General features: G+C 61.1%; 2 protein-coding genes across 8 annotated transcripts; one reads left to right on the top strand and one right to left on the bottom strand.

Annotated features, from left to right (window-relative positions):
• Positions 1-2440: 2440 nt before the first annotated feature.
• On the top strand, positions 2441-95864 carry PRKCZ (protein kinase C zeta). 3 transcript variants are annotated; one of them, XM_064494164.1, is made up of 18 exons: positions 2441-2547; positions 5857-5978; positions 6882-6971; positions 8334-8384; positions 63132-63217; positions 69151-69282; positions 70340-70418; positions 71207-71259; positions 73537-73725; positions 76750-76847; positions 85275-85361; positions 86852-86987; positions 87154-87241; positions 88214-88333; positions 89046-89125; positions 89554-89643; positions 95166-95281; positions 95414-95864. In XM_064494164.1, the coding sequence occupies exons 1-18, from the start codon at positions 2477-2479 to the stop codon at positions 95499-95501; spliced, it is 1776 nt and encodes a 591-aa protein (XP_064350234.1). In that variant the 5' UTR covers positions 2441-2476; the 3' UTR covers positions 95502-95864. The 3 variants fall into 3 exon arrangements, with proteins under 3 accessions (XP_064350234.1, XP_031319705.2, XP_031319707.1); XM_031463845.2 differs by lacking the exon at positions 6882-6971 and having other exon boundaries at positions 2442-2547; XM_031463847.2 differs by lacking the exons at positions 2441-2547; positions 5857-5978; positions 6882-6971; positions 8334-8384 and adding an exon at positions 19959-20003.
• A 137-nt stretch (positions 95865-96001) lies between these two features.
• On the bottom strand, positions 96002-104266 carry FAAP20 (FA core complex associated protein 20). 5 transcript variants are annotated; one of them, XM_064494166.1, is made up of 5 exons: positions 104020-104262; positions 103176-103311; positions 102835-103082; positions 100966-101051; positions 98283-98563 (listed from the first exon to the last, which is right to left on the bottom strand). In XM_064494166.1, the coding sequence occupies exons 1-5, from the start codon at positions 104145-104147 to the stop codon at positions 98427-98429; spliced, it is 735 nt and encodes a 244-aa protein (XP_064350236.1). In that variant the 5' UTR covers positions 104148-104262; the 3' UTR covers positions 98283-98426. The 5 variants fall into 5 exon arrangements, with proteins under 5 accessions (XP_064350235.1, XP_064350236.1, XP_064350237.1 ...); XM_064494167.1 differs by having other exon boundaries at positions 98346-98563; positions 100966-101094; positions 104020-104266; XM_064494165.1 differs by lacking the exons at positions 103176-103311; positions 104020-104262 and adding an exon at positions 103540-103617 and having other exon boundaries at positions 96002-98563.
• Positions 104267-121896: the final 17630 nt, after the last annotated feature.

The following is a 121896-nucleotide window of genomic DNA, read 5'->3' as shown; positions in this document are numbered from 1 at the left end:
TCCCTGGGCAAATGCTGGGCTCCACCCCCTTCACATGCAACTGACCGCCAGGGACCCCTCTGCCTGCGTTGGGGGTGGATGAAAACGGGCATCAGTGATGACGAGAAGACTCCAAAGAAGTGTGGGTCTGGGCACAGGTGCTCCCAGGAGATGGGATGGCACATGAGAAGGCCGAGGCCGATGCAGCTGGGTGGGCTGGGGCAATAGGAGACCACTTGGGAGGGCAGAAGGCCTGGGGTCCCTGAGGATGGAAACCACTGCAGGTTTTGAATGCCCGACAGACGGACATGGGCTGACTTATGTTTTACGGAAATTGGAGGCTGCTGCAAGAATCCCAGCATGGAGGGCGCGGCTCAGACCAGGTGGTAGCAACGGAAGTGGCCAGACGAGGCTGGAATCTGGGGGATGGGGGTGTGAGGAGGCAAAGGTAGCTCTGAGCTGAGAATGGAAAAAGGGCATGTCTGAGGGAGGTTTGGAAGCACGGGAGGGGTGAGGTGGGGGAATCTGAGCCTGGGGTGGTGCTTGGAGGTGGGCTTGAGCCGCTCAAGGGTCTCAGAGGACCAAAGAAGAGGTGGGGTTGGTAGGGGTGGGGTGGGGTGGCAGGAAGCAGCAGTGGGGGAGATGAGGAGAGGAGGGAGGGAGCAGAATCCTAGGGTGAGCACACTGTGAAGGGCCAACTAAGAAACAATCTGAGAATCGGCCATTGTATTTCAAACACAGGAGTTGGTGGTGATGGTGGGGGGAAGGGAGGGGCTCAGAGAAAGTGCAGGAGAGATAAAGTGGAGACAAGGGCTGCAGACAGCTCCAGGCAGGAGTTTTGTTGTGAAGAACTGAGAAATGGACCGATGGGTGGACGGGTGTGGGGTGCAGACTTTTTTTGTTTGTTTGTTTGTTTGTTTGTTTTCAAAGACGGGAACGTTCACAGCAGCTTAATTAGTGAGCAGTGGGCTGTCAACAGGTGTCTCGGCGGCCATCTCTGAGGAGAGCATGGGTTCTGTGACCTGTGTCTACTTGGTTCTCCAGGGACACCCCAGCACCTGGTACCAGGAGGCGCTAGGAAGCATCTCTGGAATGAAAGTGTGTGAATGGGAATTCTTACAATTGTCCAGGTGAGGAGTGGCTTACCTAGGGCCGGAGTCCAGGGTCAGAGGTTGCCAACAGGGTGGGGTAGGGAAGGGGAGGGAGGCAACGGGTTCTGCAGGGGCGGCAGGGATGAGGCAGCCGCAGACCTCTTGAGTCTGGAGTGCCCACCTGGGCCCCGCAAACTGCAGGTTTGGGCTCCCTGGGATGCAACCAGCAAGGGATGGGTTCCTCAGGGAAAACCGGATCCCGCGTTTAAGGGGAATGCAGGCACCTGGGGGGCGGGGGTGTGGGTAGAGTTCGAGGCGACGGTCCAGAACAAATGCACGGTGTTAGTAAGACCCAAAGAAGCTGTGGATTCAGAAGTGAAGGTCAAGAGCGACCTGCACAAACGCGGTTTCCTTGTCCTGGACCGAGGAGTGGACTGGAGCAGAGGGGGAAGGCTAGCGAGTGTAGACAAACCTTCCGCAGCGGGAGGAGGGCGGCTGGGGCCGGGAGAACCAGCTGAACCCGCACCTGCCTGCGGTGACCTTCGCCGGGTTCTCTGCTCCTCGCAGTCTCCGCGTCTGTAAGCTGGCCGGACGCGGGTCACCGCAGTCTGAGCGCCGTTCGGAGTCAAAGGTCTGAGCGGCTGCCGCACTCCTCTAGGGAGACCCCTCCCCGCTGTCCCCTAGCTCAGCGGCTCTCAGACTAGCGCTCGCCCCGAATTCCCCGGGCTTGTTAGCAAAGACTGCTGGAGTTTCGACTCAACCAGTCTGGGTTGGGCCGAGGGCCCGTATTTCCAATAAGTTCCCAGGGCGCGCAGCCCAGGGGCCCCACCTGGGAACCGCGGCCCCGAGAGCCCACTTCACCGAGGGGCCAGCGCGCGGGGCGGGCGTGGGGCGCGCGTTGCCGGGCAGAGCGGGGCCGCACGCGCTCCCATTGGCCGCAGGTGGGGCCGCGCCCCGCCCGACAGGTAGTCCGCCCAGCGCCGCGCTATTGGGCCGAAGCCGCAGGGTCCCCCGGGGATTGGCCCAGGTGGCGGCCCCGCCTCGCCCTCATTGGCCGCAGGTGCCACCGCCCCCGCCCCGGGTCCGCCCGCCCCGCCGATTGGCCGCCGGCTGGGTCTCGGGTCAGCCATGTTCGGACCCCCCCGCCGCCGGCGAGCCCTGACGCCGGACTCCGTGCGCGTCCCCCGAACCCCCTGCGCGCGCCCGTCGGCCGCGCCCCCGCCCTGCCCCGCCCGCCGCCAAGTTCCGCGGAGTTGGCGGGACTCGCGTCCCTCGGACCCTGCGCCGCGCGCTCCCTTCCGCGTTCCACCGTCGGTCCCACCTGCGCCGCGGCCCGGCCGCTGGGGCTCCGCGCCATGGCCCGAGCGTCCGGGGCGCGGCGCTGACGGCGGCCGGCGGAGCGCGCCATGCCCAGCAGGACGGGCCCCAAGATGGACGGGAGCGGCGGCCGCGTCCGCCTGAAGGCGCACTACAACGGGTGAGCGCGAGCGTCGGACGGCGGAGCCCTGCCCGGGCCGGGGGCGTGTGCGTCGAGGCCCGCGGGACGGAGGGCCGAGCCGGCGCCGGGAGCGGCCCCCGATCGCGCCGGCCGTCGGGGACCGTGTCGCCGCTACTTCGGGAGGCCGAGGGCTGTGGGCAGCCGGCCGTGGCGCAGGAGGGGTGGGACCGCGAGGCCACTCTGGGCGGAGGGGCGTCCCGGGAGGTCCTGACGCGCCAGCGCCTAGCGGCGGCGCCGGGCGAGGTGGGCGCTCCAGCGGGCTCGCTTGGACGTCACCGGCGGGAGAACTCGCGGGCAGGGCGGGGTCGCCGGGCCCGGCTCGGAGCGCGGCGGCCGCAAGGGTCTCTCCCTGCCTGGAGGAGATTTTCCTGGGCCCGGACTTGCCCGAAGGACCCTGTGGCGCCGGAGGCGGGCGTCGGGCACGGTCCACAGCCCCGGGCACCACTGTGTTGAGTGTCTCCCTGGAAAGTTCGTCAGAACATTAAGCCACAGACCCGTAAGGACGAAAGTTTCTCTCAAACTGTGAAAACTAACAGTTTTAAAAATCGAGGTTTTCCTGAACTTTTCCCAATTTACCGAGTCAGAGGTCTCCGTTTAACAAAAGTTTATTGACCGGAGAAGGCCAGGTGCGGTGAGTCCCCGGCGGTTGGACGAATGGAGGGCGCCTGGAAGGGCTGGGGCGCGGTTCCTTTGGTGACTGGACCTTTGGGACAGCCTCCGGGCCCTGCGTCCGCGCACTGCGCCCTGGATTCGACCTGCCTCGTTGTGAAGTGGGGCGAGGGGGCCTCACGGGGGTCAGTGACCAGAGCGCCTGGCCTGGCCCAGGAAGCGCTGGGTTCTTGGCCACCGGAGACCAGAACCCCTCTGCCCCTTCTAGCGCAGTGCAGACGGCGCTCATCGGAGAGCTAGGCGCCTTTGCCGCTGCTTCCCACCTGTCTTGGACTCCAGACGCCCGAGATCAGACGGGCTGCTCCCAGGGTCGCCTCTGCTGGGGGAAGGGGAAGGGAGCCGAACACTGGCCCGCAGTTGAACTTGGTGGTCCCCACTGTGGTGCACCCGAGGTGGGGCTTCAGGCTCTTGACCGGGTGACCACACCTTGTCTGGGTGTCTGTCAAGCCTCTCCTCCTGCCCTCTGCTGTCCTCAGCCTGATCACTTGGGAGCGGGGGGGGGGGGGGGGCGGCGGGGGGGCAGAATTGGTGGCAGAGCCCCACCGAAGGATTTCTGAGGGACGCTGGGCCAGCGCACCTCAGGAGGTTGGGGAATCTTGTCTTCTCTCCTGGAAGGATGGGCTGAACTGGCGAGATGCCAGCTAGGTCCTGGTCCTCATACTGGTCCTTCCTGCTTGCCCACTGCAAGGAACGGGGGTCTCAGTATCAGACATGGTCGTCCTCCCTGTCTGGAGCCATGGGATTGAGCAGCAAGCGGCTTTTGGAAAAATCAGAGTTGATTCCTAATGAAAGGAAGTCCACGCCCGGAGAGGCCAGGGGGTGGGTGGGAACCGGACCCCCTGCCTTCCCCCAGGCCCCTCCAGCACTGAGCCCGGGATGGAGGTGGGTGAGGCTGGAGTCTTGGGCAGAGTTCCCCGGAGCCCCTGGGAGTTCTGGCTGGGCGGCTGCTGGTCCTGTCCCTCGCCCCTCCCTCCCCTCCCTGGCTAGGGCCCCTGGAGAGTGCTTTGGTTACCGAGGGATATGTGACCTGTTGAGTCCGGTTTCCCCAGGCTGATGGGGCCACACCCTACACTTTTCCTCTTCCTTCCATTCCCAACCTCTGCTCCTTCCTCTCTCCTCCCCTCCCGCTCCTCTTTCCCTCCTCCCTGTCACACCCCCCCCACTTCTGCCCCAGGCTCCACCATTCCTTCCCAGTCCAGCTTGCGCTCGCTCACTCCTCCCCGTGCTCTTCCCAAAGTGCTCCGTGCTGGTGCCTCTCCCCCGGGACTGTCTGAGTTGGCAGACTTAGTCCTCAGAGCCCAGCACTGACGCTGGCACTGGAGAGCACCCACCAAGAACCGTGCTCACTGATCCAAACCCCGCAGGTCCAAGTGGAATTCTCTGCTGCTGCCTCCGGGAGGGAGGTTATTTTTAAGCAGCAGGGTCAGGAGCTGAGATGTGTTGAAGACACTGTTCTTAAAGGGGGGGGGCTTCAGCGGCTCCCACTGGCGATGGCTTCTCCTGGTTGTCCTTTCCCGTCCCCCCACCTCCGCCACAGTCCCTCCAAAAGCTGGAGATCAGGGCCTCCCCCTCCACCAGCTGGGCCTTTGCAGGGCGTGTAGTCACCGGAGTCTGAAGTGGGGTCCAGCAGCTCCTGTGTCTTCAGGGGGTCCCTCGGTTGGGTGTGGAGACCCTGTTCTGCCAGGCTGAGTCTCAGAAGACCGCTTTTGTGAGATCGCAGAAACTTTTGACACAACACTGTAAACGAGCTATACTTCCATTAAAAAAAGAGAGAGAAAAAAAAATCACAGACACAGCTAGGCAGCGCCGCAGTCTCTCCAGCTCCAGCTTGTCCAGATCCTTATCAAGGGCCTGCTCTGTGCATGGCCCAGGGCTGGATGCTGGGGCCTGGTCCCCTCCCAGGCACCCAGGGAACGACAGTCCTTCAGGCGGTTGCCTGACCGTCCTGAGCTGGCAGCCTCAGGGGGCCCTGTTTGCTCAGAGGGGCTGCCTGACTCAGGTTCGGGAGGACATTGGGCGTGGGGGTGGGACGGCCCCTCCCCGTGCATGCTGAAGTCCTGCCCTGGGTGGGGAAGAGCTGAATTGCTGTGGCTGGTGATAGGCCTGGTGTCCAGGGGCCCAGCCTCGTGTCAGGGCTTCCAGACTGCTAGGGGCCACTGCCTGGCCTCTAGGCCCTGAAGCACTGGCCGGGGGGAGGCTAGCTTCCACTTAGGGGCGGAACTGCGGGGTGGAGGGGTTCGTGGCACAGGGAGAGGTAAAAGGTGAAGGGATGGCAGACAGACTTCCAGGGCTCCTGTCGCAGGTGGACCGGTGGATGCTGGGTCAGGGGCGAGTGTGCCTGGTACCGGTGTGGGTGACCCAGGGTGTTGGGGTGGGTGGGAGTGGGGGCTTGGTTTCTGGAGCCCCCACTGATGGACTGGGTGAGCCCTCTGTGTCTCAGTTTCCCCATCTGCCAGGATGCTACAGGCTGTGGTGCAGGTGGGCTGTGCTGGTCCCCGAGGAGCACGTGCTGAGGGTCTTTGAGCAGATATGGCCAGTTCCAGCAGGAAGGGGTGGGCAGCAGGGGGCCGTGATTTAAGCACACCCGGTGGTGAGACCTGTCCGTCCTCTTTGCCCCAGGGACATCCTGATCACCAGCCTGGACTCGGCCACCACCTTCGACGAGCTCTGTGAGGAGGTGAGGGAGATGTGCCGTCTGCACCAGGGCCACCCGCTCACCCTCAAGTGGGTGGACAGTGAAGGTAGGTTGGCATGTGTCCATCGGACTGTAAACCTCAGTCTGGGGAGGGGAGTGGGTGCGGCCCCTCGGGGGTAGGGGGAGGTGAAAACCCTGGGACTGAACTGGTCAAGTTTAACTAGCCAGCTTCCCCAGAGGGGACGTTGGAAACTGCTTCCTGGGAAGAGGTTGGCAGCAGGCGCGTGGAGGGCCTGGGTTTAGGGGTGGGAGGTGAGTGTCCCCCTGCAAGGCCTGCCCTGGTCTTGGGCCCCAGGGAGAGGCTGCGGGCCCCCTACCCGCCATGGGCAGGCCCTTATCCTCCTTATGTAACCTTCCTTTCTCGTGTCCTCGGCTTTTCTGGTGGCCCTAGTGTCGCCTGGTCCCGCTCCGTTCCTCCTCTCTCACAGTCAGGCATGCTTGTGAGAAAGCAAAGGGTTTGGGTTTGGGGGACGGTCCAGGAGAGACCCCCTCCTCTGGATGACTGTGCCTGGCACTGTCAGCCTGGCCGCGGGGGACAGGGCAGACACTCTAGCTGCGCCCCTTCCGTCAGGGCCCGGCACGTGGGCGCTGGCTGTCTGCGTCTCTCTGCTCCTGTCCTGCAGCACAGGGCAGGGAGCCCTTCCGTCCAGTCTGGGGCTGCCTAGAAGAGTGTTCTCACTCACCCAAGCCGGGAAGCTAGCCCAGCTTCGCTCCGAGTGGCTTTCTTAGCTCTGCGTGGACTCGCTTCCCTGGGGGTTGGGGGACTCTGAGGCGGGGCTTGGACAGATGACTTGCTAGTCTGGCTGCTCTGGGACCCGCCCGCTCTGCTCTGGGCCACCAGTCACCAGCAGCAGGACTTTGCCTTCCCGAACTGGGGCCTGATGCCCGCCATCCTGAGCCCCTTGGCTTGGGCCTGCGGTGGCCTCAGCAATGTCTCCTGCCCGCCCAGGTGACCCCTGCACTGTGTCCTCCCAGATGGAGCTGGAGGAGGCCTTCCGCTTGTCCTGTCAGCACAGGGACGAAGGTCTCATCATTCACGGTCAGTGCTGGCCGGCGGGGCGGTCTGGGGAGCGGGGGGGCACCTCCTTGGCCATGGGCGTCTTTGTCGGGCCGGACGCCACACGGAAGGTCACAGTTTGAGATCTTAGCGTGCCAGAGAACGTGCGGATGTGGAATAGGGTGCAGTTTGGCTTTGCTTTTTTCTCTGTCACGTTTTATCACTCCAGATACAACTGCTCTTCCCGGCAAAAAGGCAGAAACCCTCTTCTCCGGGCGAGTGCGCCTGGCCTTAGCCTGGGTGCCGGGGGCAAGACGGGGACTCTGCTGCGCCTCTTCTGTCAGATCGTGGCTGCAGAAGCTGGGCTCCGGCTGTCGGCTCTCACCACCCTTGTTTCCTGGGGGCCGGTATTGTCGGGGGTGTCAGTAGCCTGGGCTCGTTCATCTGCCCTCACCCTTCCCGGAGCTCCGAGGGTCTGGGACCCACGTGCCTGCAGGCAGAGCAGGGGACAGGGCTGCAGCCCTGCTCCGGGCTGGACAAGGCCCTCCCTCTGGCTTCCCCTAGGCTCACAGCCTCCCTCAGCCGGTGAACCTCAGCACTGGGCACTGTTCTCGATTCAGGGTAGCCGTTGCACTGAGGGCTTCAGACCGCGCCCCCGGTGTCTGCGGGACTGCCCACTTGGCTCCGGCAGCGTGGCCGCCCTGGTGCAGCTCGTCCTCGTGCGCGGGGCGCCGGCAGCTGAGCCCAAGAGCGGGGGCTGGAGCGCAAAACCGGGCGGGCGGGTGGTTAGAATACGCAGCTTTTGTAGCCCTTTCTGTGCCTGTGGCTAAATGTGAAGCCTACCGCAGGCCTCGTTTTTGGGGTGGTGACATCTGTGCGTTGGTTCTCAGCATTACAAAGTTTGGTGCTTTTAAAGTTCCCTTTACCTTTTAGTTAGGAGAAAGGCATTCAGCTAAGATGTATCGCGCGAGCTTCTGTTTAGTGGCTCATCGTGGAGGCTCCAGGTGTATTTAACATGCTGAGTTTTGAGCTCCTTCTTGAGTGAGAAGCAGTGGGATGAGTGTGCTTTCAAAAGTCAGTGTTCAGAGGAGCGTCAGTTCTTGCCCATCTCCATGCTGATTTATCAATACAGACCAGTTCTCCTCCGACGGCTGTCAGCCGGGTCTCTGACTGCTTTTTCCCCTGGATTTTTCAGGGCATCTCCAAGTCTTATCAGAGGGCACTTGGCACCTTGTTACCTGTCGATGTACTGGGTTCCAAGGCTCATTAACGAGCATCTCCCGAGAGTGGGCTCTCACCACGAGTGGGCTTTGTGGGCAGGTGCGTCCGGTCAGCCTGCCCCAGAGCAGGGCTTCTCGCGAGGCCGCAGTGGCACTGACGCACTGTCTCTCTCTCCCTGTGCAGTTTTCCCCAGCATCCCCGAGGAGCCAGGCATGCCCTGTCCGGGAGAAGACAGTGAGTACCACCTCTCTCCCACGGCGCGGGTCGTGGCCACAGTGGAGGTGTTGGTGCGGTGTGCCGGGAGGGGGAGGGTGGGTGATGGGTGGCCCGCGGCTCCAGTGCCCCTCGTGGGGCATCTAAAGGCAGAGTGGGCAGCTGATGTGACCGCATGTGGGGTTTTCACTGGTGCCTCTCTGCACTTGGCTGAGTGTGTGTTCTGGCCAACAAGCCTGCCATCAGAGAGGGCACTGGCTTGGTCTGTTGGTGGCACAAGGGAAAGTCCAGAACATGGCCTGATCTCCCCCTGGTGGGAAGGGCCCTGGCTGTGACAGCTGGACGCTGGCCCCGTGCCCCTGCTCCAGCGACGACCACCCCAAACCTGGTGATCGGCCCCTCCAAGTCCATACTGGCCCCCGAGTAGTCCGCCCCAACCCGTCCCTTGGGGCAGGGCACCCCTGGCTGGGGCGTAGAGAAACTTCACACCAGCCACGCAGACCCTGCTCGGCCTCTGGCCTGGGGTGGGGGGGGGCCTGGGCCACAGTGGGTGCGTGTTGAGTTCGTTCGCAGGACTGGGCTCAGCCCCCTTCCCAGCAGGGCGTCGTCACAGGGTGGGCTCCGGTTCAGGTCCTGGGTGGAACAGCGCCCTGTGTGGGGAGGAGCAGATTCAAGCAGAGGTGGGCCGAGCTTGTGTTGTCCATCGGACCCAGTGAACGTGTTCAGTGGGCAGTGAGCGTGTGAGTCTTGGATCTCGGGGAGGAGGTGGGGCTCGAGGTGGGTGTGGGGCCCTTGGCTCTGCAGAGGTTGTTGGAGGGAGCAGCCAGTGATCAGGACCGGGCTCTGGGGTCCCCCAAGGAGAACGGGGGGCCCTGGAGGGGCGCCAGCTAGGCCGTGGAGATGTCTGACCGTGGCATCCTGGCACGGGGGTCTAAAGAGGCCAGAACCGCCCAGGGGGTGGTGGAGGTGCTGCCATGGCAGGTGGACATGGTGGTGGACGTGAGGGGCCTCTCGGGGAGGGCGGGTGGGTGGAGGAGCCCCAGTGCGTCCTGTCTGGGAGGCAGATGACGGGCCAGTGTCAGACAGTGGTAATAAAGAGGTGGAACGGGGACCTTGAGATTCTGAGGCCTGGAAGCCACGCTGAGAAGCAGGGTGGGGAGCCAGTTCCATGGGTAAGCACCGCTCAGCAGCTAGTCCAGCCTGGGTGGAAGACACCAGGCCGCCTGGTCCCGGATGGCAGGTACTGGTGTGCACCTGTGGTTCTGCCGTGAGTGGTGTCGGTCCGGGAGAACATTTAGTGGGTAGGACTTGCAATGGTGCTGGGAGGCAGGTGGGCCAGCCGGGAGTGGACTTCATGGCAAAGCTGGCTGGCAGGAGCCCAGGCGGCCGGAGAGGAGCCCGTTGGTGGGGGGCTCGGAGCCAGGTGGATTTCGGGGTCCTCCACCCCCACGAGGCTGCCCCCATCCCTCCCTCTGGGTGCCCACATCTCATGGAGAGGGACGAGCACCCTAAAGGAGCAAAGTTACACTTTTGACAGTTTATATGTCTTTTTGGACACACAAATAATAAAATAAAATAGACGTTCCTGCTGGAAAGGTGGGGGTCCCCTCAACTGTGCTCTGTGGGAGAGGCCCCCCAGCTGGATTTATTTGTGACCCAGATGGCTTTGAACCATGGTGACAGACTTGTGCTTACCTGCCCAGAGATGTTACCAACAGCCCACGCTGCCCGTGGCGCTGGGGACACCCAGGCATTTCTGCGTCTCAGCCTCCCATCCGTCCGGTGTCCCAGAAGCTGGAGCTGGCCGTCAGCTGAGCCCGGGGCCCTGGCAGAGCTGGCCCGAGAGTCCTGGGTCTGCCCTTTCTGCCACGACCTCCCTGCCCTCCTTGTGCCTCCCTGCCCTCCTTGGTGTATCCCCGTGTGGACGCCGCTCTGCCCTGGGCTCGCTCTCCCCTCCACCTTGTGTGGGGGTTGGTGATCGGGTTGGCTCGGCTGCTGCAGTGCTGGTGTGGGATCATGGGGGTCACGGTGTCCGAGGGCTCGGGGTGAGGTGGACGTGGGGTGACATGCAGATGAAGGCCGCGTCACTGTGGGGGAATGTGGGGAATGTGGCTCCGTCCTGCAGGTGAGCAGGTCCTTGAGATGCTCTCCAGGGGCGGCTCTGAGGCTCCAGCCGCTCTGTTTTGTTGGAACGCTCCTCTGGCGCTGCGGCGAGGCCGGGCACTGGGGTGAGAGGCTGACAGGCGGCGAGGGCTGGGTGCCCTCCTCTGCTCTGCTCGCTGACGCAGCTGTGCTGCTGATCTTGGACAGTAGGACTGCCCCGCTCTGGTCCCGGCGGCCCGGGTGCTCTGTGGGATTCTGGCACCTGCGTGGGAGCCGTGTTCACGGGTTCCTGGGTTCCTGGCCAGGTGAGTGAGAGGGGTCAGGCTGGTGGGATCTGGGTCAGGACCACGTGGGGAGGGCTGGTGGGACAGACGCACTGTGGCCGGGGACGGGCAAGTGGAGGAGGCAGCCACGCGGTGGCGCGGGCATGTCCCGCGGGAAGCGCCGCGTCGCCCCAGCCGAGCCTGTGTTCATGTCCGCAGAGCACCTTCCGGCACCTTCTGTTCAGGTTGTCAGTCTGCATTTAGTTGGTTCAATGGAGTTTTTAAAAAATTGTTTAAAGTACACATAACGTAAAATCGACTACATCACACTGAACAAGTCAGTGGCGTTTGGTGCATTCACCATGCTGTTCGTCCGCCACCCCCACTGCCGGCAAACTGCACTGGGCAAGGAAAGCCCACGCCCGCCTGCAGTCGCTGCTTCTCCTTCCTCCGCTGGCGCCTGACCCCCGCCAGGCTCCGCGCTGCCTCTGGGTCTGCCTGCGCCAGACATTTCGTGTCAACGGAACGTGTGACGTGTGGTCTTTTGTCACTGGCTTCTGACATTGGCGCGATGTTCTCAGTCCACCCGTGTGGTAATGTGTATCGGAACTTCATTCCTTTTTTCCTCCCAGTTTTTTTTTACTGTGGTGAAGTACACATAAAACTTACCATCTTAACCATTTTTCAGTGTACACTTCATCGATACTAACTGGATTCACATTTTTGTGCGACCGTCACCACCGTCTGGTCACAGAACTCTTCCATCTTCCCAGACTGAACTCAGTCTCCGTTAAACACTCACTCCCTGGCCCCAGTCCCTGTACCCATCTCCTCCTTCCTGTTTCTAGGATTTTGACTCCCCTAAGGACCTCAAGAAAGGGGTCACACCAGATTTGTCCTTTCGCGATTGGCTCACGTAACGTCCTCAGGGTTCATGCAGGTTGTAGCAGGCGTCAGCGTTTCCTTCCTTTTAAAGCCTGAATAACGTTCCCTTGTGAGGACGGACCACGCTCTGCTCCTCCGTCTTCTGCTGATGGGCACTTGGGTTGCTTCCATGTCTTTAGCTCCCGTGAGTCTTGCTGCCGTGAACGTGGGTCAGGAGCTTCTCCTTAGGACGCTGCTCCCTGTCCTTTCGGGCACATGACGTGCACGTGGGATTGCTGGGTTGTTTGCAGTTGTTTCTTCAAGTTTTCGAGGCGCGTCGACACCGCTTTCCATGGCAGCTGTACCGTTCTTCGTCCCCACCAGCGGTGCACGCGGTTTCCGTTTCTCCGTGTCCCCGCCCACGCTGGTTGGTTTCCGTTTTGGCAGTAGCCGTCCCAGCGGGTGTGAGGTGGGGCCCCGTAGTTTGGATTTGCGTTTCTTTGACAGCCAGTGATGCTGAACATCTTTTCACGTGTGTGTCTTCTTTGGAGAAATACCTGTTCCAGTCCTTTGCCCGTTGTGAAGTGGGCTGTTTGTCTGTCGTTGCGGAGCTGCAGGAGTTCTTTGCGTGTTCTGGACATGAACCCCATACCAGATACAGGATTTGCAAGTATCTTCCCTGTTCTGTGAGGTCTTTTTTACTTTGTTTATAGTGTTACTTGATGAACAAAAAGTGCACTTTTCCATGAATTTGTCTATTTTTCTTTTGTTGCCTGGGCCTTTGGTGTCACACCCAAGAAATCGATGCCAAACCCCATGTCTGGAAGCTCTGCCCTATGTGTTCTTCTAAGGGGTTTATAGTTTTAGATCTTGCAGTTAGGTCTTTGGTGCATTTGGAGTTCATTTCTGCGTGTGGTGTTATGTACAGGTCCAGCGAAATTCTTCTGTGTGTGGACACCCAGTTTTCCCAGCACCGTGTGTTGTGAAGACTGACCTTTTCCGCACTGAATGGTCTTGGCGCCCTTGTTGGAAATCATTTAACCACACGTGTGAGGGTTCATTTCTGGGCCGTGTATTCTATTCCGTAGATTTGTCTTTATACCACACTGTTTTGGATACTGAAGCTTTGCAGTAAGTTTTGAAATCAAGGATTGTGAGTTCTCCAGCTTTGTTCTTTGTGAAGATCTTTTTGGCTATTCTGAGTCCCTTGAGATTCCACGTGAATTTTAGGATTTTAAAAAAATTCCTGCCAAAAAAAAAATCATTGGGTTTTGATAGAGATTGCACTGATTCTTTAGATCACTTTGGGTTCTGTTAGCATCTTAGCAGTATTAAGTCTTCTAATCCACGGACGGGTGTCTTTGCACTGACTTGTGTGTAACTCCTCTCAGCACTTCTACAGTTTTCAGTGTACAAGTCCGTCACCCTGTTAGGTGTGTCCTTAAGCACTTTATTCTTGATGCTAACGTAAATGGAACTATTTTCTTAACTTTCCTTTTTGGGTTGTTTCATTGCTAGTGGATAGAAATGCAACTGATTTTTGTGTGTTGACTTCGTATCCTGCTGTTCTGCTGAATTCGTTTATTCTGACAACTTGTTTGCAGAATCGTTGAGAGTTTTCGATGTCATCTGTGAACAGAGGGAACTTTACTTCCTCCTTTTCGGCTTATATGCCTTTCGCTTTTCTTGCCTAGTTGCTCTGGGTAGAACTCCCAGCGCCGTGTCGAGGAGAACGGGCGCCGGTGGGCGTCTCTGTCTTGTCCCAGCCCGTGGAGGAGAGTCTTCCGTCCTCGGCCGTTGAGGTGGCGTTTGCGGTGGCCTTTCATGTCTGGCTTTTATTGTGCTGAGGGGGCTTCCTTCTGTGACACATAGGAGCGTCTTTTGTCATTTATTAGGAGTTCCGTGAGTTTCTGCTAACGAGGTGAATTAGGGTGGGGCCCCTGCTGGTCTCAGGATGAGGCTGGTCGCCCACAAGACCGAGAGATTAGAGGGCTGGAACTTGAAGGCTCGCCCCTGTGGCCTCCGGGGAGGAGTGAGGGGTAGGAGGTTGAGCATTTTTTCCGTTCTGTGAGGGTCTCCAATTGCCGGTGACTTGATCAACCGCGATCTTCTAGGTCCTTAAGCTGTGAAGTCCGGCTGCCGGTCTGAGCCCCCCTTGCTTTCCAAGGCAGTGGGTCTCCCTCCCTCCGCCCCTCTGCATCCCTGGGGCCTGGCATGCTGCGCCCTGACTTCCCTCATGCTTTCTTCTCTGGCCGCCAGCCGTCTAGGAGCGTGTCCCCTACTTTCCACACACTCATGAATCCCCCGGCTTTCCTTCTGCTGTTGGTCTCCCACTTGTCCTGCCGTGGTCGGAGGAGACGCTTCGGACGATGTCTGCCCTGGGGAGCGTCCCACGGGCACCGGGGGGGGGGGGGCGCTGTTGCTGGGGCTGGGGCCGCTCGTGTGCCCGGCGGCTCCCCTTGGTCCACCGCGCGCTTGAGGCCTCGCCGTCCTTGTCTGACGTCTCTCCGGCCGTCCCATCATCGCTTCTCGTGGCTGGAGAGTCTCCCTTCAGGTGTTTCTGTCCCGTTCTGTGTCCCCATTCGCTTGTCGATGCACATTCGGGTCGTCTCTGCCCTTCGGCTCTTGTGAACACCCGTGCGTGCACAGGTTGAAGGGTTTTACGGTGCTGAGTCGGCAGCTTTGTTCTGGCCACAATGTCAAGGACTTTTCGAGGACTTTTCGAGTCTGTGCGTGTCGAAGCATGTTCAGGGTAAAGTGTCAGCAGGGCCCTGTGAGGCACCCCGCTTTCGGAGGGCGTGGCTTCAGTCTGGTTCCGGGTCCTGCATGAGGAGCGCTCAGGGGCCCCACGCTGCTTGTCACGTGCAGGCGGCGGAGGTGGACGTGCCGTCGGGTCAGGCGGGAGGCCAGGCTCCCTGCTGTCGTCACCAAAGGCCTGGTGGGAGCTGAGGGACCGGGGAGGGTCCTTCCCACCAGGTGGAAGTGCATTTCCAGGGCATCCGGGGTGGCGCGCGGGGCACAATGAGGACTCAGAGTCCTGTAGGTTTGGTGGGCCTGGCAGTGACGTCCTCAGCACGGCAGGACCTGCGGGCTGGTGAGCCAGTGGTGGCCGGCTGGTTTGTTGGGCACAGGAGTGTTGCGGCAGCACCGGGGTCTGAGGGAGGTCCACCTGCTGGCTCCAGGCCGGTGCATAGGCAGCCCAGGGCCGAGAGGAGGGCGGGCAGCAGCACAGAGAGGCTCCGTGACCTGGGGCCCCGCTGCCACCCGCGTGCTCCATCCGCGTTGTCCGCCTTGTGTGGATGGGTTCTCCCTGCCCTGCCTGCCGCCAGGCGCCTCGTCCAGCCTCTGCGCACATGGAAGTATTGCTGTTGGATTTCTGTCTGCTCAGATCTCGTAACACCTTCCCTTCTGGCCGCCCCAAGCGGCAGAAACGCTGTCTCTTATGCTTCAGTCTTAGGTCCATCCAAGACATATGCCAGGGTTGGCCTGGTGTCTGGCTGGACTGTCTCCTCTCCGTCTCCTGTGGCCAAAGCTCCAGGTCTGTGCTCCACCCCTCTAGCCAGGGACTCGGGGAGCCTGTGGGACATTCGGCACACAGACCTGGGCCGTGGCCCCCGAGGGCGGGTGGTCACTGTGACGGACAGCAGGGGGCAGGCCTGGGGAGGGACGGCAGGGACTGGGCAACAGGCGGCCACCCCCTCACCCCGCCCCGATGCCTCATGGCATGTTTGGGGGTGGGGTAGGTTCCTGGGGCCACACAACCAAAAACCACGAGCTCAGAACAGCCTGGAGGTGGAGCCTGTGGGAGGCTCTGGGGGAGAACGTGTTCCAGCCCTTCTGGTCACTGCTGGTGGCGGCCGCCCCACTCTAGCCGCTGCCTCCCTCCATCCTCCGCGGCATCTCCCCTCCTGTCTGCCTGTCTTTCCTCCCCCTCTTACGAGGACGTGTCCCTGGATTTCGGGCCATTCAGTGAACCGGACGACCTCCAGGCCCGTACTTCATCACGTCTGTGAACCCCTGCAGGTTCCGGGGGTGAGAATGTGGACCGTCGGTCGGCTGCATTCAGGTGAGACACCCCCCCCGCACTGCGTGGATGGGGTCTGTCCCCGGGAAACGCCCTCTGCCCAGGGTTTCTGCAGGCCTCTGGCGTGAAGCCTTGTGGCGGAGGCCGTGTGGATTTGCGGGGAGCCCAGTGCCCTTGCAGCATTTGGGCCGGGGTCCCTTGCGGAGCTTTGAGAGGTGGGTGGGCCCCTGCGTCGGACAGTGGGTGGTAGATTCACACCAGGCCCGCCAGGGGTGCGGGCCCCCCTCGTGACACAGGGTCCCTGTGAGCCACCTGGGGGCTGTGGTCTGTGTGCGGCTAGTGCGGGTGGTCAGGAACACCACCTGGGCTTGTGGACAGCTGTGGGTTTGGGAGGCACGTCCATAGGGCCTCCGGCAGTGGCAGGCCCAGCAGGGCTGAGCGTGGCCAAGACCTTTGCCCGTTTTCCCACGGACACTGGGGCCCTGCTGCCCAGTTGCTGCTGGCCCACTGCCCTGTCAGCCCCTTCAAAGGCCACTGTCCTTGATGTCTGGCCACCCTCCTACCCATGTGATCGGACCCCCATCGGCCACTCCTGCCGGCCCCTCCTCTGTAGGCGCTTTTCCTGGGGACCTGACTCCAGCCTGGGGGGCTGTGGCCCGGGGGGGTGACGGACAGCTGGAGCGAGTCCCCCGCCGGGGGGCGGCATCACCTTCCTGGAAGGTGCGGCAGCCGTGCGCTGTGTGTCATTTGCCTGCACACGTGAGTGACAGGGGCGTCCCTGGACTGTTTGGTGGGCTGTTTGCTGGGTTGTTTGGTGGGCTGGCTGGTTTAGGACCGGCCCCCTCCAGCTTGCTCCCTGGGGAAGGCAGCCCACATTCCGAGGGGCGGGCAGCACGGCTTCCCCTGCAGAGGACCCTGCTTGTTGCCCGGGTGGCCCTTGTGTGGGGTCTGGGGCCAAGCACGGTGTCCGGGACAGCATCCCCAGGGGTGGGAGATTGTACCTGGGCCAGGACCGTGAGAAGCTGGGACCCTCTTCAGCCTTTCCCCTCTGGTCTGGTGGGGTCTGGAGTTGTAGCCAGGAGGGTGCTTGACCACTGGCTCTGTCTGTAACTCTGTCCCCTGCACAGCCTCTGTGGGCCGCCTGGGCTCCTCGCCTGTCAGGAGCCCCAGAAGCTCAGAGGAGTGGTGACGGTGGAGCGGGCTGGGTCAGGGCTGCTGAGGGACAGCCACGCGCTGCAGGGGCCACGGTGGGTTGTGAGCGGAGGAGCCTCCCTGCCAGGGCTGTGGGAGAGGAGGGGATCACGCAGGGCCTTAGCAGCACCCCCAGACCTGGGCTGCGGCCCCTCCGTCCCACCACCTCTCGCTCATCCGCCCACCTGTTGGGCCCAGAGCGGCTGCCCTGACTGTTCTCTGGCTCTGAAGCTCTGTGTGCTTCGGGACACACGCTGGGCAACTGCCCAGAGGCAGAGCTGGGCAGGGCGGGGCCTTGGCGGGGCTGCACCTCTGGTGGACACCCACCTGGGGAAACTAGGGTGGGCTCCCGGCAGGGGGTGCAGCTTCCTGTGCCTCAGTCTCCCACGCTTGCCCCGGGTGAGCACTGACAGAGTTCAGAAGGGCCCCGGGAACAGGCTGAGGGCCCAGGGAGCCCAGCTCGCCGCCTCCCCTGGCCCTGCTGGCCGATCAAGTGGGAGGTCGGTGCCCCAGCAGGTGCTGAAGGCCACCCAGCGTCCTCAGAGTGGGTGGGGGCCCGTGGTCGACGGGGTGATGGAGCAGGCACCGTGGGCTGATTACTGCGGAGTCCCACCAAGGTCCCTGGCGCCCCTCATTCCCTGGTTCTCGTAAGTGTGTGTTGTTTTTTTACAAATCCAGCCACGTTGTGTTTTGTCTCAGATTATTTGCAACAAAAGCTACTTTTCCACCTAAAATATGCTTGCAGTAAAAAAATTAGCCGTCTTCAAGTTTAGCCTGAGTTTTCTAGGGGCCTGAAGAGCTGGATGTTTTGGGACGGGTTGCAGGAGAGACATGGGCCGTGGGCAACAGCCGTGACGCAAAGCCGCTCGCACACGAAGCTTCTCTCTGACTCGGGCTGACTCTGCGTTCCCCGCGGAAGCCCGCTGTGGGCACGGCGGCCCCGGGGTGTCAGAGGTCCGCAGCCTCTGGGTGGGCACACCTCTCCTGCGAAGACCAGACAGCGAATGCCTGGGCTGTCTGGGCTCTCTGGGCTCGGCCGCAGCTGCTCAGCTGCTGCCATGGTGGGAAACCAGCTGAGACAGAAACGTTTCGTACAGACTCGTCCACGTTCACGTGTCTTGAAGTCCTGGGATTTAGATTTTCGTCAGCCCAGTGGGAAAGCCACCCCTACCTTGTCGTTCGCCAGCCTTATTTCCGGTGGAGGAAATTTGGGGACCTTCCACTCCAGTGGTGCGTCTGGTGCTGTGTTCATGGTTTTCATGTGTTACGAGATGCCCTACCTGGCCGGCTGGTCAGCCAGGGGTCAGAGAAGCTCCAGAGTGACTCCAGTCCATAGCTAGTGAAGGAGCTGGAGCTCGAACCCAGAGCCCTGGCCCGGACTCTGTGGTGGACACGAATGAGTGTGAGCCTGACACTGCTTATAACCTGGCGGGAGGTTTGAGCTGGGACACTTGCCTTTCCCAGCATGTGCGCCAGCTGGGGGTGGTGTGGAGGGTGGGGAGAAGTTCCTGATCCTTCCTGGCCCCCAGCCTGGAGCCAGCCAGGTAGGGTTGGCACGAGCACCAGGGCTCGTGGAAGCTGGACCAGGCCGGTGACCTTGGAATTGGAGGGAAATGGCTCAGTGCTCACCTTCCACCGGTGAGACCTGGATGCTGAGTTTTGAGGGGTCGAGGGTCTGCCCTGGCCAGTGTCGGCAGGACACAGGCCATGTGTCGGGGAGCCTTAGGCTGGGACAGGTGCGATTCCAGGCCAGTCACTCGATACTCACCTCCCTGTGTGTGGTGGCCCCGGGAGCTCTGTTCCCCCATTTCTGCCCCCTCCCCCCAAGCAGCAGCCACACAGAACCACCGCATGACCCAGGGCTCAGCTCGAGGACCTGACCCACAGCTTCTCTCCATCCCACCCCTCCAGCCACAGTGCCCAGGGCTCAGGGCCTCTGAGCATTTGGGCTGGACCTGTTGTTGGCCTCTGTGGACACAGGTCGGAGGTCGCCCGCACTCTGGTGGCCGCTGTGTCCCCGTGTCCTGGCCGGCGAGCCTGATCTGGCGAACCCAGGCCAGCTGGGCTCTGTCCCCACGGACGCTGGGTTTGAAAGGCTCTGGGAGGCCGAGCCATGGCCCTGCGTTCCCTTTCAGGACTGTCTCAGCACAGAGATGCTTGTTGTCCTGTGACGTCAGCTCCTCGATATCCAGGCCGTGTTTTAGTTGGTGCCTCAGCTGCTGGCTCCAGCTTCCCAGGGGAGCCGGGTACCACCCGGGCCTGGAGACATGAGGAGGCAGGGATGGGAGAGGCGGGGGACGGGCCGGCCAGCCTTCCTTTAAATATCTGAGCCCACCCTGCCTATTGTCGGGGTCCGGGGAGCAAGGGGCAGCGTTGGCGCATTGGAGGAAGGAGAATGCCTCCTTCCACGCCTGCCGCTCCGTAGAGCATAAAGAGCCTGAGCTGAGGAGGCAGGAGAAAGCCTGTGAGTAATGCCCGTCGCCCGTGCCTTCTCTGCACAGGCCGTGTGCGGTCAGCGGCCGAGGCCGCGAGTCCGCATCTCGGCTGGCCTGGCGGCCTGGCCCGCAGCCTCCCCTCTGCAGGGATGCTCCGAGCACAGGCGTGCGGGGGCCGCTGGCCCCAGGCAGGGTTGTGGCTGGAGCAGCTCCAGCCGAGTCGGGGGGAGGGGGGCAGTGCTGAGGGGCTCTTGTTTCTGAGGGGGCAGGTTTTGGAAACAAGCCCCAGGGGAGCACACCCGGTGAGCGAGGTGCTGACGCGGGGGTGGGGAGGGGACGTACCCCCTAGATCGGGGCGTGTGTGGCCGAGGCCTGGCTCAGGAAGCAGCCTCATTTCCATCTGACACCCTGGCTGGGGGCCTGCCTGCTGCCTTCTCCGTGGAGGGTCTGAGTGCCGTTGCCAAGCAAGCGTGCGTGTGCGTTGCTGCCAGCGGAGTGTCGGCAGCACCGCGATGGGGAAGCCTGGAGCCCCTGGCTGGCGGCGGCGGCGGCCCGCACCTGTTTCCCCACACTGAGCTCCGTCCGCAGAGCGGCTCAGCTCCCGCAGGCCCCTCGTCCTGGCTCGGTCTTTGCGTGGACAGGTTGCATCGGAGTCTGGGGGCGCAGCCAGCGCTGACAGGCCGGCTCCTCCGCCCTGGCCTCGGAGGTCGGCGATGAGCGTGGCCCCAGCGGCTGGTTCTCCGTTCTGAGATGGTTGGAGGTAGAGTCAGTTGCGCCCGGGGCTGCATGTCACTGGTGGGGATGTGGGGATGTGGGAATGTGGGTGCTTTTCTGACGTCCATTTTGCAAGGTGTTTTTGTAAAAAACAAAAACAACAGCGGACAGCACCCCCCAGGCTGGCGGGGAGCCAGGCGGGTGGGCTGCAGGGTGGCAGGCTCCCCCTCGTGTGCACGGTGCTGGGGTGGCGAGGAGGCCCTTCCAGACAGAGTGCACCCCTCCCCCAGGGGCAGAAGGGCCGCTGAAACACTGGCTGCTCTGTAGCCGGCCCGGGTCGCAGGGCGACCCGTCTGTGTTTAGACCCTGGAACTGGGAGACGAGCGGTCCGTTGGTGGGGTGTGTGGGAGAGGGGCGGTGTTGGCTTGCACGTGTGCTGGCCGGGGAGCAGAAATCAGCTGTGTCATAGTTTCTTCGGAACTGCTTGGCCTCTTTCCTCCTCGCCATCACGCGCCGCCAGTGCAGGGCCGCGGGGACCCTTGGAGGGCAGACACTGCCCTGGGACCGCGGCTTTCCGGCCTCGGGGCCTCGGCTGGGCTCCGGGGAAGCCGTGAGTGGGGCGGGCTGAGGCGTGCCCCCATCCTGTGTGGATGCTGCCGGTGGGGCTGCGGCAGGGTGCACCTGCGTCCGCGTCCGGGCAGGTCTGAGCGGCTTCACCGCCTTCCTGCCTTCACGCGCCAGCCGCCAACCGGCCGCCTTCTCGGCGTTCCCAGCCCCGGCGGTTACGTAAGGAGTGTGTGTGCGTTCACCCAGCCCAGAGCCTGGTAACCTTCCAGCGTTACTTCCACGGCTGCCAGTCGGTCTCACGGAGCAGCCGAGTGCCCTGGTCAGTCCAGACTGGGCACTCCAGGTGGAGGCCACCCTCGGCCACCCCCTGGACACCGACTCCCCCCGTCAGGGTTGTCTGCGGTCCCAGCGGGAACTCCCTGCTTCAGGAGCTTCAGGAGCACCCCAGACCCCCGTCTTGTTCCCCTGATATCAGTGTGGCCGGGGGGCTGGGTCTCTTCTGACTCCCCAGGACAGCGAAGCCCACGGAGTTCTCGCCATCTTGGAGCTCAGTTGGCGGGCGGCTGGGGTCTGGCTCCAAACTCCACTGAGGATCCACAGCCATGGGTAGCAGTTGCTCCCTTGCTGGCACCCTGTGCTGGGGGCTGTCCTGCAGAGAGGAGGAGGGCTCGGAACCGCGCCCTGCAGAGCCAGGGCCGAGGTGACACCCGGTCAGTCCCACTGAGGACAAACCCTCTTTGCAGGTCCCACGCCTCTCGGCTGCATCCTGAGAGCGGAAAGCCTTCCCGTTCCCCGCCTCCCCGCCTCGCGCCCAGGGGCTGGGCCACCTTGGTCAATCCCCGCTGCCCCGGGCCTTTGCTTGTGCTGTTCCCGCTGTTCCCGCCGCTCCCGCAGGGTGAGCGGCACTTAGGGCCACCGCTCCACAGGGGTGGGTGGCGTGTCATGCTCCGTTGGGGTCCCCAGCTCCTAGCCCAGAGCAGGGTGTCCATCCGTAACAGCTTGTTATTTTGTGGGAGGGGCAGGAACCCCATTGTCCACAATGAACTGCCTGAACCAACTGCCCACGGAGCGTTTGAGTTGTCCTGTGATGAAGCTGCGGACATCACCGCTCACACAGGAGGGGCCCCGCAAGGTCCCCGCCGGTGTGTCTGGGCGTGACGGTTTATTTTTAGGGTTACCCTGGCATGTAGAGCAGGCCACCTCATTCACTTTTCGTTCTGCCTTTCGTTCGTGTCTCGAGGCCAACGCCGGGCCCAGCCCGTTCTGCTCCCCGGGGGTCAGACCGTGAGCCGGGGCCCCGCCCCCTCCAGGGGAGGGGCCAGGTCGGGAGAGGCCCGGGTGCCAGCTCGCTGGCGAGCCGTCCTTTGTGGGTGCTTGTTCCTAAGGTGTGGTGATGGCTGGCGGCGTGGGGGCTGTCTCAGCTCATCTCAGTCCCTGATCACTGACTGGGGGAACAAGACTTCGTACACACGACGCTGGTGGCTGGAGGGGACCCTGAATTTGTGCTTAAGTGTTTAATCTGATGGCTTGAGTGTGTCTGGTCTTTTTAAAGTCTGCCTTTTTTTTTTTCTAAGCACAGTTTGTCTTTAAGTTGACTTTTTTTTTAAGTTTTATCTTTCTGTTTATTTATTTTGGGGGGTAATTAGGTTTGTTTGTTTACTTATTTATTTAATGGCGGTGCTGGGGACTGAACCCAGGACCTCCTGCTTGCTAGGCACGCGCTCCACCATTGAGCTGCATCCTCCCCCTAAAGTCTGCTTTCTCAAATGCCTCTTTTAAATGTGGCAAGTAAAAAAAGATTTAATTTACAGCAAAATGGAGCGTCTCCACGTTGGCTGTGGGAAGGGCCCCCGAGAGCGAGCTGTGGCCAGGGCCCGGGGCTGCCCGGTCCACGTGGCCCCATGCCCCCCGCCTGCGCCTCCGTTTCCGTCCCTGTGAAATGGGTTTGTCGGGAAGATGGAGTGAGGCTCGTCCTGGTCCGGAAATGCTGGTGTGTGGACTTTGTCCTGTTCCTCATTTTCACGTCCAGAATTATGGGTTCCTTATGTTTCTATTTTAAGATGTGAACAGTCCACGTGGTTTAAGGAGAGGGAACAGGTGTCTCCAGGCTCCCTCCCACCCTTCAACCGGCTTGCTTTCAACTGCGCGGAACGTGGCTCTTCCCGGGCACTTTTTTCCAGATTCCCAAGCCGTGCTTCCCCGCGGGGCGTTGCTTGTTCCGCTCCCTCTCGGGGCGCGTCTGCTCGGCTCGCCTCCCTCTGCGCCCAGGGGGGCTGTGTAATCACTGAGTGTTTGTGTTTCATGGGTTTCGTAAGTATTCGCGAGCCGCTCGGTCCGTTTCCTGTCCTGTGTGACTTCGGGTTTCCCTTATGGTTAGTACGTGTCTTGATTTTCCTCCATAGTTTTCTTAAGTCCTGTCTCAAATTTGCCCACAATCTTCCCGGAGCAGGGGCCGCCCTCCCTGGACGCCGGTGGCACGGCCCTCCTGGTGCCCTCAGGCCCTGCACAGCGGGTCCGGGAACCTCGCATGCGTCATCCGCGAGCTCCCCCTCCGCGCTGCTCGGCCGGCTTCCTCCATCCCCAGCCCCTCTGTCCCCTTGGCTTAATGTCCAGTGGAGACCCCTCCAGAGATGGTGTGAGACGGGGGCGGGGGGCACATCTTTTGAGACCTAGTGGGACGCGCGGGCTGGTCTGGCTGGGTATGGAGCCCGCGTTAGGACAGCGCGCGGTGCCTGGGGACTGGCTGTCGCCCACGCGCTTCCTGCCTGGTCGCTGCTCAGAGGCCCCTCACTGTTGTGTGTTTTCGCTCCCCTGGAGGTCTCAGGGTCTCAAACTCCTCGGTGACGTGCCCGGACGGGGACCTCCCCGGCCCTCGTGCTGGGAGCTCTCCGCGGGAAGCGGGGCTACGGTGCGGCGGCTCCCGCCCGGCTGCGCCTTTGCCCGTCGCCTCGCTTCTCGTGCCCTTCCCCGCGGCCCCCGCCGACCCCTCGTGGGCCGGCCCTCTGGTTGTCCGTCCCCCACTGCTTCTGTCTCGCCTTCTCTTGCTTTTCTTGTCCGAGCCGCCTCCTGGGGTTGCTGTCTTGTCCTTACTTTCCTGCTTCCAGGAGCTCCTTTGTGACCCTGAAGGTCCGTCCTGGGTCAGAGAGTGTCCCGCTCTTGTGCCAGCGGTGGGAGCTCACGCCGCTTCTTCGAGGTTATTAACTGTGGTGCGAGGCCCTGTCTGTCGCCCAGAGGCGTTGCGGGAGCCACCGAGCGCTTGGCTTTAGGTCCATGCGTATGTCGGTCGCCCGTTGCACCGCGGGTGGGTGCCCGCTATCGTCACCTTCCTTCCGTGCAGAGAGTGGCGCCCGAGGGACGGGGGAGCAGGTCGTTTCCCCCCTCACACAGCAGTACCGGCCCCGCTCAGACCCTGGTAGGCAGGGTGGTGGCCGTGGGCAGGGGAGTGAGGCGCTCACTTTGAGCCCTCATGTCCTTGTTCTCAGGCATCCCTTGGGCCCTCCTTTGGTTCCACCCGGGGTCTTTTTCTTGGTTTGTTTTGCTGGGAGGTGTGCCCTTGGTCATGTGCCCACGTGGACGGCCCGGCGCAGTGTCCCGGGTGCCCTGTGCCCCTGGCCGAGCCCCTGTCCTGCACGCCGCCTCAGGTGAGGCTGGGGTCTCCTCCTTAGAGACCGTGGGCGCCCGTCTCCTGCGCCCAGACCCTCCAGCTCGTGGCCTGGCGGGGCTCGGCCCGGCCCATCTCCTGCGGACCGTGGCCGCCCGCTTCCCAGGGTCCTGCTTGTTGGTGCTGTTGTGGGTTAATCAGTGTTTCTCTTCCTTTGACTGTGGTCTTGGAGGGGACGGAGGTAAATGATTGTGTTTGCCTGGACACCCCCTCCAGTGACTCAGGAGAGCTGGTGCTGGGAAAGGCCTTCCCAGGTGACGCGGGTGAGCCTAGACGGCCGGGCCCGTGTGACCTGGGGTGGAGGCCGAGGGGTGGGTGAGCCCCAGGCGGAGTGGAGGCCGAGGGGGGCGGAGCTGGGGCACCTGCAGGCGCTTCCCAGCCCTGGCCTCTGTGTGATTCAGCAGCCTCTGTGTTCAGAACAGTTCTGCTTCACAGGAAACGGAGAAGGCGGCACGGGACCCAGCAGTTCCCGGACGTTCGTTACGTTAACGGTCCCGCGCTGGCACAGTTCCGTGAGCTCAGTCCCCTTCCCTCAGATTTCCATTCTTTCCCGTTATGTCCTCTTCCCACCCAGGACCCCACGGGACATTCCGTCGTCACGTGTCCTCGGGCTCCTCTGGCTGAAAAGTTCCTCTGACTTCCCTTGTTTTGTGACCTGGGCGTTTTGCAGGAGTGCCGGCCACGTGTCTGTGGAACGTGCCCTGACGTGGTTTGTCTGAGGTTCTTCTTGGGGCTGGACCGGGGCAGGGGTTTGGGGAGGAAGCCCGGAGCTGCAGCCCCTCCCATCACGCCAGGCCGGGCTCCTGCTGTCACCTGCTATCACCTGCTCTCACGGGGTGCAGCCTTGCTCCCCTGGCGTCCTCCCGCAGAGTCCCCCTCCCCTCCCTTCATCCTGTCCTCTTGGGAAGGACGTCACACAGCCCACCACAAGGGGAACTTTCTGCACGAGGGCGGCTGTCCTCTGTCTCTTTCTCTCCGTGTCGGGCTGGACCCACAGGTGCTGGTCCCACCTGCACCAGGGTCAGCGTCCTGTACGGCTGTTGCTGCCCCTGTGGCTCCGGCTCTGCCCGCTGGGGGCTCTTCCAGGGGGCCTGGGGGAGTGGGGGCCAGAGCCCGGCCATCAGGGGCGGTGCTAGGCGGTCGAGGTGGGACCCCGTTTGGGGTGAGGCGGGGGTCTCTGCCCCCACCAGGTGCTCCACCCAGCCAGGCAGGAGGGGGAGCTTGAGGTGGGGCATGGACCCCCACAAGCCCGGCCTGGACACAGGCCCTCCCTCCGTCCCTTCTCCTGGCAGCTCTGGGGACCCGGGTGCTTTTGCACAGAGGAGAGAGGATGGTGGAGGCGGGAGCGCGGAATTCCAGAGCCTCCATCACCTTTATAGCAGTGCAGCACCCGCCTTCGGGCGTCAGGTCTCTGCGGGCGCCTCCCCTACGGCCATCATCCCTGAAGCGGCCGTGTTAACACAGGCTCGGCCCGGCCCTCCCGGTCCTGTCCATCTCTGGCTCAGAGGCCGCGGAGCTGCCCTGGCCAGCCTGACCCAGAGCATCTGGCGGTGGTTCTGGTCCCACCAACAGGCAGACTGGCAGCCCCCGGCTCCCACTCATGTGCCCCTGCTCTGGCGCCATGTCCAGGGAGGGGCCCTGAGCAGCCACGGGATGGAGCCGGCCCGCCGCGTCTTCCCGGGAGCAGGTCTGCCGGCGCTTCATTCCCTGTGGCCAGTGAGGGGGGTGCGTCCTTGCAGAGGCTGTGACTGCGCCCGACCGGGCAGCCTGTGAGTTTGCTTCGTTAACTCAGTGTCTGGGTTGGAAGTGGCCTCAGCACGCGCCCTCGAGGGGCAGGAGGCTCTGGTGGCCACCGTTGCTGCTCTCCCGGGTGTGAGCGCTCCCACCTGGCTGCTCTGAGCTCGTGCGTCACTGGGAAGTGGTCAGTGCCCTGCATTCCGTGCAGCCTCTGCAGGTGCGGAGAGCGGTGAGAGGGCGGACGCTCCCCTGGTGCCGTCGGGAGCTAGCTGCACGTGCAGTTCCCCGCGAGGGCCTCTGGGACTCCGTCCGCAAGTGGAGGTGGGATGTCGGGGCAGACCCCGCAGGCAGGACGGATTTCACGGGTGGGCTATCTGCACCCATGAGCCTCCTGCTGGCCGTCTCCCCCCTCCCTGTGATTCCACAGGTGGGTGGGGGTCCTCTGTTGCTGAGCAAGGAGTACGGGGAGGGAGCCAAGTGTTCAGGGGCTCCTTGGTGTGTCTGGACCAGCTCAGGGTGGGCACTGTGGCACTGTGGGGAACAGTGTGGCAGGACGGCAGGAACAGACTTACAGGGAGTGGTGCGCTCAGAGTCATGGGAGGGTGAAGGCTGGATGGTGTCAGGAGAGGCACCCGGGGTCTGCTGCAACCCTTAGCTTTTATGTCATGAATTGTACTTTCTTGGATGGTGTTTTGTTCCAACAAAAATTTATCAGTAGCTTCTTCAACATCTTGTGTACTTTTTGCTGGGAAGATGAGACCCAGGCTGCAGGCTCCCAGCTTCCCGGTCTGTCAGTCACGCTGCACGCTGGCCGACGCGGGAGCTGGGGCTCCGAGGGAGACTGTGCTGGGTCTCACCTGGGACCCCAGGCTGGCCAGCGACAGCCACATGAACAGCCCAGCTCTTGCCAAACCAGTCTCTTGTTTATTGCATTAAAAAAAAAGTCCTTTCTTATCTGAGGGTGCCTCTCCGAGCCAGTGCTGTCCAGTGGTTTTGCCTCAACCCCGGACACCTCCCAGACCCACGGAACGCAGGGCGTGTCCCTGTCACACACGTGGTTTCCGAGGTCGTGGGCGCTGTGCTGTTGTGGAGCTGTGGCCATTTCTCGTTCTGTCTCTCCCTTTACCGACGTCAGTTGGCATTTTACGCTGTAGAGAGCTGCCCCTCCCTCCAGCCTTAACAAAAGTCATACCAGTGCAGACTGGGGGTTTCTAAACCTTGAGTTTATTAAAATCCATTTCTGTCATTTTTTTTTGGTGGGGGGAGGTAATTAGGTTTATTTATTTATTCTTAGGGGAGCTACTGGGGCGTGAACCCAGGACCTCACGCATGCTAAGCACGTGCTCCGCCTCCGAGCTGTACCCTTTTCTGTCAGTATTTATTTTGAAGCTCAGGTTCTCTGCATTTGGCCTCAGAGCCTGCAGAAGCGGCTCCCACCAGCGCCGGGCTTCTCCCCACTTCCTGGCCCCATCGCCTCTTGGACGCTTGGGCTGCTGGTTCCTGCCTGGAGCGGCCGTTTCTCCAAGGCCCAGCTTCCTCTCGGTGGAGAAGGGCTTTCGGGCTGTGAGTGCCTGTCACTCCCGGGAGTGGGGTCCGAGCTCCCGGCGGGACTCGGAGCTGCCCCGGCCCCCCCGCTTGCATCCGGGCCCCCTCTCCCCATGCGGGGCTTCTGGGGCCACCACGCGGACGCAGACGAGCTCAGAGCGGCTGCATCAGGACGGGGGTCCGCGCCCACGTGCGGGCCAGTTTCCCTGTGGTCTTGGTCCTCGGTCGGTCGCCGCTCCCAGCGCGGGTTCAGTTGGAGGGCGGCCCTGGCTGCGTGTCAGCGTGCGAGCCCGTCAGGTTCACTTCCTGCTGTTCCAGGGAACTTCCCGTCCTTATTTGCTTCTGCTGTTGGTTGTATGACTTACTGACATGATGGAAAAACGAGCGCTGTGTGCAGAGATTCCCGTCCGCGTGCTCTCACCACGTGCACCCAATTTCAGGCATGTTTTGGCTGGTCCTTCATGTGCTGCTTTTTGTGAAAACAGGCGTGTGTGTTGCTGACTCTCTTGTTGCATGAAGAGTCGCCCAGTCAGTGTGTCCTTCCCCGTTCTGCCTCACAACGAGGCTGGAAATAACAGAAGTGGTAAGTGTGACCGACAGCGGGGCGGGTGCAGCTCCGTGGCAGAGCGTGTGCCCAGCGTGCACGAGGTCCTGGGCTCAGTCCCCAGCGCCTCCTTTAAGAATAAATAAATAAGCCTAATTACCTCCCCACAAAACAAACAAAAAACTGCCCCCCAAAAGGTTTTAAAAATTAAAAAAAAAATTGAAGTACTGACAGTATCACAGAATCCGGAAGAGCCACGTCACGAGACTCATCTGTGAGACTGCCCGGCGGACTCTGGTCCCGTCCGTGTTTTCTGGCTGCGGGCACTTTGAGCGCCTTTCCCTCAAGCGGCAGGCGCTGCTGAGAAACCTCCCCGGTAGTTACCTCAGTCTTCCCGGTGGTGTGGTTGGCGAATCTTTACTTCCTGCACATTCAGAACATCCTAACTTTTCCAGGGCTCCCGTTATTATTGGTAACGTCAGTTTTTAGGATTGTTTTCAAGTCCGGGGGGGTCCCAGTGGGTTTCTCTCACTTGGGATCTGTGAGGCGCCGGGGCATCTCAGCCTTTCTTGTGCAGTGACTCCTCCTAGGTGTCCTCTGAGACAATAATCGTGCGCTGGCCATTCTGCTGTCAGGGTCCTTGTTACAGTCACCCGTTGCAAAAACCTTGTGTTACTGTCTTTCATGTTGTGGTTTTTTGGAGATGCTCGCAGCGTATGGCTCGACCCAGGATTTTTGTAAAATCACAAATACAGCCTGGCACACAAAGTAGCAGCTGCCCCTGGCCCTGCTGAAGGCGTGTGCCCTCCACGTGAGGCTTTGAAGCTGCGCTGAGGTTCTGGCCCTCGTCCTACAGAGCGTCTGAGGCCAGCGAGGCTCCCACGTCCACTGCGCTCCCAGCACACCTTCCTCAGTTGGCTGCGGCCAAGCAACACAGCAGAAAAGTTAACATCTAACCCTCCTGTATGATTCTTTCCATTAAGGCTGTATTTTTTAGAGCAGTTTTAGACTCACAGCAAAATCGAGAGGAAGATACAGAGATTTCCCACGTACGCCCCGCCCCAGGCTCCCCGTTGTCCCCCTTCCCAGCAGAGGGCACGTCTGTCACAGCGGGCGACCCTGCGTCATCACCCAGAGCCTGTCGCGTCCCCTGGGGGCCACTCTGGGTGTTGTGCGCTGTGAGTGTCCCCCGTTACAGCATCACACGGCGAGGCTCGCCGCCCCCCAGCCCCCTGTGCGCCTCCCGCCCACCCCTCCCTAGCACTGACCCTGGCAGCCGCCGCTCTGCTCCTGTCTCTGGAATTCTGCCTTTTCCAGAACGCCGCATCGCTGGAGCCATTCAGTCTGCAGTCTTTTCAGACTGGCTTCTTTCAGTGGTCGGGGCGTGCGTTTAAGGGTCTTCCCTGCCCTTTCGTAATTTGGTAGCTCATTTCTCTTTGGTGCTGAGTAATATTCCACTGCCTGGATGGACCACAGCTTGTTCATACGTCACCTACTGAAGGGCGTCTCGGTTGCTCCCAAGTTTTGTCAGTTATGAGTAAAGCTGCTCTAAACACCCACGTGCAGGCTTTTGTGTGGACGACAGTTTTCAGCGCCTTTGGATAAATACCAGGGAGCACGATGGCTGGACTGTGTGGTAAGACTGTGTTTAATTTTGTGAGAAATCACCAGACTGTCTCCCCAGGGCCTGCACCGTCTGCATTCCCACCAGCGATGACCGGGCGGAAGTTCCTGTTGCTTCGCGTCCTCGCCAGTGTCTGGCGGTGTCAGTGCTGGATTTTGGGGATTCTGACAGGTGCTTCTTAACTATTTTTAGTGCACAGTTCAGAAGTGTGAACCACACCCCACGTTATGCAACAGACCTCAGGAACTTTTTCGCCTTCTTATCCACTTTTAAACAAGGAAGAATTCTGTGAAAGATGGGAGATAAACGCTGGGTTTGGAGCACCGCGGCTCACAGGGTGAAGGCTTTGTCGTGGGCCGAGGCGCTCACAGCCGGGAAGGGGCCCTGCCGCACAGAGAGCCGTGATGCCGGCGCCCGTGGGCGGGGCCCTGAGACGCCACGTGGTTCTTGTGGCTCAAGTGTCACCGAGTAGACCTTTGCTCAGAGGGATTTCAATGATCCCCTATCTTTGCAGCAGTTATTTTGGTCTTAGCTCGTCACCCAGAAAATGTTGGCGCCATTGCCAGGGGAGAGCTGAGCAGCGTGTGTCCTGTCGTGAGGAAGATTTATTGTGGGGAGGGTGCGTGAGTAAGCTAGAGGTGGCTTTTCTTCTGGAGCAGCATGGCCGGGGGGACCGTTTCTCTGCCCCTGTGTGTGGGGACGGCGCTGTTGCTGGAAGCAACCTGCTAAGGAGGAGCTTCTGACTTAAAACCGGGCACGGCCCCGCCCCGTTGCGGCCACAGGGGAGCTGGCCCGTGGTGGGAGGTCTGGCCTCGAGGTGGGGCTGCGGGGCCGGGCGTGAGGGGCCGGCGGCCTGGTGACTGGCACGTGCTGGCCGCCTGGACACAGGCGGTGAAGGCGGCCTTTGTTCTGCGGGGGCAGGGCCCCGCTGAATGGCGGCTCTCTCTGCCTGCCCCGGGCGGCGGCGGCGGCTCTGTGTGGGGTGCCACGGCCCCAGGTGCTGGCTCCGTCGCTTCCTTCCGTGTGGCCTTAGGGTGGGCACTTGCGGCTCCGCGTCCACCTGGCCCAGGCTCCGCCCCCACTGGACGGCCCCACCCCTGCAGGCTGAGGGTGCCTGTAATTCCAGCCTCACTCAGCCGTGACCCCCCTTCACCTCCTCTCCTGCCCCCCCAACACTCCCTCCCCAGGTCAAGCCGGCCCCCTCACTGCCCAGCCCCACCTGCCCTGCAAAGGCCACTCCTGCTAGGAGGTCTGCCGGCCTCCCCCCACCTCCCTCCCACGTCCCCACACCTGCCTTGCTTCCCCCTTCCCTCCCCTGGGGGTCTCTGTTCAAAACCTGTCCCCCCCGACGAAGACTCAGCCCCCACTTGTCCTCTTCCCCAGCACACAGGCCCCCCAGAGTGTCCCCCCCCACCACCAGGGTGTGGGCCGCCTGCTTTGATTTCAGGCGTATCCTTCCAGAGCATTTGCTCAACGAGCTCAGTGAATCGGCCTCTCCTTCCACCGGGAGTGCTTCCAAGGGTCCCTCCCCCGGTCCCGGGAGTGGCCAGCGGTGGGCTGCCAGTGTGCTGCCCGGGTGGACCGTCACCTCTGTTATCTGGGTCAGGCCGCAGGAGCCCCGAGCCAGCCCGGGGCCGGGTCACGTGCGCCACTCGGCCGCCGGGAAGCCTTCGTGGCTGCAGCATATTCGCTCGGCGTCTTGGGAGGGACAGTGTGACTGAGAGTGGACCTGGAGTCCGCACCAGACGGAAGGGGCTTTCCACTTTGTGTTCAAAACAGTGTTTCTGGCTGAAAAGCAACGCACGTTGACTATGGAAAATTTGAAACAGGCAGTAAAATAAACGTAAGGGAAGAAATTTAAATTTCCCTTTATGGTGCTCCTTGGAGAGCAGACCGTTTAAAATTTTACTCTAGCCTCACACGCTTATTGGTATTAAGGAATCACTTAGGCACTGGGTTAATTAAAATTCCTCCCCGTTTTAGCTAATGGTCTGAGGCCCTGCGGCCAGTGGCCGGTCCCGGGACTCCCGAGAGCCTCGCTCCTGACGGACCCCACGGGGCGGGGAGGGGCCTCCCCGAGCGGTGCTGCGAAAGCCTCCGTCTGTGGACGCCCCGGGCCGCTCTGTTCCTTGGTGCAGAATCCCAGAAGAGCGATCGCTCCACCGAAGAACGTAGACACGCGTTTGTCATTCAAACCTTGTGAAGTGGTGGAGCTGCCACGTCTGGTGCGCTTGTCTGCTGGGGTGCAGATGGTTACCCAAACGCCAGAACCCACCCCTCAATCCTGGGCACCCCCCAGTTACCGTCTCGGGGTTTTCACCCCCTTACTTGGACGTTGCAGCGCTGGGTGTCGAAGTACCGACTCCCCAGCCGGCACCCGCGCTGGGTTCCTCCCAGTGGGTGAGGGGCTGGGCTGGTGTCTCTGTGTCTCCATCAGTGGTCCGTGGTCTGACCCGCCTCAGCGTTTGACCATCCTGTTGAGGGACCTTCAGGCTGCGGACTGGCCGGGTGAGGCCAGGGTCGCCTTTCCTTCCGGCTCGGCCCCAGCAGGGGGAGAATTGAGCAGCGTGGACCTGGCCTTCCTGAGACGTGGTTTCTTGGTGAAAACTGCGGGTGGGCCCTGGGAGTCACGGGTGTGCGGGTGTCTGGGGGGCAGGGGCAGGGGCAGGTGGGAGGAGGCCTGACACAGCCAGTTCCTCATGGGAGACCCAGTTTCCACCTGTGGGAGAGTCACCGGGAGGCTGAGGGCCGGGAGGCCAGGTCCGGGATACTGGGGCCTGTCTTGGCCAGCTCAGCTGCGGTAACAAGCACCTCAGGTGGGGCGGCTCAGACAGCAGGAGTCCTCGCAGCTCGGGAGGCCGGGCGCCCGGGGCCGGGGCCAGCGCCTGGTGAGGCCCTGTGCCGCGGGCCGCAGAGGCCGCCTCCCGGCAGTGTCCCCCAGGGGCCGAGGGGGCTCCTTGGGGTCTCTTCACTTGTTATCGGGATGCTGATCTCATGACCTCATCTCACCGCAGCCGCCTCCCAAAGGCCCCGCCTCCAAGTGCCGTCACCCTGGGGGTCTGTGTCCCCACTTGTGGATTTGGGGACACGGCCCCGCCCTAGCAGTCTCCAGTCTGCAGGCGCTGGGAGGGTGCAGAGGGTCCAGGCGGTGTGTTTCCAAGGAGCAGGGACCGGGTGGATGGGCCTCAGAGAGCACGAGGTGACCTGGTGACCAGGACAGGCGCCCGGGGGGCTGCGCTCTGTATGATGCTGGAATGAAGACGTGAATGTGAGGACGTGGGCTGGTGGTGTAGACATCCGGGATTGGGGGCTTGTCTGCCTCTGGTCCTGCGGCCCCTTGCGCTGGCAGGGTCTGCATCGTGTCCACAGACGGGGCGGCTGAACCAGCACGAGCCTAGAGACTCCCGTGTGGGCAGGGCTGGCTCCTTCTGAGGCAGAGGAGGGTCGGTCCCCGGCCCCTCCTGGGCTTGGAACGGGTCTTCACACTCACACGTGTGCTTCTGCACGTGTCTGGACCTGAATCCCCCCACCTTTTTATGAAACCATCAGTCATTTTGGACCAGGGGCCACCCTGTGACCTGATTCCCTGTGACCTAAAACGTCTACAACGACCCTGTCTCCAAATAGGGCCTGATCTGAGGTGCGGGGTCAGCACTTCAACAGGTGGACTTGGGGGGACACAGTTCGGCCCTGAACGGGACCCCCAGAGGTTCAACCACAGGGTCCCCACAGGTTCATGTCCCGGGAGGCCTGCAGGCTTCGTGGCAGGTGTCCTCTCTGAGTCAGGAAGCAGAAACTGCCTGCACATTTGTGGTTGGCGGCGCGTGACTGAGCACAGGGGCCCCGCTGACCTGGGTGTGGTCTGAGATCCATGTGCGGGGCCCCGAGCCCAGCACCCCCCACAGGGTCCATCGTGCAGCCCAGGGGACACGGTCTGGCTGTGACGTCCTCACCTGCAGCCACTCCCCCATCCTGGAACCTTCCAGGCAGGAGGCTCCGGTCACTGGGCAGAGTCCCATGCTCAGACAGCCTTGAAGAGACCCCGATGCTTCTCCCATGAGGCCTTGCACGTGCAGGAGGGAAGCTCCACGCCCCGTTGCCTGTTCCCGGCGTGTGGCTCGCTTGCCGGGCGTGGCGTGACCGGGCCCTGGGCCCCGGGCCCCAGCCCCCGGCCGAGGTGTCTGGGACGGGGCCTGCCTGGTGTGCTCGCCTCAGTGGCTTGGCTTCTGCACACCTTGCAGAGGCTGCTTTTCCTTGACATTATGATCCAAGCAGATTGTTGAATCCACTTTGCGAATGCCGTTTCTGAAGACTGCCGAGTGTGCCCTCCTGCGGGTGCACATTAATAAGAGAGACAGAACTAGCCCACGAGCCGAATCCAGCCCATCAGTGGGTTTTGCTGGTTTTTTAAATCTTGGGAAAATACACGTAACGCGAACCTTACCGTTTTAACCGTTTCTAAGCGCACAGCTCCGCAGCTAGCGCACGCTCACGGTGCCGTGCAGCCACCCCCCGCCGTCTGCAGAGCCTTCTCATCTTCCCAGACTCAGGCTCTGTCCCCGTGAAACACACTGCCCGCCCGCCAGCCGCGGGCCCCACCCTCCCGCTTTGCCTTGGTAGGACTTTGAATCCTCCGGGTCCTCACAGGGGTGGGGTCGCACACTGCGTCCTTTGGGGCTGACTTACTTCGCTCGGCACGATGTCCTCATGGCTCTTCTGCGTGGCGCCTGTGTCAGAATTTCCCCGCTTTTGAAGGAGCGCGGACATAACACGTTCCCCGCACCCGATCACCACTGGCGGGCCCGGGGCGGCGTCCACGCTTGGCCCTCGTGAGTGAGGCTGCTGTGAACGTGGCTGTGCAAGTATCTCTCCTGGCCCCGCTCTCGGCTCTTTTGGGAACACACTGGCATGTGAAATTGCTGGCTCGCATGACAATTCTACTTGTAGTTTTTGAGGGCCCGCCGGAGCGGCGCCGTCTTACATGCCCCGGCAGCACACGGGGGCCGTGTCCTCACGTCCTCGCCGACGCTGGTGGTGTTTGGTCTCATTCTGCGGGGTGTGCGGTGGTGCCTTCGCTGTGTGCTGGCGCGTATCCCTGACAGTCCGTGACGCTGAGATGTCTTCTCCTGTCTGTCGGCCAGCAGTCCACCCTCTCTGGAGAAATGTCAGTTCAAACCTTTGCCTGTTTGGGAACTGGGTTGTTTGTGTGTTGCTGGGTTGTCCCGGTCGGTCGTTAGTGACAGCCCCCAGGCCACGCGACTCGAGCTCAGCCCTCTCTGGACACTGCGGCAGGCAGGGGCACTGGACGGCCTTGTCCCCCCGGGGGGAGGACCCACAGGCGTCTGTGATGTTGGCATGAAGAGGGGATGACTGTTTCCTTCTCTTTTACTTTCTTTTGATGTTTTCCAAACCTTTAATCAGACTTCTTTTTATATTATAATTCATTAAAGAGGAAAAAGACTCGTATGGAGGAGGAACTGTTGTATCAGAAACTACTTGTCAGCTTGTGAGAGTTACTCCGTCCTCAGGAGGAAGTGGGTTAATCCGTCCTCACTGCCAGCAGTGTGACCACTGGGCGAGCAGGACTCACTGCTTCCCCCAGACTCTCGTGCTCCCGCAGGACGTGGCCAGGGTGACAGGGCAGCCTCGTAGGGCAGCCTGGCCCATGGGGAGACCAGCTCAGCCTGGGAGAAGGGGCGGCAGCCGGGATCCCGCCTCAGGGGTGCCCGGCTGGGAGCAGAGCACAGGCGCTGGCGCTCTGAGTGGCCGCTTCCTGGCCCAGCTCCCGTCCTTCCTGGGAGCATCTGCTGGTGAATGAAAACCACCTTCGTGTTCTTAGCTCTGGGTCTTTGATGAAACAGCGCGGCCCAGTGGACTTGGAGGCTGAGGGTTTGTCTGGGACGTGAGCCTTGCGTGGGTGTTCCTGGACGTGAGCAAAACAAGCATGAATTATTCATGAGTTGTAGCTGATCTGTCTTTGTACAAAGAGAGCTTTTAAATTTAATCATTTTTAGGTTTTCGAGGTGAGCAGGGCAGGGAGGGCCACGGGGAGGAGGGCGGGCGGGGCTGAGCGCCCAGGCCCCTGAGCTCAGGAGGCAGAGACACCGGGCCGGGCGGCGGCTCTGAGGGCCCGTCCCGGCCAAGACGTTAAAACTGGGCTCCAAGATCTTAAACCTAACGGACTTCACGCTCATTTGCCTCCCACACGTGTGGGAAGCACCGGCCACACTCAGTTCCAAGTGTGAGAACCAGCTGCAGCCCTGCTGTTCCAGAGGCCCGGCCCCAGGTGCGCGGGAGGGCTGCGTGGCAGGTCATTTGTGACAGAAGCATAAGGGAAGTTGCAGGGCCCGCCAGGGGTCTCCCGCCTGCGAGGGGCTGCTGCTGGAGCCCCGACCCCTGGCCAGTGGGGAGGAGTGGGCGGCCCTTGGCCGAGCTCATGGTGGCTGCTCCCTCCTGGGTGTGGACACAATGCAGACGGGTGTGGGTGGGCGTGGATGCTGCAGAGACAGATGTGGACAGCGTGAGCGAGTGTGGACAGGTGTGGAAGCCGTGTGGACTAGGGGAGACAGGTGTAGACAGTGGGGTGCTATGCAGACGGGTGTGGGTGGTGCAAACAACTTGATCACTGCTGCCTCCTGACCTCCCCTCAGACACTCCTGTAGACCTGGCCTCGCTCTGGGGTATGGAGCTCAGTGCCCTCCTCGGTCCTCTGGTGCCCACGGGCAGGTCTGACTGCCTCGGGGTAGGACCCCACCCGCTCCGCGTGGGGCTTCCAGGTGCAGCCCTGGCAGAAGTGAGTCGGTGGTGACTTTCAACGCTGCCTGTCGTGGGACCCCGTGGCCTGGGCAGCGACCCCAGCCCCTGGCTCTCTGGGAGGACCGTGCGGTCTGGGTGTTTGATGTGAGGGGGTTGAGGGGCCGCCTCTAGCCGGTTTCCCTGGAAGTGGCCCAGTGTCGTGGGACAGCTCCTGACCCTGGGGTCCTAACCCCTCTGTCTTCAGAAGAGAGTCCTGTCCAGGGGGGCTGTCAGTGTTGGGCACCCAGAACCCACACCTCTGAGGGCCCCAGGGCTCTGGTCCTTGCCAGGCTTCCAGGCATGTGGGCAGTGAAAACGGTGCTGGGAGGCCCTGGGGACCCCCAGCGTCTCACAGAGCCGCCTGCAGCAGCCGCCCCCATTCTGGAGACCTGCGTGTGCTCAGAGCTGCAGCAGGCACAACTGGACATGGTGGGAGGGTGCCTGCCCCAGGTAATCCCGGGTGGGGACAGTTCGAGGGCACTCAGTGTCTGGGCCGGGTGCCGAGGTCCATGTGCTCATCAACCAGGGTGGCTTGGAGGGCCACATCTCCTACCGGACACCCCTTTGTCCCCATTCCCTTGGGTGGCCTCCCAGTTTGTCACATCGGTGCAGCCACCTTCCATGGGACACTCTGTCGCACACAGGATGTTGGAGTTCTCCTTTGCTGTCACCGCCCCACCCCAGGCTGTCTTTGGAGAGAGCTGGGAGAAACCTGGCTCTAGTCCAAGCTGCGTGGCCCGGGGCCCGGGGCCCAGCCTTTGACGTCGCTGGGCAGCATCCTCGCTCACCGCCAGGTACCCGTGCGCCCCGAGGGGGCTCGGGGCAGCAGGCTGACTCCCAGCTTCAGCCGGCTCGCTGTGTGCAGGGCAGGGGGCTTTAGAGCCCAGACAAGGAGCAGTGGACCCCCCAGGGGAGGAGCCTGTTCCTCCCCGTGGAGCAGGGAGGGGCCAACCTGGGTCTGTGGGCGACGCCCTCCTGCTGTTCCCAGTCCTGCTCTCCTCCAGGGAGAGAGCAGCTTCCTCCTCCTCCGTTTTGCCCAAGGTCCTGAGCTCTGCCCTGACGGGCCCTTCCTCCACCCAGCTCCTGGGCCCGCCTTCACCCTTCAGTGTGGAAGGGGTGTGGCACCCTGACCAGCCTTGGCCCCTGGCCCTGGGGTGGACTGGGACCCTCCCGGGCACCCCGGGGCTGCTGCCTAGGGGGAGGCTGACAGGTGGGTCCCGGGGAGGTCCAGGCTGCCCCCACCCTCTCAGGAGCTGGTGGCCTTGGAGGGCGAACCTACCTGCAGGGGCTCCAGCTCTCATTCATCCTGGGAGGGGCTGAGGCTCCTGCCTCTCGGGTTTGTGGGGACTCTCGACCGCCTGCGTGTGAAAGGCTATGTCACCTTGTGCTCCAAGGAGCCCCAGGTTCTCTGGGCTTCCCTCGGGGACTTAGGGGAAGCCTGGAACAAACTGAGGTGGGGGTGGGATGTGGGAGGCGTGGCGGGTGCCTGCGCCACCCGCCCCCGGAGGTGGCCCCCAAGGAAGGGGCCTGAGGGCCCCGCAGCTTCTCGCTGGAGCGCAGCCCTGTGGGCCTCATCTTCAGACCGTTCTTGTTTCTCGTGAAGGGAGCGCCCCGGGAGGCAGGAGCTTGAGGCCTGGTCGGCTTGCTGGGTGGGCGCAGGGGCCGCAGCCCGCGTTCAGCTGCAGAACCCCCGCGCGTGCGCCCTTGATGCTTCTGGTTGGCCTCCCGCCGAGTCAGGGCTTGGTCTCCACCGTCTGTGCGGAGCCGGAGCCTGAGCCGGGGTGGAACCCGCAGCTGTGCCCGCGTATCCACAGGCCACGTGGTTGCGTTCATCACCCGAGTAATCAGGCTCCTGCTGCTTTGAACCTCGTGCCACTCTGCCTCTGTGTGACCCACCCGTTGTGCCTCCGGCCTCCCCTGGGACGTCTGCTCCTGGAGCCACGCGGCTCCACGCGCCCCGGAAGCTCCTCCACCCTCTCATCACAGGGCGGGCGGTGACACCTCCACCCCAGGAGCCAGGGCGCTAAGTCGTGGAATTGTAGCGCACGTAGCCTGCGACAGAGCTGCTGTGTCGCTATGATGGGCCTCAGCGTGGCCTCCTGGTTTCCTTCCTGGGTCCTGCCACCCCCCCCCTCCCTCCCCGAGTATGGACATGGGCCCTGGATGCCAGGGCCGGGCCGATGCGGGGAGAGCCTGTGACCTGGGGGACACACTCCCAGTCTCGCCTTGTTAGGGAGCAGACATGCAGAGACAGACGGATAATTCAAAGTTCCAAGTTGTACCTGATGTAAGCGGCGCCAAGACAGGACCACCACGTGGGGAGGGCGTGGCCCATGCCGGGGCCCAGGGGGCCTGCAGAGGGCGTCCCCTCGGGGGAGGCTCAGAGGACATGGGGGCCTGGCCGTGGAAGGAGCGGGCGGAGGGAGGGGTCCCTCTGGTGGGGGTGCATCGTGTGCAGAGGCCCTGGGGGTGGGCACTGTGGCCGGTCAGAGGACCCACCTGGAGAGGCGAAGGGGAGGTGAGGGGCCGCGAACGCGTCTCTGGTCATCCGTTAGTTGTCGTGCATGTTGTGAGCCTGCGAGGCGTTCGTTCCCAGAACTGAACCCTGGGTCTGACCCATTTGCTGTTCCGATTAAGTTGAACGCCAGTTGTCCACGTCCAGCTGAAGCGGATTACTTGCCAAGGAGCAGAAAAACCTTGAAACGCATTTTCAGAGTGACGAACGTGACACAGGGATGTTTTATGTGGGAAGAGACAGCTCAGGACCTGCACCTGGAAGCAGCGAGCTGCAGCCAGCCCCTGTCATGGAGCAGTGTCCCCAGGGTCTTCCCCGCCGGCGATCCCGACCAGGGGCCACGGAGGCGCCGAGCGCAGCCCCGGGCTGGGCGTCCGCTCCCACGGCAGTCCTCCCCTTGGTTAATTTCATTTTGCAGCGGTAGAGGCCGTTTTGCTATAATTACTTCAAAATCTGCCATATGGAAAACACGTCTGTCAGAGGGGCTGCCTGCAGTTTCCAAGGGGCCCACGGAGCCAGCAGCTCTCGTGCTGGTGCATCTCGCTCGTCACCCCCTCACCCCGTTCGCCCAGGTCACCAGCTGTCAGTCAGGACCTCCCCTCCGTCCCCAGCCCGGCGCCCGAGCCGCGCTTTCCCGGCCGGTCGTCTCCCTGGTCTCCGAGGCCTGGGGTCTACACCCAGGGCTCTGCCCACAGGTCTGAATGCCACGTCCGTCCCCTCTGTGGACGACCTTGTCCGACGCTGCCGGGAGGCTCAGGGGGTCTCTGTCACGTTTGGTGATTCTCCCAGCATTTCAGACTTCATCATGCCGCATCGTGCGAGCAGTGATCTAGGATGTTACTGCTGTAATTCTTCGAGGCCGACACGCACCACGCCCGTCTAGGATGGTGGGCTTAATAACTCTGTGTTCGGACTGCTCCACCAACCAGCCCTTCCCCATCTCCCTCCCTTCCTCGGGCCTGCCTCTTCCCAGACACAACAAGGTTGAAATTGGGCCAGTTAATATCCCTACAGCCGCCGCTAGGTGGTCAGGTGGAAGGAAGAGTCACATGTCTCTCGCCTTAAATCAAAAGCTAGAGGTGGTCTGAAAGTCGAGGCAGGCTGAAGGCTGCGCCGAGCTGTGACTGCGAAGGAAAAGTTCTTGAAGGAAATTGAAAGTACTGCTCTGGTGAACCCTCAAACGATGAGGAAGCAAAACAGCATTACTGCTGATACGGAGGAAAACTTCATGGTCTGCCAGAGGGTGAAACGAGCCACAACCTTCCCTGAAGCCAAAACCTCGTGCAGAGCAAGACCCTGGCCCCTTCGGTTCTGAGGAGCTGAGAGGGTCGAGGAAGCTGCAGAAGGAGAGCCTGCAGCCGGCGGAGGCTGGTTCATGAGGTCGAGAGAGAGAAGCCGTCATCACAGTGTCGCAGTGTGGGTGGGGCAGCAGGTGCTGACGTGGGAGCCGCAGCTGGTTCCCCAGGAGATCCCGCTCGGGTCGTGCGTGAGGGTGGCCCCACTGAACAGCGGTTTTTCAGTGTCGACGAAACAGCCTTACGTTGGAGGAAGATGCCCTCTCGGACTCTCACGGCTGGAGAGGAGTCAACGCCTGGCTTCACAGCGTCGCGGGACAGGCTGGCTCTCTGTTAGGGGCTCGAGCAGCTGGCGACTTGGAGCGGAAGCCGGTGATCACTGACCGTCTGAAAACCCCGGGCCCTTCTGGATGACGCTAGGTTTCCTCCACCTGAGCTCCGCACGTGGACAGCAAGGCCTGGACGGCCGCGCCTGTTTGCCACGTGGCTTACTGAGCATCTTAGCCCACTGTCGAGACCACCTGCTCCAAAAAGAAAAAAGATCCCTTTTGAAATATTCCTGCCCGTCCACAAGGCACCCGGCCCCCAGAGCTCTCGGTGACAGACAGGGTTTCACGTTGTTCCCGTGCCTCCTGGCACAGCATCCCTTCTGCGGCCCAGGGATCAGGGAGTTTCAGGCCTTATTGTTCAAGAAATGCATTTCGTGAGGCTGCAGCTGCCATGGACACTCCTCTGATGGCCTGGGCAAGGTCGTCGGTGAGTCCTTTCCGGAAGGTTTTCCACTCTAGGTGCCACAAGGAGCAGGCATGATTCACGGGGAAAGCTCAGAGCATCCACAGCCCCAGAAGTTTGGAGGAAGTCGATTCCAGCCGTCATGGATGACTTTGAGGGACTCAAGGCTTTGGAGGAGGAAGTCGCTGCAGACGTGGTGGGGACGGCAAGGGGACGAGATTGAGACTTGGAGCCTGGAGGTGGGTCTGAGTCGCTGCAGCCTAGGTAGGACTTGCGGGGGGAGGAGGTGCTTCTGGATGAGCAAGGGAAGCGGTTTCTCGAGGTGGAGGCCACGCCTGGGGAAGGTGCTGTGAAAGGTGTTGGAATCACAGCAAAGATGCAGAATGTTCCATAGACTTAGTTGATAAAATAGCGGCAGGTTTGAGAGGATTGACTCCGATTTTGAAGGAAGTTCTGCTGTGACTACAGTGCAATCAAACAGCATCGCCTGCTTGAGCAGTGACTCAGGAAAGGGAGAGCCAGTGTTCGTGATGGGCATCGCTGTGGTCTTGGCGTGAAGAAACCGCCCCAGCCTGCAGCCACCAGCGCAGGGCCCGCGTCGGGGAAGGCCCTGCGGCGGCAAGACGGGCCGGCCTGCTGCCGGCCGCGCTTCCCGCCAGCGAGGCGTGCACTCGGGCTCCGGACACCAAGCTGCAGCGCAGGGGGTGGACTGCAGGCGAGTGTGCACGTGCCTTTCATGGGCCCTGGGAATCCAGACGTGTGTGTGACTCACTTCATGGCAACATTTGCTTTATACTTGCTAGAACCAAACCCACAGTGTCCCCGAGATGTGCCTTATTGGTGGGTAATCTTCGCAACACTCCTAGGCGGTGGGGGTGGGGGCGTGGCGAGAGGCTGCCCCGTGATGCTGGCTGCCTCCCGGAGGCCCGGGGCTCCCGGCACTTCCCCGACTTCCTTGGGTCTGACTTTCTAAAGAGTAAGACACTGAGGAAATAGTTACTTTTTTGGTAAAAAGACATGAAAAGATTCTCCGTCCTAGAGGGCTCTGACAGCAGCACATAAACCCTGCGTCAGAATTTAGCTGTGAGACCTCGGGGCTTCCTCCCCACCTCCAGCAAATTCTTAAAACCTCTTGAAAGCCTTCGTCTCAAGGAGATGCAGGCCCCTTTTGTGTGTTTAATTACTAGAGCTCTGTTGACTCTCAAACATGATCTGAGAAATCTGAAAAAAACGCACCAGATGAGTCCAGTAACCAGAGGGAGGCCAGTGGGCGCCCCCCCCCCAGGGTGGCCCTGGGTCCCCTTCTCTCCTTTGCCCTGGCCGTGAGGCCGTGGGGACCACTAGGGGGGCGGGGGGGCCTGAGGCTCGTTTCCTATTTCCTTGTTCTCCCTTCAGCTTGTGTGTTTCATTCATTTGTTCGTTCCTCATTCGTTCATTCCTTCTAGCTCAGCTGTTGAGACCACGAGTCAGATGACCTCGGTCGAGCGTGGCCTGTGTCACCAGTGGCTGCAGGACCCAGGACAGGGCTCCCTGACCCTGGGAGTGGCGGCCTTGCCGGGCCGGTGTGAGGCCCAGCGCCTGGCGCCGCCCGCTCCGTGCTCTGCGCGGTCCTCCCCTAGCAGGGCTCACAGCTGCCCTATTGCTTGTCCCCCCCAACCCCGCGCCCCGAGCAGCCCTGGCAGGCAGCTGTGCGCAGACGCAGGCCCCAGCGGGCCCCGGGACCTCTGCGTGAGCCCATGTTTCCCTACCCACTGTGTCCCCCCCGTGTCTGCTGCTCTGTTACCTGGAGTTCAAGGCTCCGGCGGGCTTTGGAAATACCGAACAGACCTGGAGTCCTCACCATGCTGCTGTTTCACGAGCCCCGCTGGCCGGCCTGGGAAGTGGAGATGTCAGAGCCTGCCTCCCAGTGGATCCTCAGTCTGGACCAGCATCTGATACCCGGCGGAGGCAGAGGGGACAGAGCAGACACGTGGCGGACGCGTCCCAGGTAGTAAGGGACACGGAGCCGATTCTTAATAGATACGCAGTAGACACAGAGTAGACACAGCATTGACACAGGCAGAGACGCGCGTGTCCCAGACACGTCGCAGCACGCAGCAGGGTCAGCGCTTGCCGACGGGACTCAGGGAAGTCCCGCACAGGGTTCACGTCCCACCCGTGGGACCCTCTTCATGAGGGAAGACTGTGGACGGGGGTTTGGAACACCAGTCCAGCTTTCTCCTGCTCCTCCCCTTTTCCTCTTGACCTCGCACAGCCGAGCCGCCTGGGGGTGCAGGGGCGTCCTTCTGGGTGGGGCCCCCAGGTCAGGAGGGCGACGGGCCAGGGGGTGGGTGGTCCCCAAGTGGGTCCTCCCCACTCACTCCCCCTGCTCTGCCCCAGGATTTGTTTGAATTTATGTTCTTTTCCTTAAGGTCTGAAGTGGGCTTTTGTTTGCTTCTAGGTTCCTAGAAACTGCTGTGTTTTTTTCCTCTTTATTACAGCTTTGCAGAGAAGACATCTAAAAACGCAGCCCCCTCCCCGCAAAGGGTCGGGAAACAAAGGCGCGGCCGAGCCGGCCCAGCCCCACTGCTGCTTTTACTGGTTTCCTCTAAGGAGGCCTCTCTGTCTGGGGGGGCAACACTTCTCTCAAAGGAAGGGGGGTGCGTGCTGCTGGCTGATGGAGAGGGGATGCCCGCAGGCCTGCCCCACCCCTCCCCCGTGCGCTGTGAACCCACCGCCCCAGCCCTCACGGCGACTGACGCCACCCTGACGAGTCTTTAACATCACGACAACTGAAGGAGTCGTTTTCTCAGGGAAGCCTTCCCCTCTGTGGGAACCCACTGCTCCCTTGGGGCCCTCAGACGAGGAGGTGTTGGTGCTTAAAAGTCAGCGCTGTTTGTCCATCGAGACCGCGGTGAGGACAGATATGGGTACAGCTCCTGCCCTCGAGGAACGCATTGTCTAGGAGGAGGGTAAATTAGGGGCTGTGTGGACAAGGACCAGGGGTGACACTGCCTGCTCCCGGCCAGGGGTGCCCAGTGCCTCCCGGTGTCTGCGCTCCTGGCATCTCCCCCACCTCATAATCTGGGCTGTTCCTTGTTCACGTCGTGAGTCTCTTGGGGGAGAGCAGGGTGGGCTCGCGAGCTGGTCCCAGAGGACTCAGGGAGGCAGCCTGAGTTTTAGTGGTGAGGCTGGGGTGAAGCCGGTGAGCTGGGCCGGGTGTCAGGGTGTGAACCTCCCTTGGCACCAAAGGTGGTGGCATCTGGGCTTTCTCATCAGCTCCCCAAGATATGGGGGAAAGGAGGGGCTTGAATGCGGTCAGCAGCCCAACAGCAGAACTGGGGTCACGTGGGTACGTTCTCTGTGGCTGAAACCTGGGCTCCGGGCCCCGTAGAGCCGTGAGGCTGGGCACGGCAGCCTGGGGATGCTGGGCACTTACGCGGAGCAGCAGGAGAAGATGGTGGACTTAACGATCACGGACTGCCTGCTCCTCAGGGCCTCCTGTGTGCATGGCCCCGTGGTGACTGTGTCTGGTTGAAGGGCCAGGATGGTACCACCTGTCCGCATGGAGTTTGTGCTTCAGAGGGGAGAGGGTGCAGACAGGTGAGCCTGCGGGCGCATCGAGCCATGTAAGTGGAGAGGAGGGGGAGGGAGGGGACTGTCCCGGCGGGGAGGGGATGAGGCACACCTGGGCCTGCTGTGGACGGAGCTCAAGACGCTGAGGGTCCCGGTGAGGCTGGAGACGCGGCGGAGGAGAGGGAAGCTGGGGCCTGTCCTGCAGCTGTTGTGAGGTAGGAGCCATGTGGTGTGAGTATGGACGGAGGTCCTTCTGTGCTGGACGGGCTGGGGTGGGGTCAGCAGGCCTGGGGAGCCCACTGCTGCCCACTTGGCCAGACAGTGGCAGCAGAGGGTCAGGGAAAAGGGGCAGGAGTCCAGTGCTGGGAAAAGATTGGCAGGACCTGGGAGGACCAGGAAAGGGAGAACTGGACGGTGGATCTCTCGTGGACAGGCGGGCGTGGGCAGGTGCGCAGGCACCATCTTCCGAGTAGGGGAGTAGCCTTCGGGGTTAGAGGTGTTCACGCTCCACCCGCAGCCCCCGTTCATGGTGAGCCGCGTCCAGTTACTTCCTCAGTCGAGGATGGCCAGCCTCGCCCAGACTGAGCTCTGGTTTATTCCCGTTAATCGGCAGCAGCCTCAGTGTGTGTGCCGACCTCATGGCACCATTTCGGCGAGGACGCTGAAGACCCCGCGTTCGTGGGAAGGTGCCGTCCCAGTGCCAGTCTCCTGTACACCGAGGGCTTTCCTGCCACGTGGCTTCAGAGGTGCACGTGCACTTGGGTGTCGTGGTCACGCTGCCCCTTCTCACTGGCCCAGCGCTGTTTACACTCAGAAAGGAGGCGGCTCTCTGTGCCTGCGGATGACCGGGAGCTGGTTTGTCCCTGGTTTGTCCCTGGCTGCGGAGAAGGGCCTGCAGGCTGCGTGCAGACACGGAGGGAAAGGAGCTGGGCCGGGGGGAGGCGGTCCTGAGCCGGCCCGGGGCTCACTGTTAACAGAACGGGGCTCTTCCCTGCCGGTCTGCGAGTGGACGGAGTGCGGCGGTTGGTTGTTCTGGTGGATGTCGGTCTCGCTAAATGCACGTCCAAGCTAAATGGATTTAGGGCAAGGTGGTCACATGGCTGACGGCCGCCAGGAGGAGCTGGCCGGCTGCTGTGAGGCATTGAGGCGGGGACGGGAGTCCTTCATGCTGGGTGGACAGCACTGTCCACGTGGCCTGGGGTGAGTCTGCAGCCGAGGGCCCTCCCTGGTCCCCAGCAAGGTCCCAGGACAGCAGCAGGATGAGAGAAGGGAGACCCCACGTCCATCATCTCTCTCTCTGTGTCTGTCTCTCTGAGGCCTCACTCTAGTTCCTCATTGGTCTCTTCCTGGCTTGTCCGTGGGGGTCACTGCTTCCTCATCCCCCGCGCGTGTGCGACTGTGGGGAGACAGGCCGACAGCCCCAGCTGACTGAGCGGCCCCCCCGAGCGCGGCTCACGAAGACAGAGCCCGCTCCCCCTAGGGCTGGCAGCGCGGGGAGTGGGGCTCCAGCTCGGGGTGGAGTGAAAACCAGACTGTAGAAATGAGTGTCTTGGGTTTTTTAAGAAACTTTTTGTTACGAAAAATTCTGAGCATTTACAGAAGCACAAAGAATTGACGGCGAAGCCTCACCGAGGCCCATCCCCTCTTCTGACCGGCCTCCGCCCCTCTGTCCCCGCCCCAAACCCCAGACATCACACGGTCCATAAACGCCTCGGCAGAGACCTCTGAAAGACAAGCATCCTGAGACAGCTGTGTTACCAAACACAGCACATTTACTGTCATTTTTAGTGCCTCCAAATAGGTAGTGTGCGTTTCAGTTTCCTCCACTGCCTCGTTTTTTTAAGGTTTGCTTTTTAATCAGTTAAAATAAGGCCTTGTTGTTGGAGATTACAGGAGCAGCGGTCACATCCGTGTGGCTAACGCAGCGGCAGACCGGCCAGCTGCAGCCGAGTTAATGGCTCTGTTACAGGCGCACCTCCTCTTACTGTGTTTTGCTTTTTGCAATTCACAGATACTGTATTTTTTACAAATTGAAGGTTTGTGGCCACCCTGCGTTGTCAGGTGGTGGTTAGCACTTTTAGCAATAAAGTATTTTTTAATTAAGGTGAGTGCATAGGTTTTTCCGACATAAAGCTGCTGCCTACTTCAGACGGCAGCAGAGTGTAAACGTCACTTCACACGCACTGGGAAGCCAGAAATTCAGGGCCCTGTTGTGGCACTTGCTGCACCGTGTGGTCTGGAACAGCTTGCCACGTCGCCACGGCGGCTGCATTCATCACGTGTGTGACCAGTCAGGGTGCAGGATGTTCCAGCCTGGGCTGCCCTTCTGGTCCCCCTACTGTGACCCCATCGCTGACCCCTGCTGGCCGCTGGCCGGTTTCCAGCTCTGTCCACCTCCACGCTGTGGCATCTTGAGAATGTCCTGCAGGTGGAGCTATGCATCGTGCGGCTGTCGGGACCAGCCCGTTGCCCTCTGCTCATCCACGCACCTGAGCAGAGCGGGCTGCCTGCCCTGCCCTTGGTGCCCGGGGTGGGGTCTGCCTGCTTGCTGGCTGAGCGATGTCAGGGGGTGGGCTGTATCCCCCCGCACCCCTGTAACGTGTCCTGAGGGTGCTCCAGAGTCGAGCTCCTCACTGTGTGCATTTGCCCCTGGGCCGGGTCCTGTCAGAGCACCTGCTGCACGGCTGGCACTGTGACAGTGACAGTGTGAACAGAGGGTCTGATCCTCGTCCTGGGAGGCAGCAGGAGAGGTGCCTTTGACAACCATGGACGACCATGGGGGTGTCCAGAGATTAGAGGTGCCCTGCGTGACCCTGGGGCCGGGATGAGGGGGCACCCGTGGGCGTCTGTCATCCCATCTTTGACCACCTGCCTCTCTCTCACAAGGACCTTGTGGTGACATTGGGCCACCCGGATAATCCTGGATAATCCCGCCCCCGGGTCCGTAACTTCCTCTCCCCGGCGAAGTCCCCTTTCCATGTAAGGCAGCACACCCATAGGCTCCGGGGACAAGGGCGGGGGCACGTCTGGGGGCGGCCGTCAGCTGACCACAGGTGCTTCCAGGCACGCTGGTGTTGGGGGCTTCGGGCCCCGCCGGAGGGTTCCCGGGGTGAGAACGAGAGCCAGACGGGGCCCTGGGGTGGGGGGAGCCTGGAGCCACCTCCAGCTCTCGGAGCCCCTTGGCCTGGCCTTGGGTGGCCTCGGCTGGCTCACCTGTAAGTGGGTGCGCGCTAGCCGCCTTTCCTCCTCCCTGGGTTGCCCTGCTGGTCGTATGCAGCAGCAGACACTGAAGCGTGCCCAGTTGTAACCCGCGGGCTCACCCTCATCAGGACGCCTGCGGAGGGGCCCGGACGGGGGGAGCGCCGACCATGGCGGCGACTCTGGGCGGGGCTGATACCGGCTCACACTCAGCGCCGCGTCCGGGGGCCACCGGCTCCTTGTGCCCTTGGTCCCTTGCCCACCCTCAAACCATCTCCCTGCACATGGCCTGGCCTGGCTGCTGGGAGTGCAGCCCTGCAGGGTGGGGTGTAAGGAGAGGGACCTGGCGGGGTGGGGGCAGTGCTGGTGGCTCAGGAGCTCAGACGTGGCCACCTGGGTCCCCCCGGGTGCCGTACCTGCCATCCCAGCACGGTTTGTCGGGCTCCGGTGGGGGCCCTCTTGCTGGTGGCAGACGGCCTCCTTCCTGCTGTGTCCCTTGCTCTGGCCCCTTCCTCCTCCTATTAGGACACTAATCCCATCATAGGGGCCCCTCCCTCCAGACCTCACCTAGCCCTGATATCATCACGCTGGGGTCAGGGCTCCAACACAGGAATTCGGGGGGACACAGGCATTCAGTCTGTAACCGTGGGTGAGGTGGGGGAGGAAAGATTGGGAAGGTATTTGGAGACCACCTGGGGGGCCAAGAGGGGACCACACATCGGCCAAGGAGCCGGGGTGGGGACGAGAGCCAGGGAAGGGGGACAGGTGAGACGGGCGGCCAGGTGGGGCCTGGGAGGGTGACAGGGGTGGGGTGCACCCTGGAGGGGGCACATGCCACTAGGCGTCTGGGGGAGAAGCTGGACTCGGGCCAGGGAGGCAGTGAGGAGGGGCTGGGGACTTGGGGAAGATGAGGTGTGACGGGCGCTGGGTCAAGGCTGGGAGGAGCCAAGGGGAAGGAAAGGCGAGGGAGAGGCCGCACAGCCTGTGGGTCCACTGGAATTAGGGCGACCCCCAGCCTCTTGATCTGGTTTCGGATCTGCCTCCCAGGGCTGCTCATCTGGGAGAACCGCCCTCCTCACCCCTCGCTGCTGTCACTACACTGCCACCGGCCTGGGTACCGGGGACACTGACTCTGCAGCCCCGCCCCCCAAGCTCACCACTGGAGCCCAGCCCTGCCTGGGACAAGCCCGCCTTTGCAGACCCTCTCTGAGCTCCCGCTTCAGGTGGTCCAGATCCTTTTCCCAGACCTTGTTTCTTAGGATTTGTTCCTCACACTCAGGATTTACACAAATTTGGCACATGTGTGGGTCCAGCCTCCTGTCCAACCATCTGCCCGTCGAGGTCCCCAGATCTCTACCCAAGTGGAAAAGATCCGTGTGGGGCGAGGGACAGGATGGTTTCCTTTCAGAAGAGCCGGGAGCAGCCCCCAGACACGCACCACTCCGTCAGTGCCGGGGCGGACCTCTCACTTCCCGTCGTCTCTGCCGTTGGGTGCGTCCTGTGTGTCCCAGGTTAGTTGGCAACATTTTTTTCTTTCCTGGTGGCGCCTAAAATAATGGTGTTTCTCACAGCTGTTGGCCTTTTAGATTCGAGAAGGAGCGTCGCGGAGGTGGGCCGTCATCAGGGCAGAGGGGAGGGCTGGGTGCGGTCGTGGACCCGTCCTCAGAGGTGGGCAGTTCTGAGGAGTGGGGGTCTGTGATGTAGACAAGGACGGGGACAGTCAAGGTCGTTGATGTTGTAGAGAGACGGGGACCCGCCCCCCAAATCTTTGAGGTCGGGAGGATGGTGTTGAAGTGTGGAGGGCGGCCCACTGACCACCTGCGGCCCCGCGAGCAGGGCCACCAGTCTAGGGCTTGGTTGCCATGTCGTGTAAGTGGCTCGTACGTGGTGTCCAGCGGGGCACCGGGACGAGGGCCGTACGCCCAGGTGGCAGGGTGCGTGTCCATTCAGCTTCATTTGATTCTGACAAACATTTCTGTAAGGTAGTTGCACCGGTTTTACACTTCGCACTGTGTTCTGACACGAGTTGTGTGCGTTTTTTCCCTGCAAGCAACCGGGCCTGGCACCAGCTGGGTGTCCTGCGGCTGAGCTCAGTTCTGATGCCGTCTGCCCGGGGTCAGCGCCAACCCCACGGGTCAAGGACTGGGTCCCGCAGAACAGCCGCCGCTTCAGCCTCCAGTCCCAGGCCCCAGGTCCCCACGTGTGCTTCTGACCAGCCAGTGGGCATTGGGTTCCCAGGACCCTGCTCGGGTTTGGTCGTTTGCTAGAGCAGCACGTGAAGCTCGGGCAGACACCTGCCGTAGGCTTCCTGGCTTAGTGAGAACAGCACTGGGGAGCAGCCAGGTGGGCCAGGTGCACAGGGCGAGATCTGGGAGCACCCCAGCACCTCCCCGTGTTCCCGACCCAGAAGCCTCCAAACCCTGCCGTGTAGGAGTTCTGACGGACGTCTCATGGAGTGATTGATGGAATCATTGACCACTGCTGATGAACTCAACCTGCGGTCCGTCTTGCCTCCCCCGGTGTCAGGTGTGGGGCTGAATGATCCAGTCCTCTAATCCTGCCTTGGACGCCCGGCCGCCAGCCTGAAGCCAGTCCCCTCGGCATTCAGCGGACACTGCGAGGCTTCCGGGAGCCACGTGCCAGGAGCACGGCTGTGACGGCCCATCCCTCGCAGGTCCTCCGGGGGGGGGGGGGGCGTGCCTCTCCCACATCCTTCCTGGCCCCTGGGTTGTCAGAGCTTTTTGATAGCAGAGCAGACGCCAGTGGCATCGGATGGGGGCCCTGATTCACGCTTCTCTTTACCCTGAGGTTAAGCGTCTTCTCATTTTCTTGGCCTTTAAGGTCTCGGTGGAATAAGCAGTTTTCCCACCAGCTTGCTCCAGTGGTCCCCAGTGTGTCTATTTTTATTTTTTTTTTTAGTGCAGTCAGTTTTTTTTTAATTGAAGTTTAGTCCATTTACACTGTTGTGTCAATTTCGGCGTACAGTGCAGTGGTTCAGTCATACACTGAACATGCATACAATCCTTTCCATTTTCTTTTTCACTGTAGGTGACTACGAGATACTGAATACAGTTCCCTGTGCTCTACAGAAGAAACTTGTTTTGCAGTTGGACTTTATTAACACATTAAGACCCACTCTACGTCTTCTGCTCTGTTTCAAAGTCTGGTTGTTTAGAGACAATCACAGCGTTTGCGCGCCTGCCGTGTTGGTTTGCAGGAGCTCTGTGTGTGTGGATGCGGCACTGCCAGCGCCCTCCCTCACCCAGAGGCTTGCCTGTCTCTTGACGGATGGAAAATGAAGCCTTGCTCTATGATCAGTGCCTTTTGTATCCTGTTGAAGAAGTTTCCCCTCGACCTCTGGCCCCGAACACGCCCTCTCCCGCCAAGTCACAAGCTGCCCTCAGTCCTGCAGCTCCTGGGAGTGACATGGTGGGGGGTGAGACCCGGGTCGAGGTCACCTGCCCCGTCTCACCACGTTTCAGTGACAGCTTTGTCGTAAGTGGTCTGTGGGGGGCCCCTCCCTGGGCTTCTGGCCCACTGGCCTTTGGCACCAATTTCACACTGTTTTAACTTAGCTTTATAGGAACTTTAATATCATGTGTGTAGGTCCCCCAGCTTTGTTTTTCTTCAGGATTATCTTGGCTGTTTTTTGCTTTTTCCATTTCTAAACACGTTTTACAGTTGGTTATAAATTTCCCAAAACTCAGTGAGATTTTTTTTTTTATTGGGCTTGCAATTGAGTTCATAGATCAACATAGGGAAACTGGCGGCTTTACAGTATCGGGGCTTCTAATTCGTGAACGTGCGTTTAGTGTGTCTGTAAATTCTTTCTGTCAAGTGAGCAGCCCTGTGTGTAGCAGCCCTGCACGGGCCTCGTTCGAGCACCTCACTGGCACTTACGTTTTTATGCTGCTTTAAGTGGCATTACTTTATGGTCGTATTTTCTATTTATTTGTTTATAGAGATGTGTGGAGAGATGCAGTGAATTGCTCATGCTGAACTCTGGTCCTGCGGCCTCGGTAAACTCACGTATTAACCCCAGTGCTCTGTGTGCACGTTCTGCTGGGTTTCCTGTACACACCACCGATTCGCCAGTGAGTGGCTTTTACTGTCACTTTTCCAAACCTTCACCTGTCGCCTTGTAGCGCTGGCACTGCTCATCTTCCTGAACCATCGTGGGGCAGAGGCGGTGACGTGGCCCCCTCTGGTTCTCGATCTCAGTAGAAGGTTTTCACAGTTTCATCGTCAAACTTAGGAGGTTCTGTTTTACTCCTGTATGAGGGTTTTATCCTGCACGATGCAGAATTATATCAGTCGCTTTTCTCCCCTCACCTCTTAACACACGTTGTTATCCCGTCGGGGAGGCGAACTGTGCTGATTGGCTCTGCGTGCAGCACGGGCCCCGGATTCCCTTAGGGCACGTACTTGGTCGCAGTGTGTTTTCCTGTCTGTATTTTGCTGGATGCAATTTGCTGGTATTTGTTTGGTATTTTTGCAGCTATGTTTATGAGCGAGATTGACTGTAATGTTCTTTTTTTGTAATTTTTCAGAGTTAAACATGGGGGTATACGTTGGCCTTATAAAATTAATTGAGCTTTTTTAAGTTCTTTTGGGAAGGTTTACATAAGATTGATACCGTTTCTGCGTTAATTATCTGGAAGACGTCCCCAGTAAAGCCCTGTGAGCTTAGAGTTTCCTTTATGGGAATGTGTCAGGTCCAAGGGCTAATTTTTAAGACACAAATCCAGCTGCTCAGACTGTGTATCTCTTTCGTCACCTTCAGTAAGTTGTGATGTTAAGGCTGCTTCAAGGTCTAAATCACACTTACTGACATAGTTCACACTTCTATTCCCTTTTAAAAGAACTTTAACATCTATAGGTACCAAGCTCTTGGGGATTTACCGCTCTCCTTGTAATTTTGTTCTCCTTCGCGTATTTCGTGCTGTGTTGAGTGCCACAGATTTAGGACCACTGTCCTCCTTTTGAACCAGCACTTTGTCATCGTGAAACGCTGCTCTTCGAGATAAAAAGCGTTTTTAACGTTGAAGTCTCCTCTGCTGGTACTCACGTGGCTGCCTACGTGCAGGGTGAGGGGAGCTGAGTGTTCGTGTGTGTGTTTTTTCCATCCTTTTACTTTCAATTTTTCTGTATCGTATTTTGGAAATGGCTCTTATAAACAAGAAGGTAGTTGTTTTTCACCTGGTCTGACAATCCCTGTCTTTTAACTAAAGTATTTAATTTGTTTACATTTAATGTCATACTGACAAGTTGCAGCTACATCTGTCTTCTTGCTGTTTACTTTATAATCGGCCACACCGTTCTTTCTTCTGGCCCGCCTTCTTTTCTTGCCTTCTTTTGGTTTAATCAGGTGTTATTTTTCCATCCCTCCCCCCAACTTTTATTAACTTTGTTAAGTAGTATGTGACTTTTTCACACTCTGGCTGCCTTAGAAATCACGGCACATTCTTGGAACGACCTTGAGTCACTGCTTTCGCTGTTTTCCAGGTGAGGCAGGGAGCTTAGACCCCTTCAGCTGTGTGACCCCCTTGTCGGTTTTTTGCTGTTGGCACGTGTGTGGTTTCTGTTCGCGTTTCACGTCCCACGGTCACCGTGGTCGCTTTGCTCTGCACAGGCGTTCGTTCGGACGCACTCGCAATGCCGGGGGCGCTTCCCTCCGGGACCACCTCCCTCCCCAAAAGGCTCCCTGCGGCAGTTCCCGGGCGCAGACTTGCTGGCAAGTGGCCGGTTTGTTTCTGTGCAGGCGTCTTCCTCTTGCCTTCATTTTTGAGGACATTCGTCCGGGTGGGGTCTCGGTGGGCAGTGACCTCTCTGCACCCCTGGCACGTCCTCTCTGGCCCCCGCCCTGTCCTTCCCCCAGAGGTGATGCGTCTCTTTCTCCTCGGCTGCCTTGAAAATGGCCTCTGTCCTTCTATTTCAGCAGCCTTGCAGAAGAGGAGGACATGCTGAATTTATCCCGACTGAGGTTCATAGAGCTTTCTGGATCTGGGCACAATGTCTTCTGTCTCTTTTCTAAAATACAGCAGTGTCCTCGCAGGTGCTGCCCTGCCCCCTCCCCCTGCCCTGGCTTTTCCCCTCGTCTGGGTGCCCCCTGCCGTCTGGGTACCCCCTGCTGTCTGGGTGCCCCCTGCCGTCTGGGTGCCCCCTGCTGTCTGGGTGCCCCCTGCCGTCTGGGTACCCCCTGCTGTCTGGGTACCCCCTGCCATCTGGGTACCCCCTGCTGTCTGGGTACCCTCCTTCTCGTCTAGGTGCCCCCCTGACGTCTGGCTGCCCCCCTCCTCATCTGGGTGCCCCCCTGCCGTCTGGGTGCCGCCTGCCATCTGGGTGCCCCCTGCCGTCTTCGGTGCTTCTCTCCGTCCTGGCCCCTCTGGGCTTCTCTACAGCCGCCTCTTACTTTGTCTCACCTGCTCCTAAGTCTGTCTCCTGAATTGTTAATATCAGTGACTAGTTTCACTTTTAGGATTTCCAAAGTCCTAGGATTTTTAGAATTTGATTCCTTGCTTTTCATAGGTCCAGCTCCCTGGTGAGACCTGACCTGACTTTCTAAGTATAATTTGATACCTGAGCCTCCCGTGAGTCCGTTTCTATTGGCTGTTTAGTCAAATGCTTCTACTTCTTGGCCTGCCTGGTATTTACTTTTTCCTTTTTTGCTGAACATCAGACACTGTGTTTGAAAAGCGGCAGGAGCTCTGAATGGTGTTATTTTCCTCGTGAGAGGATTTGATTTTAGCCTGGCAGCCGGAATGTGGACACGTCACCTGGATTCACTGGAGGCTTACAGTTTTCAGTCTCCTTTCGTGTCTTTCTGTATCACAGCTGGAAAGGTATGGGGGTCACCGGCACCCCGATCTCCAGCTTTTGTCTCCTCAGCCCCATGAATCAGCCAGAAATCCCTGCCTGGCTTTTTTTTTTTTTTTTTAGCATCTGCTTTCTTCTTGGTCCCTTGGCCTTTTGCCCTGAACTTCTGCAGCGTAGGACTCAGCAGACGCCTCAAAGGGAACCCGGGTTTTAGGTGCATCTCTCCACAGCCCCCTCTCCTCTGGATCTTGAGAGAGCCTTGCAGGCGGGTGACGCTGCCTCTCCAGGTGAGGCTGGAGGCCAGAGCGTCAAACCGAGGAGATTCTTCCTGCGCCTTCAAGATCTGACGGACTCGCCGTGCGGGGCTGGTGCTTGCTGGGGCCTGTCGCTTCTTCCTCCTTCCCAATTCTCCTTTCCGAGCTGAGTGGCCGTCCCTTGCCTGTCCCCATGTTGCATTTTGGAAGCATACAGCTTGGTTTCACAGGTCCAAGCTGCACAGATTTTCCTCAGGACGAACTACACCTCGAGTCCCATCCCTGCCTGGTTTAGGTGATGTTTAGATGAGACCTGGGGCTTCAGAGCTGCTGCTGGGGTTAATATTTGGGGGCTGTTGGATCGGGTGACTGTTTTGCATGCGAGAAGGGCATGGATTTGGGGGGACCAGGAACAGACTGCTAGGGACTGAATTTCTCTGTCCAATTCCTGACCCCTGACATATTTGGAGATGAGGCCTATGGGTCTGACAGTGGGGTCCCCACAATGGGGTTTGTGTCCCGTAAGAGGGGACATCAGCTCTCTCTGCCGTATGGGTGCCAGCGAGAAGCCGTCTCTGAGCCGGGAGGAGGCCGTCACCAGAGCCCGGGCCTCCTGGGCCCTGGTCACGGGCCTCCAGCCTGTGAGGAGGTGTATTCCTGTGTCGGAGCCCGTCTGTGGGGTCTGTTGCAGCGTCCCAAGTGGACAGAGGCAGCTTGTCCTGTCTGGGCTGTTTCCGTCACCCTGAACTCCGGTCAGGCACCCATGGGCGCCGGGCCTTGCCGTGTGCTCGGCCCCCCGACCCCGCGTCCTCTCATGTTCTGACCACTGGACGTCCGCGACGCCAGGCCTGGTTCTCGTTGTTGGCTGTCCTCGGGGTGGAGGGCTGCGTCCTCACCGCCTCCCCATTCCGCGGGCAGGGTACACGCCTTCCTGGCCCGGGTGCTTCCTCCAGCAGCGCCCCGTGCAGCCCCCTGTGCCCCGGGCTCCGAGCCGCAGGCATGGCGGGTCTGTGACAGCGCGGTGGTGGGGGGGGGGGGCGAGCGCGGCGGGGGGAACAGCCCCAGGACTTGTGCTTTTTATAAAAAGTGCCCCTATGAAGGAAGACCTCTGCCTAGAGATGAGCTGGGTCCACGTGAACTTTTCAGGTTCCTTGGACATCGGCACACGTTTTCCTGTAGCGTCTTTGTGACATATATCTTTGTGACAATATCGGGCAGCTGTTTCATCAGAACTCAACTCGTGTCACAGCAAATTTGTATCTTTGTGATAAAAATCATTAGAAAGTCAGGCTGTGGTGTGTGCCCCTCCCTCTCAATACACCTCTTAGGGCTGGGTCTCTTAACGGTCACGCACGGTGTCTGGTGACAGAGGGGCGGCCCCGGAGAGCCTGGAAGGCCTGCGCCCCGGGAACCTAGAGGCTGCGACCCTGGTCCTGCGCCCCGGACTCCGCTGAGGTCTGTTCTTAGACCGCACGTCTGGTCTGGGACAGCAGCCTGCAGTGACGGAGACCGGCCCTCGGGTCTGGACCACGCAGTCGCCCCTAGCCCGTGCTCGTGCTCGTGCTCGCGGGGCCCTGGGCTGCACTTGGAGGATGCCATGCGGTCCTGCCCCCAGGAAGCAGAGACCTTTCTTTACGTAAGCATTTCTCTTTTTAAAAGTCAGAAACCTGGTCCTCAGATTGGTCCTTTGCATGAGCCTGTCCCCCTTGCACCTGCATCTTTGTGAGTTAACCTGCTTGCTTGGGGTCTCAGCACAGTGTCTGGACTCAGCCTCCTCCGTCCGCAGCCTCTTCTGTCCGCCTCTCCCAGCCTCTCCTAAGGGAGATAGGAAGCCTTCCTGCCACAAGAGCACGCCTCGTTCCTCCCCTCCCGTGTGTCTCCCTCACGTCCCCCCCACGTGGCCACTCTCCTGTCCACAGAGCTTACCGTCCCCGACCTTCACAGGGCATGACTCAGGTGTCCATCTGGGTCCCCAGGAAGGGAGTCCAGCGGGTAAAAGCCCTTGAGCGTCGCTGAGCCCAGGGAACGCATGTCTGTCCCGCCGCTCTGCACGCGGGCCGTCGTGTTGGGGGTCCCTCATGCCTCTTCTCCCTGCCACCCGTGAGGCCCAGGGAGATGGAAGCTGGGTGCTGGTCCTGGCCCACCCCCTCCGCGGGAGGCTCCGCTGTGTGCCCGGCGGTGTGGCCTCGGCTCAGCCTGGACCCGCTCACCCATTGCTTCTGGGGCTGTGGCACTGGCAGGTGCTCCACAGACCACTGTGGCCACAGCTGACGGGCAGCCCCCCACGTGACACCCCCACAGCACGTGTCCAGAGGCGGTGGCTTGGGGTGGGTCCCACAGAGCCCGGCCCTGGTCACTCCATCTTCCCATGACCATCCTTAAGAGTGTGGACTCTGCTGGCCCCGCCTCGTCCACACAGCCAGCCACGGCTGGATCCTGTGTCCCTGCCCCCATGGCAGTCTGACTGGGTCGTTCCGGTCACGTGACCACCCTGGAGCAATGACATCACTGGGGTTGCCCTTCTGGGATTGCTCTGGACGCTGATGAGGTCAGCTCCCCCCAGCAGTGCAGGCCACGTGAGGAAGGCAGGGAGCCACCCGGGAAGTGGCCTGTCCCATCTCCTCCCGGCAAGGAAACCGGGACTTAGAGTGACAAGTGACTCAGGCCCCGCAGACGAGGAGATCTGGGCCGCCCGGCTTGGACTGCAGGCCCCATGTTGCTTCCCTGGGCTCTGCCCTTCCGGGCCTCCGAGTCCCCTGGTCACCACATTTATCCTGCTGTTGTCTGCTCCAAGGGCAGGGCCCTCTGTCCATCTCCCCTCGTGTCCCGGGAGCCCACGAGGTACTGGCTGGTGTCCCCGATGCGGGAGTGGGTCCCCCAAGGACGGAGTCGGCAGGACGTGACCTCACCCTGGCCAGCGGGGGACCTGCCGCTACCCTCCCAGATTCTCACCCAGCTCCTGTGTGTTGTGGCTGCAATTCCTGTGAGAGGAGTGGCCCCTGCAGCCTAGGGACAGGGGAGCCAGGCCTGCTGACAGGACCAGATTGCCACCGTCCCCTTGCAGCCAGCCTCCTGCTGTGGTGGCTCCGAGGCCTCCCAAGCTCTGCGTCTGCAGTGCGTCAGCCTTCACCTGCCTCTCGGGGCAGCAGTTTTAAGTCACATCTTCAACCTGGAAGTAGTGGGGACAAGGGGCAGGAAGCCGCATGGGAAAGGGCCTCGGGTGGGGCTGCCCGGCGTCGAGGCCCACAGAGGGCCGCCCACCCGGCCCAGCTGCAACCTGCTCGGCACTGTCCCCACCATCAGAATGACCCACGGAGCTGGAGGAGGACGTGGGTTCTGGTTGAGACGGCTCTGAGGACAGTGCCGGGCCGTCCTGAGACACGGTGACCACCCAGGGTGCCCGCAGTGGGCGGCCGGACCCACGATCGGGTGACTCCAGTCCCGAGAGAGAGGCAGGCGAGCTGTGAGCTCCACGGGCCTTGACTGTGTCCACACTCTCCGTCGACCCTCAGGGCCCCAGCCAGGGGTCCCCTGGACTTCGCAGCAGCACCAGATGCGTTCCCCGAGCCACGCCGGCGTCCCACCCAAAACCTCAGATCCCATTTTCAGACGGCCACATACAGCTTGTAGTGGGAGCCTTCTGGTGGAGCTGTGGCTGGTGAGGGCGCCGTGGAGTGAGAACCTGACGTGGGCCCTGCCCCCTGGGTGTGGACTCCCATGGACGGTGGCCCCGTGGACACCACTCCCCTGGGACGAGCTGGGTCTGGGGGCAGCAGATCCCGCTCTGCCCGAGGACCCCCCCCACCTCCTCCTACGGCCCAAGGGCCCCTCACCAGCTCCCTGGCCTCGTCTCGGGCTGGGTCACTGACCTGGAACCACTGCGAAGGCGCCTGGCTGGCCCTTGCGCCCCGTCGTGGTCCCAAGGCACTGGCCGCGGGTCACCCCGGGCGGTGGGGCTGTGTCCAGCAAGCGCCTGAGAGGCCCAGCTCTGCCCCGCCCACCTGCTGACCCGGCGCGCCGCACGCCCGCCCACCAGCCTGGGGGATGCTGGTTTGTTCCGCAGCCTGTTGCTCTAAGCGCCTTCTTAAAATGTGTTTTCCTCGCCTCGTCAGAGCTCTCAAGACACTCGATTGCCATAGAAACTGGGCTGGTTGAGGTCCCTGCAGCTGCCCTAATTATAGAAGCCCAGAGACGAGCAGAGAGCTTCTCTGAGGGCGTTGAATTGAGTTTGCAGGAATGTATGCAGGGCCCCGAGGATCGACTGCCGCCAGCGCTGCGTCCCAAGCTCGGGCACCGGGAAGTGACCGGGTGGGCTCTGGGTGTCCAGTGGGCTCCAGCTCCGAGCTTGGCCTTGACCGGGCGACGGCCCAGCAGGAAGCCAGGGAACCAGCGTGAGGGACCAGCCGAGCCACCCCTGGGGCCCGAGGCTGCTCCGGAGGGCCGTGCGGCCCACCTGCGGGTCTCTGGGGCGGTGGAAGCACGGTGCCCGCAGCAGGGCTGGGGGCCAGCCCGGCCTTCCCCAGGGTACCCGCCCTCGGAAGTGCTGCACACACACGTTCTCCAAAGACACGTGTGCTTCTCTCCTTCCCACCGTGTGGGAGGGAGTCAGGCGCTCACTCTGGAAACGCAGGCAGGTTACACGGGAGGGGAGCTCTCTTGCCCACCTTTGCAGCTTTCTGTTCATTTGAAATTACTTCAAAACAGAAAGCGTGTATTTCTTTACAAGTGAGGGCTACCCTGCGGTCTCTGGTGGTTCCTTGTGAGTCACCTGGGCACTGCTTTCTGGGGGTGGTGGGTGGAAGTACCACCTGAGACCCTGTGTAAGTCTGGGCCCTCCAGAGGCGCAGAACCAACAGGGCGTGTGTGTACACACAGGAGGCTTGTCGTACGGGACTGGCCCACGCAGCTACGGAGGCTGCGAGTCCAGAACCTGCAGGGCAGCCGGCAGGCTGGGTGCCGGGAGAGCTGCCGCTACGTTTCAGGTCCCATGTCCGTCCACTGCAGGACTCCGGCTTGCTTGGCCTTCACCTGATCGGACGAGGCTCACTGCACTAGGGAGGGCAGCCTGCCTCCCTCAGACTCCAGATTCAAACGTGGGCCCCACGCAGAAACACCTGCGCAGAAACATCGGGAATAACATCCGTCAAAGCTGGCTCCACGGCCCAGCCCAGCTGACACACGAGACCACCCACCACATCCCGCCCCTCGCCGAGCCCATCCCCCGAAACCATGCTCAGTCTCCAGCTAGAGACAACAGCAAGGCCACACTTCTGCCTAATGTGGCACGGCGTCCTGCGTGCTGGAAACGCGCTCCCCTGTCCCCTGGGCGGGTCGTCCAGAGGGGGCCCTGGCAGGACATAGCCTCCTCCAGTCTGCCCTCCACTGACCTCCCCCCTCCTCTCCCTTCACTTTCACATCTGCCCCTCTCCTGTCACCTGTTGTGCTGTCTGTCCCCTGGCTCTTTTTAAGACTAAGGATCTGAAGTTAGTTTAACCACATCGCTGTGGACACCTCTGGTCCCTCCCCCTGCGTCTCTGAGGCGCTGAGAGCGCGTGGTTTAATGCAGCGCCAGAGGCGCCTGGGAACATGCAGCTCATGTGCTGTGACGCCCACAGCGGGGCGGCCGCGGCGCCCTTACCGGCCGACCCGGGGACGGAGCTTAACGTCCCCCTGCCCCCGCACTGGGCCCAGCGCCCGTGGCCTTTCACTGGCTGGAACGCTTTCATTGCACGACCGCGTATCCTGAACAAATACATTGTCGGGTTTGCGTGTTTTTCAGTCTCACGAGGGCATCCTGTCGCAGGGCCCATTTCACGTGCGTCAGTATGGCATCTGACAGTGTGTGATTGGATTCAGTTTTGGAAGGTGCGCCTGCGCTGCTGAGTGTGGCTGACGTCGGGTGTGCGCCGGACCAGCCTTCCTGGGCGGCCGCGCGTGCAGTTTGCTATTTGTCCTCTTGCCGATGGACCTGGGCATCTGCTAGCGTCCTTCAGCGTCCCTGCGCGCACGTGCGACTGCCTGGGCGCTGACGGAGCAGCGTGGCTGCTGGGTCGCGGGGCAGCGGGCACTCTTCTCCATGAGCGTGTCTGGTGCCGAGCAGACCCCCCCAAGCACAGGCCATGTTGGGCGCGCTGGTCCTCGAGGGTCTTTGGGGTGGGGGCTCTCCTGTCTCTTGCTGTGTGCTTATTGCTTTCTCCTTGTTGATTTGTGCCGCTACTCCCGCGTCCTGAATGGCTCACCCCGCCTCCTGCGTATGCGCTGGCAGTGCAGACGGGTGGTGGTCTTCTGCTCTTGGGGAGGCCCCTGGATGGACACACGTCCTCACCTGACTGTTCTCGGATGTGTCCCCTCCCTCCAGTTGGCCAGTGCCTTTTGTGTTTTCAGAATTTTTCTCTCCCTTGGATTGTTAAGATCGTCTATATTTCCTTCTGAATTTGTCATTTTCCTGGTTAAGCCCGTGTCTTCGAGGGCACAGCTTGCGTGGGTGGGCAGGCGTCCTGGTCTCCTCGCCACAAGGGCCTCACCCGGGCCCAGGCACAGGCACTGGTTTCTCAGGGGTCTGGAGTTTAGAATCAGGTCTGGGTGCTTGAAGGCGGGTTCCTGGTGAGGACCTTCCTCCACCCCCCTGGGTCCTCATGTGGTGGGGAGAGCTCTGGGGTCTAGAAGGACTGTCCTTCCAGCATGGGGGCCCCACCCTGTGGCCAGTAACCCTCGTTGCCTCCTTAGGGGCCCCACTGCCACATGCAGCCCCACGGGGGGCTGGGGCTCCGGCATGTGAACTTGGGGGACACACATACTTGGTCATTGACAGCGAGGGTCCGGGTTTTTCTCGCTGGGGATACAGGGGCCTCACCCACCGTCCGTCATGCGGGTCCTCTGTCCTGTCCCCTTGGTGAGCTCTCCAGCCTGCTGTGGGCTCCCTGATACCCCTTGGCCTCTGCTAGGGCGTCTTTGAGTTTCCTATTTCCAGTGGCTTTCATCGCATCTGAAGGCTACACAGTGGGGTGCAGTTTTAGACCTTCACGTGGCTCGTGCACTGAGCACAAGGAGCAGCCAGAACCTGGTGCCTCCCCCTCCTTCTGCGGGTTGTGAACGCCTCTCATGGGGTGGTCAGTCCTGGGGACATGAGCAGAGGCCTCCCGTGGGCCAGACTTCCCCCAAGTCAAGCCAGACGGGCCGGGAGGACCAGGTGTGGGCGTCCACATGCTGCCATCAGCAGGGCATCCTTAGAGCCGAGGGTCAGGTGGGCTGTGGGAGTTGGCCCGAGTCCCACGGTGGGACCTCCGGGCGAGGGTGGAGCGGCCTCCAGCCCGGCCTCCGGTGCATCTGAGGGGCCGCCGGTGGCACCTGGGGCAGCTGGGGGCTCCTGCTTCCAGGGGCACCCGGGCTGCTTGGTTTCTCACTTACTCTCCCATTTAAAGGGAGAGAAGCCACTTTGCAATCACTGTGACCCGATTCTGGCAGGTTCCAGGCGGGGCTGGTAATTGCTTGTTTTAAAAACATTCCGTTAGAGTTTCCACATTAGTATTTTCCTGGCACTTCCATGGCTCCCATGAAAGTCGCCTTTACTGCAGGACTTTGTCAAAGCACAAAGCTTCCCCTTGTATCCTGAATATTTTGTTTTCACGTACTTTGGTTTCCAAGCGTCTTGAAGGAGCAAAGCTAGAACCACTGGGGGGAAGGATGCGGGTCACACGCTTGATCCCGGCGTGTGTAATTGGCGGCCCCCTTCCGTGAAGTCTGAGTCGCTGAACGCGTGGTGGGAAAGCAGAGTTTTGGGGGAACTTGCGATTGAACCGAACTGTCCGTTGGTTTTACTTTACTTCCCTCCGGTGTCTGGGGCAGGGGTGGGTGGTGCTGGCCGAGCGCTGCGTTTCAGGCCGACCGTGGACACGGCAGCCAGGGTCCCTCCGCCGACGTAAATGTCGCGGGAGCTCTCGGCCCATCTGAGCCACGTACCTGTGTGGAAAGGGGGCCCAGTTTTCATGCCCGGAGGGAAAGAGGGTGGAAAAGGAAACACCTGGGAGGGCGCACAGGGCCCGAGTGGCTTTACAGCCTGACCCCGGGTGGGCAGCGTCCCTGCGGGTGGTCCCGGCTGCCATCGGGGCTGCCCCCACCTCCGTCCTCCCTGCCCGGGTCCCCTTCTCCAGCAGCCGCAGTGGTGACTAGAGAACCAGGTGAGGGGAAGCAGAGGGGACAGTCCCCGGGGGACACTGTCATTTCAGCTCCACCGGCCACTTGGATGGGGCATCCTGTCCCCCGGGCACCCCGCGTTGGGGAGCTGGGCTCGCGGGCCACCCTGCTGTTTCTTTACACCTTTCTCGTGTTCTGTCCAGAATCCATCTACCGCCGGGGAGCCAGAAGATGGAGGAAGCTGTACCGCGCCAACGGCCACCTCTTCCAAGCCAAGCGCTTTAACAGGGTGAGTGCGGCCCCCCCACCCATGGCCGTCCGCAAGCCGCGTGCTGCTTTCCCGGGAAGAGCTTTCTGCCCCGAGCGCTGGGCTCTGCTGGGCACTCCGAGCCGGTGTCACAAAAGCTCTGCTGTGAGCCTTTTACATGCTTCCCAAGCCCGTGAGGGTGCCAGTCGGCCTTTTCTCAGACAGCGGCTGCGTGATGAAAGCACCCTGTGTGTCCCTGTTACGTAACCCTCATCAGGGCCCCGGGGCTCTGAGGTCCCGCCCGCTCGCATTCAGAAGACTGCTGATCTGACACGGAACCAGGGTTCACGTGTTTCCCGTTGGTTGCAGGGGTCTCCCATGAACCCAGAACCCCTGGACAGCGCCCTGGTCCCTGGCCCAGGTGGGCCCTGCCCGGCCTGTGCCACAGGGCACCTTGCTGAGTGTCCTCGTTTCTCCTCGTGAAGCTTTCACGTTCTGTAGAGGCGATGTGCTTCACGTGGCTCTGTCATCGTTCCGTTTCTCGTGGGAGAGGAGGTGCCCACAGATGCCCCAGTGGCCCAGGACCAGGCGTCCTGGGGCTGCCAGAGCGAAGCACCACAGACTGGGTGCTTCAGACAGAAACTCATTCTGTCTCAGCTCTGGAGTCTGAAGTCCAAGCCGTGCGCCTGCCAGGCCGCGCTCCCTCCCCTGCCCCTCCCCAGAGGGGCTCTGTCCTGGGGCTGCTGGCAGTTCTGGGCGCTCCTTGGCTGGTCGCGGCAGCTCTCCAGCCCTTGCCGCCTCCTCGCCGTCTGCCTCTACCCTTCCCAGGACACCAGTCATGATGGGGACCCACCCGAACCCAGGACGACCTCATTTCAACTTGACTAACTGCACTGATGAGATGCTTTTTCCAGACGAGGCCTGGGTGGTCATGAATCTGGGGGGATACCATGCGTCCAGCACAGCAACCGAGCGCCGCTCCCTGGGGCCTCACCTGTGCTGAGTGCTCTGCCGCCCTGTCCTCGTCCCCAGAGCCCACCCTCCCCTACTTCCTGTCGTGGCTCCAGTGTCCATCCCGGCAGCCCATCCTCTGGGCCCCTCATGGCCCGTGTGCACGTCTCTCCACTGGGCGTGGCGCTCCACCCTGCAGGCTGTGTCCCCAGACCCGCACCTCGTAGGTGCACGCTACACACTGGTTTATCATTCATCATAGTTAGTGATCGGAGCAGAGAGGCTGTGGGAGACTGGGGGCGCTGTCCTGGGGACCAGGAAGGTAGGAGCCCATCCATGGGGGGCAAGAAGAGCCTCGGGAACTGAGGCGGATGATGGGAGAATGCGGGGTCCTCAGGACATCAGATGCCATGGGGAGGTCGGACGTCGCTGAGTGCGAACAGAGGACAGAGGAGTGATGGACCCTTGTCAAATTTCTGGGCCAGCCGACCGGGTATGGACTTGAGTGTTTGCTATGAGCCATCCAGATGGACAGGATGAAACCTGAAGAATGGAGGCTTCCCAGCCCCCACGACACAGGGCACCCACTGCCCACCCTCCTACATTTGTTTAAAAAACAGACAACTGACCAGCTTGTGGGCAGGTGACTTCTCTTCCTGTGCATCTGGGCACCGGTTCAGTTGTGGCCAGAGGAGGGTCTCAGGCAGATGGGATGGGCCACCCTTCAGGACATCAGAGAAATGCTCATTTCCCTCATGACTGGCTGACTGGTCCAAGGTGAAGCCCACCCACCCAGCGAGGCAGGCAGAGCCAGGTAGCACAGAGGGGTCCGGCCCCTCCCGCCCTGTGGGTTTCGAGGGGAACCCCCGTTTGTCTGATTGCAGGGTGCAGGCACTCGTCCTGCGTCTCCCACCGTCCCCGCCCCAAAATCAGTGGGCAAAGGCTTTCCCTCCCCCTGGAGGAGTGGGGACTGGGTGGGGGTTCCCATCTTGCCCCCTCCCCACCCCATTACAGATGCCCAGCTCTCCCCAGAGCACCAGCGAGCAGGTTTTCACAGACGCCGGGAGGCCGAGAAGGGAGCCCACCGAGACCCCCAGCTCCTAGACTGTTAGGCCCTTTGTAGACGGGGAGGCGGGTGTGTCACTGGGCTGACGTCCCACCTGGTTGTCGTTGGGTTTAAGTCTGGAGGCCACACCTTCCCACCATTTCTCTTGGGTTAATTATGGGGCTGCCAGGCACTCTTGTGTGTCCTTGAAAGTGGCGTCCCGAGAGCCGCTCGCCTGTTCCGGCGGGAGTCGGCAGGACTTACAGGGAGAAGCCCACTTCTCACTTCTCACGTTCTCTGCCGGTGACCCAAGGTCGGAAAGGGAGCGTGGCCGGTCTCACTGGCCCAAGGCTCCCTGCCTAGGGCTGTATCTGCCCTTGACAGCGCTTTCCTCCTGAGTGATGAGAGAAGACTCAGCTGGTGACCGGAAGGGAGAGAGCCAGAGAGTGTCTCAGGAGCTGAGGGCGGCGCCCACCCCAGGAAGGGAGACCCTGAGGTCCTGAGCCCCGGGCGGCACGGAGTGGGGACAGTTGACCGGGAGCCCCAGCCCGTGGGTCAGAACTGATGTTCAGAGACCGTGTGGGCGCGAGCGCTTCCTGTAAAGGAGCAGAGGGCTCTCCCTGTGAGTCCAAGGAGACAGTCGGTCAGTTCAAGGTCCTTTGTTCACATCAAAGTAAGTCACAGGTGGATGGATGTGCAATGCATCATAAAAGCCCAGAAGCAGCACAGGCCTCTAAGGGAAGCCTGCGCAGGGTGGACTGGAGGGAAGTGGGTCTTTAGACTCGGCTGCACACACATCTCGGGCTTCTGTAGTTTCCACACAAAGTCAGCACAAAAAATACACGGGAAAGATGTTTGTAGCCAAACCTATAATGAGAGATCAGATGACATGTGTGTTTAGTAGTAAAGAGCTCCGGCGTTTTGGTGAACCCCGGGAGTCTGAGGTTGGACAAGGATGCGGATGGTTAATTAAAGCGAGAAGGGTAATTTTCACGAATGCAGGCGCTCTGACCCTCACTGGTCATCGGAGAAACGAGAGACACCAAGAGGCATTAGAGCTCCGTCTGCCGTGTGCATGGCGGCAGGGTCCCCGCGCTCCTGGGGGTGCAGACCCGGACCCAGACTTTCGGGAACGCTCTGGGGGGAATGCTCAGTGGGTCGGTCGCCCCCGCCCTGCAGTCCTGCGGTTTGCACTCAGGAAGCGGTGCCCCGTTACTTTCCCCGGCGGGGCGGTGTCTGGACTTTGCTCTGTGACCCTGGCCCCACGCGCAGGGTGTGGCCCTCAGCACTTTATGCTCCACACCCACCTCCGGGGCTGCTGCTGCTGCGGGGCCGGCAGAGGACTTTGGCCTTTTCTGTGAGCAGACGGAGGCAGAAGATCCTGGGTCCCTCGGGAAGGGACTTGGGGAGCCAGGGGGTGGCTGTGCCGGTCAAGGATTCCCCTGGCTTTTCCATCTGAGCAACGAGAACAGGAGTTACAGGCCTTTCCTGGGAAGGGCCCGAGAGTAACTATTTTAGGTTTTGTGGGCCATCAGGCCTGTCACAGCTACTCAGCCGGGCCCCCGGCAGGAGGTGAACAGTGAGCGCAGCTGTGTTCCAATAAAACTTTGTTGATGAGAGCAGGTGGCAGCCCTACCTGCCCGGGCTGTAGTTTGTCCGCCCCCAGGCTAGGAGGGTGGAGGTGCCACTTGCCACGTGACCAAGGCCAGGAGAGGGGCAGGCCTGGGGCCTAGGATGAGACCCCTCCCCACGCCACAGCGGCATGAAACGGGGCTCAGGGAGGGAGGAGGAGGGTGGCTGCCTCCCCAGCAACAGCAAGATGGCTCCTAACACCTCATGCGGGGCGGGGGACCGCTCTTCCTGAGAGTCTGAAGCCTCCTGCTGGACCTCACACCGCTGCCCCCCTAGTCCACACAGCCCAGCAGCGCCCCCAGGAGGCTGGCAGAGGCACAGGTCTCGTCAGCCCAGCCTCAGAGAATTCCCACAGATAAATGAGCAGAAATCTGAGTTCACAGTCCAAGATCACAAATCACTGCGGGAACCCGTGTCCCAGGCAAGCACCTGCAGAGACCCAGCCTGAACGCTCGCCCTGCCTGCACATAAAGTCAGGGTTCATTACAGTTAGAAAATTGAACTCGATAATGAAAAATATGAGCAAGGACCCGCTTTGGCAGCATGTAAGAGAGACTTGAAAATGTCTTCACCCCATTAATCTGTTAATTCATGTGAACTTCTGAGAATAGAAGCTTGGCTTTTAAGTTGTGTTTTATTTTTTAGAGGCACATTTCCTGAAATACTGATAATTCAAATGTAGGTTTGAAATAAAGACCTTTTGGCAACACGGTGGCAGGACCCCTCAATGCAACAGGTCCTGACTCCTGGCAAACTCACACTGCTCTCAGTGACTGTTGTCCCAGCCTGGCCCCTGGTAAGGGTGGGCTCTGTAGGAAAAGGGACCTTTGTTAATTTGGAAAGTAACCAGGTGGCTGTGAAGTTGCCCCCAGGTGTGATCCAAGCATTGCTCACCAAGTTGTTAAATGGTGGCGCAGAGAAAGCTAAACACGTCTAGCACGTCACATAAGGGAGAGTGAATTTTTCTTAATGGACTTGTGAGTGGTGACTGGTGTTGGACGGGGCTGGAGAAGCAGAACAGGATGAAAACCAGTCTTCCAAGGTGCAGCCTTTCTCTGAGATCTGAGTTTGCTCATTTAGCAGCTGCCTCCTGGGCGGAGCTGCCAGCGCTGGTGCTACACAGGGCTGGCCCGAGACAGGGGTCTGGGGAGGCAGGGCCCCTTGTGTGGCCCTCGCTGCTGTCCCAGAGCGTGCCCCATGGCCCATGTTTGCCCATGTTTGGGAGGATGGTTCAGGCTATGTGGCGGACATGGAATACACTGCTTTTTTCCTGTTACTGAAGTTGATAGTGTAGGGTGTGTGTGTGTGTGGACTTGTCTCAGCTAACATTCACTGGCACCCCTGTGTGCTGGGCACTGTCCCAGGTGCTGGCCGTGCGGCCATGACCAAGGTGTGCGAGCTGTGTGTGGGGAGGGGGCTCCCTCGGGCCCTGGCGCCCAGCTCGGCTCCTTCCTGGGGAGAAGTCGGGAGTGAGCAGGCCGTCTGCGGGGCTCGCGGCCCCTGGGCCCGTGCCTCGTGTGGGTGCGGTGAGCTTTCAGACAGCAAGTGCAGTGCGTCCTCTCTGGCTTCAGGAGTGACTCGAGACTCTCAAAAGAAGGAAGTATGTTAAAATGGCGAAAGAAGGTTAAAACGTGTAAACGAGTCGTGACTGGAAAAAACTGAACAGGAAACCTGTGACACGCAAACACCTCGCAACTGGGAGCTGTGGCTCCGAGTGCCGGCGTGTGACCAGACTTCAGACACGCTCATCTCCGTGCATTTTGTGATATTCCAAAATCATGAAAAGTCACCAAACAAGCTGATAATTACCACGAATTTCAGATGTCTAGAGCCTAGAAGACCAAAGATTGACCATTTAAAATCTTTCAAGATGCAGGGAAAACCCCCAGTTAATTGCACAGCGCCCCAGGGTGCCAGGACGCCAGGGGGAGTTCTTCCCGTGGTCGGCGTAGGTGGGGTGTCTGGACGAGGGTCGGGCAGTGGCTTTCCCCACACCCTCCTCAGCCTGGGTCACTGCCGGTGGACAGGGCCCCTCGGCTATTCCCCTCCAAGGCCCTGCAAGCAGGAGGGGCTGCCCGTGGAGGGGGGTCCTCACCCCGCTTCTCCCTCAGAGGAGCAGAGCCCCCTCCGTGGGGCCCTTGGCTCTGTGAACCTTGGGCTGGACCCAAGTAGGAGCTGCTGAGGTGGGCGGGGCCAGGGCTGGGATGTGACGAGGGGACAGGACTGTCCCTTCCCCGATGCGGGTCATCTTTTGAGATCCATGACGGTGCTGTGTCCCCTCCGTGTGGCCGGGGCTGCAGGGACACCCCGGCCCCGGCGTGACAGCTGCCATTCCCGTCCCGTGCAGAGAGCGTACTGCGGCCAGTGCAGCGAAAGGATATGGGGGCTCGCGAGGCAGGGCTACAGGTGCATCAGCTGCAGACTGCTGGTCCATAAGCGCTGCCACGCGCTCGTCCCGCTGCCCTGCAGAAGGCATATGGTGAGTGCAGCGGGGCGGGTGGGGTGGGGCGGGGCGGGGCCGTCCACACCAGCCTGGGGCTGCGGTCCCCCTCTGTCCTGTGGGGACCTGACACCGTCCTTGCCACCCACCAGACCAGGGGACGGGGACGGACCCCTCTCCCCCAGCCCTGTGAGCCCCCAGTGCTCTCGGGGGGCCTCCAGTGCCCTCTGCCATTCTGGGCTGAAGGTGGGCAAACTAGCTCTGTACCCCGGGCAGGAGGCAGTTCTCGGGAGCTGCGGGGGCAAGAGCCATGCTGCTCTGGTGTCAGAGGACCCGGCCCTCTGTGCTGTGTGCCCCACGATCGTGGACCGGGGCGTCCAGGCCTCCCCACGCCCTGGCCGGCTGGTCACGCCCGCTGGACCTGGAGAGAGAGAAGGGGCTGAAAGTCAGCCGGTCCTGGGCACAGTGGGGTGAGGAAGGCGGCCCTGGGGCTGGTGTGCTGTCACCTCCTCCAGGACAGGGAGAGGGCCCCAGTCTGGTCTCCCCCCGACACCACCGGGGCATAGGGTCCCCACCCAGCCTGCGGGGTGACCTGGCTCACATCCTTCTAAAGGTTCTTTTCACCGTGGCTGCCAGAACCCACACAGGCACACGCACCCTTCCACCCCCTGGATCCACGTTAGTCTAAGAGGTGGGACCAGCCCCAAAGATGCAGGCCGTCGGAGGCTGAGGGACGTGGTCCTTGCTGCTCGGTGTCCACTAGGGACCTGCCTCGTTGTGCGGTCAGCTGTGGAGCCCAGAGCTGAGCTGGGCTGGGGCCTGTGCCTGACTGCGCAGGATGGGGGGCTGGGGGGTTGCTAAATATTATGTAAAAGCACCCGTTTTATACAACCCCTGTGGGCGAGGCCACAGCCTCGGGCTGGGTTGGGATCTGGTGATGTCCGTGTTCCTCTGTCCTCGCTCAGCGCAGTGACGTAGCAGTTGTCACGACGTATGCTACAGTGTGTGTCACAGGCGCCCGGAAAAGTCACGCTGTGTCTCCAGAAGAGACACCGTGACGCCGCCCGGTCACTCTGTATCGCCCGTCTCCCCGCAGGATTCTGTCATGCCCTCCCAGGAGCCTGCAGTGGACAAGAACGACGGCGTGGACCTTCCTTCCGAGGAGACCGATGGAAGTAGGGCCGCCTGCCTGCCCGTCCTCCCCGGGAAGCCCTTCCTCCAAGCGCCAGGGTCTGGAGCTTGGCTGCGTGCTGGGGGCGGGGGCCGGGGCCGGGCTCGTCCCGGGCACCCACCTCCCAGCGCGCTGCCTGGGGTCCTGGGCTGGGGGCTTTCCCCCTGTGCCTGCTCTGGGGGTTCTGGAGGACACTAGTGCTGCGGCCACCGCGGCCGCCCCGCCCACACGCTGGATGCCATCTGTGTGCACACGGCATGCTGTGGTGTAGTTCTTGGGTTTTAGTGGGGTTTTTGTCCTTTTTGGAGGGTGGGGGAGACTTTTTTAATGCTAAGAAGCATTCCGAGGGTGATTTTGACGCCAGGTGGACCGACGGCCCAGCTCTGAGCTACAGTTACGCACTGTTAACGAGTGTGTGGGGGCCCTCGCCCGCCCCTCGGAAATGTGAATCCCGTCCCCTGGGACAAAATGAGACCCCAGAATATAGTCCACTCAGCCCGCACCTCACGTAAAGGAGACTCTTAGCCTGCAACTGTCCACCCACTCACCCGCCAGCCGCCCACCCGTCCCCCGTGCACTATGAGAGTAGACTAGAAGGCCGGGGTCTCGTGACTGTCGCTTCTGGGAGAATCACCAGGGGAGCTTGTCACACATGCAGGTCCCCAAGCCCCAGAAGTTCAGAGTCAGACGTGGCCGCCCCGAGCAGTGCCTGAGGGGGAAGGGCCGGGGGTCCCCGTGCCGCGGGCCGTGCTCCCGACGCCTGCAACACCATTTCCCTTCTCTCTTCTCTAGTTGCTTATATTTCTTCAACCCGGAAACATGACAGCATTAAAGATGCTTCTGAGGTGAGTATAGAAACGGGCTCGTTGGTGCCTCCAGAGCCCTTTGTGGCCCATAGCTCATTTCTGGGGCAGTTGTGGAAATTTAAATGTGAGCTCGCCGTCTGGGAACTGTCGTCCATCTTACACAAGGGTGTGGTCTGTGGACGTCCGAGGCAGATGGGTCAGAGGTTTGGCACAGAGGCGCTCTCTGAGCAGGTAAATGAACAGAGAGCAGGCGAACGTGATCAAACGTGACCTGCTGTGGAGTCTCAGAGCCGAGGGTGTGGTGCTCAACCCTGACAGCGATGCAGAACTGGGGGTGCGGGGTCGTGGCTGAGTCTGTGTGAGCCCTGGTCTCAGCCTGGGTCAGGGGACCTCTCTGACCTGAGGATCCTCTTCTGTCAGGTTCTGGTGATGATTGCACCTTTTGTGAGGGTAAACTGAGAGCATCTGTCTAAACACTCGGTGCCGTGCCCAGCACGCAGGATGCTCTCCACAGCACTGACCGTTCGTGTGGTTGTCTCCACACCAGTCCAGGTGGCTCAGGCCATCACGGGGGCCACAAGGGGCACAGGCGACCTCCACAGAGGGAACCCCGTGCTCTTGTGCTTTGAGACAAGACTGGATGGGATCACTTGTCATCTTGGTCCTCCCGCATGGCTGGCCTTACTACAGGGGTCCACGCGCAGGGATGGCCCTTGATTGGCTCTGCCCTTGATCCCGGGTGGGTGGGCCCAGGGCCGGAGCAGGCTGCCGGGTGCTCACCCCCCCCGAGAGGGCTGAGTTCTTCCTCTTGCATCCAGCCTCCAGATTCTCACGTTTTCTCCAGTCGCTGTATGTCCCCTGTGACGGTGGTCCCATCCTGTGGCAGAGACATTGGTGCTCACATGCACCTCTCACTTGGGGCACAGTCCTCTGGCTGTGGGGGAGGGGTGTCCAGCATGGCAGAGTCTGTCGAGGGGTGAGAGGGGGCGCCCAGCCCGAGACTGGCTCCAGAGGCAGCCTGCTGTCTCCATGGCTGGGTCCGGCCGGGGTACCTCCTTCATGAACCCCCAGGGGCTGCTGTCCCAAAGGCTCTCTGGGGCCTGGGGCCTGGCACCGTCCTCTGCTGTGGGTGTGGTCTCCCCAGCTCCCACCCCACCCAGACAGCAGAGGGTGCAGGGCTGGCTCCGGAGCAGCAATTTGTATCAAATTTCATGGCAAGAAATTCTTCCTTTATTTCCAAGTGCTTTCAGCTCCCCTAAGCAACTCTCCAGTGCTCAGCCGACACTGAGCAGGTGTCCGACAACTTAACCCAGTTCTGACACAAGCTACCGGGGATCGCACCAGATCCCACAGGTTATGGGCTCGGTCCCACAAGCCTGCCCCTCCTCACACTCTCTCTAGATGCCAGTCTCAAGTCCAGGTTGTCACCTGGGCTTCTGACCTACCGCCTGTAGATTGGAGGTTCCCGTAGCTTCACCTAATTGGTTACAGCAGCTCCCAGGATTCAGAGAAACAGTTTACTTCCCAGATCACTGGTTTATTATAAAAGCATGTAACTCAGGGCCGGCCAGCTGAGAGAGAAGCCCAGGGCGCGGTGTGGGGAACAGCTGGGAGCTTCCTCGCTCCCTCCGGGTGAGCACGCTGTCCCCGGGCCCCGCGCCTTCCGACCAGTCCTTTTGGGCCTTTTGTGGAGGTTTCCTTACACTGGCATGATGACTGGATCATCGGCCACTGGTGACAGGTTCACCCCCAGCCCCTCTCCCTCCCTGGAGGTCGGGGTGGGACTGAAGGTTCCAACCGTCTAATCATGGGGTCATTCCCCTGGCAGCCATCTCCATCAGGATGTGCCCTAGCGGCTTCCCCGAAGTTGCCTCATTAACATAACAGAAGACACCATGCTGGCTGTGCCCCCGGAACGGGGTCCTAGAATGAATGTGTATTTCATGCTATAAATCACAAGGTCCCGGGTGGGCTGGGGTGAGACACTGTGCCCCTGGGGAAGAGCAGGTCACAGCTGCTGTTCTCAGCCACCATCCCCAAAGCCTCAGGGAGCAATAACACCCGGGGAAGGACACGCCTTTCCCACTGTAAAACTCACCCGTCCTGGTGGGGCTGGACCCGGGCTCCCTGCTTGCTCGCAGAGGGTCCTCCTGCGGCTGGTGGCGGCTCTCGGACGTCGTGTGTGCCCTTCAGGAGCCGCACACACAACTTGTTCTGGGGCCTTACTCCTGAGTGGGGTGCGGACGGCAGTCTTTGGGACCTAGAGTGGGCGGATGAGGGTCCCCTGCCCACTTCCTCTTGCCTGTCGCCACCCAGGACCTCAAGCCGGTTATCGACGGCATGGATGGAATCAAAATCTCTCAGGGGCTCGGGCTGCAGGACTTCGACCTGATCCGGGTCATCGGGCGCGGGAGCTACGCCAAGGTGCTGCTGGTGCGGTTGAAGAAGAACGACCAGGTGTACGCCATGAAGGTGGTCAAGAAGGAGTTGGTCCACGACGACGAGGTGAGGCCGCCACGTGGTGCCGCCTTCACTGGGGGGGCAGCGGCACCAGACGCACCGCCGTCTGCGTTGCACAGTGCGCGGCCTCCACGCTGCTCTCTGCCCCTGGGCTGACCCACTCTGCGCCCATGACTCCGAGTAGATGGACTCACCCCTGTGCTCTCGGTCTGCTCCTCGCACTGAGCATCACGGCTTGGGTTTCATCCACGTGGCAGCGAGCATCCATGCGCCCTTCCCCGTTTTTCCTGCCTCGAGAACACTCCGTGTCACGGCACACCCCGTGTGGCTTATCTGTTCATCCACTTTTGGGCACGGGGCTGCTTCCACCTTTTGGCTCGTGTGACTCTGCTGCCGTGAGCGTCCGGCACAAGTGTCCCCAGGTCCTCTGGGTTTTTTCCTAGGAGCAGGACTGTGAGTCACAGGGTGAGTCTGTGTTTAACAGCAGCTGCGCCATTTTACACTCCCCCCAGCAGCGCCCAGGGTCCCGGTTTCGGCGCATTCCTGTCCGTACGTGCTGTTTTCTGGTTTCTGATCATCGCCGTCCTGATGTGCACCGGTGGCACCTCACTGTGGTCGCTTGGCCGTCCCGAGGTGACAGCGCTGTTGGCACCTTTTCACAGGCCTCTTCGCTTCCCACACTTGTGCTTTTTCTTTGACACCTGACTGCAGGCCCACCTCTCAGCAGCAGAAGGATGACTGGGCCAGGCAGCAGTGACGCTGCTACTCTTCAGAGCTGCTGACACGTGAGCCGCAAGAGGCCTCCCGGCCCGCCTTGTGAAGGGCAGAGCTGGGGCTGCACTTGTGAGCTCACTTGCCCTCTCGGCAGGGTGCATTTGTGCAGTGCACAGACTGCCCAACTGGCCCCTCAGCCCTGGGTGCTGAGCACACAAGTGAGTTTGGGTGTCTGTGCCTCACAGCTGGAGAAGCTGAGGCTCTGAGAGGTGCTTGGCCAGTGTCTTCACTGCTGGTAGCAGCCCAGCAAGGGGATTCCAAACCCCTTCCCGACTGGAGAGTCAGTGGATGTGTGAGGGCGGGTTTGCAGAACCCTTAGAGAAGGGACTTTCAGAAGGGAGTTGCTGCTCTGATTCCTTCTTGGCACCTTCACGTGGTCTCCCTCAGGCCGAGAGGCAGAGCTGGGACTTGGAGGTGGTCTCGAAAGGGCGTGCGTCTAGGAGCTGGTGAGCGGGAGCCAACTGTGCGTTTATGGGGGACCCTGTGCCCCGTGGACACCAAGTGGTGGGAGCCCCCACATCCTGACCCCTGGAACCTGTGACTTGAGCATACGTGGAAGTGGGGTCTTGGGGAGATCATCCTGGATCATCTGGGGGGGCCACATGCAGGACAAGTGTCCTTTTAGAGAAAGGCAGAGAAAGACTTGAGACAGAAAGAAGCAGACACCCAGGGAAGTTGCCGTGAAGAGGGAGGCAGAGGGGTGCGCTGAGGAGCTGGAGGTGCTGGCGTGGGAGGAGCAGGGCCCCGAGTGGCCCTGGAGGGCACCCGGCCCGTCCACACCTGCTTAGGCAGAGAGAGCACACGTCTGTGAGGTTTTAAGGCCCACATCTGGGTGCTTTGTTCCGACAGCATCGGGAGCGCAGTGGGAGACCTGGGGGCTTGGTCTCCAATGAAGTTAGGGGTGGGGAAGCAGGGAGGAGTCTTGGTGACCCTCCAGGGCTTCCTTTCTGAGCACCTGGTGACCTGGTGCCTTTGGAGTGCAGATGGCAGGGGCCTGTCCAGAGCTCTGTTGGAGGCCCGCTTTGGACGTGAGATGCCCAAGTTGAGACCCCAAGTGGCCACCTCAGAGCAGGTGGGGCTGAGGGGGTGGTGGAATCCGTCTCAGGGATGGATGGCGCCGTCCCACCTGAGGCATCTCCTCGGAGAGAGGGAGGAGAAGACAGGGCTCCGGCGTGAGCCCTCGCGGGAGGAGCCAGGTGGCCTCTGACCCACCAGCGGGACGCTCGCTGAGGGTCCGCCGATTTCCCCAGCGTCCTTCAGGGGAAGCAGCCTGCTTGGGACACAGCCCATCCCCTCTTACTTTCCCAACCACTAGGGTATGAGGCTTAACCTGGGACGTCTGGGAGCCTCGTCCAGCTCTGCCTCCTGGGGTTGGAATGGCACCAAAGCCATGGAGTCATCATGACTCTAAAGCTGATTTTTCCCCAAGTTTCGGCGGGGCTTGGGAGGGAGGCAGCCCTGTCTTAGGAGCTGGTGCTGGGGAGATGCATATGGGGCCGTGGGAAACCCGCCACACTTTGTATTCTCCTTTTTTTTTTCGATCAAGTTCAACAAGCATCAATACTTTGCCATATTTATTTTTTCTCTCTCCCTCTCAAACCCTATCTTTTTTCCCCATGTTTCCTCCTATCTTAAGTGGAGATGATAATACAGATCTCCCGAGGCTGCTGTGGGCAGGGCGTGGGAGCTGGTGATGGTGGGAGAGATGGTAACAGAGGATGGATAATGAGAGGATGGACAGTGATGCTGGTGAAGGTGGTGGGTGATGGTGGGAAGGTCTTGGAGATGGTGTTGGTGGCGGGGATGCGTGTGATGGTGGTGATGCTGGTGATGATGCTGATGGTGAAGGTGGCGGGTGATAATGGACGAAGTGCTGGAGATGGTGTTGGTGGCGGGGATGCGTGTGATGGTGGGGATGGTGGTGATGATGCTGGTGGTGAAGGTGGCGGGTGATAATGGACAAAGTGCTGGAGATGGTGGTGGGGATGCGTGTGATGGTGGGGATGGTGGTGATGATGCTGGTGGTGAAGGGAATGCTGGTGGTAACGGACGAAGTGCTGGAGATGGTGATGGCTGCAGGGATGCGTGTGATGGTGGGGATGGTGGGGATGATACTGGTGGTGAAGGTGATAGTGGACGAAGTGCTGGAGACGGTGATGGCTGCGGGGGTGCGTTTCTTAGTGGGCGTTTTCTCCTCTCTGCATTATCTTCCCTCGAGCAGAGTTGAAAGGCATTCCTCTCCTGCCTCCCCTCCCCAGGATGCCTGTGAGGCGCTCACCCCGGCTTCTGTTGCAGGACATCGACTGGGTGCAGACGGAGAAGCACGTGTTCGAGCAGGCGTCCAGCAGCCCTTTCCTGGTCGGCCTGCACTCCTGCTTCCAGACCACAAGCCGGTAAGAGAAGGGGCGTTTCTGGGTCCTGCTAGTTTCTGATCCAAACTCTGTGGAAGCTGAGTTGGCGTGAGGCTTCTGTAGGCTTCGCCCTCTTGCAAATCTGGGGGCTTTGGGGGTCATCAGACCAGCTTTGCTGTTCTCACTGGCTGGTGTCAGATGAAGTGCATCCCATGCAACTGAAGCCAAGTGCTGTGATTCTGCTCACAAAGTGTTTAGCAGCAGCATCCCCACTGCTGCAGGCGTGGGGCCGGGGCTGGATGTCCCTGTGCATGGTAGGGGGGGGGTTGTCTGTGCTTGGGGACAATACTGATTAGTGGAATAAATTAATAAATACTAATAGCTTCACTCAAGCTTGTATGCACCAGAATTCTGTTTTAAAAGGTTTGAGGACTACTGGTCTAGGATATTCAATGTATACGCGGTTTGGATTTTTTGGGGCGGGGGGGACCAGATGACTTGAACTCACTCGGTTTGTTTACTTGAAAAATTACTGATTCTGTCCTGGGTCAGGGCCCTCGAGGCCCGCCTCAGGGCTCAGTGACTCGCTCAGAGGGCTCCCAGGACTCAGCACATTGCACTCAAGGCTGAGATTATTGCTGTGAAAGAATGTGAAGTAGAATTTAGAATTTGGCAAAGGGACACGGTGCACGTGGCAAAATCGGGAGGAAACCAGCCGAGCTGTCCGCGCCCCTCCCTGTGGAGTCCCGCGGGACACCTGGAATCCCTCCAGAAGTGGTTGGGAGATGCAGGGGTTTTATCGGGGTGGGTCCTGTAGGCACCCCTGCCTAACATGAGCCGGTGTTCCAGACTCCCAGCGCGCAGCAGGTGCTCGGCGCCAACCACGTTGTTCATGCACAAGCAGTGAGCACGCGAGCCTCGCTCCTCCCTCGGGGACGCTTCCCGTCTGCAGGGAGCCGCTTCCCGGCGAGGTCCAGCTCCGGCCAGCCTTGCAGGAGGCCTTTTTGCGCAGCAGTCGGGGCTCTGCGGTGTTGGCTCATCTGCTTGGTGCTTCGCTGTAAATCAGGGCAGCAGCTCCCCCCACATCCCCCTCACCTCTCTCCTCATCTTCAGTCCCCTGTTCCCACCCGCACTGGCCTTTCCCCCAAACCTGCGCTTGTCCCCTCCCTGGATCTCCCTTCCTCTGCCTCCTAAATGGGTCTCGGATTCCTCCCATTTTCTCCCCCTAAATGCAGCCACAGCCTCCTGGGGGTCCCCAGGCCATCAGGTCCCCGATGTTGGAACTAAACCGGATTTGGGAAGCACAGATCTGAAGTGTCCGCCTCCTGCCTCAGAGCCCCCTGGCTACTTGCCCACTTGCTCCGAGGCCTGTGGACAAGGCCCTGCAACCAGGCTCCAGCCTGGGTCCCTCTATCTGTCTTTGCCGTGTGGCCCAGCGGGCCCTGCCCTGTCCTGCCCTGCCCTGCCCTGTCCAGAGCCCACTGGGAGGGCCCGGCAGTCAGAGGGGCCCCGAGCTGTGCCCAGTGCACTTTCCATGCCTCCCTTTGGCACCGAGCAGTCTCTTGGAATCATGGAACAGGCCCAGGGGAGGGTATCCCCGACCCTACCCGTTCCAAACGGATTCCAAGACAGGTTTGCTTTGTTGGGGGGTTGACTTTTGTAGGAGCTGGCCGGGCGTGAGTGTGCTGGGGTGAGGTGTGTCAAACTCACTTCCTTCTCCACTTTCTCACTCACTCTCTGGAAACCTCCAGGTCACGTTTCCCAGGTGTGTTAAGTTAGGTCTTGAAAAGAAATCACCCAGTAGGCGTGTGCGCGCGACCCCTGTGACGCACCCACGGCTGTAGTGGCTTCGCAGACTGACGCTTAGAAGGCTTGTTTACAACCTTCGACGGCCGCAGTCGGGAGGCCTCCCAGGAGGAATTCGTGTCCGCGTCTGGTTTCTTTGCCTCTTCCTTTCACAGAATCTGTCAGTGACCTCTAGGAGCACCCGAAGCTTGGTCGGTCAGGACACGGTGTCTCCCCAGACTGTTTTTCTGTGCTGCTCCGACCCCGGTGTGTACATACCTGTCTCCCCGCTGGCTGAGAGCTCCCTGAGACGGGGCCGCGCGGGGCCTTTCTGCACCCCAGGTGTGCGGTTGGTGCCTGGAACCTCGTCAGCAGTCACGTTCAAATAATTTCTTTAAGGTGCTGTCGCATCCTTGGTACAAATATAAAGGGAGCAGGTGTCAGAGTTTATGTGACTTGCTAGTTAACGAGGAACTGGTAAGAGGTCAAGGCCAGCTCAGAGGAGAGCTCAAAACCCCGCACACGCTTGGGCGGTCGGGCCGTGGCGACGGGCTGACAGGTGGTGCGGAGCTGCTGGGGGGTCGGGAGGGGTGGGTGTCTGGGGACGGCGTCGTGTGCGTGTCACTCACTGAGTTGGAAAGTGGCTCGGAGACGGCCGGGGACCCCAGAAGCAGGTGCCCTGGAAGGGTGGGAGCTGGCAGAGCCCGGTGCCCCGGAGAGGCTGGTCCTGGTCTCGGTCTTCCCAGTGCCTCTCAGTGTCTCCTGCCAGTGGTACAGGCAGAGCCTCACAGCCAGCAGCTGGGGTCCGAATTCCAGCCCCTCCCGTTGTGACCCACGCGACCTCCCTGTGCCCATCTCTGGCCTGGGGCAGGGCGAGCAGGGGTGCCGCCTCCTGGGCTCCCGGCGGGGATGAGTCAGTTAAGATGTGAGGGTTTACAGCCAGGAAGGCCCAGCCCTGGGGATCTGTTCGTAACAGGAGCTGTGGCCGCGAGGGCCTTTCTCCTTGCTGGTGCCGGGTCTCTGGACCAGTGGACCAGCGCCTGGCGTCCGGGCCCCGGGGCCCCCAAGCCCCTGAGGGCCTGGGGTCAGCACTGCCCTCCGAGGCCCTCCCTGCCATCATTAGTGTTCACCGTGCAGAACCGGAGTCGGGAAATCAGGGAGGCAGCGGCACACCCCAGGTGGGACGTCAGGGCAGCAGCAGGGGACTCAGGGCTCGGATGATGACCCCCGAGGGTGGTGCACGGCCACCTGCCTCGCTCACTCCGGGGCTGGGATACCTGCCAGCGGCCGCCCCTCTCCCTCCGGGCTGCTCCCTGAGCATGTGGCCCCGAGGGCCGGCTGTGGAGCCAGAGGAGCTCCCTGGGTCCTTGAGGCGCCAGCAGACCTGGGGGCACCCATGAAACTCTAGGCCGTGCCTGCGGGCAGCCGCCGGCAAAAACCTGGGGAATAAAACGCAGTTTCTCAGAAGGTTGGCTGCCCGAAGGGGGTCTCTGAACCAGAAGAAAATAAGCATTTCTCTTTTTTCTCCCCAAATCCAGTGGTGCCCATCCAGGTTGGCGTGTTCCCTGTGCACTGTGTAGATGGTCATTTGTATCACTGCGTGTATACAGTGGGCGCAGAGCACCACACGTTTGCAGTACAAGTGGTGCAGTGGGGGCTAACATAAAACAAACATCCATGTCGTGGACAAGCCACGCTTCACATCTGCACAGCCCACCCATCCTTTCCAAACAGGAGCCACAGTCAACTGCAAAGCCACCAGAACAGGGGAAACTGTTCCCATTTAAGCTGTTGCAGGAGGGGAGAGACTGTGGCTGAAGCTTTCTCCCCACGCCCCAACATGAAAGTGTCCTGACCGCAGCACCTCTCAGATCACAGGCGTACAAACTGCCCTTAAAATACCTACAGTTAATGCGCTGTTCCAAAGTGAAACCGTTCTCAGAGTCTTGTTTTACGTTCCTCCGCGCACGTGGACGTGGTCTTCCCTGTGCCTCGTTTGTTTGGTTTATGGTGGAGCTTCCTGGGCTCTGTGCCACTTAGATGCTTAAGTAAATTCTTCTGGGTTCTCCAGGGCTTCTAGATACTCACTGCCACTCTCGCTGAGTGTGTCGGTCGCTGTAAGTTGCACCTGAAGACTTGTCTGCAGCTCCAGGGAGACCTCAGCCTGGGCTGGGGGAAGACACGTGTGCACACGTGTGCGCTGGGCTGGGAGTGCGCTGAAAGCAGGAGCGAGGTCGGCCGGGGAGGGCAGAGCCGCAGCCCAAGAACCTCCCAGAGGGACGGGCGCGGAGACGTGTCCCTGGGGCGGGGGGCTTGGGGAAGGAGGAGAAAGGGTTTGAAGAAGGGAGGGCGTCCGAGGCTCTCCATGCCATTGAGGCTCCGGGGAACCCAGGCTACCGCAGATTCCCTGCGAGGCCGTGTCTCCCAGGGGCATCAGGCCTCAGAGCAGAAGTGAGGACACTGTGTCGCCGATGCCAGGCAGTGTGGCAGGACTGACCAAAGCAGGGAGCTCCCTGGGCGGAAGGGGAGGTCTGGACGTGGAGAACCGCATGCTGAGGTCGGCAGGGGATCGTGTGTCCAGCGGGTAGTTGTGGACGTGGGGGCCAGGGAGCAGGAGCCAGGGAGAGCTCAGGCCACGTGCAGGTGGTGAGGGGCAGCTTGGGGGAGCAGAGCTGGGGCCCAGCTCTGACCCTGGACAGACTGCTTGCTGGGGGATCAGGGAGACGGGCTCGGGGCCCTGGTGATAGAGGGGGTGCTACCTGGACACACGTGGTGCGAGGACGCACCCAGAGGGCCATGTGACCTGGTGGGAACCATCCGCGACCTTGAGATGGCAGGTGCCCCCTCACTTGGGAACGTGAGTCACAGTACTTCCATGAGACAGTGACTTCGTTCCTGTCATAACTCGGACCCAGAATAGGAAGAGCCACAGTGGGTGACGCAGTGGATGACACAGTGGGCGGGCGCGGGCGGAGTCGCGGCAGCCCTGCTCTCCTGCCCACGCCGCGCCTGCGGCAGGGAAGTGGCCAGAATGCAGCCCTGACCCCTGGGCTCCGGAGCGGGTGGCTCAGGCTGGCCCGCCCACACGTGGGGGAAAGGCCCGTGCACTCAAAGCAGTCGAGACTCACCCGGAGCACCCAGGGGGCTCCAGGGGGTTGGTGCGTTTTGAAGGTCTTGTGGGTGGACCGCGCTGTCCAGAAACGCTGTGGGCAGACGTTGGTAGCTCGTCCCAAAGCCCTGGACCACGAAGACCCTCGGGACGCGGCCTCTGTCCGCCCAGCCGGGCGCTGCATCCTCCTGCCGCTGTGACCGCACACGGTCCTCCACGAGGGCCAGTCCTTGTTCCTTCTAAATCTGGAGGGACCTGGCCGCTTCTGGACCAGGGCGAGTCGGGCGGGGCGTGTTCTTGCCGCGTGTGCGCGGGTGGGGCCACGCTCTGTGCAGCCAGTGTCCCTCGACTGTCCCATGAGGACCTGGAGGCCCCACACTCCCGCTGCCCGCCCCAATGCCGTGCCCCATCCGGCTGCCGCCCCCCAGGACAGGGTCTCTCTTGGGCCGGCCGTGGGGGCTCCTGTTGTCGAAGTGACTGTCAGGACCAGACCTGAAGTTGTGCTCTTGCCACCCATTACGGGACGTCAGAAACCACATGAAAGGACGGCTTCTTTTAAAAGATTTGACACAGTTTTAAAATGCAGGGAGGGGGGAGGAGCTGAGCCGGGTGCACACCCAGCCTCCGATGGGGGCGCACTCTGCTGCTTGATTTCCTTTTTGCGCTTTTCTTCTCCGTGTGGACCTTAGGCTCGACCTGTCCAGCTCCAGAAGGGAAAGGAGCTGCCTTTTGGTTGGGATTTGTTAAGTTTACGAATCACCTGAGGAAAACAGACGTCCTGACACTGCAGGCGCGTCCTCCTCAGGCACGTGGTTACCCGTCTCTCCTGCTCCTTCAGATTTCAGAGTTTCCTTCGTGCAGATTTTTCACTTCCTCGCTTAACTTCTGTCCTGCGTGTGTCTCTCTTTTGTCTCTGCTTGGGGGTCTTTCCTTCCGGGGCAGCAGCGTGCTGCCCGTTGCCCCACGGCTCTTCCTCCAGTCACTTTCAGGGGTTTTCTTGGGTTTCCGGATGAGCACTGACACTGTCGCCCCCCAAGCCAATGCCTGCGTTCATTTCTTCCTCTAATGACCTCGGCCGGGACCTGCTGCGTTTGGGGGCTGGGGGTTGTGGGCACACCTGTCCCCTTCCCGACCCCGTGGGAGTGCCTCTGGTGTCCGCACGGTGAGTGCAGCGCCTGCTGCCGCAGGCCACCCTGGTGTCAGGGAAGCCGAACCCAACCACGCTAGCGTTCCAGACAAACTGTCGGCTCGCACCTCGAGGGGCCGGGGGTGTCAGGGGCAGGAGGGAACAGCGGGGAGCCAGGGGGGAGGCGGGCTGTGGCCGTGCCACCTGGGAGCTGGCGTGCCAGGACACGGGGGCCCAAGATGGAGGAGCTCAGCCCTGGGCCTCTGGGTGTTTGGTCACAGCAGCCAGGTCGTCTGAGTCACACAAAGCAACGTCCTCAGAGTCAGTCAGCACCTGATGGCCCTGCTGGGGTTTTGCTCAGAAGAAAGGTTGATGGTAGTACTAACGCTGACCTGTAGAACTGAAAAAAAAAAAGCCCTTAGATAAACAGGACTTTCTGCTTTAAAAAGAAAAGATGTCCTGCCTTGTTCTTGAAGCTCATCCGTGGTGCACATTAAATGAGGTCCCCGGTCAGAGACTTACTGAGACCTAGGAGCCCGGGAGCCCGCGTGGACCAGCCGAGGGTCCCCGCGTCGCCTCACAGAGATGCGGCTCTTAAAATCCCCTTGACAGGTTGTCCCCTGGGCACAAAGGCACTACTGTTGCGTCTGCTTTTCTAGGCTCTTAAATGCCCCTTTGAGCCTTTCCTGCCCCCGGGACGCTGTGTTGGTGTTGTCCCCCAGCATCAGTGTCTCTCCTTTCTCTGGAGTGACGTTCCTTTCTGTCCCTGCGTGGGCGGCCACCACCCCTTTCTGGGTGAACATCTCGGGCAGACGCCTGAAGGGAGCGTGGTTCCTGGTAATTGTGGACAATATCATCCCGGGCTTTGGAGTCACAGAGTTTTGAATAAATGCTTTTTTTTTCACTGTGAGGTCTGAGGCTTATTCCCAGGGGTTGAGGACCTTCATGGCACTTCCTCCAGGATGGCTGCCGGGATTGAACGTGCGCACGTGTCAGAATGTGCCTGGCAGTCAGTGTCCAGCTGTCGTTGGTCCTCACTGTTTGCACCAGGCCTGTGAAGTTCCGTCTCTCGCCTCTGCTGTTGCGTGAAGGCAGCCGCAGGCACGATGTACGAGAGTAAACTCACCCACAGAGAGGCGGGCCCATGGAAGGGTTGGCTCCTGCAGCCTCTCCAAGCAGAGGGGCCGCCCTCCTCAGCTGAGCTGGGTTCCTCCAGGCCAGGAGTCTCTGGCTGTCCCCCAGCACTCAGGCTTCTGTCTCCATCTCTGCTGTTCACATGTTTAGGAGCTTGTTTCTGGTGTAAATGCACAGTGGGACTTGGGAGTGCTTTGCAGCTTGTTCACCTGCTCTGTGTAAAGGGGGCCTCTGCCCTCCATCCGGGGCGTCACCGATGGCTCTCCACGCAGACGGCCTGGCACCCGGAGGGGCTGGAGGGGCCGGGGAGCCTACAGGGTGCCCCCACCACCTCCCTCCCAGCCTGGGGCACCACGGAGCTGACGATGCCCCAGAGGAGCTGTTGACCTAAAATCCGCAAACTGTCCTCAGCAGGGTATTTCTGGAAAGTTGTGTGTGAATTTAATTTTGAAAACGAAACCTTATTAAATGGGAGAAGGATCTTATCAGGAAATTAACCACGTGGTGAACTGTTTGGAGACCTGAAGGGCCCTGTGTGCATCCAGGAGATGTCACCGACCCCATGCCAGCCCCACCCTGACCCCTGCTGCCCCTCCGGCCTCCTCCAGGAGGGGTGCCTGGCATCGCAGACCTCCTGTGGCTGGTCAGTGCTCCTGACCCGCCCTGTCCTCCCTGCTCGGGAAGGGTTCCAGCCACCAGGTCCCACCTGGGGTCCCACCCACTCCTTTCTTCTCCTGGACGCCCGGCCGCCCCACCTGTGTTCTCACCTGGGCACTGCCTCCCCTCCCTGGGGTCCACCCAGACAGCAGCCAGAGTGGTCATCTGACTGCCAGACGTGTCATCCCCCTCACCTGGCTCGTGGGCCTGCCTTTCTGGCTTCTGACTACCGGTCCCCTGGGCCTCCAGGTGGTCTCACAGCCCCCCCCACCCCGCCACCATCCAGGCCTCTGCTCCCTAGGAGGCTTCTGCAGCCCCCTGGCCACACAGCGCCCTCCCCGCCCCCAGGGGGCCTCCAGCCACTAGCTCTGCCTTATTTGTACCTTTTTTTACCCAAAAGTAGGCCTTGCACCATTGGGAGAGCAAATTACTGTGCTGGATGAAATGAACGCCCAAGTGAAAGTTTCTCTTCTGGATTTGACCCTGTCTGGGTCAGAGCTAAGCCATACCCTCCGACCTTGGGGCAGGGTGGGCAGCCCTGGGTTCCTGCCTTTCTGGCCTCTGGGAGGAGTGACCGCCCGCGAGAGAGGACAGGCCCATGGTTCTCCCTGGAGTGGCCGCGTGCGATCCCCGCCCCCTCGGCCCTCTCTGCCACCAGGTTGTTTCTGGTCATCGAGTACGTGAACGGGGGCGACCTCATGTTCCACATGCAGAGGCAGAGGAAGCTTCCTGAGGAGCACGCCAGGTGCGTGGGGGCGGGCCTTCCCTGGGCCCCAGCGGTGAGTCAGAAAGGAGATGGGTCTGGGGAGGTGGCTGGGGATGGGGAGCGGCGCGGCCGTCTCCTACCAGGTGACCCGCCAGAGCCCGGAAGGTCTCAGACCCCCTCGAGAGAGACGGGGGTGTGCGTGCAGGAAGGCGCTGTCCCGCGTTGGTTTTTTCCCTGTTTCCGAAATGGGGAGAAGTTCCGACTATAAACTGACCTGCATGGACATGGGGGGGGGCTGCTCTGCTCCGCCCCGCCCCGCCCCGCAGGGACACTCAGCCAGGGTTTGCTTGGTCGCGGGAGGATGAGAACCACCGTTTGAGCTCTCAGGAAGCTGACCCGTCCTCACCCCTCCGCAGCCTCGGGCCTCGTAGGCAGGCGGGGCGTTCACTTCCACTCCATGGCTCGCTCTTTCCTGTTTTCCATACTTTTCTCTTTTCCTCATTTCCTCACTCGAAGATACTTCCATGCAGTGTTGTGAGTCACCAGAGATCTTTCCAGGGGGATAGGCCGGTAATAAATCAAGAGTAGCCCCCACACACTCATGCTCTTTTTCAATTGTGGTAAAACACAATGTAACATAAAATTTACCACCCTCACCGTTTTTAAGGGCACAGCTCAGGGGCATTGGTCACGTTTCACAGTGCTGTGCAACCAGCCCCACCGCCACCTCCAGAACCTTCTCATCTTCCCAAACTCAAACTCTGTCCCCATGAAACACTCACTCCCAACCCCTCCCCTCAGCCCCTGGCCCCCACCCTCCGACTTTCTGTCTCTGAATCTGACTCCTCCAGGGACCTCCTGTCACTGGATCACACAGTTGGTCCTTTTGTGACGGCTTATTTCACTGAGCACAACGGCCCCAGAGTTCATCCGTGTCGTAGCAGGTGTCAGAGCCTCCTTCCTTTTTGAGGCTGAGTATCATTGCACTGTGTGAACGGACCACACTTTATCGTTCACCTCTTGACGGACACCCGGAGCCACCTCCCTGAGGTAGCTGTTGTGCTGCTGTGCACGTGGGTGTGCAGACGCCCTCAAGTCCACTTTCACTCTTTTGTGTGTGTTCTCAGAGGTGGGATTGCTGGGTCCGATTGGGATTCTATTTTTAATTGTTTGAGGCCCTTCCAGACTGCTTAGCACAGCAGCTGCACCATTTTCCCTTCGCACCAGCAGTGCACACGGGTCCCAGCTTCTCCACATCCTCACCAGACTTGCTATTTTCTGTCTGGGGGGGTTGGGACAGTAGCCGTCCCGGGTGCGTGGGAGGCAGTGTCTCGTGGTTCCCTGACCTCTATGACGCTGAGTCTTTTCCCAGACTTGTTGGTCCACATGCCTGTCAGTGAGGGGACACAGGATGTCTGGGCAGGGGCGGTGGGCTCAGCGGCCCCGGGGCACATCCTTCTGTGCGGGGCTCCCGTCCAGGTTCCTTGTCGGGCTCTCTCTGCTCATGACGGGTGCCACCCCCTCCCCAGGTTCTACGCCGCGGAGATCTGCATTGCGCTCAACTTCTTACACGAGAGAGGGATTATCTACCGGGACCTGAAGCTGGACAACGTCCTGCTCGACGCTGACGGCCACATCAAGCTGACGGACTATGGCATGTGCAAGGTGAGGCCCACACCCCTCCTGGCGGCGCCGGGACGCTGGCTGCTGGCTGCCGGGCCCCAGGAGGCCAGGCCCAGGCGCCTCTGCGTTAGTGTGCCGCTGTGGTTTTCCCACCACAGGGTCGCATCTGGAGGTGCCCTCCCTCCGGTAACTGGCTCTGTCCCCACAGGAAGGCCTGGGCCCCGGAGACACGACGAGCACTTTCTGCGGCACCCCGAATTACATCGCCCCAGAGATCCTGCGGGGGGAGGAGTACGGTGAGCTCGGGGGTGTGGGGGCAGGAGTGGGCTAGGCCGACCCCGAGCCCAGGGCTTTGTGTCCTGGGGGACTCGGCCTGGAGCAGGGGGGTGGGATGGGCATGCCTGGGGCCGGCCCTGCTTGGGGTCCTAACCAGGGGCTCTAGGATCCTGGGCCAGCAGCCAGGGAGAGGCTTTTATTGACCAAGTGACACTAAAACACACGCCCTTACTCCGTTCCCAGCCCCATGTCACCATCTGGCCTCAGTCCCCATCTGTTGTCTTGTGTGTCCACCTCAGTGTCCCCCGGGGAGGTCACTGGACAGGATCCTTCTCATCACGGAGCCCTAGGGGCTTGGGAAGGAGAGGACGAAGCAACGACAGAACCCAGGGTCGGTGCCTGGCGGCTGTGGGTGGAGCCAGGCGGTGACTGTCCACAGAGGTGGGTCAGCCAGCACCACCTGCAGCCCCGCCGACCCTGGAGCACGTCTGCCTTTCTTTCTCCAGGAGGGAGACGAGTGAGATTAGAATGTGCGTGTGTGTGCACGTGCGTGCGCACGCATGTGCACGTGTGCACACCCCACGCAGTTTTGGGTTCTCTTGTTTTCAGTTGATGCATGTCACAAATATGCCAACAGATATTTCCAGACGTTTCCTTTGCCATTATCCCCGTGAACCAGAGCAGAGTCTAGAACCTGCCAGGGGCGGGGATCCTGTGTGTGATGAAGGACAGGTCCAGGCACTCTTGGGGCAGCTGGTCTACCGGGGGCTTTGCCGTGAAACAGCCCTGCTGCTAGCTAAGAGACAGGCGTCCCCGGGACAGCAGACACGGCAGGGCCAGGCTGCCTGGGGGACAGCCACCCACAGCTCTGGTCCAAGAAACGGAAACTGTGGCTCCTGCCGCCCGGTGACCGGCAGGACAACAGGAGACGCCCGTCCTGCGGCCGCTGCACGTGGCCCGTGCCCGGCGTGATGGCCTGCACTCCCCTCCAGGGTTCAGCGTGGACTGGTGGGCCCTGGGTGTCCTGATGTTCGAGATGATGGCCGGCCGCTCCCCCTTCGACATCATCACTGACAACCCCGACATGAACACTGAGGACTACCTTTTCCAAGGTGCGTGGGCCGCTCAGGACTGCCGCCCTTGGGCTGCGTGTCCGGTTCCTCCCACGCCCTGTGGGTTCTCCCCCTGCAGAGGAGCAGGAGGAAGGGCCCCCAGGCTGGTCCCCGCGGCTACCACAGACTGGCGGGGGCTGCCTGTTCTCACGACCAGGTTGTGGAAGTGGAAACAGCCATGGGGTGGGGGGCGCTGCTTTTTCACACGAGCAGGAGAGAGAATCTGTCCTGATGTAGCCCAACTCCCTGCCGACCCGCACCGGGTGTGCACCCCAGAGTCCTGGGCAGGGGGCTGTGCTTAGCCAGGGCACCGCCCCCTTCCAGCCACCATTGCGGCTCCTTGCCATCTAGGCCCCTGAGCCAGAATTGACCACCCTGGGAGACTGAGCCCCAGGACCCCAGCTGTCCCCACAATGCCTCTGGTGCCCACAGACACAGGGGTGCAGGGCGAGCAGAGCCTCTCTTGGTTCAAACGTGAGCATGAGCACACGTGACCGTGTGCATGGGGGCCCTCTGAGGGCTGCAGGCCCTGCGGGGTGAAGGAAGGGGGCTCCAGGGCACCAGGAATGCCTCAACCCTCCTGCCTGGTGGGGGGATTCCAAGAGCCCTGCGGGTGGCCGGCCCCTTGGCTGCTGGGCAGAGGGACCGGTGGGGAGGGGGCGGGGCGCACAGAGGAGAAACGGGCTCCCACCGCCACCCGCAATCATTGCAGTCATCCTGGAGAAGCCCATCCGGATTCCCCGCTTCCTCTCGGTCAAGGCATCCCACGTCTTGAAAGGATTTCTAAACAAGGTACGTTCTCAGCCACCGTGGCAGCCGTGCCGTCCGGGGCTGCCGGCCTGGAGCCCTTTCTCACAGTGCGTCGGGCCCAGGCTCCACCCCCTAGTCATCTCCTGTATCAGCTCCTGGACATCTTGGGGGTGGGCGTGAATGTTTACTCACCCCAGACAAAACATAATGACGAGAAATTACTCCAGAGAGGAATTTAGCAGAGCAGCTCAGCATCTGTCCAGGTCCCTTGTCGGGCTCTCTCCGCTCAGGACGGGTGCCACCCCCTCCCCAGGTTCTGCGCTGCGGAGATCTGCATTTCTATGATGAGTGATGGTTTAAGGCCTTAAAGTGACCGGGAGGGCAGGCCAGTTCCCTGTCCGGCACCGGCTGTGAAGCAGGGGCTGCTTTGCTCTGTGCTGACTTGTCCTTATTTGAACTCTGACCCCCAGGACCCGAAGGAGAGGCTCGGCTGCCGGCCACAGACTGGATTTTCCGACATCAAGTCTCACGCCTTCTTCCGCAGCATAGACTGGGACCTGGTAAAGCACCCCAGGATCTGCTCCCCGGGGTGGGCGGGCCTGGGGCAGGATGGACAGACAGAAATGAGGGTGTGGGAGCGATGGGGGAACTCATGTTGGATGGACAACAGGGAGGGTGGGGGGCTGTGACAAGCCCCTGGGCTGGCACTTCCAGAAGATCCTGGGGGGAAGCCCTGCCTGGACATCCACGCCGGCTCCGGGGGCCTGGGGGTCGTGCTTGATCCCAGCTGGTTCTGTGCAGAGTCAGTGCCCAGACAAGGGTGTGTGCTTTGGTTTCGTGGTTAGTTTCCCAGCACCCGCCTTTCTGTATCCCAGAAACTGCTCAGGTCACGGCCGGAGAGCTCAGAGCTGGAGCCCCTAAGACCTTAGTGCTAAGGCTCCTGGTGTTAAACGAAAACAGAACCTAATTTGTTTCCAAACATAGAAACAGTTGCAGAGTTACTGACATATAACCCTTAAAATACGTTTTTTGAGGAAAAAAAGATCAGATAGCTAATGAAGTAAATGCTGGACTTCAGCTGGAACTAGATCAGAAGCTCTGGGCCCTGGGGCGCTCCCTCCCCCAGCCCTTCCTTCTGCAGCGCCATGGGCACAGCGGCTCCTGTCCACTCCCTCCCGCCACTGTCCCTTTGCAGTCATGGGACTTTTGGGTGTGCTTCTGTGGGGCCCTGGAAGCGGGGGGAGGCAGCCAGGCCCCAATGCCCCTCACTTCTAGGACCCCAGTGGGGGGTGAGGCAAGGGGTCAGAACATGCACCTGCCCCCACCCACACGCCCATCCAGGGCCCAGCTGGGTTGTTTCAGAACAGAACCAGACGTCTTCTTGCTTGGAGTTATTAGATGCGAATACTCAGAAACGATATTCAGAGCATTGACACTTTGAAAGACACCAGCTTTGGATTTCTTTTCTTGTAATTTTATCGTTCTGCTAGCACAAAGTAGAAGAAATCCAGGTTCTGGTTGGTTTCTAATCGTTATGGGTACAGCTCGGCACACCTGGCCTGGGGGAGGGTGCTGACGCCGGGCTGTCCGCGGGCTGGGGCCCACACGGGCCCCATACAGGCCACCACCGCGGCCCAGCTCTTGACCAGTGGAGTCTGCGGCAGAGCCCACGGCCCCAGTAGGTGGACCTTCTGCAAAGTGCGGCCCCAGTGCTGCTCCGCAGGCGTTCACCCCGCCAAGCTGGAAAGGACCTTCGCGGGAACCTCACCCGCAGCTGCAGGGCTCCGGCCAGATCTTGGGCCTCGGAGAGAGCCGGCAGTGGGTGTGGTGCCACGTCTCCTGAGGCGGCACCTGGTCACTTCTGGCCCTGCCTGTTCGCAGGTGTGGCCTGGTGCTGGCCTTGCCCCCATCTCATCACTAAACGTTTCCCTGTGAACAGAAGGCAGTGGTCGATGGGCTGTGTACGGACCGACGGCTTATTCCTTACGAAGTGTTTACACTGAAGTCATGCCGGGGAACATGGGTGGTTCCCGGGCGGACAAGAGGGGATGTGGGGACAGAGGAGGGGAAGAGGCATTCTGACAAAATGGGGCTGGGGTCCCTCTGCCCTCAGAGGTCCCGCCGGTGATGGCAGGCTCAGCCCAGGCCTTGGTGGTGGCTTTACCTCCCTATGCCCGCCACCACCGACCCCACTATTTCATCATGAGGCCCCGGGGTCGCCCCAGACTCTGGGGTGCACCTTTGTTCTGCCTTCTCCCAGACCCGGGGCAACTGGACTGAGCACTGGAGGTGTCAGACTGGTGACCGCGCTTCTCAGTTCGAGGGCCAGTCAGCAGCAGCGTTTGTACGGTGCTTGGCTCTTTGCTGGAGTGTTCCGCGTTCCCTCGGAGAGCACAGAGAACTGATAGGGTTGACTTCACAGGCGGCTCCAGGCAGACACCCCCATGGGGTCCTCCTCCGTCTCTACAGAGTCCACGTGGGTCCGTTCTCAGGTGGTTGTGGTACCCAAAACACTGGCACATAAATCACTTGAGGCCACGCTCCCCTCCACGCGCCTGGGCTCTGGCACTCAGGAACTGCCCCACCTGCCTCCAGGCCAGGCTGCAGGGGGCTGGCTGCTGCCTGGGGCTCCTGCCTGGGGACCAGCCTCAGGTCTGACCTTTGTGCCCAGACTGCAAGGCCCGGTCAGGGCTCACTGCCACCTGCCAGCTCCTCCAGCCCCCGCATCTGCAGTTTACTCACCACCCTTCCAGCTCTTCGGGGATTTTAGGAAGAAGTCTCCATGTTTTGTTCAGATTTCTCTAGTTTTCTGCAGGACGGTTGGATGACCATTGCCTCTGGCGGCGTTGCCTCAAATCAGAACAAAAGAAAACAGAAACATACCCGTCGCACCCTCCCCCCCAGCTCTGGGAAGGTGGCAGAACCTGGTGCCTGCTTCTGTCTGGTGCATGTGCACTGCCACCGTCAGAAACAGGGACAGAATGGGGACAGCACCCATCCTGCGCTGTGGGGCCAGGGAGGGCCAGGGCCACGTCCAGCTTCAGCTGTGTGGCAGCTCCCCCAGCTCTGCTCCCAGGCACCCCTCAGGCCCCTCTTTGTTTCCATTTTAAACAGTTTTAAATTTTTATATATTTTTTAACAGCTTTGTGGAGACCTGATTTACAGCCCCATACACTTCACCCATTTAAAGTCTACAATTCAGTGCATTTTAACATTCACAGAATTGTGCACTCATCACCACAGTCAACTGTAGAACATTCTCACCCCCCAAGAGGAGACCCTAGACCCGTCAGCAGTCACTCCCCACCCCCTCCCCCAGCCCCTGGCGGCGACTCAGCTGCTTTTTGTCTCTGGGTTTGCCTGCTCTGGGCGTTTCCTACAACACATGCCTTTTGATTGGCCTCTTTCCCTTAGCGTGATACTTACGAGGCTCACCATGTGTCCAGACCACATCCCTTTTCTCGGCTGAGTAATATTCCATTTTGTGTCCCCACCACTCTGCCTGGCCCTCTTCTGTCGGTGGCCCTCTTCCGTGGGCTGTTGTGAGCAGGGACACGTGTGTGTGGGTCTCCGTGTGGACGCTGCTTCCTGTGCTCTTGGGCAGGTGCCTGGGAGTGGAGCTGTGGGTCAGGTGGTGACTCCGCTTGACCTTTTGAGGGGCTGCCTGGAGCCCCTGGTCCTCCATCTGCAGGGGATGCAGCTGCAGGACCGTCACATGTTGGGCGTTCTGCTCTCACCAGAATGTTCACATCAGACATGGTGGCCTCCTCCAGGTGATGCTGGCCCAGCTCCTGGATGTTTCCACTTGGCCGGCTCTGTGTCCAAACTGGACACCCAGTGTGCTGGGTCACACTGGGATTCTGTGGTCCCTCCCACCTGCAGTGGCTCTGACCCACCCATCCCTCTGGGACTCGACTTCCAGGGTCTGGGCCTTCTCCCACCCTCACTGCTGCCACCTGGGTCCATGACACCCACATCCTGGCCGGTCCCCTGCTTCCTGCCTAGCCCCTGCCAGCAGCGGCTTCCTTCACTGGCGTTTCAGAGCCCCTCGATGCCCCCGCTGCACAAGGGCCATGCCTGCCTCCTGCCTCAGGGCCTTTGCACAGCGGTGCCCCTCCCCAGCCTCAGGTGTTCCATCCCTCACCTCCTTCAGGCCATCACTTCAGGACCCCCCCCACCCCCACAGCAAGCTCCTCCCCTGCCCTCTCCCCATATCCGCTTTCCTGTCACCCTGAGCGGGGCTCAGCAGTGGCTTGCACCGGACGTCACTGCAGGGCACCATTGTTCTCGTTCACTGCTTTGACTGAGTGAAGAGGAGGTGACATTAGTGTCTGGGACACCTGAGCGGGGTGTGAGGCAGCCTCAGCCTTCGGAACAGGGACCAGGCTTGGGAGTGGGGTGGGCTGGGAGGGACGCAGGCCAGCACCCAGCTGCACCTGCCTCCTGGTCTGTCCTGACTCTTGCTGTTTAGATCTTCTTAAAGCAGCCTGAGATCTAAGGTAGGGAGAGTTTAAGAAATGCCCATTTTTTTTTACTTTGTATTAGAATGTGTTTCACATAGACAAAAGAATATGGATAATTACACATAACAGAAATTCAGGATGGAAGGGAACGCCTCGTGTCCCCGTAACAGTGCCTGGGACGTAGCCCATCCCCACCAGCTCCCGGGGCCCTGTGATCACAGGGTGCACATGCATGCATGTGTGTGCACACATGCATAAACACTGCTAGCCCCACTCTGCCTGCAGGACACCATTCCTCTGCTCTGCACTCCCCTCCTGTCGTCCTCTGGGTGGCAGAGACAGGCTGTGGCCACCTGGCCATGGACACTGCTGGGGGCCCGGTGGCTGTGCTGGTGTCACAGGGGAAGGATTCGTCCTTTTCTGCAACATCCTCATTTCCTGCACCAGCTTCACTGGCAGAACCTGTGTGTGCATTCCAAACCTTATGGAATGTCTGTGAACATTCCAGGCTACGTCTGTTTCCGTTGGAACTGTTGTCCGGATTGCTCTGGACACACACAGTGCAAAGTCGTGGTGTGAGCGGAGGTGGGCTGGGGTCCTCGTAGTTTCCACTTGGCTGCTGCTCTCCGACCTGGTGGGGCCTGGCATGGGAAGACGTGGAGGACACACCAAGGCAGGTGTTTTCAGGTTGAGTGCTCAGACCTCCCAAGGGAAAGGCCTGGGTCATCTGTCCTGTGAATTAAGCTGCTCTGAGTCCTGAGAGCTCAGGTCCGGCCTGGGAGGCATGGCTCCTGCGTTTCCTCTGCTCCCAGCCTCACGTGGCTACTGTGGGCAGGAACAGACTCGGCATGAGGGCCCCCTGGGGCAGGGACCATGCCTCTCACCCATGGCTCAGTCTCAGTTCTTAGGAGCACACCTGGCCCAGCACAGGTGCACAGCACACCCGGTGAGAGGGAGAGGGGAATGTAACTGAATATGCTGGCCCGGCAGGGCATGGCGCTGAGTCGCGTCTTACCCGGGCTGTCAAGTCTGCCTTCCTGGGCAGAGCCTGTCTCAGCCTTGTGAACAGTGAGTTGGAAGCCAGAGTCTGGGTCCTGAGAAGCCCCATTTCCTGCCTGACCAGTAGTTCACTGCTGTGTATCCCTCCGGAATTAGAGATGTAGTCAGAAATGGCTGCTCTTCGGGAGGAGGGGGTCCCAGCAGGACAGGGACGCATCCAGCGCCAGCGTGGGTGGGAGTCCACCTGCCCAGACCCAGCTCCTTTATGATCAGGGTTCCAAGATTAACAAAGGATAAAACTCCCCAAACCAGCTTCATTTGGTGTAAGTGGCCGGCTGCTGGGGGTGCAGACCTGCGGTGGGGGCCGGGTTCCTGCGCAGGCGGTCAGCCTTCGCGCTGCGTCCCAGGTACTGGGCCCACGGGCTTGCACTGCCGGCACTCTTCAGGACTTTTCTGCCTTCGGAAAAGATTTCTCCTAGAATAAAGCAATCGGCATTCAAACATGAGGGTGTTTAAACGCCGTCTCTTCCTGTTCGACTCTGGTTGAGTATGTGCAGAATCTAAGCCCGGCGCTAGAGCCGGAGCGCGCACTGGTCTGACCACCGTGTTGTTCTCCCCAGCTGGGGAAGAAGCAGGCGCTCCCGCCCTTCCAGCCACAGATCACCGACGACTACGGTCTGGACAACTTCGACACGCAGTTCACCAGCGAGCCGGTGCAGCTGACTCCCGACGACGAGTAAGGCTGCTGGAGTGGGGCGTGCGGGGCTGCGGGGAGCCTCGCGTGGCCATGGGGGCAGGGGCGGGGCATCCTGAGCCGCGGGGGCGGGGTCTCACATGGCGCCCACCCTGCTCTCTCCGGCCCCTGCAGGGATGTGATCAAGAGGATCGACCAGTCGGAGTTCGAAGGGTTTGAGTACATCAACCCGCTGCTGCTGTCCACCGAGGAGTCCGTGTGAGGCGTCCGTGTTCTCCGTCGTGGACACGTCCGTGAATGGCCCCTGACTCTGTCCTTAACCACAGCGTATGCATGCCAGGCTGGGCACGAGGCCCGGGCGCGGCCAGGAGGACTCGCCCCCGGGCCCGGACCACGGAGGGGCTGCGGGGCGGAGCAGCCCCTCGTCCGGATCGCGCGCCGCCTCGTGCTGGAGGAATTCGCTTCTCGTGCCTGCGCCGCGGAGGACCCGCGGTGACGTGTGTGAGGGAGAAACTGTCCCCCGATTTCGAAGGTGCACACTTCCCACAGAAACAGAACTGACCTGCTCCACCGGGAGAGCTAGCCTGTAATGTCGTGAGGAATAAAGTGTCCCGATGCTGTCGAAGCTTCCCTCTCATGCCTTTTTTCCGCGCGTGGCGCCTGCCCACGTCGCAGGCACGGAGGAGGCGCGGTTGGTGTGCGGGCGGGATGGGAGCTTAGGTGCCTGCAGCAGGGATCCACTGCAGTGAAGAACTTTTAACAAATTTGGAACATTTTCTAAGCCCCGGTAAGTTCCGGTTGTTAACGTTTAACAGAACTTTCCTACAGAGCGTGTAAGTAGCCACGTGGCCTAAGGCCCCAGTCACACCTTCACCAGATGGCCCGCTGGTCCCCACCAGGGCAGTAGACCCCAGTGAGGAAAAGTGGATCGTAGAGGTTCTGCAGCGTGGAGCTCACCAAAGCACCCAGAGACCAAAAGAAAAAAGAAACAAATTGAAAACTCAGTCTGTACAAAATGTATTTCTGGAAGCATGAAGCAGTGCTTCCGTGATGTCTTGTTACCGATCGGAATTTTGGAAAACATTTTTATCCGTCAGGCTGACACTCAGAACTAGACGTTTCAAGGAGACGTGTGTATGACGGGCCCCAGCCTTAAAGCTCAGCAGTAAGTGCAGGACGCTCTCAGCCATCCTGCATTTTCCTGACACGGCTCCCCTCCCCTCCTGCTTCCGGTGTTCTCCGCAGGGGCACTTGTCACTTGGTCACCCTCCTTAGGTGAAAAGCCAAACCGAGGGTTTTCCAGGAAGAGTTTTTAAGGGTTTTTTTAAGTCCCCAACATGTCAGGTGAGGCAAGTCCCCGAGAGCACTGGCGGGGCTCTTGTCCGCCATTGGGACCAAGTCCCAGGGACAAGTACTTGACATCCTCCGTGCGCACATGGCCTGCATCACCATGCAGCCCCTGGGCCTCGTTCTGCAAATGCAGCCCACCCCTCCCCACGCTCAGGCTGCAGCTCCTTGGGGTGCAGCACCAGGTCGGTGTCCCCAAGACCCCAGGTCCCTCGCACCCTGAGCCACCCTGGGTTGCAGAGCAGCGTCTATGGGACGTGGAGACTTGTTTCCAGCATACGTCCAACCCCCCGTTGTACCAGGAAGACCTGCCTCCAGAGACAAAACCTGGGGACACAGAGCAGTCTGTGAGCCGACTTGTGGGTCTCATGGGTGTTGGCCCAGCAGGGACGCCAGTCACAGAGCTGGGCCTGAGGGCTATGCAGTCACTCGTGACCAGGGAGCACTGGGACCTGCTGGTGTCACCTGGGGAGGGAGACCCCAGTGTGCCCATGGAGTGGTGACAAGTGGCCTCAGAGCCCCCTGCTCCCCAGAGGGGTCACTTGCTGCGTTGGTGACATCTTTGCTCCAACAGTACAGGGGCTCTGAATTTGCTCAAACTTCAGCATTTATTCCAATGTTGCCATGTTGCCAAATAGCTTCCCGGTTACCAGTGTGGTTGCTCGTGTACAAAACATGTGCGTAACCTGTGCTCATGGTCAAGGGAGATCTCACAGTCAATTGTTTCATAACGTAAAGGTGAAGGGTGTACCGAGGTGGGGTTTGGAAACAAATCCTAACATTTTTGAACAGCTGCAGTCACAACAAGGTGTGTGTCCTTTCGGAACAGTCTTTGGAAACGGGTGACGCCACGACTGTAAAGCGGCAGACGCGTCCTGGTGGTTTTGTACGATGAGTGAGTGGCCGGCAGCTCTCCCTCTGCGGGTTAGTGTCCCCAACGGCCACGCCCGCTCCTGTCTTGCACGCTCATTAAAGACTTTAACGACAATGCTGACTGTTACTCTTTTCATTAAAAGTGTCTCCAGGAAGCCAAGGCTGTTGAAGCCATTTTTATAAAAACATTTTATGAGCAGTTTTAGGTTCACAGCAAAAGTGATGGGTGGGTACAGAGAGGTCTCGTATCCCTGCCCCCCCCCCCCCCCGCAGCCTCCCCACCATCAACATCCTCTCTCCACACAGGGTGCATTTGTTACAGCCGATGAATCAGGAGAGGGCAGAGCTCAGTGGTGGAGTGTGTGCTTAGCATGCAGGAGGTCCTGGCTTCAGTCCCCAGTCCCTCCATTAAAAATAAATAAACTTAATTTTCCACCAAAAAAGAATTTCTTTAAAAAGCTATTAAAAAACAACAACTGCTGAACCGGCGCTGAGTGTGGGTCTGGACCCACGTTTGATGTGTGTCTCACGCATCCACCGCTGTGGTCCATCCGGAGTACTTCCACTGCCCTCAAAATCCTGTGCTCTGCCTGTTTAACCCTCCCTCCCCACTGACCTCTGGCAACCGCCAATCTCTGTATCGTCTCCACAGTTCTGCCTTTTCTCGGGTGTCCTATGGCTGGAATCGCACAGTCCGTAGCCTTTCAGACGGGCGTCTTTCACTGAGCGGCACAGTGAGCACCATGTCCGCACTCGGGCCAACTCAGGCACAAATACCCATACTGCCCGTGAGGCTGTCCCCGCTAACCTGCCCGGGCGGGTCCTCTGCCAGGCGGCCCTGTCCGTTTCCTGACCTTGGCCATCATTCTGCTCAGCGACAGCCACAGAGGAAAAAGGACCCAGTGCTTCAGTCTGTACACATGGAGATACGAGCACTGCACACTGACACGTTTTAATGTGTAGCTTCTTAGCACGGGGAGCAGAGGACGTGGTCTGGCAGGTGGAGGGGAAGCCGCGGGGCCAGGAAGGGCTCACCACACCACGTCGTCCGTGCTGTCCGCCAGGCACTGAGCCAGATGGCTGTCGATGTCCAACGGGGCCAGCCTGCAAGGAAGAGAGGGTCGCTCACAGAGAAGAAGCTGGCCACGCGGAAGGGCACCTGGTTGGAGCACCTGTCTCACACTTTCATGCCCTTCCTGGGTGTGCCAGCCACACCAAAGGCCGGCCAGAGAGAAACGAGGGGAGGGGCCAGGAGGAGGGGCCCCACCAAGCAGAAAGCCTTTCCAAATCCTGTTCCCTAGCCTCCAGGTCTGCAGGGTGCCCAGAGGGCTTGTCAGATACACACGCCCAGGCTCACCCGAGCCTGGCGGGGGACACCCTGTGTCTGGTTGAGCCCCTAGGGCTTCCGGGACCCTCCCAGCATGAGGACCTCGCAGCTCGCAGGGCCTGAAAGCCCGCCTGCGGTACAGGCATCGACAGACAGGCCGGCCGGACCGCAGTGCTGGGGGCCGGCCAGGGCCCCTCCAGGTAGAGGGCGGAGTCCCTCCTAACGCCCAAGCCCGCCCTGGTAGGAGCTGTCTCGTCAGCAGACAACTCCATCAGGTGTGTCTGCAGCATGTGACTGGGTGTCCCTTCCCTTCTACACAAACCACCCTGCTTGGCAACTGGAAAAGAGAAGGCGGGAAGGCGGGTGTCCCAGGACAGCAGGCACTGCAAGGCAGCAGAACAGAGTGGACAAAGGGGTGTGCACCTCAGGTCGGGGAATTTGTTCTTTACTCAGAGGGACTCGGCTCCTCTGAGGACAGGATTCAGTCAACGTGGGCTGCCAACCACGGTCCTGGGGGCCCCGAGGCCTGCGGGTCAGCCCCCTCAGTGTCTGGTGGGGGTGGGGAGAGGTCTGACGCATGTCACAGAGCAGGTGCCTTCCATCCCTGACCTCATCTGACCCCATGGAGGAGGGAAGGTCAGGAATGACTGACAGTCTCCCCTGTGCTAGAGGCTGTGACTCCCAGCAGAACTGGGGGAGCTGAGCGAGCGCCTTCACCCAGACTCAAGCCCAGACCCAAGGGACCTGTGTCCACCTGCCACCTGGGCTCCACCTGGAGCCGGCCTCCCCTCAGCACCCAGGCCTCCTGCTGTTGGCCAGCATTGGTCCAGGCCCCTTCTCATGCCCCGGACAGGCCCAGCAGCCCCAGTGAGGACCCTCTCCACTCTGAGACTGTCCCCCATGACCCCCGCCCCCAGACCTGGCACGTGCAGGGAGTGCCCGGACCCTCGGGTTCTGCTCCACTCCAGCAGCCCAAGGCCACTCACTCCTGTGGCTCATCCACACCAGAGTGGCCAGGGACCCTGCACTGCACAGAGCAGAGCCACCTCGCCAAGTCTCACGCCAACCACTCTCCCAACCAGGCTCTTCCAGCAGCCAGGCTGAGAGGCTGCCTAGGGGCCTAGCCAGAGTCCTGGCCAAACACCGGGATCCACACGTGGCGTTCACACGTGGTCATCACATCCACTCTGTGTTCTTCCAGGATCCTCCGAGGCTGCAGGGCCCTCCGCAGAGGCGGCTGGCCGGCCAGCCTGTGCCCCTCTCTCCACCTGCAGAGACCTCCCGCCGTGGCCTCTCCTCTGCCGCCTCCAGGGCTGTCCTAGTCAACCAGCCAGAGTTCAGCAGCCAGGATGGAGAGCCGCTTCCCTGGAGCCACCGCGTCCAGGCACCAAGTCTGGAATGACGTCCTTCCACAGCCACCCCAGGACTGAGGCGCCGGCCGTTCACCCAACCTAACCCCCCGCACCGCTGCTCGCCGGAGCCGGAGCCGCACCGGTGTGGGTGCCTTCCGCTGCCCCTGCAGCACTCACGGATGCCGGCCCGCGCCGCCCTGGGGCCCCGGGGGCCCCTTGGCCCATCCTGGAACCCGCCCCTGCATGTGCTTCCTCCGAGGCTGCCAGACATCCTAAGACCCGGACCAGGTCACCTTGTCCAGGGATCTCCAGGCAGTGTCCCTCGGGTGGGAGGTACCCTCCGGGATTCCTTCAGACCCCCACCCAAAAGAGCTGTCGCCGGGTCTCTCACGCACTGTGCTTCCGCCTCAGCTGGCGTCACCGCAGCCTTGCCTCCCACCCGTGCGCGCACCCAGGTGTGCAGGCCGGCATGGCTGTGGGAGACGGGGCTCAGCCCGCGACCCTCCTGAACCTTCTGAACATGAGCCAGTATCCAGGGGCTTAAGGGGCCTTGGAGCTGGAGAGACCCCCGCCTGGGCGTCGACACAGACACGGGGACATGGCTCACACTTGGGTTTCCACGTCTTCACATCACTTGGCCTGGGGGAGCCAATCTCCCAACTGCCTCTGTGACTCCCGGGCAGCAGAAAGCAGTATCTGAGAGTGCAGCGAGGGGACAGCATTCACACGGGGCCATCGAGTCCACTTTGTGGCTGCCCTCACATTGGAGGACAAGTGGTTCTGAGTGACCCGCAGACACCGAGACTTTGAGAAAGAAGAGAGCTCACCCCACTGCTCCGCCAGAGGCGTCCAGGCTGCTGGCGCCTCCTGCTGACCAGCGCCACCGCTCCCGCTGCTCCGATGGCATCTGTCTCTGGTCAAATAATTCCTGAGCATCACTGAAAGCAAGTGTTTTTCTAGAGACAATCACGAGACAACACAACAGTCGCATGTCTGTGTCCAGCCCTAACCTGGACCCTCCCAGGGCCCAGACTCCCTGCCCTAGGGTCCTGAGGGGTGTGAGCCCCTGCATCCTGCACGGGGACTTCTGTTGTCTCCAGGTTATCCTGCAGCCTTGAGGGAGTGTAGCCTCTCCTTTTTAATCACAGGAAGGCCATGCTGGAAGCATTCCAGGCACGCAGAGACCCAGCCCCAATGGCACTTCCCCCTACTCTGAAAAGCCAAGGCACTCTGCCAATCCTCAATCTAACTGCTGAAACAGCTCAGAACCGGAACTTTCCGACATCCCTCTGGTGTCTCTGGGAATCCTTTCTTGGTAGGAAAGTAAGCGATCCAAGGACAAAAGGCTCCCCCTGGAACAGGAGGAGGGGCCAGGGCGCCCCGACGGCATCAGGAACCCAAGGGCTCTGCCAAGAAAGCTGCCCTCCCTCCAGGGCTTCCAAAGGTATTTCTGTTCCTTGATGTCTTTTGGCAGGTGTGATCCAAGGGGACTTCGTGTTTTAAAAAGTGTTCACTGAGTCCTCAGGAAGGGCAGGGGAGTCAGTACCTGCAGCCACAACCATCCTGAGGCATCAGTGCAGGCAGGAGGCGTGCTGGGCGAGACGCTGAGTCTGGCGATGGTTTGCAGATTCTCCAGAGCTACTCAGAGCACCGGGCACCTCAGCGCGGCTGCGGCACCCCCTGTCCCGCCCAGCCCGACCTGTGCCAGCTGGGGGCTTTGCCCGGGCACAGGCGCCCTGAGAACAGCCACCACCTCGCCCTCTCCGCCCCTTCCCCTCCCGTGAGCCATCTGGGAGCGGTGTGGAGAGGCGGTGCCCACCCCACGTCAGGTTCCAATGAAATAAATGTCACTGCCTGGAGGAGCCTGGATGTTTGACTTCAATTGGGGTTTCTTCTCTCCTGTGCCGCGGTTTTGTGCCACATGTTTTGATAACTGGTTGGACGGCTTCTAGCTCTAGAAGCCACTCCCTTCACCCTCCGGGGCTGTTTTGTTTCTGGAAGACGAGGGGCAGCGCTCGTAACAACACATGTCTCCAGGCCACTGGATGTCCAATGCAGAACGGGTCTGACTACCGAAACCTGCCATCCACTCCCTTTGCCCGACCAAGCTTCTTCCACCCTGACCCCCATGACCCCCCCACACCTACGTCCTCGGCTGTGTGACACGTGGCCCAAAGCTGGGCAGCTGGGACTTCTCAGCAAAATTGAATTCCATCATCCTTACTTAGAAAGGGTATAATGTATACATTTGATTTTTTAAAAGAAAAAAAACATTTCTAGACAGAGACAATTTTCACTTTTAAAACCAGCAATCTACCCCTGGGAAGGTGCTCAGTGACCTACAGCCCACCTGAACCTGGAGGTGGTCTCAGCCCCGGGAAGTCAGTCACCGCCAGGTTCCCGGATGTCAGGGTGGACCCCGGTAGAGCCTCCCTACCCTCCTGCTGTAGAGTCTGAGGGGTGGAGGTCAGGAGACCCCAGACCTGTCAGCCAGCAGGTCGACCCCCAGATCCGCAGCACTGCGTCCTCTGGCTGATCCTCACGCAGTCACTGCCCTTTGCCAACGTTCTAAGCACAAAATGTTACTTTAAAATGCCAAAATCGAGCTCAAGCTCCCTAGCCTTCTAAACCTGGCTGTGGTTTCCAAACGGCAAGGGCCACCAGGTAAAAGCAGAGAGGAGGGAAGGCCCACTCACCCGGGAGAGAAGTCGGCTTGGCACATGGGGCAGCTCCGCAGGGTCGGCGTCCCCTCCAAGGACGGCTGCTCCTCGGCGCTGGGGGTCCCGCGGGGCTCACGCACGGGGTGGTGTTGGGGGGACACCGGGCAGGAGCGGACCCGGCCCCTGCCTCGCTCCGGGACGGGCGGGAAGGGCGTCCAGGAGAAGGTCTTGGTTCCCACCGTGAAGCTCTCCGGGGGCGCCTGCTCGGGGCTGCGCATGGGCTCCTGCAAGACCGAGTCGTCGGATCGCGCCGGCCACGCCCGCCCCCGCCCCTCCCCAACCCGAGACCCGAGGCTGCGCGCTGGGTCACCGCACACCTGGCGGGGGAACGCGGGGAGCGGCGGCAGCTCGCCGTGCACGTTCAGATCTGCGCTCGCCACGCGGAACAGCTCATCCCACAGCCGCGCACACTCGCCGCCGTCCGGGTGGGATCCAGGGGCGGCGCTCGGGGGCCTGGGACGGCAGGGGGCGAGAACTCAGCCCCAGAGGCCCGGAAGAGCGGGGAGGGGGGTTGGCGGCGGCAGGGGGAGGAGCGGGGATAGACTCAGCGGGAGGGGAGGGACCCTGGCAAGTTCCGGGAAGCACGTGGGGGCGTGACACCAGCTACTGCTCGGCCGGGGGACACTAGGGCCCCACCCGGCCGCTCCCCGCGCCCGCGCCGCCCTCAGCCCCCGGCCTCACCCGACCCCCGACGGCGGTCTCCTGCGGCTCAGGCTCAGCCGCGGTCTCCGCGCCGACTCCATCCGCCCGGAGCCCACGCGGCGGGCGGAAGTGAGCGGCCCACGCTCCGGACCCCGCCCCCGGCGCAGACCCCGCCCCGGGCACAAGCCCCGCCCCTGCCCGTTCCCAGCTCTTGCCCCGCCCGGACCGGCCCCGGCCCCGGCCCCCCTCCTCAACCCCCCACAGCCCTACGTGCGCTGTGGACCCCAACTCCCCGCCACCCCGACGCAGACCGCCCCCGACCTGGGAGCTGGACCCGAGCCTGGGGGACCCCGCGACCTGCTCCTCAGGCCGTGAGGTGACCTCCCCTCTGAGACACTATCAGCCTTTGGGGAGCTGGAGGCCGGGGTTCCTCCCTGCACCACGGAGGTGGGACTGAGGTGGGGGAGGCTGCCTTGCCCTGAGGAGCCATTTTCCACCTGAGCGGGGATCCCCCCTCACCCTTCAGGCCGGGGTCCCCAGAGGCCTCCGAGGAGGAGGAGCTGGGCAGGAAGACAGCTAGGGGGTCCTGGCGTCTCCCCACCCGCCGGCGTCCAGACGTGTCCCTGCTCTGCCACCTTCCCCCGCATGGACGGCTGTGAGCCTGGGTTTCTAGCTCTTTTGTTCCCAGGATGTCGCCATCTCCTTACACAAAAGGGAGATTAGCTTCCTTAATTAAGAAATAAAGAAATGAGAAGACCAAGTCCAGGGCCCCGGATCCTGGGCCAGGGGTGGCGGCCTGGGAGGAACTTCCCTGATACCCTCGGCGCTTCCCCCTGATGACCATACAATCTACCACTTGGTGGCAGCAGACGCCCAGGGACCCTCAGCCACTCCTGCCAGCGCAGAGCTGGCTCCTTGTGCGCCTCCCCCCTCCCCCCGCCCCGAGGCGGGGCTGGGCTGCGCTGGCCGGCGCGCAGGGGGCTGCGAGCTGGGCCGTTCCTCTCCAGGCCACAGACAGATGCCGCCCGGGACGCTCGGACCCTTCGGCTCTCCCCAGCCCCGCAGCTCTGGGGCTTTTCTCTGCACCGCCCTCTGTGGGTTAGGGTTAGCTGCTCCAGCCTCCTCCCCTCCCCACCACTTCATGGCACAGTCCTGCCTCCCCCCAGCTCGGGTCCTGGGCAGCCCCTGTGGCACACTCCAGCCTGCGCACCCCAGTCCCCGAGGAGAGACCACGCAAGTGACCATTCATCCTCTGTGCGTGGCCACTCCGACCTCCAGGGCGGGGCGAACTCATTCCCCCAAATGTCCCTAAGTGGCTTCCTGCGGCAGGGACTGTTCTAGATGCTGAGGGCCCCCCAGGGGTCCTCACCCCTGGAGGCTGCCAGCTGCTGGGAGACAGTGCACGTGTGGGCAGCGGGAGCTGCAGAAGTGGGTGGTCTCGGGGTCCTGGAGTGGGTGACGGGCAGCTGGGCTGGCTCCCAGGTGAGAGAAGCCCAGGAGGGGGGGCTCCAGGCCTGGCACATGGCAGGTGCCGACTGACTGAGGATGCGACTCCCAAATAGCTTGTGACTACAGTTCCCAGACACAGTCCTGCTGGCCTTTTCTGGAAGGGTCACCACACTTCTGAGAGCCAGCTGTGGGGACTTCCAGGAGAAATGGCCAGGCCTCCCCGAGGAAGGCCAGCATGTGCCCAGCTCTGTGAAGACCCCGGAAGCAGAGCACCAGGGTCTTATCGTCGCAGCCCCTTTCTCTACAGACCTCACCCCAAGGCAGGAGCAGGGAGGGTCTCAGGTGGACGCAGAACCATGGCGTGTCCTGAGGGCAGACACCCGGAGTGGGTGCGGGCCCTGGGGGCTGTCAGGGCCTGGCTGAGTCTCACTCCAGCTTAGGGCACAGGAGGTGGGGGGCACCCAGTCTCCTTTGGCCTTAGCCACCCCTGTGGGCTTCACTTACCCTTGACTTCTAACAGGGGAGAGCCCCATGTAAAATCTGTCTCCTGGGGATGTCTCCTCTCTGGTTTCATCCAGCTGCTGCTAGGGATTAACTCCCTCCATGACCACCGGGACCGACAGCCTGGGACACTGCCACCAAGAGCAGAGCTGGGTGACCCCTGTGCCAAGCACACGGCAGGTGCCGACACCCTGCCCGCACCCCCTCAGCTGCCGTTTCCGACAGCTGCCCACCCGCCGGCCCAGCCTGCACAGGGACCTGGAGGTGGAAGGGGAGCACTGTGCACCCCGAGAGACCCACCTTGTCCCAGCATTATCAGCAAGACACAGTGGCAGTGGTGGGGCTGGAGGAAATTTAAAAGTTGAACTTAACTCAAAGACTCACATTTCCCCAAGCCCTCGGAAGCAGCGACAGGCAGTGGGGCTTTACTGGAAAATAATTTCTGATGGAGACTGACACTGGTACTGCAGAAACAGGTTTTCTACAAGCCAAAATGCATGTTTACAAAGAATCCTTCAGCGTTTTGGAGAAGGCACCCCTCCAGTGAAGCGGAAAGTGCCCGGTGGGCGGGGGTGTCGCGGCCCCACCCTGCAGCACAGGACTGGCCCAGCTGGGAGGCCCTTCCCCCTGTGCTTTCTCTGGCTTTGGCCACCGAAAGTGATACGTTTGTGGGTGATGACCAGATGCCCCCTCCCCTCCAAGGCGCCCATCCCAGAATCAGGGTGACATCTGCAGCCAGCTGCTCGGGGGCCTGCACCTCCCAGTGCCTTCCAGCACCACGGAAGGTCCTCAGAGCCGTGGTGTGAGCTTGTCGCCTCTCCCCAGAGCCAGCCTGCCGCCCCCCCCGCCCCCTGCAGAGCCAGCCTGCCCGCTGACGGGTGCTGCTGCTGGTTTGCTGCCTCTCCTCCGAGGCGGCCCTGCAAGGCAAACCCTGTCAGCTGGACCCCAGCCTGGAGCCTGCTGGCCTGGGCCAAGCCCGCTTGGATTCCCCAGACCCTCCTTTGATTTCTCAGGGGCGGGTTTTCCCTTCGGGGCACCCAGCAAGTGGGGTCAAGACGTCTCGGGCCTGAGGCCACCCAGCACAACCAGCCCCGGAGAGCAGCACAGCCTCCAATCTCCAGGTGAGGCCGGCCCCAACTCCAAGTGCCCGGCCAGTGCCTACTCACTGGCCGGCCAGCCTCGAGGCCTGGGCTGCCTGCTCCTCGGAGCCCGGACTCCTGGTTGTGCTGGCCACACCTGCTAGCCTGCGTGTGCTGAGCAGGCAAGCCTTCCTGGAGCTGGGCGGTGACATTCGTGGGTGTGCAGAGTGCCAGGCAGACAGGCTGGATTGAAACAGTTGCCTGGGAACCATGGCAGGATCCCTTGGGCAGCAGAGCGGGCGCGGAGCCCCCTCACTGGTGTGGGGACAAGGACACCCTCGGCCTCATCGAGGCGCCTCCTCCCAGCTGCAGAGGGGCGGGCGTCGATGTCCGGGACCAGCCGGCACAACCTTCAGCCTTCACTGTAAGAGTGTGAAAACCACAGGATAGCCGAGGGTGGCAAAGGAGGGGCAGTGGCCACTGCAAAGTCCCAATGCTGGCCCCCACCTCCCCCAGGCCCCGACTCCCTCCTCTGCTGCTGCCTCTCCCGCAGCCACATAGGCCCTCCCTCTGTCCTGATGCCCCAACTTCTGCGATGCCCAGGCTCTGCTCTGGCGTCCTCTCCACCGAGAAGCCTTCCTGGCCCTCCCCTCACCCTGTCGCCCTGCTGGGTTTTCCTACCCCTCCGGTGGGAAGTGTAGGGCTGGGGTGCTGCACTCTGCCCCAGGGTGTCCCCAGAGCCTGAGGGGCTGCCTGGCCCAGAAGGGACAGTCAGCCAATCCCGAAGATGAGCTGGGAGGGACCGTCTCAGGCTTTCCTCCTGCAGGGCATGTAAGTCAAGCAGAGACCAAGCTTTGGGGGTAGTGGGTGGCTGAAAAGAGTTCCCTGAATCTATGTCCACTGGAAACGGGGAATGTGACCGTATTTGGAAGTAGGGTCTTTGAGGCTGGAATCAAGTTAAGACGAGGCCACCACAGTGGGTTAGGTGGGCCCTAAATCCCATGTGACTGGAGTCCTTGAAAGAGGAGGGATGTTTGGACACAGAGAGAAGCTCCCTGACTGTGAAGGCAGAGGCTGGAGGCCATGAGCCCGGAGACACCTGGAGCCACCGGAAGCCGGAAGAAGCAGGAAGGATCCGTCCTGCTGGAAGGAGTGCAGCCCTTCCACACCTTGAGTGTGGACTTCTGGCCCCCAAACTGTGAGGTGTAGACCCTGTCGTTTGAAGCCCCCAGCTTGGTCATTTGTGCCGTGGCCACAGGACATTGACGTGGAACTCGGACATCTCCTCGCCGTCCGCACCACGTGCAGCTTGAAGCCCCCGGGCACCATTTGGTTGGAGGCAGCCAGGCATCCTGAGGCTACTCTCCTGGCCTGGGCCCTGTCACCATCCCTCAGAGCCATGGCCTCAAGGAAAGCTAGCTCTACTCCGAGCCCACATATGTCCTGGGAAGAACCCAGGATGGACGACACTGGGCCGGGGTCCCCTCCCTGAGAACCTCTTCTGGTGGAGAGGGTGGCCGCTAGGTTCGGCCCGGCCTGGCCTGGCTTCCCACTTCCGTGGCTTCTCGCCTCCTTATGGCAGATCCGCAGGCTGGAGCCCCAACTTCCTGAGATGCTGGCAGGTCCCCGGCCTTCTGAGCCCCAGCTGTGTCACCCCCAGTTCCGTGTGAGCCATTTCTGACCTTGTGTCAAGGGCTCCGATGTGGAAAGCTCCGATCCCCCTCCCTGGGGGCCTCCCTGGGCAGGGGCCGTCTTCAGGCTGGCCCAAGTGTGCCCGGCGTGGCTCAGGGGGCAGGCACCCCCATCGGAGCTGCAGGCCTCAGCTGTGCCCTCCGTCTGCCCCCCTCCCCCCTCCTCCTTCTCTCCTCCCTCCCCCTTCTCCTCCTTCCTTTCCCTCCCCCTTCAGCCCCCACCTGTCTTCACAAGGGCACAAATGTGGATGGAGAGGCTAGGTCAGGGGTCAGCAGATGGTTATTCGACCTCCCTGGCAATAACTGGTGGGGGTCTGTGGGGCAGGGGTGGTGGGCACAGGCAGAAAGCTGCCTCCTCTCTCCCACCCCCACCCCAGGGACCACGCACCTGGGGTTATTCTACCTGCCTCTGAGTCTTACGGGGACCTGGGCCTTGACTGACCAGAGGTCTCAGAGCAGCCAGGGGTCACGAGGTCATCAGCCAGAGGCCTGGTGAGGGATGCCAGCCCTCGGCAGAGGGCCTGTGTCTTTGCTTTCCAGTTGCCATGTTTTGGCAGCAGCTGGTCAGGGCATAACTGTCTGTTGTCTGGCCCAGAGGGGCAGGAGGGGCCTTGGCCAGCTCTCTGACCTGACTCCGTGGCCTCACCATCCAGGAGGCAGGCGCAGCAGGGACCCCCCCGCCCACCCACTCCGGCTACCCTTGACGAGCTGCTCCTGCGCTGCTGGCCACACAGCCCCCAAGGCCAGAGGGCAGCCCAGGGCCCTGCGTGGCCCGCGGAGGCCTGCCGGGGGCTGTCTGGCCAGCGGGGGCAGCGGCCCGAGGCCCTGTGGAGTCACTTCTCTGAACTGGCCCTACTGCTGCCTGCAGCCCAAGGCGGGGCCAGGGTGCAGCTGGAATCAGGACTGATGGTGGGTAGGTGTCCAAACAGGCAGTAGCCCAAGGCCAAGCCCCCTTGGGCCACTGAGACCAGCCTGCTCGCCCCTCCTGCTGCCTCTTGCACCGCTGTGCCTCCACTCCCTCGGGCTGGGATGCTGGCAGGAGGCAGGAGGGCCCTGGCTGGGCAGCAGCCCAGGGGGAGAGCACCCCAGAGTCTCTGAGGCAACTTCAGGCCCTTCTGGCTACTTGGAAGGAGCGGGCTGAGGAAGAGGAGGGTGCAGGGAGTTAGAAAAGCCCGTGGGGGCGAGGGAGGTGGGGAGCAGGGCGTGGAGGGAAGGGGACTGGGGGTCAGGGATTCGTGACTCATGCGGGAGATGTTCTTGGAAGGACAGCCCACTATGGGGAATGGACACATCCGCGAGCTGCTGCTGCCCAACTTGCAGGACAGTGGCACCCCTGCCCCATGAGCCCCCCGCACGGCAGCTGGAGAGGGGCTGGCTACCAGCTGGTCCCGCACCCAGCCCTGCCACGGAGGTGCCCTGTCTCCACCCCACCTAGAGACAGGCCTGCCAGCCCCTTGTTATCAGCCACATGACAGACTCAAACCCAGGTCTCCTGTGCTGCTGCCCTGGCTGGTGGCTTTGCTGACCGAGTGGCACCGAGTGTCCTGAGAGGGGGAGTGGGGTCCGGGGGTGAGGGGTGCTGGGCTTGGCCTGCAGGGAAGGACGGACAGCACATCTGGCCTGGGAGACTCAGGCCAGGCCTGGCTAGACCGTGAGGCCAACAGCTCTCAGCCTGGGTGCCCTTGCGCCCCCACAGGGTGCTCCTGAGCTGTGGAGGGGCCCCCAGACTCTGCTCCCACACCCAGCCACACCAGCTGTCCACAGGCTGCTGACTTGTGGCTGGTGACTGTGGCGGTGACCCCCTGGTGTCCCCTCGCTCCAGCTGCAGCCTATGACTGTGGAAGACGCTGAAGAGAATTGTGCTTGTTAAGACAGCCCTGAAGCTCCCAGGCCAGCGCCTCCTGTGAGGGAGCCGTCCCTGCCGGGATGGCCAGCTCCCCCAGGGAGCAGCTTCTCTTCCCCCCGGGGGGCAAGCACATCTGGCTGGGGGGGGCAGAACACTGCTGAGAGCTTGGAGCTGCCCAGCACTTCAGGCCAGGCCCTGCGGCCACTGGGACCCTGTGGGGACAAAGAAGGACACCGGACACCTGTCACAGCCCTGGTGGCCTTCTCTGAGGGCCTCAGCCCCAGGGGCCTGCTGACCACACAGCGTGACGGCTGCCCTCATCCCCGCTGCCCCAGGCTTCCAGGAGCCGCGGGCCTGCAGCATGGGGTCCCATGAACACGGCCCCTCCCGCGCTCTCACCTCTGGTGCTGCCGTTGGTCTGCGGTCAGGTGGCCCCGACTCGCCCTCCTCCGACCTGCCCTCACGCGCCCCGCCTCTGTCCAGCTGCCTGCCCCTCCTCTCGGGTCATTCAGAATGTGCAGGAGCTGCCTGTGACGAGGTCACAGGAGGCAGCGAAGTTCATTGCAATAACATGTTCCATCTTAGCCCAACATCTCTGAAATATTACATCTCAGCGTGGAATTGTGTACAAATGTCGGCACGTTTCCACACGTTCCTCTCCACACTGGGCCTCTGCACGCAGAAGCCAGCTCTGGTCAGCTGTGATGCGGAGCTGGGGGCCGGCCTGGCTGTGAGTGGCCAGGGGCTGGGGAAGGGCCTGGAAGCAGGGTCCCCACTGGCCCCCATGGTCTCACTCCAGACTCCTTCTGCTGCATCAAGGCTGCAGGCTTCAAGGGGGCTCTCATGATGGTCCCCAAATACCACATCAGTATGAGGGGGCCACTGTAGAGGCAGCAGGAATCCCCTGGAGGCCAGCTGCCGCCCACCCTGGGGACACCCTCCTGCCGGGCAGACGAGTTCGTAGCCATGGGAGGATGCTGGCGGGAAGGGCCGAGACCACCATGGCCGCAGTCCACTGGGGATGTGATAACAAAATCTCACAGGTGGTGGCGAACAGACAGTGGAAGTTTATTCCTCCTGGTTCTGGAGGTGGGACATCTGCGATCAGGGTGCCGGAGCGGCTGGGTTCGGGTTCGGGTTCGGGCCCCGGCAGGTTCTGTTTTCACGCGGTAGGAGGTGTGGCAAGAGCTCTGTGCGTCCCTTCGTGAGGGCCTGGATCCCACCTGTAAAGGCGCACCCTCAGGCCCCAGTCACCTCCCAAAAGCCCCACTCCCCAGTGGGGGCTAGAGCTCAGCAGATGGATCTGGGGGCCGTGAGCGTTCGGGCCACAGCCTCTGCGTGGCTCCCGGGCGCTCTGCGGCCGACGCTCCCAGAACTTTCACCCCAGGTGCCATCTGGGGTGGGGGCGGAGCAGAGCACTCGCCCGCCGGCAGCCCCTGCAGATTTTCTCCCAGACCCCACTCTCCGGCCTGGCTGTGGAACGTCGGTTACAGCTGACTTGCCTCCAGAGAAGCAAAGCACCAAGAAGGAGTCAGCCATGGGAGACCCCCATCCTGGAGCTCCGGGTCCCCCCACAGCCCCGCATGTGGCAATTAAACACACATTCTGGAGGGACTGTCTTTACTCTGCCCGGGCTGTCCAGAAGCTCTGGCAGAGACGTGGCAGTCCAGGCTGGGAGTCGGGTTCTCAAGAGGATATTCAAAGTGGAAGTCTCACCCAGGGAAAGAACAGTTGCAGAGGGGAGCAAGGGTGCCAGAGTGGGAAGGGGCGGGCTCTGCACATCTTCCACCAGATGATGTGACTCGGTGAGGGGCCCGGCCCCTGGGCAAGGCCACCCTCCGCCAGGAGCCAGGGTGCCCACCCGGGCAGCTTTGGTGGCCCTTCCTTGAGGGCGGGTGAGACAGGGCCCCCACTAGGGGTAGATGTTTCTTCCCAAGAGCAAATCAGGACAAACTACAAGGTTGGAGAGGTGTGTTTTTCCCTGGGAAAATGCACGCTTGTGGAAAATCAACTGTTTGACATCTTAGATTTGCTACATTCCAGAAGGGAGGTGCAGCCTTTTGCCTGGCACGATGGGGCGGGGCCCCAGGCTGGAGGCTGCTGGCGGAGATGGGTCCTTGTAGATGCGAGAGGGCCCCACGAAGCATGGGGACCCAGTGACCCGTCCCCAACTCAGGGTGGAGCTGAGGATCTCTCTCCGTGGTCCTCTGGAGTGGGGCCCTCGCAGGGTCCCCTCAACCATCTCAGGTGTTGACACCTGGAGCTGGGAGAGGCTGGGCGACAGCAGGAGAGCCCAGTGTCCTGAGCCCCCCAGAGCAGCCGCCCAGCAGGGCCGTCCTTCCCACAGAGGGGGAAGGTGCGCTGGCCGGGGCCCTGCTCAGCTGGGCACTGGGTGGTCAATCCTGCGGGCACAGACCTCCGGGAGGGGGGCCTGGCCTGGCTGCAGTTCTGCCCTCTGTGCCCCCTGGCAGGAACTCAGCCCTGCTCCTGCCCTGAGGGTTTTTCCATCCTTGTGTTGAAGCCTCAGAGCTGCAGGCGGGCCCTTCTGTTCACAACCACGTGTTCTCTGTGTGTGTGCATGTGTGTGTGTGCATGTCTTGTGTTCTCTGACCCAGAGCTGAATCCCAAGGCTCCTCCCGACCTGGGTGTGTCCTGCAGGGGACACTGAGGCTGGAGGGGCTCAGCCACATGCCCAGCGTGCAGGGCAGTCCTTCCAGCCTCCTGGGATGCAGGCCTTTTAGGCCCCCCTCCCGCCTTCCTTTCTCCTTCTCAACTTTGCCCTCCCCCCCTCCTTTCTGGCAAGCAGATTGCAATCCAAACTTGTTGTTAACTTCTCCCCTGCAGTTGTCCGCCAGCCCATCCAAGTTAAATATTACTCACGGAGATGAAGGCCCACTGGCCTGGAGATGGACCGGTCTGGGGAAGGTGCTGGGCAGAGGCCAATGCCAGGCCCACGGCCACGGGGACCCTCCCTGTGGCGTCTGTGGGTGCTGGGGGTGGGGTGGGGTTGCAGGAAGGGATCCCGCAGGCCTCTGCCCCACCCTTTGAAGTTGCCTGTGTACTGAACCTTCATGCTGCGGCCAGAACAGTGGGTAGTGGGTCCCTGGGTGGAGTGGCGGGGGGAATCGTCTGGGGCAGAAGAGGGGCTTGGGCCCGGCTGGGCAAGGACCCTCCCCTCGGCTGGTGGCTTCTGCCCTGTGCCAGGCTGGGAGCAGGATGGGGAACAAAATGTTCAGAAAAATAGCCTGTCTGTTTCGAATCGATTCCTCTTATCTCGCCCTCAGTTTTCCCAGCAGCGAAGTGGAAGCACAGGGCTGCTATCCACTGAACTTCCCTTCCTCCTCCGGGGGAGCGCCCACCCACTCACCCAGCACCCGCCCCACCCCCGCCCATCAGTGAGGGGCTGTGGCTCTGGGGATTCCCTGGCTCAGAGCAGCACCCCCCAAGCCCCCACCCCCGGGGGCAGCAAAGCTGGGAGCAGACAACAGGCCTTCCTCTTTTCATCACCTGTCACCCCACTCTGCATGGACCCTGCAGGGACCTGAATGCGCCCTGGCCTCAGGGACTTTGCACCTACTGTGCTGGGCCCAGAAGGCTCACCTCTTACTCAAGTAGTGCCCACCTCTACTTGGTACCCGACCCACCTCACTTTGGTCGATCCTTCCTAAGACTACGTACTCCCATCTAACATAGAACATGTGGAAATTTAATTTTTTGTTGTCTCCCATGGATCTGTAAGCACTTGAGAACAGGAAGTCTTTCCTGCTGGTCTGCACACTTGTCTCAGGTAGGCCTTCAATACTCTTGATGGGAGAAGTCAACTCCACACTCACGCCTGGCCGGGGGTCCCCCCCAGACGCACTCACTGCCCCTCACTGCCAGAGCCCCCTAGCCCCTACCTGGATCCCAGCCCGGGCAGGACACGTCTGGCTGACCAGAGCTCAGACCAGGGCCACCTTTGGGGCCCCAAGGGTCCAGAGGAAGAGGCGGGGCCGGGGCTATCCCAGAAGCCTGAGCTGTTACATAGAAGCACCAAGGAGGAGGGCAGAGGACAGAGGCACACAGAGCCTAGCACAGCTGCCCCCTGACCGGTTCCAGGGCCACAGCCCGTTCATCCCCAGACTAGAAGCCCACCTCCTGCCCTCGCTGTCCCATGGCCCCTAGACCCCGCGCCTTTGTCCAGGCAGAGCTTCTTGGGTTAGGGACCCTGTGGACACCCCGCTGCTAGAGCCACTCGGCTTCAGGAAGCAGGGCCGGCCCCCAGCACCCACACCCTGGCTTCGTTTGGTCGGTCAGACCTGCCGTGGGCTCTCTCGTGAGGCCTCCTCCCGGCCTGAGCTCGAGGCCGCAGCCAAGGACAGGGAGCCTCCTGGGGGCGGGGCCAGTTGAAAGGCCCACCTGTACCCCCCTCCCAGCCGAGTTCTCTGCAAACCTTTTTTGTGAATGTGTCTGTGTGGGGCTCTGGAGATAAGGCCGCCCACCTGCGTGCCTCCTGCCCAGACCTGTGAGTGTACCTGCCTGTGTCAGACAGGCGAGTTGGGACTTTGTACCTGAAATCCAGCAGGAGGGCAGGAACGTGGGCCTTGAAACCGCCTTCCTTCAGTGTCATTTCTGGGGGCAATGAAGTCGGCTAATGAGGTATCTGCTGCACATTTTCTTGCCCTCTGTGTTGCTGGCGGGACAGAGTGTGGCCCTGACCCTTGGCCTGGCCCCCACAGTGCCCCCACGGCCCTGCCTGCTCCCCTCCCCCTAGACCCCAGACCCAGCGTCTGCTTTCTGGCTGAGGCTGTGAGGGTGGGGCTGGAGTTTGTTTTGTTGTGGGCTCCGTGAGGTGATGGGGAGTGCAGGGCCTGCTTAAGGGATGGGACCCCAGCATCCCACCAGGCCAGGTAGCCAGTGCAGGGCCAGGAGCTGGGTGGGCTGGGTCCTTTGCGCAAGGAAAAACTTCTGACCATGATGGGGATGCAGGGAACACAGGGCTCTGCAAACTGCACTCTCCTGTCCTAGGAGGCATTGCCAAGACTTCTCATTGCCAAGACGTTTCAGCAAATGTCTACGTCTACAACAAAGCAAGTACCCAGAAGTAGGGCTCTTCTCCCACCCTATCCTGGTCAGAGGTGGACATCGAGCTCTGAGTGTCTACGTCATTGGTCTGGGCTGAGGGCAGACCTCAGGCTGGACATTGCAGGCAGTGCTGCGTAAAGTGAAGCCCGGACAGAGACATGCCTGGTGACCAGCGGCAGGAGACCTAGGCCCAGGTGGAGGGGCTGTGGCCTCCCCAGTGCAGCTGCCTGACCAGGACCAAGGTGTGGAGCCTGAGGCCTGGGGACCACACAGGAGGGCAGCAGCCCCTGGCCAGGGGGTGTGACAGCCTCACAGAGGGGACTGGAAGCCCATGGGCCGCAGGCACTTAACGGTTTCTGATGCAGGGACCACAGGGGCTTCCTAGGCCAGACAGACTGCTGGCCCAGCAGCCAGCAAGGCCCGGCGCCAGCCTGCCCTGCCTCCCCAGCCACTGGGGCCCGGCAGCTCCCACAGGACGGCCAGCCTGGCAGGAATCCCGGAGCAGGAGGGACCAGACTGCTCCTGGGCCTGGGGCCTCTGCCTCGGGGCTGCAGCACAGTCACCCGGAAGGGCCCGGGGAAGGCCAGACGCTGCCCGCTGAAGGCCTCGACCGATGGCAGTCGGGGGCAGGGACGGCGGGCCATGGCCCACAGGCCCCGGGGCTTGACTGGGGCCTGCGGAGCCTGGGAAGGCACCCAGGGCCGCCGCATAGCCCCTGGCCCGGCAGCGCAGCGGCGGCTGGAGGCCTGGGCGGCAGGAAAGGGAAAGGTGACGTCATTGCCGCCTGGAATCTGCTGTTTGGAGGCGTCGCCATGGAGACCGGAAGGCTCAGGGTGGGTAAAAATAGCAAACCCAAGAGGGTGTAAGTTCCAAGAACGAGTCTCTGAAAAGAAAGGAAAACATCGTTTCTCAAGGCAGACAGAGGCCCGGGGCTGGGAGTCCAGCAGGAGGGGCCGAGGAGTTTCCGGCTCTGCCGGCACCCGCTGGCCCCTGGTCCCCAGCGTCCCTGCTGCTGGGAGCTTTGTCCCCAAGCAGGGCGTGGCGAGTGACAGGCTCCCGGCAGGAGCGTCTGGGAGTCCTTCCTTTGGGCGGGGCGGGAGCAGCCGCTGCTCCGGGCCACTTTTCCTCCCCTTTTTCTTCTGCAGCTGAGGAAGTGGGAGCCCGGAGCCCAGGCCAAGAGCAGCTTCGACGGCAGACGGCTCGGAGCCCAAGGCTTCGCCGCCTGGGCCCAGAGGCACGGGGAAGGGGCTTCTCGGGGGAGAAGCTCGCGGCGGGCCTGGCGGCTACCCCTCCACCCTGGGAGTTGCCTTCCAGGCCAGGAAGGCACCTGTCTTGGTCCTCCCCAGGCCAGACTGGGCTGAGCCCCTGAAGTGCCCAGCACATGCTGTCTGGACGCCTCCTCAGCTGAGTCCTCTGGGGGCCCGCTGTGTCCTCACGGGCTGCCTTCTATTCCAGGCCACAGAAAGGGGGCAGCGCTAGGAGGCTGGGGGCCCTTCTCCCCTGACTGTGAGGATGGACCCTCTGCAGCCTCAGGGGGCTCCCTGGGCCAGTGCCCACCTCTGGGAAACAGCGCCGTCCTGCTGGGGGCTCCTGCGGCACCTCACCGAGGAACACCTATCCGAACCAAAGTGAAATCTGGTCGCCACTCCTTCCCAGAACACAGGTCCCTGCTGAAATGTGGTTGGACTCGGGACCAAGGGCACCAGGTGGGGGTGCCCATGGGGGCGACTCTCAGGCCCGAGTGAGAGGCAAGCCCATCCCCATCCCACTGGGGACAGCGACAGGGGACAGCGACAGCTACAGCAACTCACAGTACCCCAGGGAAATCCCTTCCTTCCTCCCTTCCTGCCTGAGGCTGGGAGTGGGGCTGGGTCTCTGCCCTCAGTGCCCCAGGGAATCTGGAATGAGCTGGTGTCTCTTCTCTTCCACCTTTGTTCTGCAGGGTAAGGGGAAGCCCCTCTCTCCACACAGGGTGGGTGGGGCCCGGGGATCACAAGGGCCTTGCCTCTCATGCCCTGGGCTTGTGGTGGCTGATGGCTGGAGAAGGAGAAGGGGAAACGGAGCCCCTGTGGGGGGAGCTCATTGCCCCCAAGAAATAGCTCAGACGCCTTATGTAAGGAGTGAGCTCACCGCAGAGCCTGCCAGGAATGACGACAGGAGGGCGGGAGGGGGCCGGCTCGGGGAACCGATTTACGAGGAGAGAGGGGCCCAGGGCCTGTGCAAGGAGGGGGCTGTCGGCTGGCCCTGGGCTACAGGGCCGCGGGTACCGGCCTGGGGCTGGAGGGGCCTGAGCGCTTGGTGTGGCCCAGCAGCCTACAGACCGAGATTCACGCTGCTTCCCCCACTGCCAGGCGCTGGCAGGCGTGTGGTCAGAGCAAGGGCCCTCTTAAGGCACCCGAGACCCTCAGGGACCAGCTTGGAGAGACTTAGAGGGTTGGACACCAGCTGCCCTCTGTCCTCTTGCTCCCCCCCCCCCCCACGACAGGATGCTCAGCCCCAGCGGATGCTGCTCTGAGGGTGGCCTCCCCTTTCTTTCTCCTGCCGGGGTCCTGATTCCCCGCCCTGGCGTGCCCCCTCCTTTCTGGGTGTGGAGCATTCCCCCACCTCATGTGCAACAGGCCCAAGCTCCGGAGCCAGCCCGGCCACACTCAGGCCCAGAGAGGGTAAGGGGCTCAGGGAGTGCGCAGCGCCCTCAGCCAGGAAGAGCCGACTCCCGGAGCACCCGGCTGGGGGCGGCTGACCCCACCAGTGGCTGGGCCGGGAGATGTGCCTCACCTCCTCTGACCGCCATCATCCATTCGCCAAGAGTTAGTGAGAGTCTGCTCGCCACTTGCTGCCTCGGGTCCCTGACAGGGAAGGGACACGGGACGCTCAAAAGGAGGTGACCCCAGGACCTGAGGTTGGGGCACAGAGGGGCCAGGACAGGGCTGGGAGCCCAGGGTGGGGCAGACCTCATCCCAGCAAGTGTGGCTGGCACAGATGGAGAGAAGGAGGCAGCTGGGGGGCTGTGGGCCCAAGAGAGGGGAGGAGGGCAAATATGGGGGCAAGGGACAGACATGGCAGAGGTGAGGGGCCAGGAGGGGGACCCTCACTGGATCTCAGGCTTCCCCTGACTGCTGGGAGGTAAAGTGAGTGTGTCTGGAAGGCAGGGCCTGCACAGAGGGGCTCCTTGTTGTGGGTCTGCCACTCAGGGCACCCCTGGCCCCTGTCCACACCCTGCCATGGGCGTCTGGGCCTCACCTGGGCTCCCACCCCCTTGCTACACGGTGCCCTGGGCAGGTCCTGGGCCACCCAAGCTTGGTGGCCCTGCTATGACACAGGATGGTGACACCATGACCCTCAGTGCCTCATGTGTATATGAGCGTGTCACAAAAGCCTTGGCACCCAGGGAGATTGTTTTGACCACTGGGCCCTTTGGTCGTTACTGGCAGCAGGCAGTTTGGGCCCCTGGAGGGCCATCTCTGGAGGGTGCTGTTGGAAAACTGCCTTTCTGCCCTCGTCGTGCCCCGTGCCCAGCTGGTGGCACTCAGCAATGATTGCTGGACAAAGGGACCGCAGAGGGTCCTTGAAAGATGCTGCCAACGCCAAGGCCCCGGCCGGGGCCCAGCTCCCCCTCTGCGGCAGCTCAGCACTCCTGCGCCTCCTGCTTCATGCACAGGACCTGGGCCCAGGCCTTGGGTCCTGGCCGGCCCAGGGCTGCAGGGCACAGGCAGAAGGCGGCCACCCTGTGATCGGCGGGGTGTGGCTGGAGCCTGGGTGGCGGTGGCTGGAACAGGATGCTTCAGGGAGTTGGGTCCTGCGGGCAGGGGCGGGTCCGCAGGGCAGGACGCCCACACGGGCTCTCTCTGCTCCTCCATGAGCACCCTCCAGGCTGAGGATGTGTCCGCAGAGCCAGGCCAGGAAGTGAGCCCCTGGGCTCGGAGCCCCGGGCGGGCCAAGGCCTGTGCGCCCCTCCCTCATTCCTGCTCATTCCTCTGAGGCCTGTGCTGGCTGAGTGGGGCGGGCAGGGGTTCCCCCAGGGCACGGGGTTCCAGAGCCAGTGGCCTGAGGCCACACTGCTCCCACCCTGGGTGTGAGACTAGACACAGGGCTGAGCCATGCTCTGGCTCCCACGACTGCCCTGCCCTGCCCTGCCCAGGCCCCCGGAGGCTGGGCGGACTCCATGTTGCCCCATCAGCTTCACCTGGCAGCTGAGGCCAGTCCTTCTGGTGGGGGGGCGGCTGGTGGTGCCTCGGGGCTGTGGGGTGGACATTTGAGCAGCTGAGTGGCTCTGCTTGGCGCGGGAAAGGCGCCCACTCTTCCCTCTCCTCCACCTCCAAGAGGACAAGGGCAACGCCTGGGTAGGGGAGGGGGGGTGGGGAGGGGGCAGGCCTGTGGGGGCGCTGCCTGCACGGGAGATGGGCAGGTCCTGGGGCGCGGCGGCACACTGGGCTCACCTCACTGCCAGTGGTGGCTCTCACACACCTGGGCCAGGCACTCTGCTCAGCCCCCTGAACACCACCTCGCGGACCCCCGTGGGGCAGGTCTCAGCTGAGAGCTGGACGCGGGGACCCTGTGTGACCCTGTCCCCACCCCGGCCCCTGACTACCCCAGGGGAGGCCACCTGGGATGAGTAGCCCTTGTGTGGGCCACAAGGCTGACCCCGCCAAAGGTTCCACGAGAGAAGGGGAGTCCCTCCCAGACAGAATGGTCCAGGAAGAACAACGGGGAAGTTCAATAAACCTGGAAGCGGCTTTTCCGGAAAGGCAGAGAAAGCAGGTCAGCACAAAGAAGGAATTAAAAACACCTGCAGTTCCCTCACTTTTTTGTCTCTGGTGTAGAATCTGAAGATGACCAAGGACCACGCTGGCTGCACCCAGGTATTGTGACTGACAGTGTTTCCATCGTCATCCAATTTAAAACTTTTTGATTCCCATTATGAGTCCTTCCTTAATCAATGGCTTTTTCAAAATATGTTTTTTAATGTCCCAAACTGTGGCATTTTTTGGTGGCAAAGTGAGTTTGCTTTTTTGGTTGTTACTTTCGTTCAGAGTTACTTAGTTCAGAGTTTTGATCTTTTGGTTTAAGTCTGGCCAAAGAAAGGCAGATACACAGATGAAAGGAACAAAAGGAGCCCAAAGGTCTGGACTCTCCCGACCTGTCCGGAGTGGTCACTGAGCCGCCCTGCCCGACCTCGGGGCATCGGCCTCTCTCAAGTCTTCCAGCTGTTTCTTGTCTGACTTTTCTCCATTTTTCCACATTGTGTGTTCTTGCTGCTGTTCCCTTCATTTACGAGTTTTAGACATTGTGAGATGTCCCTGGAGGAGCTCTGACCAGCACTCTCTGCCCGCCCGCTGCTCACTCTTCGATCTTCCCGAATGAGCTCAGCTGTTGTGTATACTATTATGACTACGTAGATACTGTGCACTGCTAAGCCAACTGGGGAGCCCCGCTTAGGTTTTCCCTTTGTTTTTCCTGAAGTTAACAGTTGCCTTGCTTTCTGTTTTGCCTACTGGGTTGTCTCTGTGCCTACAGCAAAGACCTACATCACCCACCAGCCTCTCCACACAGTTTTCGATCGTTGAGTGTGTCCTATATTCTGTCGGTTCCTGGTTTTTCTGGCACCCTCTACCCTCTTGCCCTGGTCTGGGCTGGTTGCTCTCTGGGCTCCACCTCCAGGCTGGTAGGCAGAATCTCTATGTCCCCTTTGTGGACCTCTATTCCCGGTCCTCAGTGGGTGTGAGGCCAGCTGCAAGCTCACGCAGGCCACTCAGTCGCGATCCTGCTCACCACTGTGACTTGCCTTCCTTCCTTGTTCCCGGCTCCACAGAGCTTCCTGCCTTCCGCGTTTTCAAACATTTAAAGGGCAGACCTGTGTTCTCTGACCTGCTTTCGTGTTGGACCAGGAAGGGGGGCCAGTTCCTCTGCCATCTGGGCTGGAGCTGCAGCCAATGCTCTCAGGGTCCTGCTCGTGCCCCCAGGCCTCACCCCCACCTTGCCCAACGGTAGGACTTTCAGCAGCCCTGCCCCACTGGGCAGCTTAGGTGCACCTGGGCCGAACTGAGAATGCATGCCTCCTCCCCATGACACTTAAAATAAATTCTGTGTGTTCTAACAACCTCAAGCTTACAGAGAAGCTGCGAGAACAGTGCAGGAACCCCCGTCGCGCCCCACGAAGCGCTTGAGGTCCCCGCTGACATGGCGCTCTGCCGCAGCCCTGGCACCATGTCCTGGGCAGGGTCGCTATCGTCTGGTCCTCAGGCCACATCTGGGGCTTTCTGGTTGTTCCACTGACATCACAGTGAGATCCAGCGAGGGTCCCCAGGTTTCACAGAGCTGACGTCTTGTTCTTCTCCATCGGTCTGGAATATTCCTCAGCCTTTTCCTCACTGTCACCTCTGAAGGTTCCGGGCCCATCCTTCTGTACAAAGTCCCTCTGTATGGGTGTCTGAGGTTTCGTCGTGGTCAGATGCAGGTCATGCCTTTTTGGCAGGAGAGCCACAGCAGCCTGTCCCACCATGCCAGGCAGTGCAGGGTTGCGGTGCATCCAGTGCCTGACGGTTTCCACTTTGATCGCTTGATTATGGTGGTGCCTGGCGGTGCCTCACCTGGGAACTCACCCTTCCCTTTGCAATTGACAGGAGCCTTGTGGGGAAGAACTTTAAAACTATACATTTCCATAGAAAAGCAAAACAAACAAACAAAAATATGCAAATAGCTCTTTTATCAGACTTTCAGCTTATGAATATGCTTATTTTAATAAATACTTGAATATGCAGATACGGTT

This window comes from Camelus dromedarius, chromosome 14 (genome assembly GCF_036321535.1).
Source record: "Camelus dromedarius isolate mCamDro1 chromosome 14, mCamDro1.pat, whole genome shotgun sequence".
NCBI lineage: Eukaryota > Metazoa > Chordata > Mammalia > Artiodactyla > Camelidae > Camelus > Camelus dromedarius.
The sequence above is the reverse complement of the archived record's forward strand: the minus strand, read 5'-3'. Positions and strand labels throughout refer to the sequence as shown.

Coding starts and splice junctions, on each gene's coding strand:
- PRKCZ (XM_064494164.1), top strand. CDS start 2,477: ATGCCCAGCAGGACGGGCCCCAAGATGGACGGGAGCGGCGGCCGCGTC. Junction 69,283..70,339: donor TGCCCTGCAGAAGGCATATG/GTGAGTGCAGCG, acceptor GTCTCCCCGCAG/GATTCTGTCATGCCCTCCCA. Junction 86,988..87,153: donor CGGACTATGGCATGTGCAAG/GTGAGGCCCACA, acceptor CTGTCCCCACAG/GAAGGCCTGGGCCCCGGAGA.
- FAAP20 (XM_064494165.1), bottom strand. CDS start 103,601: ATGGAGTCGGCGCGGAGACCGCGGCTGAGCCTGAGCCGCAGGAGACCG. Junction 103,083..103,539: donor AGACCGCCGTCGGGGGTCGG/GTGAGGCCGGGG, acceptor TCGGTCTTGCAG/GAGCCCATGCGCAGCCCCGA. Junction 101,052..102,834: donor CAAGCCGACTTCTCTCCCGG/GTGAGTGGGCCT, acceptor TTATTTGACCAG/AGACAGATGCCATCGGAGCA.